General features: G+C 32.0%; 1 protein-coding gene across 1 annotated transcript; it reads right to left on the bottom strand.

Annotated features, from left to right (window-relative positions):
- Positions 1–62,891: 62,891 nt before the first annotated feature.
- Positions 62,892–136,160, bottom strand: LOC128984803 (protein O-mannosyl-transferase TMTC1-like). Its single transcript, XM_054404170.1, has 16 exons — positions 135,940–136,160; positions 93,596–93,773; positions 89,613–89,686; positions 88,499–88,639; positions 87,969–88,041; positions 86,681–86,784; positions 85,331–85,520; positions 82,770–82,891; positions 77,563–77,730; positions 76,521–76,634; positions 73,959–74,102; positions 70,439–70,638; positions 69,354–69,489; positions 68,366–68,495; positions 64,380–64,487; positions 62,892–63,435 (listed from the first exon to the last, which is right to left on the bottom strand). The coding sequence occupies exons 1-16, from the start codon at positions 136,158–136,160 to the stop codon at positions 63,370–63,372; spliced, it is 2,169 nt and encodes a 722-aa protein (XP_054260145.1). The 3' UTR covers positions 62,892–63,369.
- Positions 136,161–142,346: the final 6,186 nt, after the last annotated feature.

The following is a 142,346-nucleotide window of genomic DNA, read 5'->3' as shown; positions in this document are numbered from 1 at the left end:
AAGTTTCTATCAGTGTATGATGCATCTTATTATCTATCATGTCTTATTAAATATTTTATTTACATAGACTACTGTACTGTGAGTCATTAAGAAAAATCATACTATAAATTAATTCAAAATTTTTTTTTCGATTTCCTTTTACTGGACATTAGTAAACAAATTTCAGAGTACTTTAATACTTTTTTAACTGAATTGGTGACCATTGAAGCTTAGTATATTTTTGGACTGCCATTTTGGCAACTCATAACATTTCGAACACTCATTCACAAGTCCATATTAGTAACTATTTTCAAGTGCATATTTGCTTGTAGCGAGAAAGCATTCACAGAGTCGGTTTTAAAAGCAATATGCGCGATATTGGTACAAAGTTTCGGGTCTGCGATCCACAACAAACTATCCGTGAACAGGCTGGATTCCTGAAATATAGTTCTCCTTGTGTCCATACTTCTTTACGCTATTTAGATGTTTGCTCGAGTGGATTATTTCTTAGTTATCCCAAATCAAGATAAAAAAACGTTCTCTATTTTATTAGGTTATAATTGTTCTCATCGATGGTGTAGTTAAAAAAACTGATACAACTTTTGTGATTAGGACGAAGATAAAAGCAAATTAACTAAATAATGTAACAAATAAAGTTTAATGTAGCTAAAATGTTAAATGTAAAGTTAAAGAAGGAATTAAACACGTTTAAGCTGTCTTGGTAAAAATGGTAAATACTGATTGTGACTGTTTTCCTTTTGATTTCCTATATAATGCACAGTTGCAGATAATTTTTATAAAGCGAAAAAGTAACTTTTCCACTTCAATTGGTATACATATAAATATTTAACCTTTTATGTGAACTAGTCACCGATTATAGTTCCTATAGCGATATTAAAACAGTCAAAAGTCGATTGTTTCTTATAAATGTAAAACCTAGAAATATTGAAATTATTTCGTCGCTAGGGAAAATTAAACTTTCAGTATTCATAAAGTTTTTAAGAATCGTCTCTGACTAGCGACATTGTAACTATATGTTTTCACACTGTCTAGATTCATAAACATGTTTTGGTCATAATACTTCCTTTCAATCTTTTATTGTTTTCCAAATAAATGATTGGTATACATCACTTCTATAAAATAAGTTTCAAAAATATATTATTTCAACTATATAGCATGTTCTACATTATATAATCATATTCTCTACATATGCAACACATGTATACATCAATGTAGTAGATTGTAGGAACCCTAACCGGATAGCTACATGGTCGGTCCTATCCTTATCTATTATATTAGTTGATGTATCACTCTATATATCTTTAACGCACTTCCCCTATAACTGAGTATAGATCAGTAATGTGTAAATCCATTCATAAGTTTTTCATATATCTTTTAGTAAATAAGTTAGGAGTTTTGTTCAAACTTTTTAGATGATGATTAATACCAGAACTTCCTTGGCATCTTTGTCCTTGCAAATATGAAAATTTTCATGTTAATGTATTTTAGATATTCAAGTAACCATACGTACATTATTTTAATTTTTTTGCCATCATTCTAATTTATCAGACATCGTCTAGCATTATAAGAGAGAGCCAGAGTAAGCATACTCGAAAATAAACTTCAGGGTTGTTGGTCAAAGCTGTGTTAACATTTTTACTTATATGAATGATGACTTGAACAGAAATACTCAAGTCTTTAGATTCTACAGTGTAGCTCGTGTTATTAGCTGTTAGTTGTTTTTGGATAATTTTCCCATATAGTGTGTCCATATGTATGTATACGTGTCCGTTACGTGATAGCTCGAGCAAAGATTATTTGATGAAATTTTGTACAAACATGTAAACCTACGTTTATTTGAAGAGGCTCGCAAACCAGCATGATCGGAATGGGGGTTTAAGGGGGATTTGTGGGGTAAAAATTGGAGTTTCCCATTTGTTTTCCTAAAAAACATTAGATTTTTTCAATTTCTTTGCAAACAATTTTGTATTATCGAAGAGCTATTGTGTGTCTAACAGTTACGGAGAAAAAATCCAAAGTGTAAATTTTAAATTCGCAAGTTATTTTTTTGAGAATAAATTAATTGTTGTTTGCTAGTTAAAGGATATTTTAATGAAATTTGCAGTACGAAGTACGTAGTACCATATTAAGAAGGTATTATATAGGTTTTTAATAGAAAACTCGTATATTTTGTTTATTTTGTTCGTTCTTTCTAGTTTTAAAAGATTACATAAATTCTCAACATTACAAAGTAATTTTTTTTGCCTTACTTAAAAAAAACCGATTCAGTTACCGCCCTAATACTCGGCTGGACGTGGGATAATAGCTTTCTGGGGAATCTAGAAATAGAAATCAGGTGAAATCAAGGTGGCGACTCTGGCAGTATAAGCATAAGGTCCCCGGCTCACGCTGGTTAAAAAAATGGTATTACCAGAATGAAATCTCTTCATCGCCCAGGTGTTACTGGATGGCATAACCAGTGTGAGATCCCTTCCTCGCCCTGGATTTACTGGATGGGATTGCCGGCAAGGTCACTGGCTCGCCCCATCTCTCTGGATTGCATTACCAGCATGAGATCTCTTGCTCGCTCTGGTATCACTGGGTGACATTACAAAAAACAACAAATAACAACAACAAAACTAGTGATTGTATGAACAAAAAATTCCATAAAATTCATTGCGAAGTTAAAATTTGTTTACCTTTTTGCTTAAATAACGCAGGGACCGCCCCATAACTCGGCTGGACGAGGAAGAAGAGCTTTCTGGCGAATCTGGATATACTAACCAGGCGAAATCAAGGTGGTTTGGCGACGCTGGCAGTACCCTTACTCGGCTGGACGAGGAAGAAGAGCTTTCTGGCGAATCTAGATATACTAGCCAGGCGAAATCAAGGTGGTTGGGCGACGCTGGCAGTACCCTTACTCGGCTGGACGAGGGAGAAGAGCTTTCTGGGGAATCTAGATATACTAACCAGGCGAAATCAAGGTGGTTGGGCGACGCTGGCAGTACCCTTACTCGGCTGGACGAGGGAGAAGAGCTTTCTGGGGAATCTAGATATACTAACCAGGCGAAATCAAGGTGGTTGGGCGACGCTGGCAGTATAAGCATAAAGTCCCCGGCATTTCCAGAATGAGATCTCTTCACCCTGGTGTCACTGTGTGGCATTATGAGCATAGTTTGTCCGTGTTGATGTTCTGGCGATGTCCTGCTGTCCTTAGGTTCCTGAGTTATGCTCGTTCAGGCGAGGCCCTATGTTCTTCAGATTCTTGAGTTTTCCAATTTCTGTTGGGGACCTGCGTTCCCGGGTTCTCCACGTTCCTGCTCTCCTCGGGTTCCTGAGGTATGCTCGTTCAGGCGAGGCCCTGTGGTCCATAGATTCCCGAGTTTTCCAATTTCTGTCGAGGACCTGCGTTCCTCTATTTCTCCACGTTTTGATCATGCTCTGCGTTCTCAGCTTCAGATCACTGAGGTTCTCTAAGAACGGCATGTTTCATACGGTTTGGACGGTTCGATGTTGGGCAAGCCCAAATGTGCACGGCAAGGTCACTGCGGTAAGACGAGAAACTTTCTTGCCTGGGGGACTCCGCTTCGGGGCCAAACCGCACGAGGCCTTGCATACTGTGCCAACCTTGGGAGAAGCAGGGTGGTCCTGTACGGTATACTTTGTGCTGCTGTGCGTCATTGCTAGTGACAGTGGCAGCTGCGGCCTGTTGACGTACTACTCGTATAATCCTTGCATAATCCTGAAACCCAATGAAATGTTACCCATTGGACATATTCCAGTTTTGTATCTCTCAAAAATTCGTGGTCAAGATCTTCTATTACATACTCATTTAGTATGGACACGATTTGGTCTTTAGCTTATTGATAAATATATAAAAAGACCTTTATTTTGAAAAGTTTTCTTATTTTTTTATATTTAAATAAATACGCACTTTTTACATTAAACAAAATTATTATTCACAAAACCAACAACAAGATTCTCAAACACATTCCACTAATAGTTTTTGTTTACACCATTTAAATTGTTGTGATGTTATTTTAATAATTTCATTACAGCTGTTCTTTTTCTAGTAAAGGCAGGCTTAAACAAACATTTTATTTTTATATTATATTTAACACTCCCCCTTAAGAATAAAATGTTTTATATATTTCTCAACGCTAGATTCTTGAAAACCCATACTGCTAGCTTAGTTAATAATATTGTTTGTGTTTTACAAAGTTGAAAAACAGTTTTAACATTTGAAAATACACTGTTTTTATTAGATTGTCTATTTATTGTCCATTTAATTTAATGAATAATAATTACATTATATGTACAGTACATTGTTTACCTCATCATCTTATTTCTAAGTTTCAACTCAAAATTAGGCAAAGCTTTTAATGAGGATTTCTTTGAACTTTTGAAATTTAGGGTAAGTAAGAGATTTTGTGAAAATGTCACCCAACTGTTCATCAGACCTACAGTATTGGAGTGCAAACAGACCTTCATGAAATTGTTCACTTATGCTGAAGTAATAGCGTACATCGATGTGTTTGCTTCTGCGGTTCATTTGGCCGGATTGAATCATTTTCATTGCGCTTTGATTGTCAATGTTGAGTGTTATTTTCACTGGCTTGTTAGTAAGTTCACTAATTAGAGTTTTCAAATATTTTAGTTCCTTGCAGCATTCAGCAGCGGAAATATATTCTGCTTCAGCTGTTGAAAGTGCTACAATGGGCTGTTTTCTTGAGCTCCAAGTCACAGGTCCACCTGCGAACATTATTACATAACCACTTGTACTTTTTCTGTCTTGAGTGTCTCCTGCAAAATCAGAATCACAATAAGCATTCAGCTCAATTTTGTCACGTTTAATTGAAGAGAATCTTATTCCATGAGTTTGTGTTCCTTTTAGATATCTAAGGGTTCTCTTTACATTTTGGATATCATTTTTGTCAGGATTTTCCAAGTGTCTACTTTCATAACTGACTGAAAAACTCCTATCAGGTCTGGTTTTGTTAGTGAGATAAAGCAGACTTCCTACTGCTTCTCTGTAAGGAAAAGCTCCTTTAGTAGTATTTTCATGTGGAGTGTTAGTTGTATCTTTCAGGTTAATTGGTGTCTTTACTTCTTTGCAGTTCTTCATATTGAATCTTTCAAGAATTTGTTTTGCATACTTTTCTTGGCTGATTAAAATTCCGTCCCTGTTACGTTTGATCTCCATCCCTATATAAACTGTTGGATTTGGACTGATCATCATCTCAAATTCATCTTCAAGTTGCTTTAGTAAGTTTGCAATTTTTCCTTCATTTTTACCAATCAAAATGCCATCATCTACATGGATAGCTAAGTAGAGATCGTTATCGGGATTCTTAAAAATACACTGATCTGACTTCAGTTGTGTCAATCCTTGACTTTTAAGAAATGAAGTAAATTTCTTGTTCCACAAGCATGGGGCCTGTTTTAAACCATACAATGATTTATTTAGTTTACAGACTTGACCTTGTTCTTCAAAACCTTCTGGTATCAACATATACACGTCTTCTTCCATTAGACCATATAGAAATGCTGTTTTTATGTCAAATGTTTGTATATGCATGTTTTCTTGTGCTGTAGCAAGAAGTAATCTTAGTGAAGTACTGTCCACTACAGGACTAAATGTATCTTTGAAATCTATTTTCCCTTTTTGCTGATATCCTTTAACAACAAGTCTCGCCTTATAGGCTCCATCATCTTTGACTTTGAAAATCCATTGAGTTGTTAAAATTTGCTTTCCTAAAGTTTCTTTTCTGTCAACAATTTCCCAAGTTTCATTTTTCTTCAGAGATTCGTTTTCATTATTTATTGCAATTTTCCATTTCTCTTTTTCATCTCCATTGATACATTCATTGTACGTCAAAAGTGCGTTAAGATCGTAGTCTTCATATCTGACGGGTCTTTTTATGTTGTTTCTCTGTCGAAGATTATATCTTTCGTTTCTTATTCCAGGTTCTTCTTCATCAGTATGTCCATTTTCGTCTTGATATAGGTCTTCTGGTTCCTGTTCATGTTCTTCTTCGTGTTCAGGTATAGTGTCTTCTTCTTCTAGTTCTTCACTTTCATCTAGTACAGCTTCTTCTTTAACATCTTGTGGATCATCGGTTTTAGGTTTAGTAGTAACACTATTCTTTACAAAAATCACATCTCTTGAAATGATTATCTTTCTTTTCTCTTCATCCCACATTCGGTATCCATTTAAAGCATAACCAACAAATATCATTTTCTTGCTTCTTTTGTCGAATTTCTTTAGTCGACCTAGTGTCTTACAGTATGCTTCCGTTCCGAATACTTGTAGTCTAGAGAGATCTGGTTTCTTGTTATACCATTTTTCAGCTGGAGTTCTATCGACAGTTATAGATGGGCTTCTATTTAACAGATATGCAGCTGTTAACACTGCCTCTCCCCACATGTCTTTTGACAGATTTGTATCAAAGAGCATTGCTCTAGCTTTATTTAACAGAGTTCTGTTCATTCGTTTTGCAGTTCCGTTCAGTTGTGGTGTATGAGGAATAGTGTAATCCAGCACAATCCCTTTTCCCTTGCACCAATTTTTTAGGTTTGTCGAAACATATTCGCCTCCATTGTCACATCTTATTTTATGTGCTTTAAGGTTAAAATATGCTTCTGCTTCATTGATGTATTCTTTAATGTATTGATTGGCTTCATCTTTAGTTTTCAATAAATATACTTTACAGAAATGAGTATAATCATCAATGAAAGTAAGGAAGTAACTTTTTCCGTCATGTGTAGAGGGTTCTATTTTTCCACACACATCTGAATGGATTATATGTAAGGGCTTTGATCCTCGTTCCCTAACAGTATTAAAAGGCAATCTGGTATGTTTTGCTTCAATGCAAGCTGTACAAAATATGTTCTCACATTTTGTTATATCAGATGGCATTCCACTTGACATTTTATTTAGTTTCTTGATGCTCTCATTATTTAGGTGTCCTAACTTTTTATGCCATATTTTCATTAATTCACTAGAATTTTCTTGATTTTCACCGTTGTCTTCTTGTTGACTGCTGTTATTTACCACCTCACCTGACTGAATTGTGACATTGCTGGTATTACCATTAGAGAGACTATTCTCACTACAAATGCTGCTTCTTAAATTGACTACATACAATCCCTGACTATTTTTATTACCTTCAAGTATCATTTCATAATTTTTAATGACTTTTACTTTATTTTTAGTGAACACAACTGTGCCACCTTTTTCCGTAATGGCATTTACAGACATTAAATTATTTTTAAGTTCTGGTACGTAAGAGACATTATTTAAAATACACTTGTCTGTTTCAATGCTACCAATACCTAGAGAAAACATTGACTGGTTTTTCTTAGCGACTGATATTTCCTGTTTGAACTCCTTTAGGTTATTTAAAATATTACTGCAGTTGGTCATATGGTTTGGGGTGCAACCACTGTCAACAACAAAAGCCTTGTTAACTTCACTTACTTCATTTATATGCTTAGGCATACTTGTTTCAAGGATTAGGCCTACCTGTTCCTCCTTAACCTTGGTCAGAAAAACAGTTTTATGGGTGTTTTTAGGATCTTTGTTATTGTTATTTTTACTAGACCTATCTCTAAAAAAACAATTCTTAGTATCATGGTTACTTTTCTTACAAATAGTACACATCATTGGCCTATTTTCCTTAACTTTATTTTTAAGATAACAGTTTGACTCATAATGGTTATTCTTTTTACAAAAAGAGCAAAACTTTTTACTAGGACAATTCTTTTGAATGTGACCTATCTTTTGACAAGTGAAACATTTTACATTATTAGGCTTATTAAATTTAGTCATACCTTGTTCATATTGAGTAGAGCTAGTCTTAAAAACTGTACTTTCATTACCACTACTGCTGTCCATAGATTTCATCTTACTTTCCTCTTGAACGAGTCGAGCTTTCAGATTTTCGAGTGTCCTTTCTGTAGCTGATGTCGAGTCCCAGGCACTGTTGAAATGTCTGAACCTTTCTGGTAGTATCGTCAGGATCTTCGTTATCACCATTGTGTCATCTATTTTCTGGTCGAGTTGGTTTAGTTTATAAGTTAGGTTCTGTATTTGGCAAAGGTTACTCATCATATCAATTTCTCTATTGTACTTGAAGTTGTAAAAGTCCTGAAGTAATGCACACTTTTGGGTTTCAGTATCTTTTTGAAAAAGTCTTTTTAGTGTTTGAAACATTTCATGGGCGTTTTTACAAGTTAAAATATGAGGTTTAATTTGGTTATAAATTGTTAGCAATATATAATGTTGAGCCTTGGCATCCTTTACCTTCCACTTTTTTATTTTTGATGCATCATCACCTTGTTCATCTAAGGTTTCAGTTCCGTCAACTACATCTATCAGTTCTCGTGCTTTGAACAACACACTAATCTCAAATTCCCACATAGCAAATGTTTCCACGTTTTTAAGTCTTTGAATAGTGTTATAATCATTTTCACTAGTCATTATTAATAAATGTTGATATACTCACGTTAAGAGACAACTTCAAACTTTGTTCTTCTGGTTTTAGTTTTATGGCATTAATAGCCCTGTTCTTACTTGGTTTTATTTTATGGCATTAGCAGCCCTGATTGTTAATTTTTAGTTTTATGGCATAAGCAGCCCTGGTTGTTAATTTTTAGTTTTATGGCATGAGCAGCCCTGGGCCCATAACCTGAGAAGCTTTCTTTCTTTTTATGTTTAAATAAATACTCACTTTTTACATTAAACAAAATTATTATTCACAAAACCAACAAAAAGATTCTCAAACACATTCCACTAATAGTTTTTGTTTACACCATTTAAATTGTTGTGATGTTATTTTAATAATTTCATTACAGCTGTTCTTTTTCTAGTAAAGGCAGGCTTAAACAAACATTTTATTTTTATATTATATTTAACATATTTGCGAGCGAGTTTTATTACAAAATGGTATTCAAACTATCCTCAGTGACTAAAAACTAAACTAGCCTAATATTTACATAAAGATACGAATAAAAAACTCTATTACAGTAAATATTTAATTTAAAGGCTTTTATAAACAAAAAACGGGTATATTATTTAAGTTCCGTCAATTAAAGGAGCAAAACTATTATATACATAGTATGCATTATATAAATAGTATGTTAAATGGATTAATCTCGAAATAAATTAAGCGTTTCCAGTTATGCTACAAATTAGTTAATGCATCACTCTTGATGTGACGTCATTATGTTTATGTCAAATGCAATGTTCAACTCAGCTGTAATTAAAATAACATCATGCTGACGCAATTATTATTGTGTTGCTTATATTTCATGTGCGTGAATAATTGTAGATCATTATAATATATTAATGTTATAAATATTAACCTTGAAATGCAACACAGTGGTTTACTTAAAGCAAAATTTACTTCTTGTGTCTACTACGTAAGGAGCGTGACTGAAGAACTGTTTATTTATCTAGAATCTATATAATTAATACGCTACATGAAACATTTTTTGGTTGAACTCCTCCATAATTTCTTAACCGATTTTATCCATTGACGTCTCATTGGAAAGAGCGTGTCGTGTAAATTTGCAAACTGACCTTTTTTTGAAAAAGTCCCTTGGGCTCTGCCCCAGTGGCTGTTAAAGTTTCCATGTTACCCTTATGAAGAACATAATTGTTTTCATTTTGATCAGCTGTATAAATTAATTGTTGTTATTTATTTTTCAATTCAATGTCTTAATCGGAAATTATGATTACTTTTATTTGTTTTTAATTAAATAACTACTTTACCTCTTTGCAATTGCTCGATTTCGAGCAACGTGTTTACTAGTGTTTATAAATACACATTGCCTTTATTCTTTTGTTTATATCCAATTCATTAGCATTATTTAAGGTGTCTTTATAAATATGAACCTTGAAATGTGCAATAAAATGGTACTAGTGGTCGTCCAGTGGTCGAAAACTCGACCAAAAATATGTAATGTCCACTCATTGACCATTGTATAGTGAAGTAGACATCCTTTCTATGGACGAGCTATCGCAATATTTTTATTAAAAAACGTAGTTGTGTGACAGTCACAGAACTATCCTAATTTTTGTTGCTGAAAAAGTTGATGGGTCATAACAGTTTCTATAGCTCATAATAAGTCATTCCAGAAGTTTCACTTGGTAAAAAACATTGTGTATTCGACAAAAATCTGTTATTTAGATCAGCGCAATCTGTTATTGGCTCACATCAACTACGACGAATTTTATTTAAAAGATGACGACAACTTTAACATGGGGAGTTCTAAGTTGAAGTTACATGCTTCTCTATGTTTACCTAACACTAAAAATTAAACATGTGATCGTAATTTCTTACATTTGTTTTGATTTTCTGTTTATATTTCGTTGTTATTTTGTCACCAGCATAGCAACCCATAAAGCCCATGTTAATTTTTTTTTAATTTCAAATTAACTTTTTGTGCTTATATTTGAGCCTATTTTAATTTTGAAAGGGATTCTGCACACCTACAGGAAAATATCTTTCTAACGGTATGCGTAAATTTTCCTTGCGATGCACACGAGCTGAGAAAAAAGGTATTAAAGAAACATGCTTGCCTATTAATATATAAGATAGATACTTAAGACAAAATTGTCTTTTTGTGTCTACGTTTTTTTTATAGAGAACGGTCCAAAGCCTGGACTCTTTTACCATCTAAAGTTAACCATTTTGGTAAATCGCACTATTGATCGATATAACTCCCCCAAATTACCCCCCCCCCCCCACCTCGTTCTTTAAACTTTCTGATTGAAAAATGACATCCAGGCCTAGTAACGATTCCCCTTCTTTGGAATCGAACCAGGGACCTTCGGATTTAAAGGCGAGCACTATAACCACTCAGCTATCCATGTCAATAAAATATTGTTACATAGAATTTGTTGTGTGTCTTACGTATTATGCCAGTTAAAAGACATTTTGAAATGCTGATGAAGAAACTCAATAATTAAGGAAATACAACTACATGAATAGAAGTAAACAACTTGACTAGTAACCTAAATAATATTTATGTCGTTTAAATATTTATGTCATTACCCAAAACGTATTGTACTTTACAGTTCAGTTACCAGTAATTGTTTATATTTCCAATTTAATAGCTGAAATATTGTTTGTTGCCATGGCAAATATGGTCCCAATAAGTTTTACATCACCATTATGTTGTGATTAATAAAATTATTGTTAAAATGTATTGAACTTATTTAGTTTTAAATAACCTACGTTAACCTGATTTAAATTTTTTAAATAGTTAATTATGAAGTATGATGATGCAATACCATGTAACTTATATTAAGAGATACGCAGTTGATGGGAAAAGAAACAATTTACAAGGCTAAGTAACCTTAACGGTGAAAGGATAATACGTTGTCCTAATGAATCTCTTTCACCACAATACTGACTTCCGCAGTAATCAGTTTTAACTTTGTAAGCGAAATATTACTAAACTAAGATCTAGATATGATAGAGTAATTACACTTCAGTGGAGGTATACCTATTCCTTCTTTATTACAAGTGTGTTAATCTTGTTTGTAATAACGCAAGGTTGAATTTTTCCAAACGTTAAAGGTATAATTGCTATAATTACATAGATTTACCTGCTCGTCTTAACTGATGCATTAATTCTATTAATACTCAATACGTGTACTCTGTAACTAATACTCTGTAACGTTTACATGATTCTTGTAAAGGGAAATTCTGGACCCCTGTAGCTTCTCTTAACTTAACTGAATCAATTGTGGGGCAAAGATCGCTAACTAATAATCTGTAACGTTTACATGATTCTTGTAATGGGAAATTCTGAACCCCTGTAGCTTCTCTTAACTTAACTGAATCGATTGTTGGGCAAAGATCGCTAACTAATACTCTGTAACGTTTACATGATTCTTGTAAAGGGAAATTCTGGACCCCTGTAGCTTCTCTCAATTTAACTGAATCGATTGTTGGGCAAAGAACTCCAACTAATTCTCTGGAACATTTACTTGATTCTTGTGAAGGGAAATTCTGAACCCTGTAGCTTCTCTCAATGTTATGGATTCAATAGTGGGGCAAAAATCTCCAACTAATAAACTTGAGTCTTACGATGAGAGTTTGATGTGACGTGGCCTAGTTGACATTAATCTCTTTTCCAACATTGTTCGTTGCAGCCAGAGTAGATGCTGCTTCTTCGTGATGATGAAATACAATAAAAGCGAATTAATTAACTGATCCTCTATCTCTATGTAGTGTTCATGATGTTACCTCACAGTGGATGGAAAATATCATGTAAATAAATTGCTCTGAAACTGAGGCTTCTAAGTTCCCTACATGGAGTGTTGTTTTTGCGGCTCTCTTCACTCATGTCTCTGTTTGGGTGTAGTGTACATGGTTTTACCTCTCTCTGGATGGAAAATATCATGTAAATAAATTTCTCTGAAACTGAGGCTTCTAAGTTCCCTACATGGAGTGTTGTTTTTGCGGCTCTCTTCACTCATGTCTCTGTTTGGGTGTAGTGTACATGGTTTTACCTCTCTCTGGATGGAAAATATCATGTAAATAAATTTCTCTGAAACTGAGGCATCTAGGTTCCCTACATAGAGTGTTGTCTTTGCGGCTCTCTTACCTCACGTCTCTGTTTGTAAGTAGTGTACATGGTTTTACCTCTCTGTGAATGGAAAATATCATGTAAATAAATTGCTCTGAAACTAGGCATCTAAGTTCCCTACATAGAGTGTAGTTTTTGCGGCTCTCTTCACTCATGTCTCTGTTTGTGTGTAGTGTACATGGTTTTACCTCTCTGTGGATGGAAAATATCATGTAAATAAATTTCTCTGAAACTGAGGCATCTAAGTTTCCCACGTAGAGTGTTGTCTTTGCGGCTCTCTTCCCTCATGTTTCTGATTGTGAGTAGTGTACATGGTTTTACCTCTCTGTGAATGGAAAATATCATGTAAATTAATTTCTCTGAAACTGAGGCTTCTAGGTTCCCTACATAGAGTGTTGTCTTTGCGGCTCTCTTCCCTCATATCTCTGTTTGTGAGTAGTGTACATGGTTTTACCTCTCTGTGGATGGAAAATATCATGTAAATTAATTTCTCTGAAACTGAGGCTTCTAGGTTCCCTACATAGAGTGTTGTCTTTGCAGCTCTCTTACCTCATGTCTCTGTTTGTGAGTAGTGTACATGGTTTTACCTCTCTGTGAATGGAAAATATCATGTAAATTAATTTCTCTGAAACTGAGGCTTCTAGGTTCCCTACATAGAGTGTTGTCTTTGCAGCTCTCTTACCTCATGTCTCTGTTTGTGAGTAGTGTACATGGTTTTACCTCTCTGTGAATGGAAAATATCATGTAAATTAATTTCTCTGAAACTGAGGCTTCTAGGTTCCCTACATAGAGTGTTGTCTTTGCAGCTCTCTTACCTCATGTCTCTGTTTGTGAGTAGTGTACATGGTTTTACCTCTCTGTGGATGGAAAATGTCATGTAAATAAATCGCTCTAAAACTGAGGCATCTAAGTTCCCTACATAGAGTGTTGTCATTGCGGCTCTCTTCCCTCATGTCTCTGTTTGGGTGTAGTGTACATGGTTTTACCTCTCTGTGGATTGAAAATATCTTGTAATTAAATTTCTCTGAATTGAGGCATCTAAATTCCCTACATAGAGTGTTGTCTTTGCAGCTCTCTTACCTCATGTCTCTTTTTGTGAGTAGTGTACATGGTTTTACCTCTCTGTGAATGGAAAATATCATGTAAATTCTCTGTTTGTGAGTAGTGTACATGGTTTTACCTCTCTGTGGATGGAAAATATCATGTAAATAGATTTCTCTGAAACTGAGGCTTCTAAGTTCCCTACATAGAGTGTTGTATTTGCAGCTCTTTTACCTCATGTCTCTGATGGTTTTACCTCTCTGTGGATGGAAAATATCATGTAAATTCTCTGGTTGTGTGTAGTGTCAAGGTTTTGCCTCTCTGTGGATGAAAAATATCATGTGAATAAATTTCTACGAAACTGAGGCATCTAAGTTCCCGACGTACAGTGTTGTCAGACGGCTCTCTTCACTCCTGTCGTTTATTTTTCCAATATTCAGATAAAATAAAACCTTTGTGTAGGTTAATATTCACTATAAAATGTCACACACAAGAATATGAAAACACCAATGCAATGCTCTTGTTAAATGTTTGAGCTATCAAAACCTGGATATATGTACACATTAAAGAACACAACACAACTATTTTTACAATGAATACACCAGTCAGAGAAAGAACCAACGCTGGGACACAAAGAGCATAAAGGGGTGTCTACATCTGATCCTTTTTAATTAATTTTTATTGTATTTAATCCACGGCAATGACATTTAAATCAAGATATACGCGGTTATGAGCAGTAAATAATTATGTGATTATATAATGCTACAAGATTTCAAGTCTTCAATATATTAGAATGAATTAACATACAATAGATCAATACAAAAGTAATGAACAAAAAATAACAATGGTAATAATAATAGTAATAATAATAATAATATACAGTATTATTAACAGAAAACAATGCCAATAAAAAACTTAAAACCAATGTTAATAGTCTGTGTATGCTAAATGTATTTTTGTGTATTGATACAGATACAGATACAGATTACCCAATGGTTGGTTCAAGGGTCTTTTCTAACATGATGAGCGACAAAAATGCGGGAGGAGCTTACAGCAGCGCCTTGTGGAGAGGAGCTTGTCTATTCAAGTCAAGTGTTAGTCAACGCTTTCTAAATTTACTAGCCACAAGTGTGGCCAAACTCAAGAGACGCATTTAAATTTTTTAAGTTTTATGTATGCTGTTAACTAAACAAATAAGGTTCCTTTTCGGTACGTCTTAACTCGCATGAGTTGTTTCGTATTGGATTCATTCACTGTGACCTTGTTGTTGAATAGCACGACGTTTATACACTTTTTTTTAAATTCCTAGAAGAAATCCTGTTAAAAAGGAATAATTTAACAAAAACTTGTGTCTCGCTGCTGAAAGTGTAAGTATGGAGTGTTAAGGTTGTGACTACTAATTACCACTCCAAGACTTTGTCATTATCTTATCTCATCCCTGTCATCAGTGGATGACGCTTGTTTCAGACTTCTTCTTCTCCCTTGTAATCAGCTGTGGTTATTGACAGGTGTTTAGTTACAAAGTCACTGGCTGCGATTGGATACAATTTAGTCCATGCAGTTTTTGCCTTTCAGGCTAAATATTTCACAGCGATTTTAATTTAACTGGACATAATTGAGTTACTTATGAGGTAGACAAATTACTGGAATTTGAATTGATTTGAAACTAAACGTGCAATATTATGATTACATTTCACCTGTATATAAATGAGCTATGGATACAATAGATTGTACGCTATGAAATATTTGACTTATCTATTGCAAATTTTGAAACCTAGCCCAATAAATAGCCTATAGACTTTTTTAACGTCTCATAAAACATGTCTTTAATAAGAACTTTCTTATCGATTCAAAAGTAAAAAAGAATACATTTTTAATTTGATAACCAATGTATAAAGTATAAATAATTTTAAAAAGACTAATAATTTTTATTTGGTTTTCGCAATTCGATTTATGATTAATGTGTAGTTTGTAAATCTAAATTTGTAATTGTGTAACATGTATGTAAATAAACCACAGGAACGTTGGGTTTGTACCGTGGGATGAAATTAGCATTTCATAATAGGTTGAAATAAACGCCACAAGTGATTTGGTGATGCGAGCGCGATATAATTAAAGTGCTAATTAGGTAAATGTAATTACATGGTTTGATTAAATCTAATTATTTGTTTAGCTGCAAAAACAGAAGTGCATAAAACTGTTGACATTATATTGTACGGACTTTTAATTAAAGTTGATTAATGGACGCTGTGATGTTTATTTTATAGGGGTATTATTATAATATTATCTTAGTTTTCGATTAATGAACAATTAAAATTATGTTTACTCAAAAACTTTACATAACATATAAAAAAACAAGTATAAACAAATTACAATTTAGTGATGAACTGGATAAGGGTAAAAACTATCTGTACGACAATGGCCACATCAGCACCACAGTAGCGTGTGTCTAAGGAGGACAAGAAAGAAGTGGAGGACCCTTAGAGAGTTTGAAGATGGGGCTGGAGTTCCAGCTATTTATTAATTAAAATAGCAAATGTTTGCTATTTTTTTCTATTAAATACACAGCGTATTTTCTTAAACCAAGTATCAAAAAAGAGTAACAATAACATTTAACTGTTTTTCACTTAATGTTCTGTTTTATTAGCCATTTTATTCCTCTTTATTGATATTCAAGGCTACAAGGCTTATCACTCCGAGATCATCAGATAAAAATGGAAAGATCAAAGAAGTATGTGCTTCATGGTAACTAGATGAGTCTGCTGAAATATTTAATCAATTATTGATTAAATCTTTGAATAGGAAATGGTTGGGGAAAATAATTATTACTAAGACTTTTTGCCTAAATATAATCAAATGATTACTTCCACAGCTATTTGGAAAGCAATTTTTCTGTTTTTGTGTATCAAACACTTAAAATGAATGCATGAAATGTAAAAAACAAACCAAGTATTACTTGCTATACAATTTTTGTTTTGTTATTATGTTTTTGATAATGGCGAAAGTGCTTTATAGTTTACAAGTTTCTCGTTATTGAAGATGTGTATCTGGTCAAAACAAATTCCAAAACGTTATTGTAAGTAGTTTAATTCTTTTAAATGTTAGCCCAATCAAGATTGAGAGAAAATTGCTAAAATTTCAAGGCACCAATCTGGATTTGGAACATAGCCTATGAGAACAATACCTAAATTTTTTCGGATGGTTCCAAAACTGCACACAGAACAGGCGCGGCACTCTATTATACCAAAGACATACCTACAGAGAAAATATAAACTACCCAAAAGTACAACTATATACACTGCAGAATTATATGCCGTCCTATGACAATAATTTTCCCAAACGAAACCTATAAATTTATGTTTTTGCACTGCAATAGTGTACTTTATTTTGTCAAAAATATACAAGCCCTAAATCTTATTCTATCAAGACAAACAATTATGATAAGTCATGTTTTGGGATTAGTAATTTTCAACACAATAAATTTTAAATAAAGAATCTTCTAGACTTTTAACCTGTGACTTTTGGAATTACTTTTTCTCTTAAAAGGTTTCTTTAAGATTTTCGTCAACTAAGTGATAATCAAAAGAGGTTGTTTATTCAAGGAAGGCGAGGCAATAGAAGGGTCTGAAATTAGTCCAAGTGGCATTAGTGTGATTGGCGCCCTCTAGACTGTAAACAGCTGTGATGGTGGGAGTTAACTGATGAATTATCGCAGATGATTACATTAAAAGCACTTTGCTTCTGATCACTCGAAAATCTATTTCTCGGTTACTTGAGTCACTTGAGTTTTTTAGTCACATAAGGAGATTATTGAATTTATATACGACTGTAGACAAATCTTACTTATCCGTTGTAAAATTGGAAGCTTGTTTTTGTGTACTCGGTGAAGTTAGTAAAACTGAAAATAGCTTTATCTATTTAAGAGACAAAATACTTATTTTCCAGCCGTTAAACATAATGCACAGAAAGAGTCACTTTAGTAAGAGCTATAATAAACATTAACGATCATAAAAAGCATTTTCTTTTTGCAAGTGATTTTTAGTTAGAATTTTTTTTATGACACATATCTATGATTTTTAATAAGTACCTAACACTCATGCAAACTAAAGACATGAATTAATTCTTTTCTGTTTTATTTCTGTATTTAATAAAAATATGCATACAGCTTTGTCCATAGTATAAGATTCAATGGTATGACAGAGTCTTATATCCTCAAGCTAGTAAAAGTTACCCAAACTTACCATGCAACAACATAGCTAATAGAGCATAGCTAATACTTGAGTTTTTAGGCTAAAAATAAAATGTATGAAAATGAAATCCCGAATATGTTTTTGATCCCTTTGGTTAATCATTAGCTTACACATTTGAAAACAGCAACCCCATCTCATATATTTAAATATCTAATCTGAATAAAATCGACATAAGTAATAATATTTCGGCCACTGAGTAGTCAAACAAAATTGTATACCAGTAATTGGTTCAGACCTTTGTTTACCAGTTTATTTCTTAAAAGTTGCAGAGCTTTGAGAACATCTGGGATAAGATGACAAACAAGGAAATTAACTTATTCCGAGCAGAGACAGAAAATGAATCGAGAACTATTCAACATTTTGAGTCATCCAACGATTAGATAAAAGCTTGTAAATATTTTAGTAGACAATTTTGAATAAACTATAAAGATTAAAAACCCAACGCCACAATTATTGCTTATGACAAAAAAAAATACATAAACATTGGCTGTTTCCTTGGACCGTTATGCAGGAAAACCAGCATAATAAGCAAAGAAGAATTTTATTATTTTATTAAATTGTCATCAAAACAGGTTCATTACAAAGCAGTTATATAAACAACAATATAATATAACAATATGATAAAAACTGTGACCATACACGTGATATAAATAAAAACTTTTATGGATACTTAAAGCTATAAAGTCAGAAATTGAATATGCTTTTTCAATATATATTGATTCAAGTATTTATTTTTCCTTTTATTGTACTCCTGATTTACCAGCATCCATTCCAGCTTTTATGACTTCAAAACACCATTTATTTCAATTAAACACCTTTGCAACTACAGTGTTAATTGTATTATTTCAACTGTAGTAAATCTATGGGTAGGATTGAATGTGCTGTTACCCAATAGAATATTCTCATAAAGGCAATTAAGGACAGAACACTAATCAAAAGAATAAACCATTCCTTGTAAGTTGCAGATTTTAATGTGTAATTCACTAAGAAGTACAATATCTTTATATTCACAATATTCTTTATGATTATAATTTAGGCATTTAGACTTAAGACTTTTCCCAAGGATCGAGTTCCATGAAACTGTTACTAGCCTAATGTTTATTTCATGTTGTATTGGTGATAAATACTCTCCAATTACATCCTTTAAAAAATCTACTTTCATGCATATCTGAATATATAAAGCCAACATTTATAAATAAATCATATGGTTTGAGATATTTTCTCCTAGGCAATATTGATTTTATGTAACTTCAACTCCAATCATCTTTATATTATTCGCAAGAGTTTCTCTGTTTATAGTCGCAATATAAGGAATATGTGAGGAAATTGTCTCCTGCATTATCATAATATTGCTTATATAAAGAACTTTCAATATCAGCTATTGGTCTGAGACACGTTATGTCATAAAGGGTTTTATGCATGAAAACTTCTGAACATTTCGTACAATAAAACTACTTGAAAATGAACATTTGCTTTTGTTTGTAAAACAATCAATACGAGAAGTATTATAACGACTACTTTAATTCAATGTCTACGAATAGTTATTTGTGCAACTAGTGAGAAAAGTGAGCAATTGACTCACTCGAGAGAAATCCTTACTCACAAGCCGTAGGCGAGTGAGAAATGGTTTCTCGAGTGAGGCAATTGTACTTTGAACTCGAGTTGCACATTATACTTTTCCTACAGTTACCATAAAACAAATAAATTGGTGAAGAAACATAACCTATTTTTACACAGAAGTGAACTTTTAATATAACATTTAACGTGAAGTGACAAATACAACAGTACAACAGCTGACCAGCTGATTTACAGCCAGTGCTGCCAACGTATTTCGCGCGCATACGACGTTGCCTGCATGTTACGCGCTCACTATTTCGTGCCTTCACGTTGCAAATCTGGAGTGAGACAAAGTAATTAGAGTGAGACAATGTCAACATTGTCTCACTGATGAGCGAATTGGCCACTTTGCTTTCTCAAATCAGTGAGAGAACATGTACATTGTTAGGTAACTGTAGGAAAAAAATATTTTGTTCTACCTAGGTAATTTTCATTTTAGGTATAGATTAGGAACCAACAAATTTTGTATTTACCATAAGCCTATTACAGAATTAATGGTTTAAATTTTAAAGTGAATTGTATTATAATTATTATTATTGTGGTTGTATTAAATTAACAGCTTTAAGGCAGTTTTTGTGTTAACCTTGGGTTTTCACCACATAAACCATACACAGGAACTTATATCTCGAATGCTGAAGATGGATTCAAATATTTTTAATTCTCAGTTAAGTAAAATAATAATAAAGGGCACTTACTTAACATTAGCTTACATGAGATGGAAGTTAAAACTAATTTTGTTAAAGAAACGTAGCTGTATTCTCTAAAGTTAAAAGGATACAGAATTATTGGTGGGCCGCGTCTAGCTTAAGGCTAAGTTGAAACTTTTCAATTTCTGTGGGTCCAAAGAAAGTTATAAGATTTTTTGTAATTTCCGTTAATATGTGATATGTGCTACTAACCTTTATCTATATTTCATTAGAAGACGATTATATAACGTTTAGAACTCTTGAAGTGTTTAACTGTGTAACCTGGAAAGAACATGAAATATCCAAAGGTTATAACGAGTTACTCAATATGTTTAACATTATTAAATAGTTATTATTACTTTGTCAGCGATTCGGTTTAAATATTCTTTTTTATAAACCTGTTTCTAAAAGTAGTTTCGAGCTACATTGAAATACCTGGGTTTGGACGTTCCTTAACAAAATACAAAGTATATTGTTGCTAAGTATGAAATCACCAGATCAGTTATAATGGAAACATCGAAAATTGAGTGTAAATTCTTCTCCCTTTTACAATATAGAAATATGAATGTGTGTTAAAGTGCAAACCTTCAAAAATATATGTACAATATTAATGGTCATCTACTTATAGGAATATCAGAAACCCAAACTAAGTTGGCAAACCCTTTCATATTAGTGGATATTCTAAAAGATGAATGGACTTCAGACGGTTTGGTTGGTTTAGAAAACTTGGTCATTTTACAGTTAAAATAGCATAGTTAGTTCTTAGCAAATATCTTAGGTTTTTCACCAGGGAAGTTACATTGGTATTTGTTGGTTAAGTTATAAACTTTTCACAAAGCAAACTCCCACAAAACAATATAAAAAAAAATAATTTAAATAGTGCATTAAATAAATACTTTTTAAAGAATTGATTATATTAAGTAAGGCTAAAAATATTTCGTTTTGATTTTTTCCTAACATATTGTATATGCTTAAGCTTTTTTTGCCTGAATTTTTCATTGTTAGGATTTAATTTTTACTTGTACTCTTAATTTTGCTAAGATAATTTCGTCCTATTGCTGTCACTTATACATGTTGTACAGATGAGTAGGTAAGGTTAAATTATTTTACGGTAATGAATTATAGAAGTATAATGACATTTATTACAAGTTTTCACATTATATTTTTAGAGGAACACTTTTCTAATATGTGAGATAACCATTGTTGTAACAGCTGTTATTCATGTATGATCACTTTAGTCAGTTATGGCTGCAATTAGTTAAAGCAATTAGGCCTACAACAGATGCATTGTATATGGGCAATCACTATCTGGTTAATGCTGTGGCGGTTGTTGACATGAACGTAGCTTTAAACTATTACTGTTCGCCTTTATAAAATATAAATATACATGAAGACAGGTTAACCTGGATTTAATGAGTGCAGTAGTGTGGCCTAAATATTTATTTTTATTGAAAATGTAAAACAGAAATCAGCTGGAGTGGAGGTAATAAGCATGTATTTTCCTTTGTCGACCTCTTATTTGAGTTTTTTTCCGCAAATATTACCAAAGAGTTATTTCTCATAATCTTATGCATTGTATTTTTACTTCAATGTAATTGACATTTTGTATATCTAGATAGGTTTGAATATAAAATGTCTCGCTAGTTTAAAATGTAAATTGTTTGTTGTGTTGGCGGAGTAATACCTGATACATAGTCATTTTCAAATAAAAAACCACTGAGCAAGAGATAAAACTGGACAATAAGATAAAGCTTATTGGAATATTTTTGTATGTATGTACAAATCCCATTGTGTAAAATCCCACAATCCCTTAGTTCAAATATACTGAGTACAATGTATTTTACCCCTTACAAATGGCTGCCAACTTCTCGCAATTATTTCATTCAGTGCTACCACCTTAGCTGTAATTTCTAGATCAGTAGAGCAAACAGATCAAATATTTAAATCCAACGATAACGCATACTCAACAGCTTGTTTTTTTTCTATAAGAAAATAAAATCAAAATTTAAACACTATTATAAGATAACGTAAAATATAAACAATAGTTTGATTTTAATCAGTTAACTTGAATGGTGCTGAATGAGGAAGGATAAAGTGTATTACATAAACTGAAAGTGTTGCTCGCCCTAAACGTATTTGGGTTGCACCTTGTGAAAATAAACTAGGCATGCGGCCTTAGGTCCGCCAATTGAGCGGAGTAAGCAAGCTTTGATATTATAAACAAATAACTTTAATTTGATTCATGATTCAAATTGAGTACATGATGACGTCACCATAGCAACAATCCAATTGAATTCTCGTGGTTGGTTGGAAAAGTTGAAGAAAATATGAATCCAGTCAGCTGTTTCTATTAGGTCATTGATTTTTACTTGTATATATGAGTAATAGTAAAACTGTGTGTTTGTAATAGCATAAAGATAAGTATTATTTTGTCAATATCCTAATGTTTGTTTAGCTCCCATTTATGTAATAGGCCTATAGGCTTCCTTCTCATTTTCTCCAACTAAAACATTTAGCCAATAAGTAAACTTTGCTCAGCGAACAGAATGACATAAGAAGGTGACTATATATGGCAATACCATTACCATAGTCAATGGTCACCACAGGAAATAAGGCGTGGCTAATTTCACGAGCTGATGATACAGTACTCTGAAAAAGATGGTGGTTGCCGCGACGCTAGTGGCATTGAATTGGTGAAGTTTGCGCTAGCTCCGCCCCGTTGCCAAAATAGGCCTACTGTACTCAATAAATAGATTAGATTTTAAAGACGGCACTGGATAGAGAATTGATGAATTAAACAAGAATATATTTATTCCTCATGCTAAATTACAGCATGATTAAGTAAAATACTGTATATGCATATTAACTACTGTAACAAAATTATTAAAATCAAATATAAAAGACGTTTTTATATTAGGATATGGCAATTTAATTTGAGAACCTGCACTGTGTTGATGTAAAGCCTATTTATTGGGTTGTACTAAATTTTCAACCTGACATAAAAATGCCAACATCCTGTTCTGTTAGCTGTAAATAATTCATCTTATAGTATTACGGGAAAAATAGGAATATTATATCACGCTTATTTTATAACTGGACTCCCGTACAGGCCAAGCGGTCTAGGCTCTACTTTTTGTAATGATTACCTTATTATCTTCATCTTTTACCCAAAAGGGATTGATGGCGTCAGACTTTCAAATAAAAAATATATACATTTAAACAAACAGACATAAATTACTGAACATATATTTACAACATTAGCATGTGTAATTGTAACTGTGTCTGTATATCTGCACAGAGAAAATTATTTCCACACTTATAAGTTATAAATTGGACAACAAAAGTTAACAAGTTTAGTTAAATATTTAATTATAATAAATAGCTATAACTGAACTTCTATATAGGCCTAGCAGTCTAGGTATTAGGCCTACGCATCGTAATCGTAACTGTACAAGCCTAACCAATTATTTATACGCCTTAAATAAAGTGGACTTCTATAAAATCCTAGGTAATTATTTATTTATTGTAGTCGCAACTGGACTTTAGTGTGCAAGCCCAGCAAATCACCTATTTACTTAGGATAGGCTACCGTTAATAATATTTGAAAATACTGAATTCCTGCTTCGGAAATACAGTTTCTATAGTTTTCAATTTGAATACTCTCTTTTACAGTTAATAAACTAAGTACCTGGAGACCGAGCTTTGCTCGGGGAAAATCATTCCCCCACTCTGCGATGCCAGCCTTTACTACTTCCTTCACCATTTCCTACGTCATTGTTTTCTTCCCTTCTCATAGCATTTAAGTTTTACAGATACATTAATCTAACTGCCACAAACGGTTCCCACACTCTGCGATGCTAAACTTTACTACTTCCTACGTCGTGGACATGTTATCATCTCTTTCCATTGCATTTTAGTATTTTAAATATATTAATCTAACTGCCAAAAACATTTCCCACACTCCGCACTGCTAGCATTTACTAATTCTTTGGCCATTTCCTATGTCTTGGTCATCTTTCCATCCCATCTCATAGCATTTCAGTACTTCAATTTCAGATACAGAAATCGAACTGTTACAATTGGTTTCCAGTTCCCAGACTCCACACTGCTCGCCTTTACTACTTCCTTCACCTCTTCCTACGTCGCGGACCTGTTTCCCTCCCTTCACATTGCATTTTAAGATTGTAGATACCTTAATCTAATCGTCATAAACAGTTCCCACACTCCGGACTACTCACCTTTACTACTTCCTTCACCATTTCCTACGTCGCGGACCTGCTTCCCTCCCTTCCCATAGCATTTTAGGATAACAGATACCTTAATCTAATCGTCATAAACAGTTACCACACTTCGGACTAATATTTACCACAAAACTAATAGCAATAACAACAATTAAAAGAAATAATCTGCTTGGAATAATTCAGTAAGGCCGCCAGAAATTATGCGAATCGGTGTATTGTTAATCAACGCTTAATGGTATTCATCGGACACCTTTTCTTTTGTACTGTCTTATGTAAATAGGCCATATGTTTATGTGCAAGCTGAGGTGCCCGTGGGTACAGAATGTCGAGTCGCATACGCTACGATTCTTTGTTTACATCTACGTTGTTATCTCGTAACCATCATGGCAACTCATAAGACTCATGTTAAACATTGCAAATTTTATGTCAGTCTTAAATTGTACAGGTATCATCAAATTGAAATTTATTTGTTTCGAAACATCAAAAATATTTGTCGAAATACCCCTGGTAAGTTTGGATTCAATATGTTCAGCCGTTATTGAGTTAATTGATTACATAGTTTGCATAAGGTCCGATCTCAAAGAGCTTCGCTCGCTTCGCTCAACAATAAATATTACATAAAACATAGAATCCGACCTTGACATCAATTTATCCTCGCAAATATTCTCTTTAGGGTCAGCAATTAAATATACTATTAGGTTAAGTTTTATGAATATACTTTAATACATTCAGAAATTATCGAACACCAACAATATGTCTCAGGGTCCTTAGCTTATTGTATTATCAGACGCTTCAATTCAAGCTGTTCTTGACTCATTTCCGTCTCTTGATGAAATAAGTTAATTTCCTTGTTTGTCATTTTAGCTTGGGTTCATCCTGTCCTTTGAATTGCTTTAAAAGTTTGATTCTTTTACACTTGCGTTGTACTTAACAATTAGTTTTTGACGTTGTACACCATATATGGTTTGTTTTAATGTTTACAGTACTGGTACTTTCATAATTGAAATTTTATTTATTTATTTTTTGTAAAATACATTTAATTAATTTATGATTTTTAAGCAACCCATCGGTATTGTAGGGTAAATAAAACATTACGAAATGTTTATCAGGCAGTTAATATTATTCTACTGAAATACTTACCAAGTTTTCCCAACAAAATATCCATAGATTTCGAGGATTTTTTTTAACAATAATCAATCAAAATGTGTATAATTGTCTAAAATAATTAATCTCTTCAAGTCAAGTTAGACTTTATTTTTTTACTTGGACTTTGATACTATTGTATCCGAACAAAAATTAACAAAATAAAACACAAAAATAAATCAACTATTAAATGGCCATATGGCATTAGTGAAACTATATTTAAAACTGATTAACCTGTGAAGATGTCAAAGAATCTAGTTTTTCAGTAACTAACATTTTATATCGTGTTTATATACACAGATCAAGAAAGTTAATTAATGAGTGTTAATATATGGCACAAAATATAGCTTTATTGGGATACAAGTAAGCTCGAACATTTAGAAATCAGACACACAAATTTGTGCTATTCATCATGCATTAACCGTGAAATTATTGTGAACAAATGTGTCTGGTTGTTGCTCGATGTTTCCAGTTTCCAAACAACGAGCAACGTGAAACCAAGCGAGGGATTGTCTGATAACAGGACAGAGGTAATGATGACGAACACTACTTGTAGACCAAATAGGATAAACTACGGATTTAATGTATAACTTTACAATAAACATTTTTCAACATGTGAAAAAGATAGAATAGTAAAGAGCTGAAAAAAATCAAGATTTTTAGTTGTAAACTCTGACTAGCCCTAAGATTCTGTTAAAAATTGTTATTCTTGATTTTGTTTCATTTTGACTCATTACTAGACATCTTGTATATTCGCCTGCCCTTAAATATACAATCTTGACCTAATCCAACTGAAGATTGTTTTAAAATTACGAGTAGTCGCAACTCATGTATACACATACACAACCAATAGTAAAACATGTATACACATACACAACCAATAGTAAAACATGTATACACATACACAACCAATAGTAAAACATGTATACACATACACAACCAATAGTAAAACATGTATACACATACACAACCAATAGTAAAACATGTATACACATACACAACCAATAGTAAAACATGTATACACATACACAACCAATAGTAAAACATGTATACACATACACAACCAATAGTAAAACATGTATACACATACACAACTAATAGTAAAACATGTATAGTATAGAAATGCATAAATGCAGTACGTTTTTCACTAACCCAAAGACCATGATGTCTTTATTCTACAATAATAATAGGAGTTATGATAAATCTCAGATACACTTTAGGTCATAGTTTGTCCCACAGCTACTCTGACACACTCACACTCACACTCACACACACACACACACACACACACACACACACACACACACACACACACACACTTGTACTGTAATGAACCAATCTCTTGTGAGTTGTCTCTCACTTTCCCTCTCTTTCTTCCCAACAATATTTGTAGACTCAATTGCAACATATTGAATTTGTTTTATTTTACCCTTCGGTAAAACTTGCATTTCTCAATATTTATTGTGGTTAACCTGACGTTTAAAGCGGATTAGCTTAGTTATAATCTATTTCTATAAAAGTTCTTTTAGTAAAATAATAGATAGTGAAGTCTGAATTATATGTAACCATGTACACATTATGTAACTAAGCCACATTGGTAATTTGATTGGTTGGTTGATCTAGGAAGTCAACTCTTACTGAATTTCTCATATTTCTTTTATTGCACTAATTTCATCCAACTTAAAATTTAAAACTGTTTGAATCATATATGACGTATAAAATATAGTACAACGATAAAAATTTGTCATTCTTACAATCGAGTTCTGTCGATTTATTCCACGATTCACTATCTCAAACGCATAGCTTAAACAGCATTTTTAATTATTTAATCATTATTTTAATATTTTTTTATTATATTTCGTTACTTTTTAACAGAAGTTTTCATAATAATGAGAACTATTCTTTAATTGTTGTTTATCGTTCATTGTCAAGAGTGAACAAAAATAAAATTACTAATTTGTTAAGACTAACCGTTGTTATGTACTATAAAGCCAATTATATAACTCGCCATAAGTTTATCAATGTTTGCATGTTTAGGATTAGGGATGATTTTATTTTATGACACAAAAGTGTGGTAACTTAAATTTGATATGCCAGTTTTAAATATTGAGCAAAATCTCTATTAATTATTTAGTTTTTTACTTGATTTTTGATGATATTCTTGGTATTGTATACAATATAAATCACATAAATAAAGTGTACAAAGATACAATAAACGTATATTGGTGCATTGATATTTTTATTTAATTTTAAACTAGTAGACTATTAATTTAAAAGCTGCAATTTCTAGGAAAAATCGTTTATACATATTAAAACTAAGTGTTAACCTCTCCTTCTGGGTTATATTGGACACAAATGCTAATCCAACCACCTCTCGACGGATTATTAAGGTGGAATAATGATATTTTAACCCTTTCGCCCGGAATACCGTAAAGGGCGATAGTACGCTACATATACCACGGATATGTCAGCATGTTTTGGCTAGGAGGTGTGTAAGGGCAATGGACTGAGGCTTGTAGATAGCAAGGCACTGAAAATCGTCTAACCAGTTACATATTATGGTGATTTTGTCATAATTTTTAAATGATTTACCATCTTCTAACTGTCGTGTAAAATAATCCTGGAATTTATTTATCATTGTACAGACAAATAACTATTTCATGTTAGATGGGAGCTAGCCAGTGTTGTGGTCGACCATGGGACATTGGTCTCTGGAGACCTGAATCCTAATCTTGCCAAAGGCGAATAACTTAAATTGTAACCATATACGCCTAGTCAACCACAATCTTCTTACCTGAAGTTATGTTTGAATGGTTTCCTTTAGAAAAGAAGTACGATCAGATATTATGAAAAATTAAATATATAGTTTGGGGTATTTACGGGATTAGAGCTATCTGAAACTTCTATGATACTCAGAAGTATCCGGTATCCGGTATTGGAAGGAATGGGTCTAAGAACTTCCGGAACTTAACTGCCTTCCTGAATAATTTGAAACTTAAGGAGATAACAGTCTTAACTTATAGTATGAACGTTACGCTCAATATATGGATAATTGAACAAAATGCAGTATTGTGAATATGATCTTGGCTTTAACAAATTATTTAGTAAACAATTTTTAATATTTGAACACTCTATGCTAATCAAAAACATTATTTCTTTACAAATTCTCGTAGCCTATTTTTAAGCGATAATAACACTTCTTTTTTACTAATTCGTCTATTTAAAAGGAAATAGAGGAAAGAGTAAGCATTTTCACTTTGTTAAATACACCAACAAAAACAGCAGGTGTTATGAAGTTGAAGTCTTAACAGGTAGGTTAAAGACTGGTTTTAACTTTAACAAGCATAGGTGCAATTTAATTGATCTTTATTGTAGTTACATAGTAATAATTACAGTATAAAATAAACCATTGAAGTTGTATCATTTAGTTATTTGCAAAACAACAAACTACCGATTACTTAGTAAATGGTAAACAGTAATTATAAAAAATCATCCACGATTTCTTAATACATTGTCCATACCTGCTTCTCCATTGTTTTTTAAATACTTTTTTTGTATTAGGGTAATAAAGACCTATTTTTAACTGACTTTTGCATGCTGATTTATATACATACTATTAAATTTCAAAAAAATGAGCCAAAATAGTATTTAGAATTACCTAACACTTAACATAAATGAGTAGCTATAACTATTTTATTTAAAATATTAAATCAAACTCAACATGTAGACCAGAACATTGCCAAAAGCAAGACTGATTGGAATTTTTAAGCTGTATCATTTACAGTTTCCATGTAACTTACTAAATATACAAACTTCACTCTGATTTAAAAGCACTCTCCTCACAACAAGATCGTTATTGAAAGTCAGCGATGGGTTATATTACTGACTAACATCTGCTTTGGTGTTTTAACTGGTCGTGAATGGAGTGTCTGGAAATAATCTGTATAAAGTTTGTTTGATTGGAAATACATTTCTTACTAAATATTTGTAACCTAAATCATAGGCGTGTCAATTGTAGAACTATTGCTCAATAATGCAAATTCATTGGTATCAATAATTTTGAATAGAGAGAGTACAAACACTATTTTACAGAATTGGGTATATTCAGTTGTAAATCCATCAATAAAAAAGTGTACACATAAGAAACAAAAAATGTTGTCTTTTGATCAGATTTTTAAGTCGTTTAAGGAAACGGTCCAAACCCTTGTTCTATTACCATATAACGTTGACTTGTTGTTAAAAAGTATCATTAATTGATAAGCACAATGACAAATGACATTTGGTTTAGTAACGACCTCGCTTTGATTCAAACCAGCGACCTTCAGATTTGAAATTAAGCACTATAAACCATCGGCTGTCCCAAATCAGGGGTAATTGTAGGGCAATCAGAATTACTCACAATTTCCTAAACATATCAAAGAACATATTCATCCTATTTGTTCTACAAGTAGTGATCATCATCATTACCTCTGTCCTGTTATCAGACAATGCCTCGCTTGGTTTCCCGTTGCTCCGTTGTGTGGAAACTGGAAACATCGAGAGACAACCAGACACATTTGTCCACAATAATTTCACAGTTGAAACAAGATAGACGAATCAGGTTTATGGTATCTTAATGGTTGCGCACGCTTGTATTCCCATGTAGCTAAGGTTTTATGTGATGTATTTACATGATTCAATTAACTTGTAACATAACAAAATATGTATTTTTACAATAATAATACGATTGGTTAAAAATCTCAATGTTTTACTTCCTCTACAAAGGCCAATCACTAAAGCGTAAGAGATAGTTTTTCGCCAAGTAATCTTTATTTGCTTTTGCAATGCATGTTGAAATGTCAATAAAACTTAGGCAGATAATTTTGTTCAAAAAAAAGTTTAACTAAAACCACGGTGTTTACCAACTAAACCAAAACAATTAGTTGATGTATAACATAACAATCTTAGTATTATTATAGCATACTTGTTTAATACAATAGTATAAATAATTGTATGACAAGTCCGGGCCATTTTACTTACCCAAGGGTTGTGTTTATCCAGTAAAGTATGTGGTGGAGTTTTCCACCTTGTTAGCCAATGTTTCCAGCCAATGAGTCATGGGCGGTGAAGCATTACCAGATAACACAGGGACAATAGTTGTAGGTGACCTAGTATCTCCATAACACATTACAAACAATTAAATGCGGATTAAAATATTTGTATCTCGTTGGAATTAAGTGAGATGAAATTAGTGATGTCTCTAATTCGATTTATGGAACATACTTTTCAATTAACACAGTTCTTAGGCTGATGCCGTCCACCACCCGGTAGAGTTCCTCAACTCAGTTACAGCATCTGGACTACCTGCCCAGCTTAAACTGAAAGTTGGAGTGCCAGTTATGCTACCTAAGTTGCATCCTCCTAATTTGTGCCAATACGGCTTAGAGTTCGTAGTCTTCAAAGAAACGTAATCGAGGCAGAAATTCTTACTGGATGTGGCTGGTTTTTGCAACAATTACCCATTTGAATTCAAACGTATCCAGTTTCCATTGGCTTGCTTTGCAATGGCAATAAATAAGTCACAATGCCAAACCCTGTGTACTGCTGGGATTGAGTTGGGTGCATATCATTGTTTTTCTCATGGACAATTATACGTCGTGTGTTGGACAATTACAAGTCAGGAGGTAGGATCACCAACGTTGTGTATGAAGAGACTTTGCAATAGACAAGTAGCCTTCGAGTTTTTATTTTTTTTTATTATTTTTCATTTATTTTTTTTTTATTGTGCATGTTTTGAATTAAAATTTGAAGTGTATTTTCTGTATTGACAATCTCTTTGATGATTTTATAAACATGGATGTATCAATCTTTTTCACTGTGCTTAATATATAGACAGACAAAATGTAATTATACATTTTTTGTTAAATTATATGTATGTCTTATTTTTCTTATTTTTGAACAAAACCCGTACGAAGGACGGGTACAATAGCTAGTATTGAATAAATTTATTATGTACAACATCAATACCCATAAACTCTAATATAAAATCTGATGTATATTGTTTCGCCTAGATTGGAATTGTAAGTATAAATAACAAAAGAATTGACTCCGTTAGGTACATTCCGATAGGCAAAAGTGTGGCTTCTAAAATGGGAACCTTTTGTTGTATTAGTATCCCATGGAAAGTGGTTAAAACTATAAACTATAAATCAAATAACAGGATAGAACCAATAGAGAGACAACTGGAGCTCAAAATGACAAACAAGGAAATTAACTTATTTCATCAAGAGACGGAAATGAGTCAAGAACAGCTTGACTTGAAGCGTCTGATAACACAATAAACTAAGGACCCCGAGACATATTGTTGGTGTTGGATAAATGAAGTTCAATAAAGCAGATCTATTCAACCTAGCCTAATAGTATATTAAATAGGTATAGCCTAAATAACTCATTTATCTGACCAAAATAATAATATTTAATTTTTGCATGGTAGTTTTATACCAATAGTTTGTAGTTAAAATTAAATAATACAATCTTCTATACGACCAAGGCCAGGTTGAGGTTCCAAATGGAACTATTGTCAGAAGAACATTTGGTCCACCTAATTATTCCCATACTCATTATGAACATTCTATAAATTTCTTGTGAAATTAAATCCTTTATATTACAATCCTTTATATAACTTTTTCAATGGTTTTGACGGATCTGTGCACTTGGATGGGTGACTAGACGTTTTTGTCACACTTAGGTGGAAGGTAGAAAATTCTAAGTAGCTGCCATTTTGGATTGGTAAAACAAAAAAAATAATTACTTTGTGCGAAGATTGATGCTGTCTGCCACTACTATTTGTACTAAATATAAAGTCAATCACATTAGGGGTTCAATAGTATGGATACAATTTGTAAAAATCGCATACAAAATACCAACCATTTCAGACCTTTGCTTATATAATGTTTATTTTATTGTTTTGACCTATGAAAAAAATACACAATCTTTCCTGAGAATTTTTATACACCCTGTAGAAAATTCTAAGTAGCTGCCATTTTGGATTGGTAAAACAAAAAAAAATAATTACTTTGTGCGAAGATTGATGCTGTCTGCCACTACTATTTGTACTAAATATAAAGTCAATCACATTAGGGGTTCAATAGTATGGATACAATTTGTAAAAATCGCATACAAAATACCAACCATTTCAGACCTTTGCTTATATAATGTTTATTTTATTGTTTTGACCTATGAAAAAAATACACAATCTTTCCTGAGAATTTTTATACACCCTGTATATTAGTTTTAATGTATATTAAATTCATTTCAACAACCACCAAAGCATTAACCAGATAGTGATTGCCCATATACAATACATGTGTATAACTGTTGTAATTGCTTTGACTAATTGCAGTCATAACTGACTAAAGTGGTCATACATGATGTATCAGCTGTTACAACAATGGTTATTTGGCACATTACAACAGCCGGTGAAAATATCATCACGTCTACAATAAATGCTAGAAACTCTTTTATAGTTAACTACCTTAAAAGAAAAATTGTACCAGTCTAATTTTATTTGTTGATCAACACTTTTCAATTAGAGTTACAGGACATATATATCACTTTCTTAACAAAAATTAATGTCATAAATATAAAAAATATGACGATTTAATTACCAATTTCTAACACTTTCCCTATTCCTTCCTATCCCCCCCCCCTCTATTACAAACCGAGATAAAGGCATAAACAACTTAAAGCGTCTCATTCAATACACTTCTTTTAATGATGTTTCCAAGAAATTGAATCTAAATAAAAATAAATCAACTGCATTGCATTATTTTAGTAGTTGATGGCTGAAATAAAATCAAGTTAATTTGTTTAATAGCTTATACACATTTATATTTAACAGAAACAATCAGCCAATCATATATAAAACAAACTCTCTTGTAACATGTAACATATCGTTGTGTTTTAAATAAACAACGAGCAGTTTTTATTACACAAAGAGGTTCTAAAGTTTCCATACAAGTCTTTATGACAACGTGTCTCCGACCAATAGCTGATATTGAAAGTTCTTTATATAAGCAATATTATGATAATGTGAAAGAAAATTTCCTCACATATTCCTTCTGTTGTGGTTATAAACAGAAAAACTCTTTCGGATAATATAAAGATGATTGGAGTTGTGTTTGTATAAAATAAATATTATATTCCATTAATATATCAAGTAAATCAATTTACTCTTAATCTTTGTATTAAATTATACATGCTTGCTTATTAATATATATATTACATATTAATACGTGGTTTTACAATTATATTATTCTTTTTTTAAAGGGTTCAAATATATTTGCTTAAAGTACAGGCACATTTAGTCCTCGGAATAAAGTCTTAAGTGTAAATATTCATGATTAAGAATAAGACAAATATTCATAATTCCAAATCATGATGATCATGATCATGATCATGATGGGTTAATTTTCTTCGTAGTACTAATTGAATGGACACAGCAAGAGTCTATAGTTTATACATGCTTTTTGTATTAATAACTTAAGTATAATATCGTAAACCTAGAATATTTCAAATATTATCGAACACTTAAACCTATACCCCACAATTACAAAGGTTCATACATTTCGTTGTAGTAGAATGTCTTAGCTAGTTATCTTACATTTCATTAAAATCAGCTGATGGTTTTAATACAAACTGAGATGATTTCGTGATTGAATATGTTTTTATACAAGCTGAGAAGATGTCCTGAATGGATATGTTTTCATACAAGCTCAGATGATGTCCTGATTGGATATGTTTTTATACAAGCTCAGATGATGTCCTGATTGGATATGTTTTTATACAAGCTCAGATGATGTCCTGATTGGATATCTTTTTATACAAGCTGAGATGAGGTCCTGATTGGATATGTTTTTATACCAGCTGAGATGATGTCCTGATTGGATATGTTTTTATACAAGCTCAGATGATGTCCTGATTGGATATGTTTTTATAAAAGCTGAGATGATGTATCTACATCATGTAATTAACATATTACACAAATATCTATAATAATTGAACTTTACCAATCAATTAATTGATATTACCGCTGATTAATATCTATTGAATGGGTTTTTATACAAGCTGATATGATCTCATTTAATGGGCTTTGTACAAGCTGAGATGAAGAAGTAAGTGGATGGTTTTTGTTTTTAACATGTAGAGTTCGCTGCTACCAAGACCTCTCTCTGAACTCTTGAACTCTCCAAGAAGTCTTGTCTGACTTGGGAGGTTTCTTGATCACATTTTGACTATCCCTTATATTGTCTCTCATTTCGTACAGTAAAAAAATTGCTTTGAATTTATATACAACACAATGGTATCAAAGTACAGATTTACATAAAAATAGTTCTTGACCCAATAAAGAAAAAAAACTTACATATCCCTACAAAAATAAAATTGAAAAACAATTCGTTTCATTAGTAGTTAGCAGTGCCATGAGGTGTTTACTTACAAAACTATTCAAAGTTCTCATGTGAACGATATTCTCTGGAAATAACCACCAAGATACACTGAGAAACCAGCTGATAGTAGATGGCCCCGCTAATGACGAGAACAAACTATCCTAATGAGGCAAACACAAATAGTACTGCAATAGCATCACTAATCAAACAATGACAGTGACCTTGGGGAAGTCTTCGAAGAATTGTATATCGTCTTAATATTGTAGTGTTAAAATAACTCGGTTCATTAAACTATCATTTTAATAGAATAATTCTAGCATCTAATCGTAAAATGTCACTAATATAAGTAGTTAGCCCGAATTGAGTATAGTTTCCTTAACACAGATTTCATACAATTATCCCCCAGTTAGCTGCAGTTTCTTATTAAACCCAGAGCGTTGATATTTTAATCTAGGATAATGTACATAAGCTATCATCGTGATTTATTTAAAAACAGATATCTATATGTATTTGTATGAAAATCATCACCCCACCGACGCTTCTGTTTGTTAAGTATATGTACATTATTACTTTAATAATACCATTATATCACTCTTGTCTTATTTCCAAGTCTTGTGTCAGATACTCGAAGGTTTCGAGTGATTGAGTTGGGAATACAATGACTTCATTCGCTGAAAGGTTCCCGATGTTATTTCAATAATGAGATTCAGTGAGATGGCGTGCGGGATTTCGGTCTGGGATGTATTTTTCTACAACATTGAAACCAGAAATGGTTGATTAAAAATGACTATGCCCATACAGAGTGGCTGAAAAATAGGTAACTTGCGCCCCCTTAACTATTCAACCATTTGAGATATTTGTCAGTTTGCGGCATCCTTCTTTGATATAAAAGGCTGCATAATAATTTAATTCCTTAGGGGTAGTGGGAGTAGGGGTTTTCTCAAAAATTTCAAAGGGAAGTGTAGTCGAGTTTGGTATTTTTTACAGGTCTTGACACACTAAACAATTAATGAAGTCTACTTACTTAATCGTTACCAAACCTACAAACATAAGAAGCCAAATCAAGTACCCGAGAAATAGATTTTTGATTGATCAGAAGCAAAGTGCTTTTAATGTAATCTGCGATAATTCATCAGTTAACTCCCACCATCACAGCTGTTTACAGTCTAGAGGGCGCCAATCACACTAATGCCACTTGGACTAATTTCAGACCCTTCTATTGCCTCGCCTTCCTTGAATAAACAACCTCTTTTGATTATCACTTAGTTGACAAAAATCTTAAAGAAACCTTTTAAGAGAAAAAGTAATTCCAAAAGTCACAGGATAAATGTATGAAAGAATTATTATCTGTTTCTCGGTATACAAGTGTTAAAAACTGTTAGTAATATTCATTATTTTGCTTTTCTTGACAAGAAAAAATTAGATTAGCACTAAATTGTATGCTTTGGAATGATTTAATAAACAAAATTCAACTACCATCAAATCAAATCAATATACAGAAAGGTTTTCTTGAAATTTATTTGTCAAAATCAAGTCATTTTATGGTATTGTAAGATAATACAATTTATAAATAAAGAAACGTCAGAAAATGTACGATGTTTTGTTATTCTAACTTGTAAAAATAATACTAGTGTTTTTCCGAAAATTACAGGGAAATAGCTATATTTATTCTGACGATTAATGTTATCACAACCTTTTAAATTGGTCAAAAATAAATACAGTATTATTTATACGTAAGAAAATATTAAAAAAGAATGTCAATAATTTAAAATTATCAACCATTGTCTTATTAAATATAATAATAAGATTTATTATACAAATTACTAATATACAAATTACAGTAACTAATTAAGCTTGATGAAAATATGCAAATTTAAGTATATTAAATTTAAGATCATGAACTAACAAAAGTTTCGATTAAATTTGCATCATATGTAGGACATCCTATCTAAAAGATATTGAAAACTCCTTCATAAGCAATATTATGGTAATTTCTTGGATCGCTTTCTTTACATATGGTGTCTAGGTCTTTTGAAAAAAGAAAAAAATAACTGTATTATATTAGTTTGAGTAAAATAATTATGGTTATTTTCAATATAAATACAAAACACCTACCATGCCAGTGTTTACTACAAACAATTTTCGTTATTAATCTAGTTTAATGATTTATAAAAACCGTATAAGGGAAATAACTCTGATTTTGTCAAAACTTTTGCGAATCAATAGTTAAGTGGTATAACAATATACTTTAGCTTTTATTATTAACCTAATAGTCATAGCAGTATGCAAATGTTAAAAGGTTAGTGAATTTACTTAAGAATTTTGCTAATATTAAATTATTCTTTGTTGCGTTTTATTCTCTACTGGCTTATCTAACGGTTTTCGCATGAAAACCTACCTAATCCCAAATCGAACCTACTCTATTTAAATTTGAAAGCGAACACCATAACCATCCAGCAAATTAAAATTATCGACAGTGGAAAAGCTTCCCAACAAAGTTTTCCTGAGGTGGGATGCAACGCTCATCTGTTAACAGTGCCCATTACAGTAGAATAAAAATTATTAGAGCCATGGTACATTTTGTTGTTTGATATTAAACAGGTAAACACTCGGACCGACGCGATACAACACTTCTTGTTGATTTACTTGTTTGTACTCGCGGCTTTATGAGTTCATAAATCTGTTTATCTCAATTAAACAGCTGAAGCTGTTTCTACTTGTTTAACGAACTAGTGAAATCGGATTGAATTGAATATAAAATCTGTATCAAACTTCACCATCGACCCAAGGTTTAGAAAATTCAAAATATTTTGTAGTCAATGGACACGGGAGAAATATATTTTTGTATATCCAATATTTTCAACTTGTTGAATTATAGTCAGTAGTTGTCTTTCAGCTTGAATTTTGTATATACCAAATGAACACAATAACTACTTACTTACGTAGGCTATATACTTACTTTTCATTACGTTTTTCCTCACTGAAGAAACATTAATTATCTCCCATTATAATCAAATGCTATAATGTTTGAGTCATACCACTACAATTAGACCCCAATTACAAGCAGATCAGATTCTACTCAAGGAGAATTAACCAGATTGACGCCTTGAAACTGCACCAATTGTCTCCCAATCTTGCTTGAAATAACATAAAATAATTATAAACCAAATCGTTTCCTGCTTTACAATATTTTATGTTTAAGAAAGCTTCTAGGGTAAAGCAACGAGCAAATATTAAATTATGAAATGTCTTTGCCAAAAATCAAGAATTACGCGTGATTTATTTGCTAACTAATTAATTTTGTTTAATTTACTGAATTTTAACTAAAGAAATAATTATATAGAAAACCCTATATATTTATATTTAGCGTAAGCTGTTGGGTAGCTTATAAATTTATTGATGTTTTCATAAGTTTTGCCACAAAAAAAACAGATGTAATTAAATTTCCTTTTCCATTTCCCATGGGAAAACACTATAATTATATTTAAACAAAGATGGATTGTAATAATTTATTCGTTCACCACATCCTAATTAGGATTTAGTTATTGATGGATGCAGTTCGCAGACTCCCCTAGTTACCATGAAGGACATACTTCTTTGATCTTTCCTTTGTTATCTGATGACGTCGGAGTGATAAGCCTTGTAGCTGTGAATATCAATAACGAAGGATAAAAATCCTTAATTCCTAATCCAACGGAATTTGAGGGTTGAGGACATTTTGATGTTTATTTTGTTCTAATACATTATTCTGTGTTAACTAACTAGATTCATATTTCGAAACACTTAGAATAGTAAAAATAAATAATACTTATATTAATCAACTTTAATTAACAATCCCTATAACATAATGTCAACAGTTTTATGCACTCCTGTTTTTGCAGCTAAACAAATAATTAGATTAAATCAAACCATGTAATTACATTTACCTAATTAGCACTTTAATTATATCGCGCATCAACAAATCACTTGTGGCGTTTATTTCAACCTATTATGAAATGCTAATTTCGTCCCACACTACAAACCCAATGATGCGGTGGTTTATTATTTACTTTTGTAATATGTAACTACACCAACCGGTTTATAAATTAAACATAGTTCATAAATCCAATTATGGAATAAATACTATGTAAGCTGAAAGGCAAAAAGATGCATAGATCAAATTGTATGAATCGCAGCCAGTGACTTTGTAACTAAACACCTGTCAATAACCACAGCTGATTACAAGGAAGAAGAAGTCTGAGCTGAAACAAGCGACATCCACTGATGACAGGGAAGAGATAAGATAATGACAAAGTCTCGGGGTGGAAATTAGTAGTCACAACCTTAACACTCCATACTTACACTTTCAATAGCGAGACACAAGTTTTCGTTAAACTATTCGTTTCTAGCAGGATTTAAATGCAGTGAAAGTGTTTCTGAAAATATACCTTCTTACAATATATTACCAGTTCAAACATTGTTGAAGTACTGAAACAACCTCTTTCCAAGTAGTGCAACATCATTCTCCTTAGCTTATGACTTCAAACGATGTATTTTAATTAATACTATGTTTGAAGAAAAATGTTTGTTTAAGAACAATTTTTAGCTATGCTGTGGACTTATGAAGTTCCTACATCAAAGTTTGTAAGTATAGTAGAACTAGTGAATATATAGAAGTAGTGAATATGTAAGTTATGTAATTTATAATTAATCATTATAATCAGGTATTAAAAGTGGTACCTAAAACATCATTGAAAACTAGCAAGGATTATCACAAATTAAATAGAACTCACTTTCATGCAGAGTAGAATTATATTTATACCTAAAATATTTAAATTACATCATATAATGCAGACTCTTTAGAAAGATTTATATTGCAGTTTACCAGCTAAATATTTCCATATAAAAACCACCAACATTTTACTCGTACAGTGAACAGTGTAAAGGTATTTATTAAATGTATGCTTCTTCGTATTTATCATTTTCTAAATATATTACTGTTGAAATCCGATCAATACTACTAATTATTTTATATTGTTTGCAATTCATTCTACACACAAAACTAATTTAATTTCATAGTAATAATGTATGATCAAAGTTTTATTGCTGTCTGATTCCAATACACAGCCTGCCAACAAAAGGCCATCGGCTAAATGTGCAAGTATATAGTGTATTGATTGTCCAATATAGAATTTAGGCTACCAATAGCAGCCAATAGTATGCTTTACATTGACCACGTGCAAACGCTCTAAGTTAATTAAACTTTTTGTATCAATTTAATCGAAGTCACTTCGGTTACTGAGGATTATACTTCTATTGTAGCTCTCACTGTTGAGCGAAATGGAATTTAACATGTGTTAGGTTATTATGTAGGTTAAGGGAACCCTTTTTTCTGTTTAGTATTTAAATAAATTACCTTTATATAAAAAACATTGATAAGTAGTAACCTTAATGTTTTTAACACTCAAATATCTTTAATGCCTGCCAATGTTAGGGTTTCGCGATTATAGACAACACTTTTCAATTTTTGTTGAAGAATAATTCTATTCTTATTACCCACAACAATGCGTTTAGCTCTCGTATTAATAAATGTCAACAAAACCAATGTAAGGAAATATAGTCGTTTTGTCACCAGTAGATGTAGTTACCTTGTAGTTATGTTTTGCCTCGTTGTCACAGGTGCTCGTTAGTAACTAGATCCTTGTGTGACAAAACATTGTGACAAACTGTGACGTGACAACGCATTAATGTCACTTGATGTTTGCTTGACAAATCATGTTAAAATAATTGTGAGCTAACTTATAAGTTAATTAGAAAATGTAAAAATAAATACGATGGTTTAGATGATCATATACTAATAAACAATGTTCGTATGAAAAAATGTATGGTAAAAAGTTTCATAAACATTGTCTCGCATGTAATAAAGAATCCAAGAACCTTCAACCGTGTCATTTACACAAAGTGGATTTTCATGTTTGTGTCAGTGGCCAATGGGATTTTAAGCAGCTATGAATTAATCATAAACAAGAAACAAGGGACTGTAAACCATACTCATTGCATTATAATCATCCAACAATAAAAAATATTCAACATAAACTACAAATACAATCATCTATGTCGTAGAGACTACTACATTTCGTTATTGTTGCTAAAATCTATCATGTTACTTATTAACAGAAGGTAGAATGGTAGATGCTAGGTCAGCTAAAACTAACAAGTTTAGTTTGGAGAACTCTGTCCCTCTGTAGCTATCTATCTCTGTTTCTAACAAAAAACAAACAAAACGTATTGTTTACTTAAATATTAAAACAACGACCTTAAACAAAATAAACATACAAGTGAACGTTTGATTGGAAGGCTATTTTCTCCCTATTTTTTTAGAATGTACTGTATAATTACATTGTTATTTCAATTAAGTTTGACTAAAACGGGTATAACTCTTGGGATAAATTTAAGCTGTATCTTTAACCTCTGACTATTTATACAACATATTTTCAACCATTAAAGATGAAGAGGATGTTATGTATCATTTTTATATCACAAATTATTTTATATCCATCCATATACTTAATACAATAAGGGCATTAAAACTGTAAAATATATATTTTACTCTGTAAAACCAATTTTTGACAATCCTACAAACCATCGAATTTTACAATTTATATGAAAGAAAAATAAAGAAATAGTGTATGTTGACGGTACCATCCCAGATTTATATTTAGTTTTATATGTAGAAGAAGATATATATTAGACCATGGTAAATCAGCCAGGATTACAGTAGATAAGGAGGACCTACCATGTAGCTATCCGGTTAGAACATCCACAGTATATAACATTGATTTATATAGGTATAAGTCGGGGTATTTCATATTTTATACGGATACAATTGTATTTTAACATCAACATTTTGATAATTCTATCCAAACACTTATATTAAAATAATTGCTATACAAAATTCCGTTAAACAATTATTGTAATTGATTATTGCTGTTTGTATTACGATTGTGCATTTTATATGTATTTCGAGACAGCTTGGAAACACAGATAATAATTTCTTTACGTAGAGGAACCATAATGTAATTTCACCCCTTCCGACCTGGTAAAAGTCAGACTGACGGCGGGTTGTGCTGTCATTGAAATTATAAGTCTGATTTTTCTTAGCGCTAAAATTATGTTTATTAAATGGAATAAATAAAAGTTACAAAGTTCGTTTTTTTGTACTTATTTATAAAGAACAATAATTGAAAATCAACAGCTAAATAGCTTTGGAATATAAGCAAAATTAAATCTTTCAGGTTGTCAACCTGTTTACAAATACAATATTATAATAAATTAAAAATGTATGTACCCGAAAATATATATGTAGCAATTAAAACGATTTTTGATATGCTTTGAGACCTGCTTTGTATCTTATTTAGAGAATTAAAAGAAAAACTTCACAAAAACAATGTTTAGTTGTTAGTGAAAATGTTGAGTTTTTAAGGATCATTGACATATAACCGTAATTATCTAAAAATAATGAGCATCAAGACATTGAAACATGTATATTTTTCGTCAAAAAAACTTTTAATTCAGACAATCGTATGTTACGTTATTCAATTTTATTTTGTCCTAACACACTTTATTTTCCTGCAGTTTGTCTTGTAGATATTTTTCAAAATTGAAATATGTACAGATTATTATTATAACTTCAATTTCAATTCAACGCATAAATAAGGTAAATCTCAATAAAACGAATTATGGGGGTTTGTGTTAAACAAGTATTGGTTTGCTAAGCAACATATCAATGAGAGTATTCATCCAACCAGCTTTTGGGAACGAAGATAACTTTTCAGATCACGAGCCTGTTCAGTGTTCACGGATAGTTTTGTTATGGATCGCAGACCTCAAACTTTGTACTAATATTGAGCTTATTGCTTTTCAATCCGACACAAATGCTTTCCCACCGCAAGCAAATATGCACTTGCAAATAGTTACTGTATGGGCTTGATGATTGTTTTGAATGTTATATTTCGTGTAATTGAAAGTACAGACTAACTAGTTGATTACAACAAAATTTGTATTATACTATGACGTGCAAGCACATATGCACTTGCAAAGTGTTACAATATGGCCTTGATAATTGTTTGAAATATATGGACTTCAAAGTCCGTGATATGTTTGAATTAATTTACAATTTTCTATTGCTCTGAGGTTAGTTTAAAATGAAACATATTTTACGTGATAAATCATTAACTTGTCACTGACTTTTACTTTGTTTAAGCAAACCCTAAACATAACTTAGTAATTCGTTTTTCCAATTTCATATAAAATCGTGCAAAAAGTGAAACGAACTTCAGAAAAAACAATTTTCTTTAAATGAAGTATACGTTATTTCAGCAAAAGTCCTTAATTTCTACAAAATCTAACATAAGTCATTTTCTTCTTTACGTTTTAGTATTACAATATTTTACTTGAATTCACTAAAACATCACCAACTGTAACCATACACTAACCAAAACCTTATCTATGCTGTAAACCCCAAAAGTGTATCACAAGCATCTGTTTTGATGTGAACAATGTAAACATAATTCAGCACAATCTATCAAATTATGAAAGCCTATAGGACGAAGGGGTTTCACGCAATATCATCCAAACCAGCAAAAGGCACAAATTGAAATCCAATGCGTCTATTAAAATAAATATTTAGGGTTTAATTTTCTGAATATAAAATCCAACAAATTCTTTTAATGATATAGATAATGGGTAGGTAATTAGATAGGCTTAACAATAAACGTAAAACAAAGTACACAAAATTAAAAATGCAAGAAGGGACGGTTTAGTGTCCCGGAATTAGAGAGTAATTTCCCACGAGGTGTCCCTACACGTTTATCTGATTTAGAAGGGATAATCATGTTAGTTCTCGCTCTTAAGTTCACTTTAGGAGATTGGTATTTTCTCGCATCATTCTGTACGAATTGTATTGATAGTGGTACTAAATGGTAATTCCAAAACAGAGGATACCCATTATCATTTTAACTTAATAATGATATATTTTTTTACAAAACCTCATGGTAAAGGGCCCTATTAGGTCTGAGTGACAATAATTATTTTCGTTATTGTACTGTTTTTTAGCAAAATAACAACTCATAAATTAAAATTTCATACTTCTACCGCCTGTAAATTATATTTTAAATAGTTTTTCTCCACTGTAGCTGTAACTGTTATAGTTTTTCAAAATGTACGGTATTAGGTCCTACTCCCCTAACGCATTATTTTAATCAAATTACTGAAACACATTTTACAAGCAATTTTTCCAAATGTTTGAAAGGGTGATTATATAAAAAAAACTCACGATGAGACAAAATAAAATATAAATATAAAATAATATACTACTTACAATAGTGTTGCTATCGGAAATGTTTTCTTCAGTATATAGTTAAAGAATTCTTTAGGCAAGAAAGTTGTTAGCAGACTCCTTCTATTTCACCCAATTAATTAACTCTAGGGATGAAAAGAGCTAATTGATGATAGCTCCTATAATTTAATAATTTCTATTACATTTCACACTAAGCTAATAATAAATAAAATCATTTTTACGTCCCGCAAGAGAACACTTAAGTTCCTGTTAAACCAAATGATTAAAATTTATACAAGTCTAAATCCCCTTACTTAAGTTTTAATTCAATAGTGAAAATCTAGTCTTCAGGTTTGTTTGGGTCGGTATTATTACTTAGATACTCCAATAGAGTTGATTAGTTTGTCATTTTAACATTTCCAGTAGACAAATCTCCACAATGAAGTCCTTTATGTAACACACACAAGTGATGTCGACGTTTAGCCTATTATAGTTACGACTCGTTGTTTTTCACACTCTCGCAGCATCAAATCACCCTTCCAGTCTTTTTATCGCGTCAATTTCTCAGTTGTAACGTGATTTTCCAACCCGAGGGAAATAAGAAGGCTTTCATGTGAATATAAGTCTTTTGTCTTGTCTAATTTTCCTTATGGGATTGAAAAATGTACTATTAATGTTTCAATTACTTTTCTAACCAAGTAAAAATTGTTTGAGCAAACAAATTATCCAACCAAGTGTTGGAATTGTATTTTCTTGCAGAATATAAAAATCATTTTAGCTACACTACTGTGAAATGACCAATTTTCGTAACATGTTTATCACCTGCGAAAATTCATCATTACTTGTTGACTAAGGAAAAAGTATGTCTACTAGGCAACAGTATTTATGGTTTACTATATTTTTTTACTTTTTCGACGGGAACAAATTAAGATATGTAATTGTTTATACAAATGTTTTAATGTGCAACAACCAAAACTGTACAATCAATGTAAATTTAAACTTGAAATGAGTTTTTTAATGTTACTTACTATAATAAAGAAATTTTTTATGTCTTTTAATTAATAAAATAATTAGTATTTGTAGTATAGCGAATTTACTGTAATTGTAATTGTACTGATCGATTTAAGTGCTCGATTTCAAACATATGGTCTCAAATATGTAATGACTCACTTTCTAATCTTGCTATGAAATATATTACCTTGCGGTACTTTAAAATTAACCATATCCTACATGAAATATATAAAAAACTGATGAAAGTGAGAGTGATTTAAAAGCACTCTCCTCTTACAACAAGATCGTTATTGAAAGTCAGCGATGCGTTATATTACTGACTAACATCTGCTTTGGTGTTTTAACTGGTCACTCACAGAATGGAGTGCTGGAAATAATTCATGGTTAATATGGTTTCGATGATAATTTTTATTTTTGTATGATTACCACTCCAACCGAAAAAAAACTAAAATTAAATTAATATGCTTTTAGATTTAAGCATCATGAGACTTTTTAGTCATTGACGACTAATCGAGCTGGTTTTGTCTTCAAGATTGCAGAATTTGATTAAATATGTATTTTTTACTACACTACTGTGAAATAATTTTGTTTTCGTTACGTTTATCCGCTGTGAAAATGGTTGGTCATTACGTAATCTCGTTAATTTTTAAAGTGCTCAATAATTCTCACTGAATACATTTAAAATTTAAAAAATATTTGCCGTTAACCGTTACTAAGCTGTAGTTACTGTGTTTAATTGAGATTAACAATGTTTTGGTGCCATAAAGTTGCGAATACAAACAAGTAAATCAGCAAGCGTTTTATCGTGCTGGCCGGAGTGTCCGCCTGTGTAATATAAACCATCAAAACAATGGATAATTTTGTGTATTTTAATAATTCTTATAAACCGATCACGATTCAAACATTTATAGTATCCTTGATTTGAACTTGTTTTGAAAATATTAACAACAAATATCCATAGCGGCTAAATTTGAAATACCAAGGGACGTACCTCAAGGCCCTGCATAGCTTCACAAAATAAAAAAGCCATGCTGGTCAAGTGCAAGAAAGAATAACTTAATTGAAACCTTTACTAGATAACCAAGGCACAAAGTATGGTACAAAACATCACAGATCTCGGTCTAGATAATCTCAGCTTGTACAAAAACCCTGCACTATCAACATTGCCATTGAGGCGTTTAGTTTTCAAACAGGAGGAAATATGAGCATGATGATGTGTATCACCTTGTAAATGTTCTCAAAACAACCTGTGATGGATTTTTAACAATAAATTTAACTTTATTATTTAGAGTCTATTCGTGCAACAACTCAAATAAACCACTTATAACCAACATGAAATCAATTACATGTTAAATAGATAATTACTGAAATCAACTAAGGATAAACCGAAGACGACAAGGGACTTCAACAAGAGAGAAGTGCATGGTCTATGTCTAAGACGGAAACGGAAACTGTGGCTTCGACAAAGACCAATACGGAGACAACTGTGGCTTTAAACAAAACAACCCAGGACAGAAGTGCTTGGTCTATGTCTAAGACGGATACAAAAACTGTGACTTCAACCGAGACCAAGACGGAGACGACAACTTTAAACGCAGGATAGAAGTGACTATGGCACAGGCCAAGACGGAAACGATAAATGTGTCCTTAACAAAGTTGCTTTAACCAAAGAGATAATCAGGAGAAGAATGAATACAACCAAGTCGACGACGATAACTGTGGCTTCAACCATGAGTTAAACGGAGACAAGAGACTTTAACGGAGACCTAGAGGGATATTCTGAAAAACGGAAAATTCTACTAGGACTATTCCAACTGACCAAACTGAACACTTGCTTGTCAACAATATTCCCCTACCACAAGTGGAAGGACTAACACGACCATAAAACTGCCACTACATCAGCTTGTACAAAAAACATGACACTGTATGTTCAAACTTATAGCAGGCCCCGGCAGACCCTTGTTTTTGCTCTTCAAGAGTGCAGAATATAATTTAAAAAGTACTTTTTGCTACACTACTGTAAAATAATTTAGAATTCGTTATGTTTATACGCTGCGAAAATAGTTGGTCATTACGTATTCTCGTTTATGTTTTAAGTGCTCGATAATTCTCACTGAATACATTTAAAATATAAAAAATATTTGCCGTTAACCGTTAGTAAGCTGCAGTTACTGTGTTTAATTGAGATTAACAGTGTTTTGGTGCCATAAAGTTGCGAATATAAACAAGTAAATCAGCAAGCGTTGTATCGTGCTGGCCGGAGTGTCTGCCTGTTTAATATAAACCATCAAAATAATGTATAATTGTTGTTAAATAATTCTTATAAACGGATTATTCAATCAACCATTTACAGTATTCTTAATTTGAACTTGTGATAGAAATATTAACAACAAATATGCGTAGTAGCTCCGAAATTGGTATAAATTTGAAATACCAAGGAACGTACCTCAAGGCGCTGCATAATTTCACAAAATTGAAAAAAATACTTCCTCCATCTATAAAAAATTAAAGACATGCTGGTCAAGTGCATAAAAAAATACTTAATTGAAACCTTTACTAGATAACCAAGGCACGAATGTATGGTACAAAACATCTCAGATCACGGTCTAGACGATCATCTCAGTAAGTAAAAAAACACTGCACTATCAACATTGCCATTGAGCCGTTTAATTTTCAAACAGGAATAAATATGAGTATGTTGATGTGTATCACCTTGTAAATGTTCTTAAAACAACCTGTAATAGATGTTTAACATTACATTTAACTTTATTAATTCTAGAGTCTATCCGTGCAACAAATCAAATAAACTCTTATAACCAAAAATAAGTTATAAAAAATAAATAAATATATAATAAATAACACTTAAATTACTATATTATATAAATATATAATATATAAATAAATATATAATATATATAAAATATATCATTTATAAATAAATACGGATGAAATAAATCAATATGTAAAATAGACAATTACTGAAATCATCTAAGGATTAAACGAAGACGACAAGGGACTTCAACCAAGCTACAACTGTGGGTTTATATAAAACAACGCAGGAGAGAAGTGCTTGGTCTATGTCTAAGACGGAGACAACAACTGTGGCTTTAATCAAAAGAACGCAAGAGATAAGTGCTTGGTCCATGTCTAAGACGGAGACAACAACTGTGGCTTTAAAAACAATCTCAGGAGAGAAGTGCTTGGTCCATGTCTAAGACGGAGACAACAACTGTGGCTTTAATCAAAACAACGCAGGAGAGAAGTGCTTGGTCTATGTCTAAGACGGAGACAACAACTGTGGCTTTAATCAAAACAACGCAGGAGAGAAGTGCTTGGTCCATGTCTAAGACGGAGACAACAACTGTGGCTTTAAAAACAACCTCAGGAGAGAAGTGCTTGGTCTATGTCTAAGACGGAGACAGCATCTGTGGCTTTAAACCTAACAACGCAGGAGAGAAGTGCTTGGTCCATGTCTAAGACGTAAACAAAAACTGTGGCTTCAATCGAGACCAAGACGTAGACGACAACTGTGGTCTTAAACGCGAACAAGACTGAGACTACAACTTTAAACGCAGGATAGAAGTGACTATGACCCAGACCAAGACGGAAACTATAAATGTGTCCTTAACAAAGTTGCTTTAACCAAAGAGATAATCAGGAGAAGAATGAATACAACCAAGTCGAAGACGATAACTGTGGCTTCAACCATGAATTAAACGGAGACAAGAGACTTAAGCGGAGACCTAGAGGGATATTCTGAAAAACGGACTATTCCAACTATGACTATTCCAACTGTGACTAAACTGAACACATGTTTGTCAACAATATTCCCCTACCACAAGTGTATGCACTAACACGACCTGTCATCATATCATCGCAGCTTGTATAAAAAACATGACACTATGCAGGCTCCGGCAGACTGCTGGTGTTGTGGCTAAGAGTCTCGAGTCCCCCCTTTTATTTTTATAGGGAATAAGTTTGAAAGTAGCTGTTTAATATTTGTTGATAGAGATTTTAAATTTGCCAAGGATGTAGTAAGTAATCTAATAGCTCATAAACCACAATGAGGGCCTGAGGGCTAAACTCTAATCTACTAATTACGACTAACAGCTAGGGGGGCGAGACAAAGGCGAGTATCTAATAAACTGTGAGATAAAAGAAATGTTCTTTATAGTTTTACATTCCTTTCCAAGGGAGTCCATGGAAGCCAACGGCCATCTTGGATTTGCCCGCCATAAGAACAATGTCCGTTTCGTTTATTTCAAACAGCCGCTTATTTTTTCAAATTCCAAAGTGATTGTAATTTAATTTAAATATCTAGTATACTGTGAGATTATAAATTTGCATTGTAGTGTTTTAATGGTTTTCATTTTCGTTAAAAATTTCTACGTTCCGAGGACTCTTCACACTTTCAAGCACGCTCATTTGGTACTTGTCTAGTACCTTTAAGAGTGCTCCGTCAGAATAATCACTAACAGATAGTGGCTAGATTTACACCATAGACTCCAGTCAAGTATTACACAAAAAGGTCACAAGCCAGCTAAGATACAATCAGTCATTTGGAAAACCATCCCTGAAAAATATAAAAGATAAATAGTATAATTGAAGAAAGACAGATTACAGTATCTGAAACGTTACAACACTACGTTAACAACAACTATAACATCAATTATGCATCAACATAAAAAAAAACAGCAGAAAAGGAGTATATTGTTTATATTTATGTTTATATTATGTTTATTAGCTTTTAAAGGGCTTCTACACAACCAGGAGATTTGTAACAATACATTTTAATTCTAACACTTGTAGAGTCTATTTTAGGTTTAAAGTTGGTAAAAAGATAATTTTCGTGTTGGGAAACTTCAATTACTTCTTTAAGACACTCAAAAATGGCCACCATTTTACAAAACGGCGGCTAAATTAAAAATTTGTTGTGGGAACCCTACGTGTTTCTCGTTAATATCTATTAAATACACCTTTGCTACCAATAGTAAGTTTGCCATATACATTACTCTTGATTGTTGTGCAAATTGTTCTTTTCTTATATTAACACGATGGCAAAGAGATGGTAAGAAGACAAACAAAACAAACAAGAGAAAGGTTGAAGATTAACCGAAAAATCAATGAATAAAGACTGGGATCTCCAACAACGGACCACACTTGGCTCTTCAAGAGATATGAAGATGATAAACAAAAACACCAGTTCGTAAGACTGGGATCTCGAACAACGGACCACACTTGGCTCTTCAAGAGATAGGAAGAAGATAAACCGAAACCTCAGTACGTAAGACTAGGATCTCCAACAACGGACCACACTTGGCTCTTCAAGAGATGGGAAGAAGAAGATAAACCATAACCTCAATACGAAAGACTGGGATCTCCAACAACGGACCACACTTGGCTCTTCAAGAGATAGGAAGAGGATAAACCAAAACCCCAGTACGTAAAACTGAGATCTCCAACAACGGACCACACTTGGCTCTTCAAGAGATAGGAAGAGGATAAAACAAAACCTCAGTACGTAAGACTGGGATCTCCAACAACGGACCACACTTGGCTCTTCAAGAGATAGGAAGAGGATAAAACAAAACCTCAGTACGTAAGACTGGGATCTCCAACAACGGACCACACTTGGCTCTTCAAGAGATAGGAAGAGGATAAAACAAAACCTCAGTACGTAAAACTGGGATCTCCAACAACGGACCACACTTGGCTCTTCAAGAGATAGGAAGAGGATAAACCAAAACCCCAGTACGTAAAACTGAGATCTCCAACAACGGACCACACTTGGCTCTTCAAGAGATAGGAAGAGGATAAAACAAAACCTCAGTACGTAAGACTGGGATCTCCAACAACGGACCACACTTGGCTCTTCAAGAGATAGGAAGAGGATAAAATAAAACCTCAGTACGTAAGACTGGGATCTCCAACAACGGACCACACTTGGCTCTTCAAGAGATAGGAAGAGGATAAAACAAAACCTCAATACGTAAAACTGAGATCTCCAACAACGGACCACACTTGGCTCTTCAAGAGATAGGAAGAGGATAAAACAAAACCTCAGTACGTAAGACTGGGATCTCCAACAACGGACCACACTTGGCTCTTCAAGAGATAGGAAGAGGATAAAACAAAACCTCAGTACGTAAGACTGGGATCTCCAACAACGGACCACACTTGGCTCTTCAAGAGATAGGAAGAGGATAAAACAAAAATACAGTACGTAAGACTAGGATCTCCAACAACGGACCACACTTGGCTCTTCAAGAGATGGGAAGAAGAAGATAAACCAAAACCTCAATACGAAAGACTGGGATCTCCAACAACGGACCACATTTGGCTCTTCAAAAGATAGGAAGAAGATAAAACAAAACCTCAGTACGTAAGACTGGGATCTCCAACAACGGACCACACTTGGCTCTTCAAGAGATAGGAAGAGGATAAAACAAAACCTCAGTACGTAAGACTGGGATCTCCAACAGTGGACCTCATAAGACACTCGAAGAGACAGAAAAGACACAACAAAAACACCAATACACTAACGTGCTATTCGGCCAACAGAAAACTAGCAAAGGTGGAAGACCAAAGTCATCAAGTTAATATAAGATGCAGCACACAAAAAAGATGAAGCTGATGACAAAGCATTTTTCCCAAGATTCAATACACCACAGATGCATAAAGATTTCAAGAGGTCTTCAGAAACAGCTGGTTTATCAATGATGCTGAGATAATAAAAATACAAACAAAGACACCAATACGTAATACAGGGATCTCTAAAAGCGGACCCATGAAACCCTTCAAGAAATTGAAAAAGACAATAGGCAAACCTTAACACCAATACATTTAACGACAAAAAAGATGTTACCGAACAAGCAGAAAGTTAGCAAAGGTTTCTGAAATGATATTTGCTATGTATATGCCATAGATCTGCAACCTGCAGTTTGGTGTCAAATGCGGCCCTCAAATAAAATCCTATTTTGCCAACAGGAAACTAGCAAAGGTGGAAGAAGGGTACGTCCAAACGACTAGAACCCATCCATTAAATACTTGTTCAGGCTGCAGTTCTAGAGGCCAGCAGGATATTATGAATGGGGTTAGGTAGTACCAACTACACTTTATTCCGCGAGCGTTGTTCTTTCAGAGAAATATTTTTTTAAAGAATGCCTTTAAAGCTCATGTCATGTAAAATAACTTAATGGGCGACAGATAATATTTTAAATAGTTTTAACTAGTTAAGGACATGAGTGTGCTCAAAAGCTATCCATATCCAACTCATACCACCTCACTATAGACTACGAACTACTGAGGCCACTCCTCAAACCACGTCTGCTTTCAAGAGAGTATCATCACCAAGTTCGCTTCAACCACTTTCATCTTTGAAACTACGGACTGCAGACACCAAATGATGTAAAGTAACCCCCTTTTAAACGAATTATTGCAAATTTTCTTTAATTCAATGAGAACTTAACCGAATTATTTCTACACTGAGTGCTACAGTGGATATGTGTAATAGCATATTTCGTAACTAGCGCCGAAAATGAGGTTTTTGCCGGCTCGAGATAGTTTTTTTAATTCGAGACGAAGTCGAGGACTTGATCGAGAGCTGCAAAACCATTTCGGTCCGTGGTACGAACGCTATTTTTCACCAAACTATACCGCTATTCACCACATTAATAATGCACACTGATAATCAACACAACTTCAAATTTAAGGTTAAATGAAGAAATAATTTAAGGAATCAGCAAAAACAATAATAAATAGTTGCTAGGCAGCGGTGACAATAATGGATACTGATTGTGTATTTAATATGCATTCATGTTTTAAGAAAGTAAGCGGACAGCTGATTTTGCGGCTCTAGGGATGTAAAAACCTGCTCGGTCCCTCACCTTGTAAAAAAATAGTTCTACCAACCGTCAGCCCGGGGACCACATGCGGCCGACAATCATATTATCCGGCCAGCAAATAGCCGTCGAAGGCTACTGGAATAACATCTTGGAAGGCTAAGCCGATCACGATGACTACCATAGTCTCCAAGAGATAAACTAAGACTACAACAACCATTAACGGGACTCACTAACGGGAACAATATGTCCAGCAGGTGCAGAGTCTGCATAATGTAATGGGTGACTGGCTCAGCGTTTTGTGAAAAGCCGAAAATCAATATCGAGATGAGCAAGAAATGAAGAAGGATTAGTAAAAAGCCGAATAAGGATATCATTGTTGTATCAAAATACGTCGAAAAGTAATGAGGTGTTAATAAACATACGTCGGGTGTAGTCAAATCAGGGAGCAATGATAAGAGCGAGAACCAAATAGATCTACTACATTACCACTTGTGTGATTTGCTTTACCGACATTATTAATCGGTAAAGTGTGTGTGTGAGTGTTTAACGATGCCGAGTCATCGGGAAGTGTAAGAAAATTAAATATATTGTACTGATAAAAGTTATAATCTATATTAAAAATAAAAACTGTGCTAATTGCCATTTCTTTCATACTTTAGAATCTAAAACTAACCCTTAAATTACGTGTAAGGCATTTAAAATGCAATATCAGAAATCAGAAAATCTTCAGAAAAATTAAAAAATTCAACAGTGCTCATGAAGTAAGCTAGTGCAAAACGGTCATAATTAGGGCAAAAACCTAAAAACTGAATAAAATTTAGGGAGACGAACATAAAACTATAGGATACTTTCAGTATATTGCAAATTTCTTAAAATATTTACTAATTATGAGTATAAGGAGAATACAGAGGTGCTGTATTTATTTCAGTCTATTTGTGTAATCTCAACTTATAATCATAATTTATTAAAAAAATGTATTTAATTGAATATAAAAATCATTTGGATTTTAAACCTTTATTTAAACCCAAACAAATAATTCTTCAAATAGATTACCTCAAATAAGATTGAGAATAGAAAATACACAGATTGTCTGGCTAAAGTCCCTAATATCAATGGACGAAAACTTATTGTTAATATACAAGGTACTTTACTCAAATAATTAGTAAAAAAGATAGGGAAACAAATCGATCTTTGGTTTATAAAAAAATCTGGGACAGAGCTGAAAGTAGTCAAAGTGTCGCCTAGATGATGGATCTGAATCTATTATCTATTATCTGAAAACAAAATAAACAAAGTTAAATAATGTTGAATCATCACGAACACATTGCAACGACATAATAAGTAATGAAGCTTTGGATGGCTTAGATAACCAATGATAAATACAGTATCCATTGAAAAACTTCGCCTTGTTGCAATATAATAAAGAACGTCATAGTTCTAGCTAAATATACCATTTTGTGACAAACATTAAATACGGTATTACCATTATAATACGAAAACATTCAAGGTATAAATCCGACATTTAGAGTCTTTTTCATATAACTGACTTGAAATTTGTTTTTTTCTGTTTGTAATTATTTTGGCTTAAGATATATCTTTTCTTTACCTAAAGTCTGTTTTGACAATTTCCTAATGTTCGGATTTGACCGTTTTAGAAGGTGTGACGTTAATAACTTTTATAATTTTATAAATTGATTCTTTTATTTTTTAGAGTTATTTTTGACATTGCTAGGGCTATTTTAGAACGATCTTAGGGTAATTTTTCATCAATTTAACTACGGTTTTGAGATTAATGAAAGTTGTTGTGAATATACTTGATATAGCTTTAATTATATTGACGAAAACCCAATAAATTTACTTCTATATTATAACTACTCCATGATTTCATTGTCTGCTTTCATTGTTTGCTATTTTAAACATTTAAGAATATCTTCAATAATCTGCTAAATGTGTGCTCTCATTACAGTTTCGTCAAACAAATGATTTACCCTAAAATGAAGTTCAAAGTGTCCAAAAACTTACCTTTTAATGAAGTTTGTTTTATTTGCTTATGCCTTTAAGCCCTATAGACGTGTTTTATACAGTAAAAATTAAATTTAAGGGTTCAACAGATTTAAAACATACTCCAAATATATTAAAACGGAAAACTAAATTCTTCAATTCACATCAAACTTTGTTCACCAAATGATTGCATATATAAACAAATGTTATTCTAATTACAGACATAAAACTCTGTCAGTTTGGTTTTATTTAAACAAAAATCGTCCTAGTTTCGAAATGCTCCTGTAATTTGATGGTTCCATCCATTTATTCTCAAACTTTCTTATCGTATAATTATTTATTCGTATAAAGTTTAAAGCATAACTTTCATTTAATCATAACCTAAAACCCCATTAAAGCTATTTGTGAAAAGTATTGAACCATTGTTCAACCCAACGAGTACATAATTGAAATTCATAGAATTAAAATTTATCTCTGTAAGTTATTATGCTTTGCTATAAAACACTTCTTTTGAGCATATCGGGCTAAAATGATGTACAAGTAACTGCATCCAAATTAGAAGGATTGCTTAAAAGGGTAAAGAAAATTACAAGTCTTCTGAAAGTTTAAATTAGTAGTTGAGAAAATAACAATTCTTCAGAGAAATTCGGCAATGACCCGAAGGACAAACTATCTAAACTCATTAATATGTTGAATCTACTCGTACTTATGTGTATTTACAGTTTGCTGTATAATGAATCAATTTTACAAATTGGACAAAGATGTATTATTTCACATTTATTCACATTTTTATTTAAAAAGCAACAAACACATAATTTGAATAAAACCAATAAAGTTTGAATGCCCTTGTCATATTGAATACAACTTAGCTTAAGCAATAATAAAATGCTTAGTGGCAAACATTTTAATTTTTTAGCAGACTGTAAAATGAATTTACCTCAAATATTCCCAGAACCAAATGTAACACATAATGCAGACCCTTTAGAAGATTTATGTTGCAGTTTGCTACGTAAATATTTCCATATCAAAGCTACCAACATACTCCTGCAGTAAACAGGGTAAAGGTATGCGTTTAATGTATGTCATAAATATCAGCTGTTTTACATTCAACATATTATCTGTTGTAATTCAAACTGTTCAGAGGTAAAATAAATTAGGTTACTTAATAAATAAATATTTTATCGTCATTGTTCTCAATCCTATAATCATCTGTCACACATAACCAGTACCATGTCTCTAATACAATATTTAAAAAGTGTGCTATTTGTATTTTTCGATTCGTATTATGTTGGATTTTCATCTGTGTCGTAAACACAAAAACAGTACACAAACTCTATCCTATCATAGGGATCGCCCCTCCATCAATCCGACGTGATGCCGCTGCCGACGCAGAAAGGACTAAGCAAGAGACAGACCCTCGTCACCAATTACACGGCCACCAACCTGCAGAGCGACGGCTTCGGTCCAGAAAGAGCTTTCTATCACGGACACGAGTCCTGGATGGATCACTCTCAAACAATCGGGTGGCAAGGTGGGAGGCCACGTTGACTAACCCTCCCATACCAGCCAGGGAGGAACTGGCTCCTGGTGGAGGCCTTCATTACATGGTGTGGAAGACCCTAAATCGAATCAGGGTCGAGGTACCAAAATGCAAGACAAACATGCAGAAATGGGGTCTCTTACCAGACGAAGAAAACATCTTGTGTGCGTGTGGTGCTGTTCAGGATCCTGGCCATCTGCTGATCTGTCCACGCCTAGACCAGTCTTGCACAATAGATGATATTTTACAAGCGAATGACAAAGCCATATCGGTAGCTAATTTTTGCAAAAGCGAAGTCTGATTTCCGGACACGGAAAGTAAGTAACACAAAAATATTTGTTTCGTTAAAATAAAAACGCTTACTAAATGGTTTTTGTATTGCTACTTATAAAATAGTATTTTTACTCTGAGAACCCAATTTTGTGTCTAATCATGAAGTTTAGTATCATAATATGATGTAACTTACTCAAAAATAAATATTTTTATTTGTTATCAGTAAAATAAACTTAATAAAAATTCAGTATGCAATTTTCAACACTCACTTGGATTAATGTTGAGAATTTTATTCACTTTTTTACATATGTCTTGTTTCCCATTCAATTTAAAATTTGAAAAGAACGAGTAATGTTTTGAGGAAAGCAGGAACAAAAGTAAAAACTCATCTACACTCTTTGAAACAAATATTCCAGTTTATAGGAGTAATATTGAGCAATGCTAAAACGTAATTGAGAGTTGTCCGTATGTCCTTCATTTAGTATAGATATTGCAACAATAAAGTTTAAATTCTCTGAAAGCACCAGCAAATAAGTTGAGATAAAATTAAAGTTAAGTAAAGTTGTCTTATAAAATAATTGTTACAGCTGGTTCCAATGAGGGGTATACTTTAACATTCAAAGGCGATTTGATCAAGAAATTTGCACTCTTCAGCAGTCTAAATTAAATATCCTAAATTGGAACGATAATAATTTAAAACTGGACAATAATGCAGGGATTTATTGGAGTACCACCTTAAATTATTTTAACATAATTTACCCTGTGTTGGAAGATTATTTTTACACATACAATGGTATTTATTTCTATTTTTATTTTTCTAATGATTTGCGTTACGAAAATTCATCCACAAGTATTGTAAGAATCCAGTATGAGCTAAACTTACATAAATGTGACTTAACTCAGGTTAACTCCCAAGATTTGTTGTTGTTTATTTATAATTTAGTAGGTTGCCTCGCCAACCCGACCTCTTATAAGTTGGTCTACACCACGGCTCGACCAACTTGAGTCTAAGATTACCACACAAACTTGGAAAGTTGCGGTTGGCTGACTTGGTAAATCAGGAAACTACTTGAAATTTAGGTGCTTCCAAGTATTTTTGAGGTTGAGAAGTTTCAGATCGCGAAATGAATATTTTTATATTTACGTTATTGGAAACTTTTAACGGTCTAACCACTCTAGGTTAAAGTTGCGATCACCGTAAACTAATCTTTTATCAACTATTATTTCTCCACCATTTGAACATTTTATTTTTTGCTAAGAGTGTTCCAAACACGGGGTTTTTTCACACTCTTACGTTGATCTTAGGTCACACAGCGTCGTTGATTGAACACATTCACTTAAATTTTCAGTTTAAACGGGAAATGATTCTCACAAAATATCATAATTTGCGAGTTGGGAGAGTCTTTCAAAGAATGAACTATAGAACCCCATTGTGTTTGAATAAAAAGTATATCATGACTTGAACATATATTCATGCAACGATAGATCAATAGAAAACAACGAATCCGTGAAGATAAATAGACCAATAATAAGAATACAAATAAAAAAATGCATTTTAGTATTAATACTTTTACGAAATCTAAGAATAAACTAAGAGATAGAACGGAGGGTGCAAAACCATTTATAATCTATTTCCGTCCCAATTCTCCAGTAATGCATTTACCGTCACAGTGGACCTGAGGGAAATGCTCCCTCCCAACACGCCACATTTCCCTGTACCGAGACTATTATATGACAGGACGTTAAACCATTTATCCTTCATTATCGTTAAAATGTCCTGCAATTAAATTATAAATACGCTTGGGATTTTGTGTAAATGATTTGAATGTTAATTTTGCTAAATGACAATTAAAGAACGTAAAATATATTGAAAGTCTTTATTTGAAGCAGTTATTGAATTTTCTTGACTAATGAATTTCTCTCTCAATAACCACCCATGTTGCCTCTTAGAGTATTTCTGTATTGTTGTAAATGATACATATTAAAGTATTTTTATACAAAGTCGTATGATTCGATTATCTTTATTTTGACGCATAGATTATATTGAGACAAAGGGACATGCTGCTTACTAAATATAAGTAAAGAATGAGTAGAATCTTTGACTATTGATACAACAGTTGTTGCCAGTTTTATCAAAATGAACGTAGTTGTTGTGGGCCACCAACAGATTGTGCTGATACAAATTACTGATTTCTCTCGAATACACAAACATTTTTACCAATTCAAACTGATGGAACGACGTAATGATAAATATAGCAATTTTTATGGCCCATCAACCATGTCAGCAACATAAGGGTAGAAAATGGAATTTTAGACACTAGCGCATTCTGTGACAGGCTCACACAACTATAATCTTTTTTTATAAAAAAATAGCGACAGCTGGTCCATATAGATGGGAACTCTACTTCAGTATGCAATAGTTAATTATAGAAGTAAAGTATGGATAGAATGTATTAGAGTGTCGACTAGAGTCTTGATGCTTTGATGCTTGAGCTTTGTCAAATAAAATCAGCTGTTTCATCAGCCATGTCAATTTTTAAGAATATCAATAATTATAAACAGCTGGGTCTAGATTCAAAACATTTCAAAACGTAGACATTTTAACAGGAACCAACCTTAACATTTTGTTTGAACTTAAATGTCAATTGTATAAAATATCCTGGTACAGGAAACAAGTTTTATTTCAAACATTGCCAAATTTAAGAAAGTCTACTATAAATGCAAATACCCCAAAAAAATTCATCGAGAGAGATGTTTTACTAGGTGTAACTATTGAAGCTTTATCCTTTAAAGTCAACAAGATTCTTGTACAATTTCTTTGAAAAAACAAATGGCAAATAAAAGAATGATTTATTAGATAAACTTTAATATTTCCATCTCAACCTTTTTTAACGAGACACGATCACAGCACCATGGTAGAGTTGTGTTGTGTCGTGGCCTCCGACTTTATCATCAGTTCGAGATATTTGGATTTTGTACTATGAAGTCTTGTCAGGAATATTGGATTTCACTTTTGAACACAATGCATTCTTCAAAAATCGCTCAATGAAATATCACACACGTCAGGTATTTTCTCCTTAAACCATACAAAATGAGAATCGTTTTTTTTTTCAATAGTCATGAATGAAAAAATGCATTTTATAACCTTAAAAAATAATAGTAAACCTCTTATTTACTCATCGTTTCAATTAAGTTGATCTAACCGTGAAAATAGTTGATTAAAAAAAATCTACAATGCACACAATACTGACGTTTTTACAATGAATGTGTTTTTAATTTAATTTAATATTTAAAACTGGATTTGCAAAACTCTTTGCGATTATACCGTTGAAGGAGGATTTTAAAAATATGTCTTAAAATCTCCATAAAATTAGTTTGAAAACAAATACTATCGTCAGAAACTTATAACTAAGAGAAAAGATTACTTAGGAAAACTCAGACTTTTAAATGTAATACGTAAACAAGAAATGCCTCTAAATCGTCAATCGCTTTGAAGGCAATCAAACTTATTTAAGTTCTGTTTGAGCCATCCTCCCGTTAAATAAACAACTCCCCGTTTCAGTAAGATGAATTTGGTAATTTAATTATTGGTACTTTGGACTTGGGACTTTGCAATATTTAAATTATCAAACTGAAACAAAATATGTTGTCAAAAATATAAGTAATGTAGTTTTGAAAAGGAGAAATATTTTAATTAGTACCCCAACATTAATTAATACATAAAACAAAGTATCCCTTTCATGTTATGAGCTTCACTTGACATAATTACATTCTGTGACATCACTTGACTTTATATCATAGTTGTTATGTTTGTGTAACAGCTGAGTATGTCCTTTAGCCTCTCAACGATAATCAAGTCAACAAGGTACCTCTCTTTTGTTATGAATATCACTTGACATAATTATACTACACTCTGTGACATCACTCGACTTTATATCATAGTTGTTATGTTTGTGTAACAGCTGAGTATGTCCTCAACAATAATATTGCCACTCATAGGCTCTCTTCTTTTAAATAAGAACATTATTGTAGGTTATATTAATTCTATTTTCATCATCTTACTCCATTAGTGCATCGGTATTTGTAATATTTTTTCATAAAATTTATTAAATATATTTTATATATTTTCATGTATTTATTTTGAGTATTTTGATAAGTATATGAATCAAACTTACGGCAATACCATCGAACACGTCATTTCAGACATTTTACCGATTGATGGAATATCGAGAAAAATATTTTGATTTAACTATTTATCTTGAATTACTATACAAGACGACCTAAGGCAATATAAAATCCGTTGGTCTTAATCCATAAACTAAGTAATTTGGATTTTCACTTGCATATCTCAAACATTTAAATGTTTTTGCATAGATGTAGTAAGATTGATAAGCTAAATGGTTGTACGTTTTGTTACTCATGATAAAGAATTGCGGTGAACTGAATGGTGAACATTTCACCACATTATCTGTGCAAGTGCAAGATTGCGGTGGACAATATTTCCGCTTTGATGAACAATGTTTCCAGTTTCTGCTCAATGAGTGGCGTCAAGTCATGCGAAGCGTTTGTCTGATAACACTGGCGAAGAGTGACAAATTGACGTAGATGTAATAGCTTAGTAGACAAGTAGTTGGACACACCTCAATAAATATTTTGCTTGAAATTGGTTTTCTAAGTGTATTGGAGAACTTAATTTAGATTTAGATTTTTTGGTAATGAGGGAGGTCCTAAATTGCACTTTTAACCCTTACTGTCCACACAATAGTAAGCCTTAGGCATATGTATTTTAAGTATAGATAGTATCAGCAATTTGACACATACTTTGTCCCATAAACTTGTAAAAACGCTAAATAATCAGTGGGGTAAGCAGTGGGAGTATCTGGGAATTTCTTTGGGAAAATCACAAAAGTTGCTATAACTTTTCTACTGTTATGTTTACAGCATTGAGAGTTGTACCATTTTGTTTAAAGTAGGAGTATTAAATACTAAATTTTAATTAACATCGTTTTTGTAGTTTTTTTGGAAATCATATGAAAAGTGTATGGGTTTTATGTGAAAAAAAATCTAACCACATTTTGGATTTAGGGGGGTTCAACTTGAAAATTGTGTCAAAAACAACACTTTATTTGTATACTATGTTTAGGGGTAGGTTTAAAATAATAAATTGATATTTTTATGAATAAGGTGAATATCAAAGAAAAACAATTACTTCAATTTGTTGGTTCAATTTGGTTTATAATATGTATGACACACACACACACACACACACACACACACTTATATTGAAGGCGATTGTAATAGTGAGTAGAGGTATAAAAATTCCTTACATAGTTTTAGTAGAATTGTCTCTATAATTTTCTCTGTATACATTATGTATTTCTTATGTTATGAATCTCTTTATGTATGATTATTACTTATTTAGAGCCGCATTTTTCAAACATTATTTACAATGCAAATATAAATCCAATCAGGGATTTTTCAACCTCAGCACGTTAATCTAAAAGTAATTTACAAACGTGTGCTCGACATCTCGAAACCTATTTGTATGCATTATTCCACATTCATTTTGAAACCAAATTAAACTTTCATGTTCCATACACAAGTATAAATTATAAAAATGTGAGTTGACCATCAACGTTTTCATTACCAGTGGCTGGGCGGGCGTTTGAATAATGACTTAATTTGCAAACACAAAAACGCAAAATTAGAACCTCTCTAGTCTTTCAAATTAACAAACCTCATGTTTGTAGAGATTACAAAAATGTGGAAAAAGAGAATGAATAGAAACAACGGCTTATTGTCAATCTTTATTTAACATGACTGCAAAAATACAAGTACAAAATGGTTATTTTGGAAGCTATTTCAAAAGCTATACAATTATGTAATAATGCCTAAATATTTACAAACTTCACTTATAAATATTATTGTATACATTATGATGGGAGTTATAAAATATTTATAAATAAATAGTACATAAACCTGTACAATTTCAAGTTAGAATTTAAAATAAAATTCAAAACCAAACCGTAATTTAAATGCTGTGGATGCGATACATGTATTGATAATTAGGTCAACATAGTCCTTCGCTACAAAGATAATACAGCTAAATTTACAATTTAAATTTGAATTACATATTTTATTAATTAAATGTTAAAAATGTTCAATTATACATACAAAATCATATCATGTAAATAAAAACAGTACATTCTTAACTGACCGATTCTAGTTTCCAATAATTAAATTTGCGAATACTATAGTAAAATACATTATACTCTTAGAAATTTACAAAGCTAAATTGGTACCATAGTTATTTTACTTTATTGTTTCATCAGAATTGCTTGAATTTATGTACCCTGTAACTTTTATTTTGTTTTTTCTATTTTAAAGTTGTTTTACAAACTACCTATCTGGTTCGGCTTTATCCACGCAAAGTCTAGCGGCTGCTGGGTCCAATGGAGAACTCTCCTGGAAAAAGAAAAATATAAATTTCACATATCAATCTGCAATAAAAAAATTTAATATTTAAAACCAATAAATGAACTTAACCTAAAGGTACTAAAGGCTCTACGATTGATACGGGTTTCACTTTGATGGCTAAGGCGAGGCAAAAGGAACGAGTGAGAGTCAAAAAGATATTTTGGTCTGTGAAATAAACTAAATCTTTCGTCGTACTTGCACATTCTTTAGTTAAATAAGTTCACGACGTTAAAACTACATGTGAAAAATTGCATACCAAACTATTCCATCTAGTTTTGTTGTTGAATACCGGTACAAACATGTTTTAGCGTTATTTCGGTGGATTTGGTCGAATTCGATATCAAATAGTTTATAATTTTTACATTTCGCTTCATCTAAATGTATGCAAAAGAATATTTAATTAGGTAAAATAAACAATATGACATGATGATCAATATAACCATACACAAAACTAATTAAATATAGACTGTCAGCCGTGCTGCAGTTACCATGGTTACCAAAGGTTCTGGCGCACACCACTGGGAGCGCCGTGTAGTTGCGTTGCCCGTATGCCGTAACTATATGGCACTCCCATCGGTTTGCGGCAGAACCTATGGTAACTGCAGCAGCACAGCTGACGGTCTATATTTAATTCTTTTTGTCTATGATATAACTAAATGTATCTACGAAGATTTAACGTTTTCCTTATTGGTACTATTTTATTCAGCAAAATGAGCGAGGGTAGTTAAGAAAAAACGTCAAGCCAACGTTATTAAATCCGTCTGATTAACCTTTGCTGGAGATTAAAAAACTAGTTACTTTAGCCTTGCAAAGAAAGTTGATATGGAATATTTTTATCTGTAGTGCCTGTGATTCTACGACATTTTATAACTGGTAATTGAATAGAGTAAATGTATACATTTTATCGATAAATTTGATGTAAAATGTATTACCTTGTCCATTGGGGATGTGAGAGCTTTACTGCATACTGAAGGTGTGTGGTTCAAAGTGCCTTGGCCTCTCCACCATCTCTGCTTTGTCCTCTTGCTTTCCACGCACTCCTGACAAACAAATCGATTCATTCTAGAATTTCATTGATTTATTAGACTAATCCAACTAGAATAATATTATAAGTGTATGTGTGTGTGTGTGTGTGTGTGTGTGTGTGTATGGATGTTTGTGTGTAACTGTGAAGTTCCATCGCGTGGAAACTACTGGACCGATTAAGCTGACATTTTGCAGAGAGGTACTTGATAGTCTTGAGAAACACATAGGCATATTAAAGTTGTGAAAATACTATAGGGCTATGCACCACGGTGGTTCAAAGTTTCCAAGTTATTCTTATGACTATTCATATTTATAAGTTGTATTCATATTTATGGTAGATGTGTTATACTATAGCATACCGTGATTAAAATAACCAAATTTTCTTAAACCGTATCCTCTCCCATTGCAAACGCAAAGCCAAGTATAACTGCAATAAGCATTTAGTACTTATACTCCAACCTCGTACGAAGAACAGGTACTCTGCTAGTCCTTGATACTTTGAGTATCGATATCATGAAGTGAATATTCAATTCCTGTATTGAAGCTGTATATAATTTTTAAGAAAGTTATATATAATTGATCTACAGAAAGAAAAACAATTTTTAGCAACTAACAAAATATTCTACTAAATAATATAGTTGAAGCTGTGCAATAACATCGACCTCAAAGAACTGCCAGATAACACAGTCTAGGTACAATAACATGGAGTAAACATTTTCTTTTATTTCCTGTGCTATATTTCACGTATTACTTTAAGAAAATGATCATACTCTTGCCACTATCCAACTTCAACCTTTGTTTTGCAACAAAACAAATCATGGCCCGATTACAAGTTTAATCTATGTCCAAAATTGATCCCACTTCAAATCAAACCATCCTACAGATTTGAATTCGTATATAATAACTTGACTACCAACATTAACCGCTTATTCAGTAGTTAAATACATTTTAAGAAGATAAACATTTAAAAAAAGTCAGCGAAGCATCAACTTTCATTTCACAAATATTGTGACACAGATTCAACAACGTAATCTAATTAATTCTACGAATCACAACTCATTCACTAAACATACAGTTCTCCCAGGGAATAAGTTTGTTATTTCAAACACAACCTGTAATAAGTAGCCAATGTAAATACTGGAGAACGGAAGAACGCAAACAATGTAATTTTGCCTTGTTCAATTAGTAAATTACCCGGGTTGGTTCGCTTCTATAAACATTACCCAAATTGGCGCGGACTCCTGCAGAGATCATCTCAGCCTCCGTATTTCATCTCCGTGTTTTCCCCTTTTTTGTACCAAATGAACATTTTAATGGATCTTCTCGTGTGTATTTTGTGATATTACAAACGCATGTTAAACACCTCTAAACGTTTTCTTCGCAAATTGAGTTTTGAATCGTATAGATAATTTATATGCTTTGCTACCTCCGGTTTATGTAGGGATCATTTGTTGACTATTTGTTTCTTGAAATTAAATTTGTTTAAAACTATATTGTCCTTTGTTCAACTGTACAGCGAACAATCTAAAAAAATCTAACAAAATATAAAAAATAGGGTCAGTAAACGTTACCAAAGTGAACCTCAAACAACTAGTGGTTTACGATTTTATAATGCAAGACTAATGCAGTTCGAAGTCAATGATAACGATGACTTTGAGGATTGTAAGGACTGGGACAGTGGCGTCGTCCTGTAATCCAGCTACTAGAAGGCAACGAATTGTGGATATTTATAGGCATGCACTGTGTATGCGATACTCCATGGTGTGGATTAACGTCCGCACTAGTGAGTACTACGACTATCCGCAGTACTATTCTGATAGTTAGACCAAATTGGAAAAACAAGGCAAAAAATGTGGTTCGGATTCCACAATAAACTGTAGGTCCCTTAGTTGCCATTAGCTGTATGTGCTATTAATTAACAGCTGTGTCTAAGGAATGTCGGCCTTAGCCACTAACAAGACTACAAGATCGCGCCACTCATCCTACACTCTTATTTGGGTTAAAATACGGACATAGTGGGGTCCCCATCTTAAATGGTTAATTGATTGAAGGTATTAAAATATCATATATTTTATTTTTGAATTTATTTCATTTACATTTGTGTATTACCTAAATTTTATACATTCAATACGGTGACACTTAAGCGCCTGTGAAGCTCAAAGTAAAGACAGGATGATTACAGAACCATTCATTTTGAATAGTTTAAATTGACTGAACATTTCAGGTAAACACCTAGTTCTATTGTGAAATCTATTGAAGTTTCAGTCACTAACTAGAGATCCAACATGAAACCTTAAGCCAGAATCCAAGAACTTAACCAGTGTCGAGTGTTGGACTCTGAATAACGTGATATGAATTGAGGATCAACTTATCAACCACTCCAAGAACGCATAACCCAGCCTTGGTGTTCGACTCAGATGGTATCGTGTTTCAAAAGAGACTATGAGATGCCAGGGAGGCTCTTAACAATGTATTGTCAATTGATAATCCTATATTGTGGCATCTAATTGTAAATACCGGATTGACTACGTATTTGCCGAGTAAAAATAGTTAAAACTATCGAGGACTTATGCATTCATCCTTCAACCTTAAAAATTCACGGTTACTGTAAATGGATTCGATTGTGGTTTGGAGTATTTGACGTTGAAATAAATTCGAGTTGAGGTTTCTACCGAATATTGGTTAAGAGACAGTTTCAAGTAAATCTATGATTCAGGTTGTATGCCTTTCCAAAAGATTAAAATTGAAATATTGTCATTTTGGAGGTTATTGGTGGAACTGTATACGGAAAACATTGTTTATGAATTAATACTGTTCAATGAAATGGCGACCATACATAGTAGGTATTTTAAGCCAAGTATGAATGGAGATGAGTGTAGGATGAGTGGTGCGATCTTGTAGTCTTGTTAGTGACTAAGGTCGACATTCCTTAGACGCAGCTGTTAATTAATATCCCATACAGCTAATGGCAACTAAGGGACCTACAGTTTATAGTGGAATCCGAACCACATTTTTCCTTGGTATATACGAATTGTCTAATTATATCAGGATAGTACTGCGGATAGTCGTAGTACTCACTCGTGCGGACGTTAATCCACACCAGGGAGTATCGCATCCACAGTGCATGCCTATAAATAGCCACAATTCGTTACCTCCTAGTAGCTGGATTACAGGACGACGCCACCCGTCCCAGTCAGGATTAGATACAGTTAGGAAAGCAAATAAATTTAGTATTCAAATTTAGCCGGAGAAAAAACACGTAGAAAGCATAGAGGTTATACTAGAGCATATTCAGTAGCAGGATAGGATTACAGTAACAAATCTGCCCGATTTCCAGCATCAAGGTTCACAATTTTCCTTTACTTCTTCTGTAAAACCAATCCTAAAGGGTGGAGTGTGTTTCTATTGGAAATTACTGACCTCATCCTTTCCTAATCTCTTAGAAAGTAACTATATTTAATTAATGTTTTTACCAGAAACCATAAATTTTGTTTACTACTCTAAATTTTAGATTATAAGGGTAAAACAGTAGTTCCTGAAACTAGACCGTATTTTACTGGACTAAAACATGTGAGCTAGTTTTGTATTGGGGATAGTAATATGTTTTAGATAACTATTTTTGGAAGAGGTAGGTTATATTATTACATTTTTTATACCAAAGGACGTCACATTACATCTGAAGCATGTTTAATGAAATCGTACATAGTTAAATAAGACTCCCATAGACAGTTACAAAATTTTATTATCTCTCTCATATTTCTTCAAGCTTTTCAACGAGTGAGTCTGAAGCTCAATTAAACTAGGCCTACAGTAATTTTATTCTAAACTGTTTACAACTTTAACGTAGGGATAGAATGTTAATCTACATCTACACAACATGGTTTTTACAAACCTGAGATGGTAGATGAGTTGCTGTGTTGGTAGATTGTCCTGGTCTGTACATGTCCCACCCTCTAACATACAACTCGGCTGCATAAACTAGACGTCCAAGGCCTCCCCGTCCTCTCTGCAGCAGGTACCATCTACGAGACAACAGGCCATATTGTAAAAGTTACTGGATAGGAAATATAGCAGCATATGTTTAGTTACGAAATGGATTGACATTTTAATTGGTAGGTTTTAATGTACGTACTTTCTTCTACACGCACACGGGCTCCATACAGTTCATAGAGTTTATGTTATAAACCTGGAATATTATTGACCTATAATTTTGTAACAAAGGTTATCAAAAACATTTGTAAGAGGTTCAGAGGCTAGAAAAATTGATTTGAATTGTTAAACAATTGAGACATACAATTGTGTAATAGAAGTTATAAAAAACATCAGTGACCTACTTTTGTGTAATAGAGGTTAACCTGAAACATTATCAACCTCTTCATTAAGTGAAAATGATAATTTATGGATAAAAACCACCTATATATTGTGTAATGGGTGTCATATTAAACATAAGTACTATGAAAAAATAAAATTCCTGTATATATTACTAGAGTTGTAGTTAAATTCAATTGCTTTACTAAAAAAACTATTTTTATCGGAACCAGAAATGTTTATGAATTATAAGAGATTTAAGTAAGAATTATAAGTAACATAATTCTATGGAGATATAATAAAGGCGGCATACCATAAGGGAAAGAAAAAAGTCTTGTACGTGTACATCAACTTGAAAAATTTGTTCATACAGATTTTATATTAAATATTTATGGTTAAACCGATTATAAATACAGTTCAGAAGAAATTAACTACTCCGATGTGTACAGGGTCCTTGTACGAGAACAATTGAAAACATTTCACCATCTATAATTATGCTCAGTATTAAGCACCAGGCAATCAAAATAAATACAAATTTTAATGTTTTACTCTGTATTTAACACTAGGCTTGCCTTATCAACAGCTGGTGAAGCCTGGCTATCTGTCCTCGAGCTCGAAGACACCTCGCGGTTCCCAAGAAGGAATCTAAGTGGTTGTGTTGTAATCTTAGAGCCTTCAGGTAGAACTGCTCAGCTTGAAGAATCATACCTGCAGAGCAAAATAGAAAACACTTGATCATCATGAATTGAGAAGAAGACACCACTGAGGTGCATAATAAAATCCAAATCTGAGTGAAGGATGAGTGTAAAATTCAGTGACATGATCTGAGTAGCTTTGTGACTCACTAAGATCAGCTGTTTCATTTGCCAGAAGCATTTATTTTAACCTCGACTATCAGGGAATAGTGGGTCAAGATTCGAACCATCAAAAAGCTCCTGACTTTTGTCAGGATCGATCTAGCAACCTTTTGATTGTCATGCTAGCCCCATAACCACTCATCTACCCAAGTTGGCAGTAAATGAATTTACCTTCACAGTTGACCTCGTGGGAAAAGCTCCCACCCATCAAGCGTCGTTTCCCTAGACCAAGACCACTGTGCGTAAAACCATTTATCCTTTATCATTGTTAAAGTATCTTATAGTTAAATGATTAACACGCTCGGACTTCATGTAAATTATTTGAATGTGAATTTTATTCCTAGGTGGGCAATGTTTAGGACCAGGTAATTCTGAGAGTCCAAAGTTGTGGTTATATTCAGGGTCAGTGTCAGATTCAAGCTCCTCCCAGTCGCTACTTTCCGGGCTTTCCGGTTGTTTTTTTTTTTTTTACTTTTATTTAGGATTTGTTGTAGGCCTACATCTAGTTTTATTTTTTTGGTTCTTCTTCTGTCTAGGCCTATTGTTTAGGGTCCTCGACACAACACGAGACCTCCCTGTAGAAGTACTTGGCTCATCAATAGTTAGGCCTACAGGATCATCAGGATCTAGAATATTATCTTCACTGTTGGGCGTAGAACAGGTTTGATTTACACTTGCATCACATTCAGTCCTATCCTGCATAAGAGGGTTGTCACTGTCACTATCAGACATCAAGTTCCATTTTGCCTAAAGTTGGATAAAAAACTATTACCAGTCAGTAAAAGAATGACGTCACTCACCATGATGGAAAAGCCAGTCCGCGTAGTAGGCTTGGTAGTCAGGTGAGTTCGGCAGAAGGCGGGTCACGTGGTACAGCAGCTTGGCTGCTATTGGCGGAGAATGAAGCTTGGCTAACACCAGGTAGGCAGGACTGTAGGAGGTGTCCAACCGAAGACATGCTTCCAGCATCTTCACAGCCTCGGCTGTACGATTCATCTTCCTGAAACAAGAACAAGATGAGATTCCAGCACCAGATGGACGGGGCTAAATCTAGCACGCTCAAATAATCCTAATAAACGTATGAGTTCTGTAAGAAACAAAATTGTTTTATATAATTTTATTAGATTGCACAACAAAGTTTTCCTCCTTTGCAGGTTTTTTTTAGATATGGAGACCAACATATTGCCATAATCCATGAAGTAAACTCTCATCACCCAAAATGGACTTAGAACAAAAGACAGATTAAGGTTGCCTGTACCACCGTGGTTTTGTATTGTGACGTATCTTCAAGTCACCGTTGTTTGCAGGTTTATCGGTGTTTGAACCTTTTGGATCTCTAAGCTAGGAATCTCACACTCAAATACAAGTTTAACAACACTATCAAACAAACTCATTGTGCTTTGAAGTTAAAATGATAACCAATAGACCAGCTATACAATCTGATGTAATCCTTTTCGTTTTACTCAACTTGAAACAATGCAGGACAAATTGTGGTCATCTAGTCATGATAGGATTTAAAATGGTGTACCAAACCACTTTCAATTGAAATGATGGTTGTAAATTTTCTATGTAAGATTTTGAACAGATACATCAGAGGCTAAGAATATATCATACATAAATATTAAGGTGGATTCCGAACCACAGGGACACGATATAACGTCGCTAAACCCCTTGAAATCTTCCACCTCTAACCTCCACAAACATCAACCATTCATCAACCATTCTCATAAAACTATCCAAGTACACTCCACCCCATAAGTATGCAGACTGGTTGCATGGTACAGTCACTGTTAATAACGATGTGTCAAAATCTGATGGAGTAATTTCACTGAGTCCGTGCGTCTGTCTTGAATACCGAAGTAGTTCATTACAGTCGCATGTTGTACCTGACTCTCATTCTCTTGCAAACTCCAATAAGCGAGTGCCATGTCAAATGTCATGCTTCGTCTAGTGTTGGAGTAGTTGTAATTAAACTTGTGTGTTTTGTGTTCTCCATCATCTAGTTTTTCAGTTTGCATTATGCAAAAGTGTTCTACGAATTGATTTGACTTGTGGTTTTTCTTTTATGAAGTTTTTTGTTGATGATAGATGTTGTTTGAAGAGTATATTTAGATTTTTTTTTGATTTGGAACATTACAAAACTGTTTTATTATTCAGTATTGTCAAATGATACAGAATGTTAATGCTGCTTCACGTTGTTGTATTAACACACTCACTAAAGGGAAAACCACTTATAATATTTTTTTTTTCAACCACATGTACCCTACAAAAAACATACAACCATTTTCATTACTTAGAAAACGATCCAGCATGACATAATTTAAACTATTCATCCAACAGTCCATTGTAGTCTTAAGACCTATTCAGACTTTCGTAACTAAGAGAATCATAATGTCGTGTTTCTGCTAAAATAAAATATGCTTTGAATAAGAATAAAGGCAAACTTAAACTATATGTGTGTCCATAGGAAAAGTAGTTGTTTTATAAAAAAAAACAGGGCTTACGAGTATTTACAGTGTATAGTTACGTTCTTATGTGTATACACTTAACATTAGCATAAATTCGACAAAAATACTGAAAATGTTTATTAAATGCAGAAAATGCAAAAAGAAAAAATAACTAAAGTGTATGTCAAAAGCTGACCAAGCCAGTTATTCTATTTTAAAACTTAACATAGGCAGAAATTCGACAATATTACTGAATATCCTTATGAAATGCAGAAAATGCAAAAAAAAATCTAAATGTTAAGTTAAAAGCTGACCAAGTCAGTTATTCAATTTAAAAGTGTTAAAAATAAACGTTTGTAAAAATTTACTGTGGAAAACATATTAAATAGTTTGTACCATATTTACGTTTACATAAAAGGGGCCAAGTTTCTTAATTGGTCGATTTGAAATAGGTTTTCGTGTGGTAAGTGTACTTTCAAAAGTACGAATTCACTTACACAAACTGTTCTTAACCCAATTATAAAAAATATATTTTAATTCATTTTATACAAACACAAATCACTAATATTCACCATTAATCAGATTCAATGAAAGTGCTTAAGCATCCTGATAACTCTCCCTCTTCAAATCCAATATCCCAATACTTGGTACAAAATCATGAGCGCGGTTTTGAAAGAGGTTCCCGCCAAAACAAGTGATTACATCCCGCGGTTTATGTCGGTTTTCAATGGATACTTCAAAAGTAAAGTGGTCTGAACATTGGGCGGTATGTAATCGTGTAATTCTCTGCTCTAACGAGTTTTAATATTGCGCTGCAAATTTCATTAAAATTAATACCAATCGATTTTACACGAACTAAAGTCCTTTTGTTGAACATTTTGAGTGGTCGGATTTTCACATAGATGTTTTCTATGAATATGAATGTGATTTTCTTTACCAAACTTTGTGAAATATCTTTTGAATAACTTCTGAATAAACATTGAACGTTTTATTTACGGAAAGTAAATAAAACATGTTCAATAACACTTGAAACATATGTTTACACTTAAATGCCTTACAAGGGAGTACATTTTAAAACAAGGTAAGTGGTCATCGATTTCGATCGGTTATTCCTAATGATTATTCGATGAATGGGGTGTATACAATATTAACTTTCAGTAAATATTTTATTAAAAAGCAAAATATAATTTAAGGTTCGAAAATAACATAATCGTATTTTTAAGGTTTGGCATTTAATGGAAAATTTTCAATTTCTTTAAAAGAAAAAAAAGAAAATACGAAATTAAAAGACCTATTGAAATTGAAAGTATCTTAGAATATTCTATGATTAAAATAAAGACAAGACTTTAACTTGACTATATAAAACGTCAGTAAAAGAAAACCCTTTAAATATACCCCTACATTAAAAAAATTCTTTCCCCAAAATCTACAATTCACTGCTAGCTCCTTATTACATGATCCGCTGTGAGTTAAAACGAAATTAAAATATTCTATTTAGTTTCGAAGTTTCTCTTCCAAATTTATCCGATCCTAAATAAACAATATTTTTGAAGCAAAATAAATGCGCTACTACTGATTTCCATACAAACATATTTACGATGATATGGATGTTTTCTGTTGTTGCTATAAAAATATATATTTTTTTATGTAAGGGTGTCTGTTACTTTTAGCATATTTTATCCAAGCTATGTTACTTAAGTCTAAACTTATTATACATATCTATATTTTTAGTTTTCATTAATGTGGGAACTACCTGGTTATGATTTGAAATTAACTTGTTAGTGTTGAAAAAAATACGATAATTGGGATACGATAATTTTTACTCTGGCACCATAATTTTCAGGTTTCTACCATAATTTACCACTTCACTGACCTGTACACTTGGCCTAGGTTGTAGTGTGCGTTGACGTGGGAGGGAGAGATAGTTATGGCAGACTTGAAGTGGCCTTCAGCCTCACTAGGGGAGCTCATTAGGGTCCCCAGATTGTTGTGTGCGCTGGCGTACCCGGGCCATAATCTGCAACAGTCAGCACTGTACAATTAGTTGCTCGAAGAAATGTACAATTAGTTGCTCAAAGAATTGTACTTTAAGTTGTTTGAAGAACTGTACAATTTGTTGCTCGAAGAACTGTACAATTGGTTGCTCAAAGAAATGTACAATTAATTGTTGGAAGAACTATACAATTAGTTGTTCAAAGAACTGTACAATTAGTTGCTCTAAGCACTGTACAATTAGTTGCTCTAAGCACTGTACAATTAGTTGTTCGAAGAAATGTACAATTAGTTGTTCAACGAAATGTACAATTAGTTGCCCTAAGAAATGTACATTATTTGCTCGAAGAAATGTATAATTAGTTGTTCGGAGAACTATACAACTAGTTACTCGAAGAAACGTACACTTAGTTGTTCGAAGAACTGTACAATTAGTTGCTCTAAGTACTGGACAGTTAGTGGCACGAAAAACTGTACAATTAGTTGCTCGAAGAACTGTACAATTAGTTGCTCGAAGAACTGTACAATTAATTGTTGGAAGAACTGTAAAATTAGTTGTTCGAAGAACTGTATAATTGGTCGCACGAAGAACTGTACAATTAGCTGTTCTAAATACTGTACAATTAGTTGTTCTAAGCACTGTACAATTATTTGTTCGAAGAACTGTACAATTAGTTGCTCGAAGAACTGTACAATTAGTTGTTCTAAATACTGTACAATTAGTTGTTCTAAGTACTGTATAATTAGTTGTTCGAAAAACTGTACAATTAGTTGCTCAAAGAACTGTACAATTAGTTGTTCTAAGAACTGAACAATTAGTTGCTCAAAGAACTGTACAATTAGTTGCTCAATATCGAGTACAGTTCAAAAACAGCATTCTTTATTTAGTATAACTAGGTTCTAAAAAAACGGAATTTCAAGGATTGTGAGAATTTTACCGTTAAAAACATGATTGAAATTTATTTTGTTTGGCTGAAATAATTTAATACGATAGTTTGACTGCCTTTAGCAATCTGAACTATATAAGTTCCATAAGGTTGATTTTGAAGTCGAAACTTCGAATCTTTAATTATTTAATAAGTACAGCGACTTTTGAAACCTGAAACTGATAAAGAAGCTACCTCTCATTAATTGCATTCAGATAAATTCTTGTTGCACTTTTTTTACTAAGTGTAGTTTTTAATCAATCATTTTTTAATCCTTTTCACGTTTCTAAGATAAGAAAATACTAATTCATAACTATATTACTGTTTAGGACTAGTTACGTATAAAAAGGTTATGTATAAAGCAAAGTCAGGGTCAAACTTTATCCAGAATAACCTCTTTAAACTTTTGAATCATCGAATCAATCTGAAAATATACTAATGTCCTGTCTAAGGTTTACCATGTAGTAAAAGTCATATTTACCTTAAGATATACACAAAATGTTACTTATACATTATTTTTATTGAGACAGCCAAATAAGTATTAAATGACGGCCTTTTTCTAAGGATAATTTTAAAAATGTTGTTTATCAAGATTTGAACAACACTATACATTTTAATATATGTCTTGAATCACTTAAAAAGTAAAAAAAATATTTTTGATTGTCAACATTAATTATAAAAAATGTATCCACTTAAACATGATTGTTGTTTTTCATAGTATGTTCACTAACCAGTATACATTAATAGTATAAGCTATGTATGATTGTACTAAAAATATTTAAATTAATTTATTCATCAGAAGCTACAACGAAACACTATACCATTTTTAATCATGCTGAGACAACAAGGAGGAAACGGTGAACATTTCAATGCAAACTGTATCAAATGTCAATGAAATGTAAATGAAAATTTTCATCGAATTCAAAAGCAAAGTGCAATAAAACGTCGTGTAAAGAATACTTTTGATTCATCATCTCTTTGTCAAGTAATATTCGTGCCAAATGAAACTGAACTTTAATAAAACATTGCATACCTTTGTGACTAGATTTTCATTGTGTGCAAAGAATGTTTTTCCAATTAGACTAGGAGAATACTATGTCAAGTAAATAGCAAATCAGTTATAAGTCAGCTATTTTTCTTTTAGATACATCAATTTATAAATATTAATGATTTAATAAATGTTGTTCCCTTTAGGACGTGTATTATATCAAACACTTAAGCTATGTTAAGTTGGGAGTGTTTTTTTGAAAATTGGTTTTCGTTAGTGATGGAAGAGATTCATTTCGTTTTTTGTTACTAGTGTCAAGCAATCTTTTTTCTCTATTCATTCTACCATGTTCTAACCCAGAATTATTTTCATCATTACTTGATGCTCTAGAGAGAGTCACAGCATAACTAAAAAAATTCCCGTGCTCTATCGCTTTACCAACTCCCTTATACAATACTCAAGTATAACTTATTTATATGTCTTATGATCAAGGAAAATAATTTGTTTTAGTTCAAAAATAATAAATTACCTTATAGCCTCTTTGTAGTGAGTGATGGCTTTGTCCAGACTGTTATTGTCTCGAAGATAATTCGCCAAATTATAATGCATTTTGGCATTTTGTGGCAGAGCCTTAATTCCTGACCTGTAAAAAAAATATTTATTTCAATTTTAGAAAAATAAAATCACATTACTTCACAGGTTGACTATTTATGATAGAGTTAAAAAATAAGTTTTGGTTGCTTCGAACCTTAATCGATTTGTGCAAAGAGTGAAAAAGGGTTCTAATGTATACAATATGTAAATTTTACGTAAACCACTCTACATAAAACTAAGTAAGCTAAGCTTAAATTATAGAAATAGACGATTCAGACTGGAGAGGACTAAGTCCTTAAACAGCCACAGTAGGCTTCCAGCCCTCTGGGACTTCACGAATACACAACAGTTTTAGTGGGATAAAAACCAAAGTAGCTATTAAAAAAGTTATTAGTGAATTATATTTTACATTTTATAATATCTATGGACTGATAACTAATAAAACAGTACATTTTAAACCAAAGAAATAAGGAGAGGGATGCTAAAACCACTGACAGAGTTTTTCCTTTTCCATTTAAATTAACTTTTGTACGAAATAACTTATTTTAAAATCACAATCACACCAATAACTAAATTATTTAAATTACCTCATAGAAAATCTCATATGTGGGTTAAATGTTACATTTTCAAATATGTGTAAAGTTAAAGCTCAATAATTTGTATAGTTTAAAGCAAACAATTGTTGAAGAAGCTTGATAAAATTGCAGATAAACCTTAAAAATTATAAAAATAACATTTAAAATCCATTCTTTTTGTAACTAATTTCTACAGCCAAACTAAACATAAAGTGCAAATTTACAAGGATTTGTCAAAAAGATTCGTTGCATTTCAAACTTTCAAAACAATACATGTGTTTGTAATAAGTAATTCATGTGTTAGTAACAGAAAGCTCAAACCCTACGGAGTATTTTACAAGAAAACCGACGTTATTTTCAACATGTTTCTCTGACAGTTTGGCAAGTCAAGGTCTAACTCACTTTATAAGCGCCTCCCTGGAAGACCACGCTCTGTTTCTATCGACTGTTCTGTATGTAAATGTGGCTCCCAGTAGCAGCAGAATGATGAATACAACATTTCTTCCCCTCGGAGACGACGCTTGGTGTAATGTCTGAGCTCCGTAGGCAACCAACAGAGCAGCACCTAGACTGTAATGTAAAAATAATACAGTTTTTATTAAACTTGTCACTGCTATCATGACGATTAAAATAAAAACTAAGAAGGATAGCAGAAAATGAAAACGTCTGACTCAGAGTGCACTTTTAAAATATTTATTTCAAAACGTATTATGGGATGGTAAGTTCATCACATTGTAGATTAAATTTCAGTCGAGGATGAATCATCGTTCTAGTACAGCTTTAGAGAAGTTAATATGATTTTATGTTGATGTTTTTTTTTCTTTTGGACCCACTTGAGTGCGTTATTATCTTCTATTCAGTATAATTCTGTCACTATTTGCTACACGCAGCCGTTACAAGTTTCTAAACACTTCCAAGACGATGTATTCGACTATAAAGCAGCTATGAATCTATATGACCCCTTTTAGATTTATCATTCTTGTGGAAAAAATTAAGATATGTTCATGTTCATGGTTGAATGCGTCGGTGTCTTCTTTTCGTCTATAATACAAGGTGTCAATGTATATAAACGTTAAGGCGTATCTGTGAACTACTTTTTGCCTTCTAGTTCTACAAATAAAAACTATACTCTGTACGACAGAACCTGTCCCCTAACCGGGTCTAGCTGGGGAGTGTAGAATGGTTTAAGACCCAGGCAGACAAAGGGTTAGGAGACAGGTTCCATCATACAGACTATATAAAAATCCTTAAGTCAACATCAACATATATATGTGTGGTTTGACAACACACAATAAACCCGCTATTGTACAACAGAAAAAGAGAGAATCGAAGTACCCAAAATCAATGCTCACACACAATTAGAACAATCATCAGTAAACCACCAGACTACAGGCTGTTAGTTGACTACCACTTTGATCAAGAATTACCAAAGTTTGAAGTTCAAAGTAGTAGCAAATAATTTACAGGATGGCGTCATTCAGTTCTACAACATTCGTAGTGAATTAACCACTTGTAATTATTGCTGACAAATGAACACAAGTGCTTAGTTAGAGTCGTTCCAACGACCAACTTTGTTCGAGGAGTTAGTTTCATTAACTGATTGGATGTAATGTAAATACGGTTGCGAAACTAAGTGCTCTTCACAAATATGTATAACATTTTGATTAGTGAGGTGGGGTATGATGAAAACCATAAATTCCTTAACCAAGTTCCCCAAAGAACAATGTATGACTTACTGGTATTCTTTCTATTTTTTTGGTATCCCTTCAATAGTTTCGAAAAAAATATACTTTATATTATCAAAATTATTTCAAATGTTTATAATCTTACAATAATTTATTTTAATGCTCCGTAATCCAAGCAAATGTAATTAAATATTACGTCGATAAAATGTAAGTAATCTATTTTATGCAAAACACTATTCCCCTCTCCCCTACTGATAGTTTTTCCTCACGTTTCCTTTTAAGACTTAAACCTATACTTTAAAAACCTAAACCCAAACTCAAAAAGTTATTTCACTCTAAGCTTGATTAAAAACCGTTTGGGGTGAGTCCATGAATCCAATCCATTGTCCATTCAAGGGTTGAGTTGCCTCATTCGAGACTTATTCTTCTCATATTCTTATGAACAGATAGTAAAATAAATTCTGATAAAAAACTGTAAGCTTACTATGACCCTGATTCCTGTTTACACTTGCAAAATAAGTGTCTTTCGTCACAATGTGAAACATTTGCCATAAAGTATTAAAGCCAAGAACTAAAGTTCAGACAGATGTATCAAGGTGGCGCTAAGAAAGCCTGAATCGTAGATCAAAGGGACTTGGTAAAGCATTATGCACGTCAAGCATCAAAGGACCGCCTAAGTAAGCTCTTAGCAGCTTGATTAATATGGACACCAATTTGGTGATGCAATCAGAATTGATATATTTATACTCATTTATAATTTCATTTATTTCCTGTCGGGGAAAGATTATAAATTAGATTTTGTTGTATGATGATTTCATCTTCACAAAGAAACACATATTCGAGTTACTGCAGACGTTGGCAATGCAGCTCTGCTCGAGGCTGATGTGAGTATGTGTAACTTATGGAAATAAAGGTAAGGCGGGTTCCGAAACGTATTTAACTGTATGGCTACTCGGACAAAATATTCCTTTAACACTTAACAAAAGCTTGACTCCAAACATAGAAAACGTGCTAATATGAACCAAAGAGCATGTCTGTTGCTTTGTAAGGATAACGATGATGTTTTTCAACAAATGTATACTCAATATTTCATTTGCATTGAATATTGAGCTTAAGTTATTTAAAACACTGATGGTTAAATAATAAAAAAATATGTCAAACCACGATTATATATAACTGTATCATGTAAATTTAAACCTCTATTTGGTACCTCCAGTTAGTAACTGGTACTAAAAGCGTGAATACACAAATTTAAATCTTTACTAAAGCCCCTTTGATTTATATTTCATTTCATCTAGGGTAGTCAATACAATTTTATAATCACATGGCTTACTCATACAAATAGAGACCCTTTTCTGGAGTTCGCCTCGAGGTATGTGCATTTCATCCTAACCATAAACAGATTTGACTTTCCCCGTTTGATATTAAATCCTTTCATCACTAGCAATAACACACCAGGTTCTCTTTGGTATCAAAGGTTTGATTTTTTTTTTCATTACTAAACGGGTTTCCCATTCAATTTGCAATAAAAAGTTAAATTATAACGTTTATTCTTAAGTATTTTTGTTTGTTTTGTAGATATAAGTTATTATTATTAATTATTTTTTTTTAGATGGGAACGCCACAATTGCGTATTTTAACCCAACTATGAGTGAAGGATGGGTGGCGCGATCCTGTAGTCTTGTTAGTGACTAAGGCTGACATATTTCTTAGACACAGCTGTTAATAATATCCCAGACAGCCATTGAATGGTAACTAAAAGGGACCTACAGTTTATAGTGGAATCAGAACCACACTTTTCCCTTGTAATTAACGATTTGGTCTAATTATCAGTTAGTACTGCGGATAGTCGTAGTGCGGACGTTATTCCACACCAGGAAGGATCGCATCCACAGTGCATGCCTATAAATATCCACAATTCGTGACCCCCTAGTAGCTGGATTACAGGACGACGCCGTCCCAGTCAATTTAGGATATACAATTTAGGGCTTATCACACAATCACTTTAGCTATAACCTCACAATAACTAACACAAACTTAATAATTTTTACTGCAATGCACACAGTTGCATTGCGTTTAACTTTTAGCTTATACATGTTGAGAAAGTGGCTGTGAAAAATCAAATGCAGACGCTAATTAATAATTTATTTTGTACATACGCCAAACAATAATATTTCACCTCATGTGTCACACGTTTGTTTTATTTTCACTCAGCTGTTTGCAATGCAGACGTAATAAAAATCATAGTTTGTTTTAATCCATCATCTTGTCAAAGACCTGTAAAACATCTACTCATCAAGAGAAAGAATCATCTAGGCTAGTATATTTCAATCGATCAATCAGATAGATCACATGGATTAATTTGCAGACCGTTATGTCTTACAAATACTAAAACATTTCCGTGCATGTTAGGTGTATAGTGTGCGAGTGTTAATCTAAAATATATTGCTTGGACACACAATCTTGATGATGTTTAAACTAAATATAAGCTAAACTGTCCTTTTGGACACAACTGTCTCTCCCCCTCCCCCCTCTCCACCCACTCCACTAACTCACCCCCAATTGGCCCGATAGATTGAGCCATTCACACTGGGGAAATCTTTGCCGAGTTACTTTCTGTACAAGGTTAACCCCACTTTCTCATACATATTTTATATTTAACATAAATGAACGAACACATTTTATTAACTTTTAAAATTAATTACAAGGACGGAGTTTATGTTGACTCTCACTTAGATTAACAAGTTAAAGTTAAGTGTGCGAGACTTAACTCTACCTCTGAAACCAGACGAGGCAGATCTAACTGCCAGAAAGTTTGATTTCACTTTATAACGAAATGTGTGTGTTTTATGATTACGTTTCAAAGAATTATATTGAATATCAAACTTTCAACCATAACAATTTTATGAGTGTTATTGTGTCTTAATATACTCAAAAAGATGCAGATGATAAAATACTTATGTGAAAAGATAATTTATTGAAGGCAAATTAATAATATATCACCAACTTGAAGGTAGTTTAAATTCTGCACTCTGTTCAATGTGTTATCATAAAAACGTGCACTAAAGATTCTCTAATTTGACTATTTTGTGGTTTTATATATTTAGGCAAGTTTGTTTCTGCAAAATTTAAAGGAAAATAATAATTAACACATGGTAAAGTTTAATCAATATCAACCAATCTCTTTGTCAATAATACAGATTCGTTGCAGTTAATTCTACAACATCATAAACATAAGAAGGCATAAGATAATTTCAGTTCGCCTGAATGAAAATTATTTACCATGGTTCTGTAACAAAAGCTCAGTTCTTTGGAAAACAACACCAATATCCGTTAAAAATTCCCTAAACTAACATCTGTTATAATTGTGACTTGTGGCTAAATCGAAATCCTCATCCACTTCTATGTTGACTTTCTCTTAGTTGAATTGAAATTAGCTCAATTTTGTTCTCTTCTAAGCAAACGACAACACTCTAGTTCACGTTCACAACAACTGGGAGGTAGATTGAGCTGAATCCTAATTCGACTCTGATTAGTCAAGACCACTCTGACAACCTCTGATTGGGCACGTGGACTTGATTGTCCGCTGTCAAAAAGAGCAAGTATTGCAGATTGTCTTCTGTATTTGACGAGCGTTTTCAGAGTTGCTGAATCAATCTCCGAGAGACACGATGTTTGTTCAGTGGATTTCGAACGAATGTTCGCTTTGTTTTAAGTTTAAACAGCAACAGTATGCATTAATTCTTGAAGAATTTAAACTGGTCACTTTTCCAAGTAGTGCTGCCAGTTACAGAATTTACAATTGTTTGTATTAATAAGTTCATGCCATCAGAGAAATAATATGTAAGTTTCACTTATTTAAAAAGCTCCTCTTTTCTCTACGTAAATTTTACAATCCACAATTAAAATTTAAGTTGTTCTCACCTAGGGATGTAAAGCACCCTCTCAGCCACTACAAAGCCGACAGTGAAGAATATATTTGCGGCAGGCAGGAAAGGTATGGCTAGAAGCAGCACACCCAGGACTAGAGGAGCAGACCGCTGGTGCTGTAATAAAACAGGCACAAGTTTTATAATAAACGTAAAATTATATTAGGACAGATTCGTATAAGGATAAGTCAATTCCAAAACAAACAAAATGAAGCGTTACTGAAAACATTTCCCAAACTATTCTTATACGTGCAGAAATTGAATAATGTTAAGTTTTGCTTGTATCCAGTACGATCCTGACTATAAATGAAGTGTCTGAACAAGAGGTTCCATTTAAATATTCATGGAAGGAGTTGTAGGCAGTTTAGCTACTTAAAGAATTTCAGTTTGATTAAAGAAGTCCGTGGGCCTGGGGCTGTAAATTTTTGTTTTGCAAAGTGGAAAGGGTAGACTCGGTGGTGTAATAGAATGAATTTAGTGATGACGTTTATTTGACATCATGTGAAGGAGAATTAACTACATCTGTTCTAAGGTTTTGTAGTCCTTCACAATAACGAGTAAGCTATTGACTAACCTTGTTGAGGCAACAAATATCTGAGCTTTTTTTAATTTTCATTATTGTATGTTATAGTTTTTATGATTCCCAACTGAAAAACTGGAAAAGTTTTGTAAAATATTACATCTTTCAAGACTCGTAACTTTTCATAGCAGAAAAATATATAATTAAAAATGTAACCATGTTAGTTGCCTTATTGATTAGATACTTGTAATTAGATACTTGAAAAATGTAATATAATAGATACTTCCCATTATATTACATTTTTAAGCCAAGAAAATGGATGAAGTTCAGGACCATTTCAACAGAGCGAGCTAGTGTATCCAGCAAACACCTGATTGATTAATCTTTTTACACAGAATATTGTCATTAGTTGGTAGACCATCTCAACAGATCACAACAAATATTTTTGGCTTCAACTGTTTACATTACATGGGAAGTCTATTCTGTGTATAGTCAGTGTTACACTCATTGATTTGTTTATTTAATTATATTCGTTTTAGAACAAACCTGATCGGAATCGAAGAAACATAGCTAGTCATACAAGCATAATGTCAACTACAGTATCGAAAGCAAATTGTACAATCATAACTGTAGAAAAGCGAATGAGAGAACCAAATCGGAATTTAATTTGCTAGTCGGGAACCATTACTTTGTATTCAGTGGCCCATCCTAACCAAAATGCATCAAACGAACATGATTCGACGTTTTTTGTATCAGCTGTAGTTTATTTTTATTCCAATTTCACATTGTGTCAAAAAAGAAATTTCTGCTACCCAAACACCTTCAAGCTCCCTTTAACATTAAAATCACACAAAGTTTAAAATGACTTCTAAGTTCTCAACCAACAAGCCGAAAGTTACAGAAGTTACAGTCGGCAGTTCGTTAACTAACACAAACTGTAACAGGCTTGCGGCGCGCGATGAAGAGGTGTCAAACGTCAAGTAAATACTAATGAAGCCCTCAGGTCTGTGTCACGTGATCAGCCGCCATCTTGAGTCGACAATAGCGCGTGCCTGGAGCGGCGAGTCAGGACGGTACTAACGAAGACCTTCGGGCAACGCGTGACAACTCATAGTGGAGGGTGCTTCTTTTGAGTGGGCGGGGGCGGGGGGTTGTTGAAGATTCGTGAAGAATGCGTTGAAGAGAGAATGGGAAAGCTGATGTATTCTTTTTTAGTGAAAGTTTTGAAATTGCATAAATCATTGAGGGTAGGCATTTATAGATGGAAGTAAAATGAACGTACAAAAGTGTAGGGGGGGAAAAAATAATAGGCAAAACCACAGGGTTTGGTTTGGTACTGCATTCTTTATGTCTATGATACATTGTTACACCTTAAAAGTTCATTAACTTAAACATAAAGGAACAAAATCAGCTGATGAAAATCCAAAAAAGAATATGTTGAAACTTTATGTATTACGAAGGTGCTTGTTTTTATGAAGGGAAGGAAGAAAAGGTTATGGAACAAAAAATTATTTGAGGCTATAATGTGTTTGCTGATGATTTTTTATTTCGGTATCGGGTCAATTTGTAACTATTGCATGCAATTTGAATATGTGCTTATATGATGAAAGAAAAAGTAGATCGATGTACAGTTCCAACATGTAAACCCCTTAGAGTTGGAGAACATAATTGGTATAGAGCACAGAATGGATTGCCAAACAATCATGGATTCTATGCATTGATATAGATTTTTTTATTGGTACGCATTATACTATTAGGTAGTACCACTTACAATACTTACAATTTACTGAGATTAAAAGGAGAACTAGGTTTGATTTTTTACTTCATCAAGATTTTCCTTACATGGTTGTAGATATTTCACAACGGTTAGGTCTAACGTAATTTAGCAACGACATTGCATATCTAATGAAATACATCCCTTGATTTTTTTCAACACAAGATAAAGGAGTAGCCTAAAATAATACTATCTTATATCTAATTGGATCGTTAACGGAGGGGCAGAGTATAAAAAAATACATAAATATTACTTGTCTTACCTCAAACTCAGCGATGAGTCGATAAGCCAGCAAAAGGCAGAAGGTTAGAAGCAAACCAGTTGTAAGGTTGCGACAGTCAGCCAGTGATGTCACTAGAGGTATAGAACCCATCTGCCAGTCATGACTGAGAATGGAGGGACACAACAGTAACCACCAGTTGAAGGCAGCTAGGTACCAGAACGTCAATAACCTGTGAAAAACATGACTACATCACTACAATGTAACAGTCAGTGACGTCACTAGAGGTATAGAACCCATCTGCCAGTCATGACTGAGGATGGAGGGGCACAACAGTAACCACCAGTTGAAGGCAGCTAGGTACCAGAACGTCAATAACCTGTGAAAAACATGACTACATCACTACAATGTAACAGTCAGTGACGTCACTAGAGGTATAGAACCCATCTGCCAGTCATGACTGAGGATGGAGGGGCACAACAGTAACCACCAGTTGAAGGCAGCTAGGTACCAGAACGTCAATAACCTGTGACAAACATGACTACATCACTACAATGTAACAGTCAGTGACGTCACTAGAGGTATAGAACCCATCTGCCAGTCATGACTGAGGATGGAGGGGCACAACAGTAACCACCAGTTGAAGGCAGCTAGGTACCAGAACGTCAATAACCTGTGACAAACATGACTACATCACTACAATGTAACAGTCAGTGACGTCACTAGAGGTATAGAACCCATCTGCCAGTCATGACTGAGAATGGAGGGACACAACAGTAACCACCAGTTGAAGGCAGCTAGGTACCAGAACGTCAATAACCTGTGAAAAACATGACTACATCACTACAATGTAACAGTCAGTGACGTCACTAGAGGTATAGAACCCATCTGCCAGTCATGACTGAGGATGGAGGGGCACAACAGTAACCACCAGTTGAAGGCAGCTAGGTACCAGAACGTCAATAACCTGTGAAAAACATGACTACAATGTAACAGTCAGTGGCGTCACTAGAGGTATAGAACCCATCTGCCAGTCATGACTGAGTAGAGGTTAGAACCCATCTGCCAGTCATGACTGAGTAGAGGTTAGAACCCATCTTATAGTCATGACTGAGTAGAGGTTAGAACCCATCTGCCAGTCATGACTGAGTAGAGGTTAGAACCCTTCTTATAGTCATGACTGAGTAGAGGTTAGAACCCATCTGCCAGTCATGACTGAGTAGAGGTTAGAACCCATCTGCCAGTCATGACTCAGGGTGGGAAATATAACATCTGTTTTTAGGCATACAATTTTTTTGATTTCGGTTTCATGTAAAATTATTAGTACAAGTCATACAGATAATGAAGTTTTTTTTTAGCAGATACAGTATCTGCAAATATACTTTGGCTTACCGAACATGTAAGCAGGGATGGAAAGCGGTTGGGTTGTCCTGACTAGAAAACTTGGGCAAAGATCCTTGCAGCATGGCAATACGAAACGCCAGCAACATGCTAGTCTGAAAACAACAAGGTATATAAGACAAACCTCACTAACAGTTTATCCTTCAAATATATAAATGATTTAGATGAGGCAATATATGTTTGTTTATTGTGTAAGTAGTTTCAAAATAACTACATAGTTATTAAGACCGACTTAATTCATAAAATAATTATGAACTTTACTACTGTAAGGTGCATTAGGTAAATTTTTTTTATCCCTACTTATAATGTGACGGACTGAGAAATAGTAAAATATTACATAGATATGTTACGCATACAGATAAAATAAGAAAAACCATTCTTATCATTCGGAATGTCCTTGTTTACGTTCAACCATAAAATAAAATACATTTTAACACAAATTTAAAATACTAAATTGAATAATTATGCTACATTTTATGTATTTAGAAGAACAAAAACTTATTTAGGATACAATTAACTTCGGTTTTTATCTTTCTACTTTGACATAAGCAAAGTTTGTGTAGGGAATGAAAAACAAAAGCGTCGTTTCAGCTCTTTAAGTAGTCAGCATAACGTATTTTTTTCCAGAACTCGTATAAAGGAAGCCGAGTAAAGTTGAATATCTTGGCTTCCCCACGTTTGCCTTTGACAAAAAGCCAACTTGACTTTATTTTGGTTGCAATGACGTGTAAAACCCAGCGTTAAGGCTTCTTCTTATTCAAAGTGTAAAGTTCAAAGAAAGATAACAGCTAAGTTTTGCTGATTTGAAAAACGTTTAGTTTTTGTTGAAAGCTGTTACGATGGTGAATACGCCCCCGGTTTCGTTATTTTCAATGTTTTAATGGATTTTTTTATATTCTCGCCCAAACCTTATAAACCTTGTGCACAAACAGATGTTTCAGCTACGTTGCAATCCCATGGTCTACTTATAAGCCTGGCCCTCTGCTTAAAAAACCTTGTGAATTAATTAGTCAAAAATAGTAAGTTAGTTAAACTAGTTTAATTTTGTCTCACACCGAAAGGACAAGCAAGAAGTAATAAAATGTCTGACTTTATGTGTAACCTACGAAAAATCCACTTACTCTGTCAACTTCCACCCTTGTCCACCGTTTATTTTATGTGTGTCCACCAAATTTAAATTAAACCCCTTATAGTTTACACTTTTATATAACAGGTTTTAGATGATGTGATACTATTTTAATACATATAAGTATTGAATAAATGTATTATGTATACTTACGGTAAGCAAAATTTTGACAGTTCTCCTTGCAAATGAAAGGCTTTCCTTGTTCCAATGGGCTTCTGACAGAGCTCTGAAAAATATAAAGATAATATATATAATAATATATATGATAATATATATGATAATATATATGAGATATGATAATATTATCAAAATAGTGTGACGGTGTTATTAAAAAATGTAGACTGTAGAGTATGGGTAGATGTACGTTTTATAAAGAGTTTTACATCAGATAAAAACTTAAATTTACTATAACAAATATGTTGTGTTCTAAATGATAACCTATGTATGAACTGGATAGTTTGTGTGTACATATTTTGTTCATGATTTTATAGTTTTTAACGCACAAAACTTTAACAGGAAATATGCTGCATACCAAAATCTTCAATATGGTGTTTTAAATCCTAAAAGTTAACAAGAAAGTATGAAAAATCATTTTTCTATATACTACTATTTAGCTTAATCAATTAGTATAATTATCAGTAAATATTTGTAATAGAATAGAATATCTATAAACAATAATTTACCTCTTAAGATGAGGCCAGCAGTGGTAGAAGTCATAGCCTAAATTGACCAATAGCACAGTAACTCCAGTCTCCTTGGCTAGCATAGAAAGACCCGCGACTACACAGCTCCATAAAACACTGCTTTTCCATCTCCACCCCTCACTGAACAAATAAAACATTGTCTTAGGTAACAAATAATAGTTTGTAGGTTGATTTACATGAAACTGTTAACCTTTGGAAATGTCAAACATGGAATATAGGGGATCCAAGGATCTTCCTGAAATTTTTACACAGAAATGTCACTGAACTATTTGCTAAAATGTGCTACGCAACAACTGGATAGCATTTCTCCAGCTGGAGCTCCTTTTTTTGTTCGAGGGACAAATATTATCTTAATTTTTCTTATTGTTTATAGTGTCTACAATAGGTTAGGTTACCTTTTTATGTCCAAGTAATACTACGGAATTACTAACGGAAGTACCTACAATGGAAGTAATTTCACTTGGACAGAAAAAGCTAACTTACCTCTTTTAGATAATTTGTGAGAAAATCCAGAATGAATACATAAAATGAATGTGCATAGTGCTTGCATTATTCACTTTTAAGTTTTAATGAAACCCCTTTGAAATCATTCAATAGTTTAGTTGAACGCTTGAAAAATATTAATTCAACAACTTTTACATCCCAAAACCCCCTGGTATTCATTTTGCAACCACTTAGTTAAGATACAAAGTTTCACATTAGAACCAGATGTAAATCCAACCAGAGTCAAAGTTTATTACAACCTTGACACAAGAAAGTTCACTGTCAGCCACAAACTGCAATTCAAGACAGTCGTATGCTAATATAATCACTTTGTTCCCTACAAGCTTGTGATGCTGACAGTTTCTTGTGTATGTCTTAGTCTCTAAAACAGACTTGTAATGGCCCTTGGAAATTTCAAAGTTAGATTTCACTGCCTATGCAATGCTATTTTTAGGCTTTAAAATATTGTAACCCTCTATCAATATAAAATTCGTCGTTTCTTTCAAATCAAAATTTTCCAAAACATTTTTACAGTTTAATATTTTACCCATCCTAATCTAATGTTCACTGCTTTTACACTTTAATTTTTTTATAACTATATTCAACTTACTCATGGTATATGATGAAGGAGAGAAGGAAAAGAAGGCAGGCAAGTACATCAGCTCGGCCAACTACACCTGCTACCTGCGAAAGTATGTAATATTTTAAAACAAATTTATTATTTTTGGTAACAGAAAAAGTTGAGTATATGATTTGACAGCCCGGCTACCACTAGTGGGAAGTGTAGCCTCTGTCAGTCCAAAGTTGACTGAAGTATCCATGATTACTTCTGTTATGATTATTTTATTAAACTGAAAAAGTGTAATATCAAACTCTGGGGAAGAAGTACCTACCTTCCTGAAAGTAATGTATAGAAGAAACGTATTTGCAAAATTACGGGGTTCCGAAATCCTGAATTATTGTCTCATTCATTTATGTACGCTGTATTTTCTGTGACATGAAGCCCTTTTAAGACCTTAAAGATTATTTGCCATCGGGATCAGTACTTTCCTCTTGTTTTAAGTGCTAACGCCATGCACCATAGTAATAAATGTTCCACAAAGCTAATATATGGAGATAGGATATTGCTCTGGTGAATCCATAAACAGACGTGATTACACAGTGGTACTTTTGCTTCAGAAAAATGTCTTAGAAAAGTATTTCAAACAATGGATATAGAAATTAAAATGTCCTGGGCAGATTAAAATTATTTCAAGTAACACAGTAGGCTACTTTATCAAAATGGTACACAGACTATTTAGAAACAATAGTGGACTGAGGAGTAGTTAGACTAAATTTTACACAACGTACCAAGTATAAAGAGCACATGGTGTATTAAAAGCAAAGTTCATAATATTATCTGAAAATTAAACACAAGAATCCAGTAGTGCAGTATGCTTGACGTTTGGGGGATTCATTGCACAAATTTAGCTTTCATTATCTTTGGTCTTATAAATATAATAATTCTCAAGACTTTTAAGTTTCTTATGGATTAAAATCGACTTTAAAGGTTATTTTAGAAAGCAATCAAATTGAAACTATAAAACCGCAGTGAGCAGAGTCTCTCGGGAGTACCTTAGTTTCCTCTCGCCACGAAGTTGGTACAAACTTTTTTACTCGCTCTTGAGTGGAAACCAAACAGAAAGTTTTTCTTTTACTGCCACTCGAAATCACAAAATAAGCAAATGAAAGTCCTCGATAAAAACGTGATGCTGGAACCAACGTTTGGATAACTTTGGTAATCTTTGCTGGTAAATTAAATTGCAATTCAAGAGTTAAACTATAAATCTTATCCAACTTGATTTAAAAACCTCTTTAAATTAGCTTGCAGTGTTTCTTAAATTATTTTCTATATGTATGACTTCATTTTAAATTATTAAATTAATATAAATACATTTAGACATAAAATTAAATTGTTGTATGGCTTTTCATGGATTGAATTCTCTTAGTAAGCGACAATTCTTCAAGCTGTTTTTTTTTTCTTTAGGATTGGTGGACCTTTCCTTGTTAAATGTATTCTGGCCATTTTGTTAGTAATTATTTTTTCGTGAGTGGTCAAGAATTTTAACATTTTAGGATAAAAACTGACATAATAAATTTGTTTATAAAATCAACGTAGTTTTTTATCATTACAAATAACTAATGGCTGAAAAAAATTTTAAAACTAAAGATTTTCAAATTAAACATTAATCTAATTTATAGGTTAGTAATAACACTATTGCCATGTTGTATTATTACCAAATAATGGCATTCAATATAGTTTGACAATAGTGTAAAATGGACTTTTAATCAAATGGTTTATTAACAGTGTTAGATACTTCGAATTTCAATAGGACAACATTAGCTTTGTTTCACAAATTTGGAACTGATGTTATTGGTTTTAGGTAGCATATGTAATCTTTAGTTTTAGCGATAAAAATGTGTATAAAGCAATGTAGGTTACACTTAAAAATATATGTACTAGTAACAGGTGATAAACTAATTACTTATGTTTTAAATATGCAAAACAAATCAAGTATTCAGAACAGTTGCATTATTAATTAGTATTTCATTTAAATAATTACTCTAATACATTATACAATTTGATTTCCTGATATCATTAATACATATAGCTTTAGGTAATCAAAGTCAATTTGTTATCACTGACAACTATTTTACCATATCGATTTATATAAATTTAAAATAGCTTGTGCTTTTTCAGTTCATCATCATTCATTCATCATTATTTCAAATACGAAAAACTCTCAAGGTTTTGGTATGAAAATGTTAAGGTTTATACAGTTATATCGTGTTTAAAACTATATAACGACTATTAAAATATGCTTTATTTAATTTCTGAGTTTGATTCATTAGCCAACGAACGTCAATTCGACAACTTTAGCCTACCTTACTGATCCTAAATGTAGGGAACAACACTTTTTTAACGTCAGATTGGGAAAGTACTTGCTTAAAATCACTTTATAGAAACTATTTACATTCATCAACAGTGATCAGCAAAACTTACTAAACGTTAGTCAAGCTTGAAGTTATCAAGCTAATCAAGAACTTTTATTTGCTTATTTTGTGATTTCGAGTGGCAGTAAAAGAAAAACTTTCTGTTTGGTTTGCTTTCCACTCTAGAGTGAAAAAGTTTGTTCCAACTTCGTAGAGAGAGGAAACTAAGGTTTTCCCTAGCGTTTGTGTTCACTACAGTTTTATAGCTTACATTTGATTGCTTCATAGAACAAACTTAAGACCGCGAATCAAATACTTTGAAATAAGTTCAGAATGTCATTTATCTAACCAGGAAGTTTTTTCTCTTATGTAATAAACTTGATGAATTACTTAAAAACTGAAATATTTAAACATCTACTTTTAAATATAACAATTTAATATTGTTTTATCCAGTTCAACCAAAAATGGTGCTAGTATAGCATCACTACAACTTTTTTCCATGTTTGTCTAAAGTACAATATATCCCAAAACAACTTACTTTATCCTTACTCTACTTCATCAACTGCATTCAACCCCATTTTATTCTTATTAGGCTAGATATCATCAAACCTAGTTTAGCCAGCTTGAACTTAGCATAAAGAAACAAAGCTTATCCTTCCCAGTTTCCCAAGTCTACAAAGAACCTTTCCTCCCTTCAATACAGAACCTATCTAACCTAGCCCACGACCTTCAAATATTAAACGTGCCAAAATATCAACCATCATAATTCAATAACCTCACTCTTTCTTTTGACCCAATCCGTCTTAATTAGTCGATACTCTAACCTAATCAAGTAATTTATCAACATTAAACATCTATACCTAATCCACCAAACTTTTTACCTAACTTATCACAATTTCCCCAATATAATCATAACCTAACTAGTAGTTCACTACCGTTGAACTACTAAACTATTCGAAGTCTTATTCCTTTAACATAACCTAGCAACTTACAAAAGGAGGATATAGTGGTCACTTATCTGCTAATAATACAGGATGGCCTAAAAATAATTAATCAAATCTACAGCTTAATATATGTGTCACTAAGAGTGGTTGAAAATTACACGGTTAAATAGTTGAATCAACGATGGCTGATTTTAAAGCTTCCGTTTTCAAGTTTTTTTAATACCCTTCAACAGTTTTCAGCTGTTCCATTGTTGTTAGCAGGTTTGCATTTTCAAAACATGAAGTTGCAAAATGGAGGTGCACTTGAAAGCGAATTGTATTGAATGGTTTTAGACGAAATCTATGGTGTAATTTTTTGTCTAGGGGTTTGTTAAATATCAACTGTATCGCACACAGATATCAAACACAGATGAATATAAGGGCGGCCTTTGGAAAATATCCAAGAAAATGCGCCACAATGTGTGGTCAGAGCTGGAACGCCCACTTGACTTTCTTCGAGCAAATAACGGAGAACATGTAGAGGTTCTCCAGTAAAACTATTGACAACTTAGGAAGTTAAGGCATGAAAAGTAAAATTATCTTCTTAAATAATTAGAGTTAATACCAGATTACTTTTTATCCATTCTTTTTGGGACACCTGTATTATATATTACATTTTCGTGTTTTGTGGACTTACCGCCTCTGTATGCACGGGGTGGACGGCGAACAAAAGACCAGCGACGGTGGCGAACCTAGCGTCGAGTCCGGCTACTACGAGCGCCACCCTTGTTAGTAGTGCGCAAGAAACCGCGTGTAGTAATATGTTGACTGCGTGAAACCAGACTGGCTGTAGCCCTCCTGCCCAGTGGTTCAACCTGCAACAAATATACAATAGTTGTAGAAGTGGTAAAAAAACATTTGAGATACAATAAAACAGAATCAAAGTAAATTTTGGAACATAGATCAGGTTATAGTGTCTTGGGCACCCCTGCTGAAAATGAATTATGAAACTTAAATCATCACCCGTAAAATAGTGAAATCATACTTTTTACACTATCATAAAATCTGGAACCTGTTAAGATATTAAATATTATTAGGTTTGAATAAGCTGATATCGGATTAACAGTTTTACTCTTATTTTAGGGTGCATTAGATGAAAAAGATGATTTAACATTTTCGGTTTAGATGCTCCATTGTAACTGTTCATCCAAAAGCTATAACGTTTTAGTAATAATATTTCTGTTTCTTGCACTTAAATTTAAGCCAACATATGAAAAACCTTTATATTTTTTATTGGTTTCTCAGTAAATCAAATCAAATAAAAACTGTTTTATTTTAAAAATTATTTGCAATATATATATATATATATATATATATATATATATATATATATATATATAAAATACGAAAAAATAGTCCCGCATAGGCCGTAAAAAACCTGTGCGCGGGACAAAAAAACAGTAAAATTCATGTAAGTAAGTTTTACTGGCTCTTAAATGTATATTTTGCTCAAACACATCTCTAAGAAGAATAGTTTAATTATTTAACCGCACTAATCTCACTGCATTCAGAGGATTTTAATTATATAAAGTATAAGCTAAGCAACGAAAGCAACGCAAACTCCATAATAATTAGCAATTTCGTTAGGACCCTTTTATATTACCAGGACATTTCATAATTAACTAGTAGAACACTAAGACAATAATGCCGTCTATAATATTCTGATAACAATACCTCTGACGATATTAACGAAATTGCACCATAACAATAGTGTTATTTATTGCCTCTTAAAATCCTTGTTATTTATTGGAGTTGGATCGTTCGCAAGAACGTTGAAATAACTCATAATAACGACAATGGCCGGACACAATGAGGGGACATTATCAGTAAACGATTACAGGGGATAACCAGCGGCGTGTATAATGGAGACAGCGCTTGTGTATAACGGACATACAGCTTTGTATAACGGAAACTGACTTGTGTATACCATATATGTACAACAGACATATCTCACACATTAATGGAGACTAGATTTGTATGGTTAGAAAACATTTTTCTTGCATAATTGAGTCAGGACTTGTGTATAAGAGAAACAGAAATACAACACGAGATTTACCATTACCAATGAAGTCCTTATGCATTTTTTTAATTGTACTAAACAATATTTGTTTTTAAATACCACCTTCACATCTTGGGACAACAGACTCAAGTACACACGCGTTTTAAACTACACCAGCATTTGATAGATTTGAACCAGAGACCTTGGAAACTGAAGCCTCGCACTCTACCACTAAATTGGTTCTCCCCTATACTCATCAGATTTGTTCTACGGTTTCTAAATTAGGTAACAGTTCTATTTATTAATTCTATTTAATTAATTAATTTATTAATTAATTTATTTTATTAATTATTTAATTAATTATTTATTTTATTTCATTCTATTTATTTTTAAGGTTGTATTTATCAATAATTATAGTTAGAGGTAATTGACGATAAAATATAACAGACCATTTTAAAGATGCAAATATATTGAATTTTATTACGAGTATCAAATAATTAACATTTCGTATTTCTGCCATTGCAGAAAACATATCAAAGAAAAGTATTAAAGTATAAAAAAACATATTTTCTTAAATACGAGTAAAGTTTATTACAATTTTACTATATAAGAATGTTAATTTTTGCTTACTAATCGTATGGCAACCTACTTAAATGAATTTAGAAAAACTATCCATTTATTCCATACTATGTAGTCAGAAATAATTAAACAGATTAAGAAAGTAAATGGAACAGTAGCGACACTTGGTTCAATTAGTTTTAAAAGCATATAAGATCAGTTACTTTTTCAAATTAAAGTCTCAGCACTGCTACAATATTCTAAAAGGAATCTGCAAAAGCTTTATGTATCTCTTTAGGGAATTAATCTAAGGAATTTAATTAGTCTTTTTAAAATCTTCATTACTGTAACATAAATGTTTCATTTAGATGTTGATAATTAAAATTTATATAAAAGCCCTTGATAAATTGCGCTCATTATCAGTTTGAAAACTTTGAAATTGTATGATGAAGTAGGGCTCTTTGAGGGAAAGAAATAAGGTGAAGTAATAAAAAAAGTTTTTTTTTTAGTTTACGACAAAGTAACGAACTCTGTTGTTTAGGCTATCATTATTCACCTCTCTCTCTCTATACTGATGTATAATACAAAGTGTCAGATGTTTCCATTTTTCCTGGACAAACACATACGCACACACTCTGTTACAACATGTTCGACACGAACTTTCTTTATTGCTGGAATTAAAATATGTTTTCGGAACGGTTAACCCTATGAAAGTTTTTGGTTTTGTTAACATGTGACATTTCTAACAACGATGTAATGGTATAATTCTACAATGTTCTCTGAACATTGATGGCACAATTATGTCCTTTTATGCTGTATGTTGTAAATAAATGACATATCTTTTATTAGTGTCTACTCTAGTACGGTTTTACATGAGAGTATATCAAAATAAATAAACTGTTTACAAACTCAAATGAAATTAAAAGCCGAGAATCACACGCATTATAAAATAAATTACCTGACGCGAAGCAGGGAAATTTAAAAATAAAATAAAATATTTCCACACATCAAACTTAGTTTTATTTTTAAGATACTATAGTAACAAATAAAATTCAAGCTGGAAAGGTGGTAGTTCGTTAGGCAAATACACAAAGACAATGAAAGTGAGAAGATAGCATGATCCTAATGAGTCTCAATATAATCTCCTTCTTTATGAACCAGCTTCTTATTTGCCATGCTTATGCATTATAAAGCTGAGGTCCCTATAGTGCATCGCACTTCGGACTCTGTCATACTTAAAATTTGTATTCTTTCCACCAAATATATCTTAAAAGTCCTTGCTTCTTCTCAAAGCTATTTCGTCATCGACACCTAAATAATAATCAGCTTAAACATTACGATTGATTTTCGCTTCAACGTAAAAGGCGTTTCTTGGTATTTAGTATAGGAATTAATTTTATAAAAATTATAAATGGTTTATTGATTACTATACTCTCTTAAGAATGAAGTAAACAAGTAAAAATCAATTGAAGATCAACAGAAGATCGCCAACTACAATAAATGTGAATTAAAATTATTTATTTTCTATAAACCTATTTATACTTATATTTAAGGAAATATTATTTTTACATGTTATTCCCCACATAAGAAAATACTAAATGTGAAAATAGCAGTGGTGTATATTTATTAAACACAATAAAAAATGCGTTTATATTAAGACGAAACAAATAAGCATTGAGAATTATGAGACCTGAAAGAAAGCCATAAAGAACTCTCTAAAGTACATTTTAAATGTAAACCCCTGATGTAATGATTTAAAGTGTATATTTAGGAAAGATATTTATATCATCAAGCGCAAAAAGAAGTTTAATTTAAATATTATAACATTCACATCTCATACAATGACTCACTAAAATCCTCTTATATTACAATAACCTTTTGTCTTATTCCCTTCAAATTACCCCATGTATAGTCTTATTTCTAGCTATTACAACTAATTAAAACTTATTGAATAATTAAAAGAATTTCCGATGGTTTAAATACCATATACAGGTGTATAATGTACAGTATAGTCAATCTTGATCAATAATTAAAAAAATATTACCATAAATGACTTTAAATTAACCAACCAATTTCTTTATTAGATAAATCACAATTGTATTAAACTTTTTCGCTTTGTCAAACAAAAGATATTTACTAGAAACCGACGACTAATCAAAATAATCGGAAGAAAGTTGAACCAAAGAACGATGGAGAAACGTCCGAAAAACTGAAGTTGTAATTTATCTGTGAAACCCTTGGATTGATTCTGGCAGACTGCCACATGGGTATAATATTGTTGGGCGGCATCTTGGCTGGACAGGGACGAAGCAATCTTGTGGGGTTCTTTATATTCAAGGTGTTATTCACGTTTTACCGCCTGCTAATAGAATGATTTGTAAATTGTTTCAAAGAAAATAACATATTTTTTCCAACCACTCTGCAAGTAGTTAACAAACAAGTATTTCACTGTTTTAACACTCTAAAAACATTGAAACACAAAATTATATATACACTAATACTAAATAAACAAATAACTATCTTTGTTTAAAACAGGTACAATTATTAATAGCGATTGAAGTGATATGATTAAAAGTCAAACGGTTTATCAAAATATGTATTTTCCATATTTTTATATTTAATAATTTCATATTTTCGTCAATTACATTTATGATTGTACGTTTATTGGAATTGTTTGAAGATGAAATAAAAAAACAACAGCTTTGTAAATAAATGGAAAGAGCTATTTAAAAGCTTGATTTGTGTTTAGTTATATGATATTCCTCTGAAAGAGAAAAACTATTTTTAAGGGCTTACATCATGGTGGGTTTGAAAAATTTACCCTCAAATTAGCAATCAAAAAGATATTTGACGTTTAAATTAATCTTCAACAGCTAAAATTGAAGACATATTATGTCTAATTTTCTAAATAAATTCTTGCCTGATTTTAATTGATAAAGGTAAATAAAATGGGATTGATTTAATTTATACTTATAAGTATAGTACATAATGATAAAATAACTTTTAATATCCTTGACGAAATATGTAAAATGAAATTGGCCCCATTTCACAGATTTGTTTCACACCTATTAATTAACACCTATCCATTTTGCATTAGCAATGGAAATAACAATACAATTTAAGTATAGTGAAATATTCGAGTTAACTTTGTTAACAATTAAGCCGTTTAGGTTAACGAATATACTTACGATAAAGTTTTGAAAATTTTAACTAAAACAATATATTATCTGCAAATATAGCAAGCAACTTAATATGCCATCAAAAGAAAATCAAATAATATTTGTTGTTAGGATAAACTGGAAGAGACGGTTGATAATTCCTCTTATTATATTAATTTATAAACTGTTGGAACTAACAATATCAAAATATGTTTGTGCAATACTGTTTTGAGTGGAATTAGTTCCAACATTTTCAAATCGTATTTCGCACATACATATACTTCTGTCCGATTAGGAATTAAAATTTTAATCATATGTTTATCATTTAAAACCACTGTACACGTGGGGCAGTTAGACATTAACTAAATGGCTTAGTTTGTTAAATTCCATTTGTCTATTTTTTGAATCGCCCATACAGTATTGTAATAAATAAACAATGAATCCTTTTACAATATATTAAATATTTTTTACTGATTTATAAATAAATCAGAAGTGTCTAGTCACAAATTTAATAACGGAAAACAAATTAAAAGAAAACCAAGATTGGAGTTTGTTAATATTAAAACACTGGTGAAAGCAAAGTTCAGAAAAATGCCTGTTAATGAGTGAAAGTGAAAAGAAAGTAAGGGAGTAAAAACTTAACAACGTTTTCAATAAAAATTAAACTTTGAACATCAAACATTTTTACAACAAAAACGTTTTGTCTGTTAACTTAATTGATAATTATTTCAGATAGTGGATGGTGGATTTCACAGGCTTTTTCTTTAACGAAACTACTGGACTACCAAATATACATTTTTAATGCTTATCTAATTCAATATGTTTTTGTGAAGACAAGTTGTATAATTAGTGAATATTTTATTATCATAATTTATGGAAATAAATCAGGTGAACTGACTTAATTTGGAGGCATCCTTAGGAGTATTTTACTTCAGCAATAATTTATTTATTTATTTCAAAAAATTTCGATTAGAGATAATCTTAAAATAAAAATAAATACAATTGATAATTTACATAGCGGGTGTATAAAAATCAAGCGTTCAAATAACTGCTTTTCAGTTATTCCAATTTGACTGTGGAATTGTCATTTAAACTTCAAAGTCACCCAATAAACGTGCAATCATTAATGTGTTTGCAAATATATTTTGAACTGCAACAGGATAAAAAGAGTATTTCATCAACAGTGTGATATTGTGTGTATTTTAATTCCTTTTAATACATAACGCAATCATATACAGTTCAAACAAAAGCAATATTTGTCTGTTTAATAAATTACCTTCTTGATAAATTAAAATCATTTTAAATTTATTGAGAAAAACTATTCAGCTTATGACGAGAAACTACTTTGCACGTGAAGATAGAAAAATACCCAAAAAATACGCGTTACACAAAAAAATCTATAAGCTAAACTATATGAAGTATGTAGTAAGTCTTTCAATATGCTGACAAATATATTAAACAAATATCTAGCTTAGAACTTTTTGTAATTTTCAAAACAAATACTTTATGTAAATATTTAAGTTATGTAAATATTTAAGTAGTTTTGTATTTGGTCAAACGTGAATATATCACATTAAAAGCCTTAAATATAAGGCCAAAGAAACCCACAAAGATTGGACCGTGCTGTCCAGCCAAGATGCCGCTCAACAATATTATACCCATGTGGCAGTCTGCCAGAATCAATCCAAGGGTTTCACAGATAAATTACAACTTCAGTTTTTCGGACGTTTCTCCATCGTTCTTTAGTTCAACTTTCTTGCAAACTTTCTGATTGGTCGTGGGTTTAAATCAAGTATTTTATAGATGAAGCAAAAAGTACCATAAACCTTTACTTGATGAATATTTTGGTAGCTATACCTAATATTTAATGAACTAATTAAATATTATGCCTGTTTGTAGGGTGTAATGTTTAATATTTTAATAATTTAATAAAAACAAACGTCTGACCTATTATATGATCTGATTTTTTTTTTTATCTGAATTTAAGACTACTCACTATGTTTTTTGTGGAGTCTGAAAAATTGTAAACTTATTTGTCATGAAAGTTGAAAGCTACAATAGTATGAAGAAAAAGAGATTTTGTAAATATTTATACCTTAAAATGTACAAAACGTTCGTTTAAAGTTACAAAGGAAACAAAAAATAACTATTTAACTTTACGTAAATCTGTTAGAATGCCAATTAACAAGATTATAATTAGGCTTACTGTAGTTTCAATTGTAAGCGGATTTCCAAGCATCATTGTATGTGATTTGCTCGTTGTAACATTTGATCTAAACCTCTTCATGTACTCGTTGAAAAGCTCACAACTAAACGAAGTACTTCAGTTAGTTATAACGGTATATACAAGTAGAGTATTTTGCAAAGTTATCACTGTATATTAGTTATGTATGGATTGCAGAACTAAGTTTTATATTTAAATTATTTTACCTGAGAAATTAATTAAAATTACTAGGATTTAATGGTCAAGCTTTCCATTCACAATTTATTTGTGTAGATTTTTGTTAGTGATCACATTACAAATGTTAAAAGTATTTTTTTTTTGTACTGAATAAAAATGTAAAAAACTTATTAAGAGAGATTAATGTTTAAATAGAGAAACTTCTTTATCAGTTAATAAAATTGGTAGTATGCAGTAAAACACTTTTACAAACCAACAGAACTAAAAAATAAAAAATAAAAATCACTAAGCAATTCAACTAATACAATAATAATCCTTCAGTATCTATTTCATTTAAACATTTTTGATAGGACTTATCCGTATAGAACATAAAAGCTCAACATCTATAACACGTATGTATTAAAAGGCGCCAGATTCTAATTATTTGAAAGCGCACAAAAGATCCAGACACTCCTTAAAATGAAGAGTTCCATAGCGCTTTGGCAATATTCTAAAAGGTGTCAAGTTGGAAGGTTTTTGTTCATGTTTTGAACCTTGAGAAGTAAGGATTACTGCTTGATCCTTTTAAGAAAATATGTTTCAATAGCAAAAACCGTAGATGTTTGACATTTATAACGTGGTTACGTGTCTTAACGAGATTCTTGTGTTTGTTTCATTTGTATTTATACAACGTTCTTTGAATCCAAACTCTTTTAGGAATTCAAAACATAAATGAACCAAGAATCGTTCAACAGTTATGAATACTGATTGCATTCATATTTAGTAAGCTTTCCTTCAGGGTTTTGGTAAATGATATGCTCTATGTAAGGACATTTTTAATCTGTTTATTTTCCTTTAATCGTAAAAGGTTTTTAACCAAGCGATATTATTGATATACAGATTTGCCAATTATTGTAAATATCTCTGATTACATTATATGTTTTATAAGAGCAGATTTTGAAATAGTAGATGAGATTCTCTACTCTGCAATATAAAAAAAAATCATAAAACATTTTGTCATTCTCCTGCTAGCCTTAACTAACCTGAATTCCCCTCAAGGTTTAAGAGTGGTGCCATATCTACCTACTTTCCTAATATGAGTTTTTTTAGATATATCCTAAATTATATACACATTTAAGCAAAAGTAATTCAAAAAGAAAATATGTACTTGTAAATTCTTATACATTATTCAAATGTAATTTTTTAATGTACTTACTAACTCACTGCATGCACTATTAAAATTGTAAAATATATTAATTTAATTTATGACAATTAAAATTAAAACTATTACAGGAAATATGGTTCCATGTATTACCTTGATTAAAATAATTATCTGTTTTTCTCTTTTCTTAGAAATGTATAGTTATAATCGAGTCGTGATCCAACAGTCAATAAAAACCAGATACACCAAAGATATCTAAAAAACAACTTTGCAATTTTTAATTTGAGAAATTAACTTAATTTAGCAGCGCATTTTAAAGTTGATATACTTATGGTTGTCGAATAATAATACATTTAACCTAAACAAATCTAAATTAGATCTAATCATATTTAGCTGAAATACTTAAACTAGTTTAACACTAATCAAAGTAGCTGAACAATAAAATCAATCTAATAATCAATGTAATTTTGAGATAAGAATATGCCTATATGTTAATCGGGAATGTGAGCTATCATCATTCCAAATTTCAGCCCAATCAGACCAGTAGTTAATGCGTAATTGAACTTAAAACAAACAAACAAACAAACACACAAACTTTCACATTTATAATATAAGTATGATTATCACAACATAAAACAAATATAATTCTTAGAAATATTTCTTTTAAAAGTTCTCAATACCCAAGTGGTTACAGTTTTCTCTTTGAGATGACTGACACACAGAAAAACTTTACTTTTACCTGTATTAAAAAGGAACAAGCTCGAACATGGAACTTTGGAGCAGGGAACTACAAAGTGCAGAAATGTACAATACCCTCATGTAAAAGGTCCATCTGTATTTCATGCTTGGCTGGAGGTTATCATTGCTATCTTTGATTCTTAAAATAAGCAAAAGTCTTGGTTTGATGGATCAAGATTAAACTAATGGTATATTGGCAAAATAAAGTGCAACAGATTAATTACATTAACTTTATGTAATTTATCCCTAACATTACACTAGTTGAAAGGTACTTTATGTTGTAATCTTCTACTAATGCAGTTTTTAATGATTTTCCTGAATATTTTAGACGCTTTCTTGACAAGTTAGGTTACCCAACCACAAGTCCATCTAGGAAAATGTTCAATAAGGAGTTATTTTAGATAAAACAATATCAAGATATACTTTATTTTCAAAAGTAATGTTACAACGAAGCAACTAACACACTGTTTTTGTGAAATTACGCAGTGTAAAATTATATTTATAAAATAAAAATGTACTTCGACAAAATTGTGGGTGAAATTACGATAAATAATCTGACCTTACCAGTTGGGAAGTTGTGTGGTTTCTTACTTTTGGTTGTGCTAATGTTTTAAATATAAAGAATTATACAATGAAATATTAACAACTAAATTAATATATATCTAAATTTTTAAAATTATCTCTGATACTTAGTGAATGAAAGCAAGTCATGGAGAAAAGTAAAGTAAGACAGTAATACAGAAGCCAAGGATATTCACTTAGTAACTTGATATAATTGGGAATCGAATATTGAGACGAATTTGTGTAATTGATCTGTTCGTAAGCAATGTATTTATTGATATTTTTCATTTTTCCAAATGTAACAAATTTATTTCATCCTACTTTCGAGATGAGCACCCTTTAATATTTAACATAAGCTGTGAACTACAATGTATTTTTTTATGTAAATGTTTCATACGGTCATTTACTAAACGTTCTTACGTTGGAAGTAAAATATGTAGGGGAAAGTATGGTTAACCTTGTACAGAAAGTAACTCAGCAAAGATTTCCCCAGTGTGAATGGCTCAATCTATCGGGCCAATTGGGGGTGAGTTTGTGGGGGGGGGGAAGGGGGGGGAGAGACAGCGGTGGCAAAGCAGGACAGTTTAGCACAGAAGTTAGTACGTTTATACACAAGTAGGGTTGTGTACGTAAGGAAATTCTACACACTTCCGTGCTTGAGTAGTTCTAGATCCTACAAGCAATAGGAGTGGGTTTGGAGTTAGGAATAATTTATGTATTGTAGCTGCATTTATATACTTACATAATTGATTTAACATTATAGTTTACCTGCATATATAAACAGATGAGAGTTGAATTGATGGTTCAAAGCTCAAATACAACATATGATAATAAAATAAATCTAACTTTGGATGGGGAATAAATGTTGTAAAACTGTTACAAATTAATTAACACTAGAGGTCGTCCAAAATACAGACTTTTCTATTTTCACACCACGCTGTAAATAAAACATGTGATTGAAATTTCTTCCATCTGTTTTGATTCTCTGTTTATGTTTTGTTGTTGTTTCGTCACCAACATGGCAACCTATGTGGCTTATTTTAATGTTAATTTTTTTGTCAATTCATTATTTTTAGCCTATTGCTTTGTATTTTTTTGTTTTGTATTTTTGTATTGCTTTTTTTAGCCTAGGGGTTCTGAACATCTACAAGGTAAATATCTTTCTAACAATATGCGTAGTTTTTCCCTGCGATGCACACGAGCTGAGAAACAAGCTTTTCAAGAAACATTCTTGCCCAATAATATATCGGATTACCTGATTAATTTTTATAACTGTAAACTATAAACAACTTCCGAATTGTCAGTTTTTCTTGTTCTTCATTTATTACTGACTCAATAAAAAGCCAAAAAGTAAGAAAAAATTAATTCACTCAGTGTTAAAATAGTTTTGGGTTACACACGGACGGGAAAATATTTGACATTTTTGATCAAAGTTCTTACTTAAAACTTGAGTAAATCAAAATGTTAAAACCCCATCTAAGATTTATTGCTGAATGAACCAGGTATACAAACATAGCTTAAATAATTATCTTACACGTTTGAATCAATATACCAACAAACATGATATCAAATTCTTCTCATTATTAAAATATATAAATTAAATCTGAAACCCATTTAGTGATGAAACAAAACAAAGCTTTGAAACCAAAGAGAATACCTTGTGTGTTATTGCTAGTGATGAAAGGATTTAATATCAAACGGGGAAAGCCAAATCTGTTTATGGTTAGGATGAAATGCACATACCTCGAGGCGAACTTCAGAAAAGGGTTTCTGTTACAACCGCACCACGTGGTTTGTATTTTGATGAAATCTTTGTGGTAAAAATGGAATTCCAATCGAGCATCAGTCTGCTAGGAAAACGATTCGGTTTCTTTATAAATTGCAGTAAAAGTATTAAAGTACCAAAAATATTTCTATCGATGTGGCATATGTTTAATATTTTATGTGAAAAATTCAAACATTTTGAAGAAACTACGGTCCTTTTGTAACAAAGATGTAATTGAGCATCCTAATCAAAACTATTGTTTCATTGTAGATAGAATAGAGTCTATGTTTATTTCCTTCACCATTGGCTGTACACTGAATATACTTTCCATGTAATGTAAAATGTTGAAGGCAACAAAATAGTTTAGAACCATCTCACCAGAGGTTCCTAGTGTATTGACTTAAATATTAATCAACCCAATGCAAGGGCAATGGAGTATCATAGCAAACAGCTGATTGATTTATCACTTAACAATATTGTCATTAGTTGGTAGACAATCTAAACAGATTGCACCACGTTTTTGGCTTTAAATTTTAAAACTCTGTATATAGACAATGCTTTCTCGAACGAAAAATTTTACCTAAAACAATACAAATTTACATATCCATACAAATTGGGAGAAGGAAAAATCGTGTAGCTATATTTAAAAACACATAAAAGGCAAATAGGTTTTGCGAAGCGAGCTTATAAAAAATCAAGAAATTTGGTTCAATAAAAAAGTTTAGTAATAAAAAAAAAACATTACGAAACGTACAAAGTGCTAAGGTTTATGTTTCAAATCTAAAGCATGATATTTAATTATATTATATTTTTAGAATGGATGAGATCATTAGTGCTAAATTTAAATGCATATAAAGTTAAACAAGCTTTACGCTAAAAAGAGTTCAAATTAGGAATAAATAATTTTATTAAATTAATTAAGTAACAAAATTTACTTAATTTCTAAGAGTATTAAAAGGTATTACAAACACTTTCAAAGATTAAGATAAGTAAATGTTAATAACACTTTTAAATTACTAACTGAGTTAAGCTTTACTTAAAGATTACTTTAATATTTTATCCTTTGAGAAATGTAATAGTTTAACAATAATGATGGATTATGAATTCTTAGTCTCAAGTTTAATTTTTAAAGTAATTTTTGCATGTAAGGAATAATTTGTGCAATATGCGTTGTTGTAAATTTTAATTTTGTTTTGAATACGATAGCTACGATACATATAAGGATATTATGAGAGGTAACTCTTTTTGCCATTCTGAGAAAATGAACAGATCCTTATGATCTTTAATGAAAGCCTTTTACATCTTTTCAATATTTGACGAGCTCTGTGTTCGGATTTATCTTATTTCCATCTGTAGGTTGTCGAAATTCAACGCATTAGTGCTTTCTTAATATTGCCTTTGTTTGAAGATGTTTTTAGAAAAAAATGTATGTTGTTATACACTATATTGTAAATCAATGCTATGATTATTTAATGTTTTATTTAAAAAGCTAAGCTTATACAAGTGCAATTTTTGAACACATAAATAGAGATGGTAAAACACTAGACGTCCCCTCTGATGAGTATTAATGGATACTTTTCACGTTCAAAAATGTATTTAAAGTCAAACAGTACAAGTATCATGAAAGTTTTTTTTCGTAATCAATTGTATTTATTATGATTAAACACTAAATGATCAAATGGCAAATTTATTAGTTCCATACTAGGCTATTGCATTTTACAGAAGAAAAAAAACACACTTAATTACCTTCCCTGTATTAGCAAACCAAAATACTCGTTTAACCTATAATCTAAGTAGGGAATAAATCCGTCATGTTTTAGAAAATGTTTGAGTAAAAATCCAAATTTGTTTCTTTTGACATTAAACATATAAAAACTGAATAAAATTGCAACGGTAAATTAATGTTTAATTCAAAAATGATTTCACTGTTAATTAAATATCTTGATGGAAACACTCACGAAGTCAACGTTAGAACAACATGATTGCAAACAAATAAACAATATTACGTTTATTTTCGTCAATTCAAGAGTTTGAATTTTTACTTCACCGCTTATGTAAAGGGTGACGAGTAAGAATAAATTCTCTCTGTATTTTTAGCGCTCAATAAATACCAGAGAAGTGAGGCAAACAGAACTCAACCACTCGTAGTATTTGCTGTGGCTGAAAATCTCGACGGATTTGCCAAATTGAATCATATGTTAGTGTTTCATGGATGCTTTTTTTGTCATAGAACACTAATTGGACTAAGTTAACGAATTATTTTGAATCAGCTGATTGAGAAACTAATTGACTAATTTTTCTCACGCTCCTTCTTAATCATATGTTCTTGACTGTTAATTTTCACCTGATCCTGGGTTTTACTTATTCTAGGTTTATCCTTTCTAATTTATCTCCTTGAAAAGTGTTATTTCCCCGGTTTGCCTCGTCTCCCAAACACTCCCGAGGAAAAGGGGTGATTTTCAGACTGTATTCCAAAATAAGACCTAATTTTTCATGTGGAATTCTATTCAAATGCCTCTTTTTCAATGTACTAATCATGCTTTCAAAAGGGTTGTCCTACACTTTTAAAATTTGGACTTAAATTTATACTAGTTTTGAGCGACGTCAATAAAAGAAAAAATCATTGTTTGGATATAGTCTTATGTTAATACACTGCTCGGTAATTTGTTTTAACATTACAGGTTAAGTTGTCTGTTGAGATTGAAAGTTTCGTACTTATACAGCAACCAAATATACATATTTGAAGTAAAAATATATTTTAATTATGAAAAACCGTAATGGGAACTGAAAAATATACTCTTTTATGGTGTAAAATTGCTCTTCCTAACGCAAAAGAATCCCCTCCCAAAAAAAATAAATAAAAGGTAGGAGGATGTTGGCTAACACAAATAAATATTAAGTGGTTTGAGATCTTATTTTAAATCTAACAAAGTCCAAGCAATAATCAATACAGAGTTTCGATTTGACATTTGGGCATTTATTGATGATTATTCAAGGAACATGACTTTATTTGTTATTATTATTATTACAATTACATTTTTTTTACAGGAGCACGGGTTGGTTTCACCCCTAACCAAAGAATCTTTAAATAACTCTAACGAGCAGGTACTTTAGATTATTAGGTTTAACTATACAACTAATTAAAATTTCTATTTTTAAATCTATCAAGGTAAATACGTTGTTATGTATATAAACAATACAAATTGTACCATTAACCTCATTAATTTCTTACCATATTCCTATAATTACTACAGTCTTTTTATAAAAAGACTACATGGGGTATGGAATGATCAAGCGAAGCTTTAAGGTCAACTTTGTTTATGATGTTGAACAATATTGTAAAAAAGCTGTATTAATTGTACACACCCATACTTCAATCACACATATAATCATCATTGAATAAATCTTCAAGAGGTCGGTTTTAGGAAAGGCTTGACTAAGGTTCATGAATGAAAGTTTCACAAGCAATTTAGATGGTAATTCTCAGATGCTCGTAGAATCGATTGCTACATATACATCAGTTTCACTAAGTTCAAGGTTTAATTGTGTATTAAATCGAGTAGGCATATATCCTATTCCTGGTAAATTTGTAGTCTGCTTGAATATAAAATTATTGTTATTTGATTGAGCTTAGTGTGCTGGATCTAATCATTGATTAATATTGAATACGCCTTCTTTTTGAACAAGCAAACTTGCAGGACTATTTTTTAACTAAAGCATTTATATTATTCATTGTGACCCTTGGTTGGAATATATTATTGAAAAATAAAATGATTACCTTATCCAACTACAGTTGTTGGTATGACGAGTAGTTTCATTCCTTAGATCTTCATCAGGTCATTTTTTATGCAACCACATTATCCATGTTTTAATCAATGTTTGTCAATAGATTCTAAAAAAAAAATTCACAATCACAATAATTGAAACTTTTTATGTTGGTTAAATAGTTAAAATGGGATAAAGATTTACAAAACTGTACAGGCTGGCCAGCACTGTCTTACCACTGCCACTGACAAAATAAAACTGACTGAATCATGATGCTTCTTCTTCTCTCCAGTGCCACCTGTATTTCATTGTGTTTTGTTCTTCTTATTTATACTTCTTTGATCTGTTACATGGAAATATATGTATAAAAAAATCTTTGACTGGAAAGAAGTCAAAATGGGACAAAATATAAGTTTTAAAGTAGCAAACTATATATACTATTTGAAAAATCTTCAATGCCTCAATTTTTAACAGAAAAACTTGTATAGGTTCATAAAACGAAAATAGTTCAAATAAAGATTATTTCATGTCCTCATAGGAAAATAGTAAAACAGCTGGTTTAATTTACATAGTACAAAACACCTGACAATACAATAAACCACAACACTCCTTGCACGGTTAACCAAATTCCTGGAAAACCACAACAATATTGGTTTTCAATCAATCTTATGATTGTAACATTTGAAATAACCTCTCTCAATAGTTCTGTAATTATTTTTAATAGCCTTTAATTTTCACATTGTGTATTTTCTGAATGATTTTTTGATATTTTTAATGTAAGAACGTTTCTTTGTTTTATATCGATCTTAAATTCTATTTAAATTGTATTTCATTATATAAAAGATTTCGAATTATTTCTTAATGTGAAACATACTGAAATTTATTTCATCTAAGACGACACAAATGAAGAAATTATTAGCTGGGTAGCCAAGTGATTATAGTGCTCACATGACAATCAAAAGGTCGCCGGTTCGATCTTGAGAAAATTCATTAACTTTTTGATGGTTCGAAACTGGAAACATCTGACCCTGATAATTTGGCTTTAAATGAATGATCCTGGCTAATTAAACAGCTGATCTTAGACAGTAACAAAGCTACACAAATCATCACACACCATTCTACACTCATCCTTCACTGATATTTGGGTTGAATACGCACTAGGTGGCGTCCCCATCTCAATGATTAATGCTTAATTGATTAATAATGGATAATTGAAAACAAAAAGTGTTAGGGAGTTTCTAATTGAGGTTTGAAAAATCGTAATTACCATTGACTATTGGAAGATATTACGAAGTGGGAAGTGAAGTCACATATAACTGAAAGTTACATGATTCCGTGGGAAGTATCTATCACCTGACGCTGGAATTGTATTGTTCCTCCCACACCAGGAACTGAATAATTAGCTTGGTTAAGCAAGGGGATCTTGCATTGTTTGTAGAGTTATTAAAACAGTACTTCACTCCCTTTCGCTTAGTAAAAGTCTATAATTGAGCATAAAACAAAACGTGCTAGCTTATTTGTAACGAAACAAAACATTTCTTTAATAATTCTCAATATTTTTACAACAAATATTTCATTCAAAATTGATATAAGTAATAAATACTGATTTTATGTTTATGAATTTTTTTACAATAAGTCAATACAACTTTTGTATGCACTTGAATTGAAATTGAAACATGACTTAACAATTAATAAATTTATGTTTGGGAGGTGAGAGGTTTTCGTGGTAATTGCTTAACCATGATATTTATAATTATAATGTACTTTTATTTTCCTTTTCCTTTCCTGTAGTGTAAAATAGGAATTTATAAGAGAGTAACAATTAAAATATAATAATGTGAAGAGGTTTATAAAGTAACGCTACTTATATTTTTACCGAAGACGTTGTTACGGGTTTTGATATGGCAGTACATATATATTCATCCATATCTTTGCATTTAAGATTAAGACATACATTTACAAATCATATATATTATTTTTATTATATATAAGTTTACATTTTTGAAATATAGAATATAAATATGGCTAAGTAGATTAAACGATCATGTTTCCATCATATTTAATAAACTACAGTATGCTCATAAAATCCTTAAAACCCCCATTACACAGATTCACTAATGTGTATGATATGTCTGTTGTACATCTATGTTATACAGAAGTCAGTTCCCGTTATACAAAGCTGTATGTCCGTTATACACAAGCGCTGTCTCCATTATACACGCCGCTGGTTATCCCCTGTAATCGTTTACTGATAATGTCCCCTCATTGTGTCCGGCCATTGTCGTTATTATGAGTTATTTCAACGTTCTTGCGAACGATCCAACTCCAATAAACAACGAGGATTTTAAGAGGCAATAAATAACACTATTGTTATGGTGCAATATCGTTAATAGTCCTCTGAATAGACGGACGCGACGAAGTATTGTTATAGGGATTTTATAACCTGTTTTCTAGTGTGTGTCGTATTAGGTAATAGTATACTTTCTATTAATCCCAGCCTAACTTTAACGAAATAATGAATTACCTTTATGCTTTTAGTAGATATTTAATTAACGATACAGTAAAATATCGTATCTTCATTGCCCAACACCTACTCCGTTTCTAGTTTTGTGAACTCTCTAGTTCAAGGTAGGGTTGCACCACCATCTCACAACATTATATCATAGCTAAAGACGATTACGGATTGTTGGTATTCGAACCATGACCTTCACGACCGAATGCCTGTGTTGTTGCCTCTGACCCAGCTTCACCGCTTAAAAACCTAATTTTTCGGAAAAGTTATCTAAAATCCAAATTTGTGTAACTCACACCTCTTTATTCCATTTCTTTTCGTTTTCATTATGATTTTTCATTGTTCAAAATATTTTTTGAATATATATACATATGAATGAATAACAATATATACAGTTATATATGCATTTCATATTTCAAATAAATAAAATTTCCAATCATCTTGAGTAATGTTTATTGTTACTACAACGCCACATATAACAAGTATTAACTCTCTCTGTATTTTTAGCGCTCAATAAATACCAGGGAAGTGAGGCAAACAGAACGCAACCGTTCGGAATATTTACTGTGGCTGAAAATCTCAACGGATTTGCCAAATTGAATCATAAGAGAGTGTTTGCCTGATGTAGCTCAGTTTGTTGAGGAGTGTGTGTTTAACATGTAGAATCCTTTAGTGTGGGATTTTTTGGAAATATATATTGTGTAGGGGTTCCTCAGTTTTGTTTGAGACGTAAAAATTCCCAATAAAGCGTTGAAAAAACGTTTTAACTAACTTTGAACGTCGAGTTAAGAGTGTGTTTTTGTTTGTTTTCATTTTGATGTTGAATAAATATGAACTTCAAGAACACGTCGAGGCAAACAACAAAAAAGGTAACTTGAAACAGGGTTTTAAACATTAAAAACATTGGACAGACGTTTTGATCAACTATGCTATAACCATGACTATTTAACATCACCCAATATGGTAGGAAGTTACAAACATCAACTTAGGTCCAAGAACACCTAAGGAGTACTACTTTTGTGACCAAGATAGTTATTCAGTGTGGTCTGTAATTTACCAAAGTACCTTTTCACACCACTTTCTATGTTAACCTCCTAACTTATTAGTGTTATACATAGTGGTGAGTAGCCTTGTTGAAACGTTTAAATGAGAAGACTGCTGGTTCAATGCTAGCCAAAGTCGATTGTCAACTGGAACTCAATTTCTCACTTATCTTGATGATGCTTTGTGACAAAACGTTGACTTTAGATGGCAATAATTAACAATTACATAAAAACACGAAAATAATGACAACATAAAAATGATTAAGTAGTGAGATTATTAGGAAGTTTACTTGTATTTTGAGATTTGTTTACAAATTTTCTTGCTTCATAAGATAAGACGGGGAAATTTCTACGTCGAGACCACTATGAAGCAAGGGAGAAGGATGGTGTGTGTGTGTGTTTGTGTGTGTAAGGGGGGGAGATAGCATATGACACCCCCCCCCCGCGACAGCTGATGCTGTATTGTACATCCCAGTGGGGAAGGGAAGTGAATAATTACCACCTAAACAAAGGGGTTAGTTACACCATCCCCAAGCTCATTAAATTCATTTCTTGCGATTTCTTACTGTTCCGTTACTGTTATATCCTAAAGAAACTCTATTTTTTAATATCTGTTAGTGTTTTAGACCCTGAGTACCTTTAAAAAGTGTACAGATCTTGTACCCGAGGGTTGGGAAAATTAAATTTTACTACACTAATTTGTAGTCTATATTTGTCCATTTCTGTCAAGGCTTGCTTCAATTTTCCTGTTTGAATTAGCGTCCTCTCATTCTGTAAAAAAGATAACCGAAATCCTTTTTAGAAAAGATTTTCACTTAATTTTAAGTCTGGATGTTTTGTTTAGTACATTGTCTATTTTATAGAGTGTAATTGCAATTATTTACAGACTATATGTAGTGTACCAGGGTGTTTAAAATTATATCTAAATTTTTTATTTCAATTTCTCACCTCCAAAAACACCCTAATCAACCCTAATATTAAACATATTAAGCATATGTTAAACATATTAAACATATTAATACTAAGCTTTGTAAATTAAAACACGATTTTCTAATATTCCCATTCAAAAAGATTAGAATTTCCACATAATTTAATAATTTTGAACGTATGCTATGTAACACTCATTTAACTGTAGTATTCACCCTATTCACTAATCAATAACCGTTTCCGGTTAATGTCCTCTTTTGTGTTCACCACATAAACGTCCACCCGTTGCCGTTAAAATGAGTTGTGATCATTTTGTCAGCAACAGCGATCCCATAAAAGTTCAATACTTTGAGAACGATTTTCTCAATTACGAATAAACGGCCAATGATTTTAATATTTAAACCTAAACGTACCCAGCCCTTTGAATTTCATGGATTGATCAGTGCTTGAATTGTGTCTTTTTCATTATGTTTTTTTTTTACATCTAATTTACACAAAGATTTAAAATATGCCAATTAAAATTTACACTTTTGTTTTGGCCTAAGTTTAAGCAGAACATAGTACAATAAAAACAAAGCACTGCACGAATACATATCGTATATACTAATATGAAACCGACAAAAGACCAAATATTTCTGAAAGTTGTCAAGCAACAGTTAAAATAAACCCCAACATCATAAGAAATATGAAAATAGTTTTTAAAACTTAAAAAGTTGAATGTATGACCTTTAACCTTTACTTAAACCTTAACCTTTAACATTAAAAAGTTTCACTGTAACTTGCTCTTTCAATTTTGGACGACGAAGTTGTTTTTGACGAAAGAAAATTATATTTTCCATAGTATATTCCGCCAATGGCTTAATTGATTATGTCCTTTTTATTCTTGAATCCTTTAATATTTAACCTAGGAAGGAACGTATATTTTACAGTACTCAGAACCCATTATAGGTTTTCTTTAAGATTATACATGACCGGTTCATAATTGTGTACAATGAAGAAATAAACAGATAAACAACATTTCTTTAAAATGTTATTACACTCTTCAGCTAAAAGTCACATTACCAATTCCACATTCAATGTCTCGGCGTTTCATCATCTTTATACGAGTTTGTCGATGTGGTTTTTACAGCTGTTTCTGCCACAGTGTTTCCCACGGCGTTGTGTACTTTTGATCCTTATCGATTCACCAGGATTCGTTTGTATATCGTTTGATGTTCTTTGTATGATTCACTAATCGGTCTATGTAGTGAATTCGTTATTATATTTAATTATGTACTATATTCAAACATAGATATGCGTCAATCGAATGAGAAATTTAATAGATTTTCAATTCCTTAAAGAGTAATTTATGTTAATAATATCAACAGAAAAGAATGATTTTATACTTTACAAAGCAAGTATTAGACATTATAAAGAAACACAACATATTATATCTCAAAATTTAAGTTAGGATGGTATAATATATTTTTATGAAATAAAGTGATTACCTTATCCAACCTCAGTTGTTAGTATGACGACTAGTTCCGTTCCTTAGAACTTCATCAGGTCATTCGCAAGCAGCCACATCATCAATGTATTAATACATTGTGGTATGTCAAAAGATTCTTAAAAAATAAACTGTCACAGTCACAATAGTCAACACTTGACAAGTTGATCAAAAAAGGCCACTGACTAAATGAAACTGGCTGAATTATGATGTTTCTTCTTCTCTCCGGTGCCACCTGTATTTCAGTGTGTTTTGTTCTTCTTATTTTATATTTCTGTGATTCGTAACTTGTCAATATATGTATCAAGTATAATATTTGTCTAGAAAGAAGTCTGATAATTTAAAATGTTGCATGGGTCGAGTTTTTTTAGCTTTGTAAAGTGGTAAAATTCTTCTTTAACAAGCTTAAAACTTGTTGGTAATACTTCAACTATTTATGTTCTTATCAAAAGATGTGTAGTTGTGTGATTCCGATATTAAATGTTCGGCATAACTGGATTGCTGATATGATATTTTAGGTATATATTCTTTAAATCTTTGTTTGAGAGATCTTCCAATTTGGCCAATGTACTACCATAGACTAACCAACACAAGTAGACTTCTCATCCCATTGTAAATTTTGAAGCACGTTTTTCGTGTCTAGTTCATGTACGTGACACAAAGGCGCTAGTGTCGACGAAACTTTGTTTCTATTATTTTAGGGTTCATTTCTTGATTTGTGCTTTACTGTTTGGTTATATAACTAAGGGACAAGTTATTGTTTATGATTAGACCGTATTATTTGGTTAAACGAGGTTTTAAATGGCTGTAATAACGGGAAACAAATTGTAAACAAAACACGACCTCTACAGAAAACCGTACAGAACTAACAATAAAATTGGCTTCAGCTGTTCCATAAGGATGGGAAATCTACTAAGGGAGTATGTTTTATCTATGGTACTACTTTGGACAGTTGTCACAGTTAATAGTGAAGTATTCCTTACAAGCTTCTTGGCTTAAAGGATACCATACCAGGGTACTCTATGAACCATAGAGTTATAAGCTCAAGTTTATGTGACCAAGAGTGTTTGATGTTTTCTGAATTGTGTGGTCCGTTGCAGTTGGCTTTAGGTGTATTCTAATCTCAAAGATGTTGTTTAAATTCTTAATTGTAATATCCAGAAAGTTAACTGTCTGGTTTTCTTCTAATTTTAAGATAATATACGAATACAATTTTATCTACTCACTTATGTCCAAAGGGATTACAGCGTTCGAAACTAACCTGTAAAAACAAATAACATTTATTAGTATAAGGGATATTTCTTTGAATCATCCATCTACAGTTATATCGCATTGAAAACCATATACTATATGAAATTACTAACTACAACCTCTCTTAGGTTTGATAAACTTGTATAACAGACGTTTAGTGACAAAGGTAGATCATCACATTTATAAAACCAGCTGTTTAATATCCGGAATATTTTCTCTTATGTTTCATGCTATGACAGCTATGAAAAATAAGAGAGGGTATAAGTTAAATTTATTTGAACTTTCAGTAGGTTAAAAGGTTGTATACAAAATCTGTAACACCAGCACACTCCTAAGGAAGTCAACTTGACTATTCAGTTTATTTAATTGATAGTCTGTTTTTTTTTTATTAAAAACAAAGATGTAGGCGATAATAATTCATTTGAAAGATTAATTTGATAATTTTCCTTATCGGAAACATTAATTTATCTGCTATGTAGGTATGGCCCAATTAAAGATACTCAAATTCTCCATGAACCGAATACGAGTTCAAAGATCTCTTTTACAATCCGGCAAAATACGATCGAATTCGTTTTGAAATTTTGTCATAGTAACAGAAGATAAACTAGTCACCCAAGAATCTATAAGAATAAAATTTGGTTAAACTACTAAAATCATTATTAAAAAATAGTTATGCAAAAGTAATTTCACTCAGTAAAGTAATCGTATAATATTTTATAGAATGATTTGTTTCTTACTTTACTGATCACATATAAAAAAAAAAACTTAAAAGTTTGAGTACAATTCTTACTCCTGCAAAAATAGGAAAAGTTCAATTTAATTTAGTTTCACGCGATCAACTAAATTCAAAGTTACTTTTTACCAGTTTCACAACTTCAAAACTCGGTACTTTTTCCCTCGTTTATACAATTTTATGTTTTTTATTCAAAGGTAAAGTTTGATTATATCACAAAATTATAAGAAAACACTCTTGCTTTGATTAAGTTTCACCAAGAATTCCTAGAAATTGGATAAGATAGGTAATAACTTCTTTTTATAGTTTAAAAAATGAACTGACAGTTGCATGTAGAATTAAACCTAGGTCAATTGTAATTTATTTAATTTCCATAATCTTCTCGTATTTATAATTAACATTCCTGCTGTTAAATATTGAGCTAATACTTTAGTTAAGTAGTTAAGTAGGCTAACTTTAACATAAATCATCGAGTTTTAAATGTTAAGCCTGTGTATTTTAGTGAATGTATGTTTAAATGTTTTAGAGAATTACTTGGATTAATTCAGCTAACACGATTAATACATTTCATCTAATTAATTCCATTCATTAATGTAGTGAATTCGTTCATTAAAATTATTCAACTTAATCAATTTACAATTGCATTTTGGATTCAACCTAGCTTATTTGAGTAAAAACATGTTTTATTAATATTTGAGGTGTATTCTAGTATTTTTTTATTATTGTTCTTAAAAAACGGGTATTTCAAATTTACTAACCGTAACGTGGATTTATATACGGTGTCATTAAATTAAAAAAATTGCGTTTGCGTACTTTAGTAATATATTTCATTTTGGAATAAATTTATCATATTGGAATTATAATATTAATAGATTATACGAATCGAATTTAATTCCTCCTGAGTTTTTTACTCATTCAATTAAACTAATTGAAGTTTAATTTGTTCAATCCTTTCAATACATTTAATCGATGCAATATATTATTTCATTGACTTACATTCACTCTTTAGTTTTAAATTTATATAAACATAATTTAGCTATATTCGAACAACAGAGCGATTAAAAAAACTGCCTATTAAATAAGTATCAATGGAACATTTTTACCCCGTTAGGTTTTCAAAAAGCCAATAAATAGTACACAATGTTGCATCGTGATTAATATCAGTCACAATCGCATCTGTTGTAGCGATATTAGCCATTCTGTTTGAAATGGAATTAACGCGATGACTTTGATTGCAACTGTAAAGCGTGTTGTAATTTCGCTCTACACTTCAATATTCATTATTCATAGATGTTGCATAATTTGATGATAATCATATGTTATTCAATTAATTAGTACTGTAGGAGGTAACATATGTTTAAATGAGTTTTATACCGTCACAAATTTTATTTTTAAGTGTTTTAAAACCTTCGATTATCATTATTCATTTTTTGTATATTCAAACCGTACATTGGATTGTGTAATGACATTTCAAAAATAAAATTACTTTTTTATACGATTCGATAATTAAATACTAACGGTTTCTGGAAGTTGCGGAATTATGAGTTTATAAATGTTCAGTACCGTACAAGTTTAGTTATGTTTTTTTCACTAATTGCCTATTTATAATTTTGGTCTAAAAAATACACATTCAACGTTTTTTTACATAGGCCTAATATACAAATATCAACTTTTTCAATAGCATGTAGCTATTTTGATTAATTTTGTACCCATTTTTTTCTTATCTTGATTAAAATGAATGTACTGTATTTACGTACTTTCTAATGTTTTTAACCATTTTACTTTAAGTCCTTTTACTTAACAGTATTCCTTAAGTATATTTAAAGTATTGCAGATTTTGTCATCGTTGTGAGGATTTCTGTTTTAAAATGTGATATTTACTTAAATAATTCTCAATACTGTCTCATGTATCCTTTACATTTCATTTTAACGGGTTTTATAGGTTACAATTGCACTTTGCAATTGCAAATCTTGCAAAGTTTGCAAATCTTGTCAAACATGTTTATAATTATTTTGTACGATGACACATAGACTAATCAATTATTTTCTCAGATAGATTTCCTGAACATTCATGAAACTATTTCAGTTACTTTGTATATGTAACAGGGAAATCCATACTAAAATATTATGCATCCCAAACTTACTAAAAAAAATATATCCATAATATTACCACTAACATTTCAAAACTACAATTGTCAAGAACAGTTGTACGTTTGCATTACATTTAACATCGTGATTTTAAAATCATGATACGTTATGACATTGGATATCTAAACTTTATGCTTAACTTAAATAAAACAATAAATCTTTATCACATATACTTTTGTAAACAGTGTGTGACAATTTAGTTCATAAGCAACGCTAACTGTAGACTTTTCCAATCTCTCTGTAACAATAAACACCATCGACATAAAACGTTCGCAATCAATTTCACTCCCGACAAATTCGACCTCTTTGCTCCAACACGACAAATGTCTCGTCTTGATGGCGTCGTTTCTTACCATTTAACTCCAATTCTTTACAGTTTACAGAGTCCACAGAACAGCTGATTAGTTACACCAGCTGATCAGCTGATTATTATTTTAATGTGATTGTTTGTATTTCGATTGTACAGTTAAGATTTCTGTTTGCGTGTTCAATAAAAGTGTGTTTATTAAGTTATAGAATGTGTTATTTTTATTAAACACTACACAAATCTATTTCAACGCTATAACTATTAATGATCGTACATTTAAATAGTATCTGTTCATGCAATAAAAATTACTATCGTATTAGTACATTTTAAATAGCGTTCAATTTTGTTAGTACATTATTATACTTTTTGAAAGAAATCAAATCAGGATTTAATACGTCACCAAAATTATTCATTTAATCAAAATGTCATTGTTTTAGACATTGGCTAAATCCTCACATATGTTCATCACATGTTTGGTTATCTCTATAATTTGCATTTGAATTTTTTAAAGCTAGAAAAGTAAATTCACATAAAAAGATTAATTAGAGGTGCCCGGATTTATTTTAGATTCGTGAATCAAACGATTTCCACATCTGATTTACAAATTAACTAACAACATTGACTTTACTGGAGCAAATAAGAGTAGTTGAAAGAACCTTCACATACTATACAGCATGGTATACTAGTTTCTTGATTTAGTGTTTCCTACTACAAAAACACAATTCAACACATTAGAATATATGATTACATAGTTAACAAACTTAATCTTTCAGTTTAAAATGGCTGAAAATTTCTCTTCTGAAATAGCTCTAAACACTAAATTATTTATTTATTTCAAATTTGATGTAAGATTAAAATCCACATTGGATGCAAACTTTAGAATAATTCATTTACAGTGAAGGCTTATACATCAAAGAACACTTCATAACAAAGGAGTTAACATTTTAACTGTTGACGTTACGGTTTTAAATGGATTTAAATAAATTTACTTTTATGTTCATAAACAAAATATTAATCTGTAGTGAAAAAAACTGCAAGATTGTAAAATAGTCCATAACAATCACGTAGGAGTTAGTGAGTCATATTAGTTATTCCGTTTGAAATGGGATTTAACGTGAGGGCTTTGTTTCCACTTACGTTTGGTTAAATCTTGTTTTGTTAGAAATATTGTAAAAGCACGCAACAAGCATAACTTTTATATACCACTGTCAACAGTTTATTATTTTATTAAATATCTTCTTAGTTAGAAGCCAATTTGAAAGCTAACTACTTCGTGTTAGTAAAAGATCACAGAAGACATTTTTTTATATTTTGAAACAAGAAACACTGTGCCTGTGCAAGTTGCTAGTTCAGAATACCAAAAGTCAGTCGATTAAGATACCAAGAACCGAATTTTAATAAATTTGTTAGCTTTATTTTCATTTCACATTAGATTAACCAACGACTGTTAAAAAATATGGGTACATTTTTTGCAAGAAACGATTTAAAGTGATTTGCCTATGTGGAAGACATAATAGTGATACAGTTTCCAAAGTATATCCATTGCTACATTTCACCAAGTATGTATATATTTTATTGTAGTGGATTAAGTTATTCATAGTTATTTAACTATTGAACATAGAGCGTTTAACGTATTTTTACACGAACTCTAATAAAATAAAGTCCTATAACTCGATAGTGTTTTAATCAACAGGTTAAATTTGTTTGTTTATTTACACCAGTAATTTTATAACCAAATTATTAATTTAAAATTTAATCGCGAATGTAAACCGTAAGGTTAACTCAGTAAAATGAACTTAGTTTACCGCACATTCCTAATTGTATTTAAATAAAAAGTTTAGGGAATGTTGTGGTTTTATATACTATCCAGAAACAATGTAGACTATTCAAACGAAAAATCGTTTTGTCAAACAATTTTTAATGAATAAATCTCATAAGCTTTTATCATTAATATCAATTGTGATAGGAACACCCCCTAGATACGTATTGTAACCCAATATGAGTGAGAAATGGGTGTAGAATGGAGTCAGATGCCTTGTGTAGCTTTGTTACTGACTATGATCAGCTGTTTCATTACCTAGGGATCAGGAACAGCTGGGTCCAGTTTCGAATCATCAAAAGCTGCACACTTTTGATTAAACCGGAAACCTTATGGTTACTAGGAGATCCCTATCACCACTGACCTACCCAGCTATTGAATTATCTTGGAAATTTTCAACAAGTTTAATTACACTTGAGGTGTTTTAATACCTACCGTAATTTGGCACAAACTAAAAAGATGAAGAACTAACAAGGAAAAAAATTAATTTCAAATTAAAAAAGTTAAATGTATTGAAGAATTCCATCCCTTAAAAGTCATAAATAAATACGAAGTAGAATGTTTGTAAAAACGTTATCATTAAACATTATTACTCTCGTCAGTAAGATTCCCATTATGGATTCACCATCAAAGTCTCAGCGACTACATACAAGGAGGACGGCGTGGTTTGTACAGCTGATCTCATTTGATATTTCCCACGAACCGTTGCTTACTTTTGATCTTCATCGGAATGCTTTTGATGGTTAGAAACTGTTTTGATTTGTTAGTGATGTTTTATGATTGATCTTTTTCACGGTTAAAATGTTTTCTACTCGTGTGCCTTTTAAAGTTGTAACTTTCGACAGCTTCCATTTCAGATTACGTTCGAAAATATGCCTTAGTATACCTAAACATCCTTTTGGAAGAGTGCATTTCAAAGTTATAACTTTGCTGAGCATTTCATTTCTACAATAACCCAGGTTTTATATTTTTATTTACATTTTTAATCATATGATCTGAAATAACGTTGAAGAATTATTATTAATGTTAAATTAAATACAGATACTCCTATATACAAATTGAAATTTTGTGTTCACATATTTTGAAGATTAACTTAAGCTATTTTAATAATAATTAATAATTAATAGTAAATGCCCTATTTTTGGTTTAATACATTAACTTATATATTCTCTTTACATTGTTAGTAAGTTATGTGATTTATGATTAACTTTTGGTATTATAAGGTAATCGTGTTAAGGCTATATTGTGAAAGACGCTATTTTATATATCAAAGTAAAGTACGAGCACTATCCAGGCTATCCAGAAGTATATTATTTTGTGGCTCTGTAAAAGAGATGATTAGTAACTCCTAACTTCACTTCACTAATTGATAAATGTAAACGATTTTACCGATTTTACTCTGAGAAAAGTCGCTTTTCGATAGCTTCAATCTGGAACCTGCAGTCCATTAATTTGGCTTTTAATATATCGTTCTGGGGAGCGAGCTGGCGTAGTGGTTAGAGCGTGGGACTTCAGTCCCTGAGGTCCCGGGTTCGATCCCCGCCAAGTCACCAAAAGATTTTATCTAAGTGATAATGCCGCAACCCCTTGGTCTAGCCTGAAGTAATGTGAAAAACCATCCCAAGCTCGTGCCTAGCGTCCTAGGACAAAAAAATATCGTTCTGGCTGTATAAAGTACTCACCCTCAATATAACATTCTGCTTAAATATGCAACCAAGTCTACGCCGTCTTGAAAAATCGTTTAGTTCACGATCGAACATTCATCATTTTATATTTGAAATTGAAGTGGAAATAAGTAAAGGAAACGTTTTACAAAGTGTGAATAAGTAATGAAAGTAAACTTTAAACGAGATTGTTGAAAACTGTTCAAAAGTAATCAAAGCCGACATTTTAAACTCGATTGCAAAGAAGATTGTGAGACGAGTATTTGTGTAAATCAAACCGAAGAGTGACATTTTGTGTTACTCATCTGATTGGATGTGCTTAAAAAATATCACTCTGGAAAAAAAATGTAACTTTAATTTCAAATTCCGTTTTCTCCTTTTTTGAACACGTTTTCTTATTAGTTATCTTCAAAACAACTTCTAAGTTAAAAATACTTGTTAATAAGTAATTAAAACTTAAAGTTATTTACAAAATCCAAGTACTTTTACATCTGAACGGAACTTCAAACTACTTCAAGAAGAAATCTAAATTTACGAATACTTCGGTTCTCTATGGGTTATTCCCCTTTTTTAAAAGCTAATTAAAGTTCTGTGGTGACTAACATAACTGAAATAGATATTTATTGTTTTTATTTTATTTGTTAGTAATTTATCTCTTAACTTATAAAGCTATTGGTTTTATGAAAAATATTTTCTATTTCTCCATTTATGACTTAATTAAACTCAATGTTTATAACCTAATGAATGAAAAATTCTATATTTTAGATTAATCAAATTTATATGAAAATTTTAATGAACACTGATTTTTTCACTATCAGAAAAGCCTTAGGGTTATAATTCACCCTGTAGCATTATTATTTTATGCACAAATATTTTCTATGATGAATTTAATCCATTCTTAAACTAATAACTTAATAAACCTACTTTTAACAGTACGTAATTATCAGTCTACAAAAACAATTTTAGAAAATTTAAATTTTTCGATTTAATGGACCACCATTACGTTTTAGTGCAATTTATTCTATACTAAATTTATCTGTTACAAATACAGAAAATATATAAAGATCACATTATTCCCAAATTATTTTAACTCAAACTAAAAACTAGGTTTCTCGCAGTTAGAAAAAAGTTTAAATCTCCAGTTAAAATACCGTAACTTTCGTTTCACGCGATAGGAAAAGTTTATTGTACACTCAGATTGGCAGTTTTAAAAACTCGGATCACATATTGAACTTTGTGCTTAGTTATACCATGATGAACGTTTAGTCATATAGACATAAATTGTTTTATTGTATATTCAAAAAAAGTTATTAGCTTAGAGGAAAATTGCACAGTGTTTTCTATATACGGTGCAGATTGCAATAGTTTGATAAAATTTAAAAATTAAATTATTTTAGCTTATGAATAGTTAACATAATTTATCCGTTCAAAGTTGTTAGCATATGATGATTTTTAGAAAATCTTATGTTAAGAGAAAAACTTTAACTTAAATACGTCCAAAAAGTTATTGATATTGGGTAAAGGACATTAAATCTAAACCTAAGGGGTTTTCAGGGCATCATTATTTTTATGTGACTAAAATTGTATCGCCAAGTAACTGTATTTGAAGAATAACTCATGAAGAATCATGAACCATCCTTCCAATGTAACAAATTGACTTCTTGTAAACATTACGCAGTTAACAAGCATTTGAAAACATTGTTAACTATTCCAATATTTTCAATTTTCTAGCAGCACACTACCAATTGTATCTTAAATACTTTTAATTAAATGTTTGCTCATTTATGTACAAATTAAGCTCCAAAGTTAAATCCTAAATTAGTGTTTAAATCTGTGAATTGAATTCAACCAATAAATATAGATCATAGAAATATAGACAATAGATTATAATACAATCAGGATTAAATTTCTCACAAAGTATGACAATTACTAAATTGACAATAGCTTATTTAAACGTAATGTATCTGACAAAGTGTCAGTGTAGTTAAAACCTTTGAAGATTAAATCAGCTGTAGAGGTATTAATGATTCTGTTTGAACCAGAATTATCCTGTTAACTTTGATTGTCATTAGTAAGGCTTGTTATGATGATTTGATGTGACAATTTATTAACATTGTTTGTCATTTATTAACACGACGAGTTTTCAATTTCAAATCACATTTACAGTAGATTTTTTTAAATTTATTTTAGTTAAAAAACCTTACAAGCTTTTAGTTAGGGGATTTTTTTTATGTACGGAGTCGCCTTCGAAATAATTGAGATCTTAATAAGAAACAATTAAAATAATGATAAAAATATGTTTTATTATTATTAGGGAAATAGCCACACCTCATTCTTGTATATTTAAAAGTCAATGCTGTTACAAATTGATTCAAACAATTCATGTTTACAATTTTTTTATGTCAACTTCATTCCCAGACGGTGTAGTAAGCAACTAGTTTAAATTGTGTATTTTTGTTTTGTGTATATATACAATGTTAGAAGGTATTTAGGTTTAATGTACAATAAAATACTGTCGAAAGAAATCGAATGAACCCAATTTTAACTCCAGACAAATTTGTCCTCTTTGTTCCAACAAAACAAATAGTCTGGTTTAACAGTCTCGTACCTTACTTTTAAATCTTATTATTAGTTTTCTTCCGACCACTTATTGGATTCTATTAATTCATTCAATAAAACTTATTTTAATTATTTTATTTTATTGAAATAGAAAATCGTATAGTTAGTCAAATACATAGAACAGCTGTTTGTTTATGAAGAAAACACCAGATTGAAACAAAATATGAAAATAAACTATATGAAATCATTTTTTATTGAATGCTTTCCTGAAATTCAATAATTCAGAAAAAGCCTTTTCGTTCTCATATAAACTTAAACTCTTAATCTTGAGTCAATGTAAAAAATAGTGAGTATGAGCCTATAAAGATAAAACTTACATGAATTAAAATTTAAATTGTGAATTTTTCAATTCTATAATTACAGCTGGAACAGTGTGAATGTAAACGAGTATGTATGTTGTACGGGCTTAGCCTCTGTACTGCATGGCTTACTGATGGGATTGTAGGATGTTCCCGTTGTTGTAAAGTGATCACGGTTCTCAACAGAATAATATTATATGTTTTCCTCTTTTATGCTATGTAAATGAACTTAGTTTTCGTTTTGTACAATAAATAAAGTAGTTTTCGTAGCCTCGATGAATACAAATAATTTTTAATAGAAATGAAGACGTTTTCATCAGTCCAGCGTTTTTATGTTACTATTTTCAGAGTTTCGGTAATCTCGTCTTAACTAGTTAAGAACAAATTAATTAATAAACAAATTCAATAAGAAACTTATCACATGAATTAATCTAACCACAATCTGCTAATACGCAATCAATTTAAATAATATGGAAATTCTCTGCTAATTTCTTTCTATAGAACATAGAGAACATTTTTTCCAAACAAAGGACAGGTCGTTTAAATTTTGGATCAAATTGCGACGAACTTCTCCTCCCTAAATAAAAGCGTCAAATTTCAAAAAAATGAACCAGTGGACTCCATAGTGGGTCTACGCTAAAAAAATTCCTCAAGGAGAGTTTCTTAAGAAGGTACTGTGGTTCCCGTATGAGAGCGAAGTGCACCCATCGATGTATAAAACCTAATACTCTTCGTGCACCATGCAGAATTGTCATTGTACTGAATCCACTGTTGTCATTTAGGTGTACGGATATACTAGATGTGAAACGTTTTCAAAAACATTCGTTTACACATTTATTTAAAGCATCAATGACATAGTAAACATATGTACGAGGTATAAAATATTTTACAATCATGATCGCTAGCTTTACATGTGCTCATCACCATGTGTGTGACGATTAAATAACCCAGTGGCTCGGAATCCACTATCAGCTCCACATATCTAGAAACGAACAAGTTGAATCTCTAAGGTAGGAAAAAGTGTTTATTCACTGGGGAACTTGCACAAAAACTCCTTAGAAATATTCATTACTTTTTGTGAAAATATACAACGAGGAAATTTGTTTCTACAAACTGCCAGCCACAAGAGAATGAGCGTGTTACAATTTAAACGTCAAAGAATGACTTTTGGTAGAAAGCGAATGTGCTCGTTTAGGGAGTTACGTTTGGTAAACATTTTTACATTGATGCGAATATTTTGGTTATTTGAATCTGTTCTGAGTTATTGAAGTGTTCTGTTACCTAAGTGATGTAAACACGCTCTTGCGTAACGTGTAACGTACAAGATTTTACCTGACCCGTCAATATACAGGAGGTTACGAACCATATTTTTCATTATCCATTTCACTCATCTCCTAACAGTAACGTTCATTTACAAACAAAAGCTAGGTTAGGAAAATTCTTCAAAACATAACAATCAAATTCAAGTACAGCTGATTTCTAGCGTTGAACGTCGTTGGCTCCATAGAGGTATATTTTTTAAGTTAAGCACTCAATGTTATTTAAATGGGTTTCATTACCTCACCGAGTGAGTTTTTTCAACTTTACATCACTCGAGAAGTAAAGAAGTTGTATACATCACGCTTGGGATAGGGAAGTTTAACATGGCGGGTTAGGTAAAACTCATTAACAACACGTTATTGTTGTGTACTCAAACAGAAAAAAACTCATAAAACTAACAAAAACACACTAAACAGAGCATAGCACAATTAAGGACTTAAACATGACACCACAATTTGTGTCATGTTTCGAATTTATAGTTTTAGCATAGTGCTTCTTAAATTCTTTTATTATATCTTATTCTAGACCTACAGTTAATGTTTGATAAATCAACTGAAATACTCTCCATATTATTTCCAACTTGTTAAAAAGTAGGGCTAACAAGATGGGTATTAACGTTAACTTAGTTTATGGAAAATATAAAAAAAAACTTATCACAACTGATACGTTAAGACAGAACTGGTAAACTTTTAAATTACTAATCTTATTATATTTTGTCATAAAAAGAATCTTCTGGATTTATACTTTAAAAGCATGAAAAAGGACAACAAAAGTAACAGATTAACAATTCGCTGCTACTAACAAAATTCATAAACGAAAGATGAAGTGTAATCTAGAATGACGTTGCGCCAGATTGGAGAACAGTCCATAACAAAACACGTTGGCTCTAGCGAGATTCATATTAGTCATTCCGTTTGAAATGGGATTTAACGTGAGTTTTGATCACCACTTACAAAAGCTGTTTGTTGCTGACTGTTTTGGAGGTTTTGGACTTGTAGGGAGTGGAATCCTACTAATATTATAAATGAGAAAGTTTGGATGGATAGATATGGTAGATGGATGGATGGATGGATGGATGTTTGTGACAAGTAAACGCGAAAAAAACTAGTCGGATTGGGCTGAAATTTGGTGTGGTGTTACCTCACATTCCCGATTAACATATAGACACATTCTTATCTCAAAAATCCTTTCGGGTTCTACCCCAGTAGCTCTGGAGTTTCCCATGTTATGAGTATTCATATTTAAAAGGAATAAAAGAATTTTTTCAGCTGTTTCAACTGCACCAGTTGATTCTAGTATATTAAATAGCATTACAAATTTATAAGGATTACCAACGGGTTGCAGGACTATTATTTTTCATATTTTACATATTTCTTGTTTACTCCCCTTTCTTGAGTTGAACTAATCGAGCTTGCATAAGCATTGTCAACTCTTGTATCTTCGTCTTTGGTAATTATTTCTGATCCATTAAGCCATGGACAGTAGCTTATAATCTCTATATTCTGTCTAATTAAGTGTTTTATTGAAGATCTCTGTTTCAAAATATAAAATATACGAGGTTCTTTATTTAAACGACTCCTAGGATGGACAACGAATGTTTAAACCACTAGTTAAACGTTTAAATAAAGGTCCAGCTCTATAATATATCAATTTGGAAACAAATATGTGATATTTTGAAAGATTCTGTATGGGAATTTGTGCAAAGTTCATTTTTGGCGAAGGTTAACTTAAAATTTATTTAACATTTTTATTATTGTAAACAATGTTTACGAATTGTGCGTTATAACATGAATCACAAGTCTGATCCTCAAAGAATTTCTTGAAACATTTACTAATATTACGATTTTATATTGCAACAAAGTATGCTTTTAACCCCACCCTACAAATTGCCAGATGCAGGTCAATAGCTATTTAAGCCGCGAACTCACTAAATATTCCGTCAACGCTATAATATATTCTGAATGATCAACGATTCCGTCATTTTAAGGCTACATTACAAATTCTGCCCGCCAAGTATTGAACATCCTTCGCCGAGTTTGCCTGCCTTGTATAACCTATGAGAAGTGACGTGTTTTTGCAGCTGTTTCTCTCTCCATCTTTCTCACATTCGCTTACTTTTTATCGCTAGAGGTATGTTCTTTGAAATATAGTTTCATCGAATCCGGCTTTTGAATTTTTAAAACATATTTAATGATTTATTTCAGGATAATTAAAAAACTAGGTAACCCCATCCTTTTCTTTATGGACTTCATGTGGATGTGTTAGAACTTAATTGTTAACCAGCATTTTTTATTTAGTTTGGTGTGATTAATTAGACTAATTATCGGTATGTAGATAATTTTTCGTTTTGTTGTTGGATTCTCTATATCAAGTCATTAACTTACATATATTCGTATTTAAACTTTAGAATGGGTTGAGATGTCCTGGGTAGCTTTGATAAGGACTAATTGTTGTTGAATTTTGTCCAGGACGACTCATTGAAAGACCAATGATCAGGGACAGCTGGTTTCACTTTCAAGCCGTCAAAAGTTAATGACATCTTTAAGGATCGGACCCACAACCTTCTAATTATAAGTGAACATCAAAATTACCCGAGTACCTAAATAATTAAATAAGCTATATTTTAATTAACTTCAAACAAACTTCCCTAAAAATAACTTATCGTTTTGTGGCTGTGCGTTTTATAAGTTTAGAAATATTTTTTGATCATAGCCTAGAATTGTATTCGTATATTATCTTATTGTATCAATTTTATTAAAATATTGTAGCTTTTTTGGCACTTTACAACAGTGTTTGAAATCATGTTTGGTATAAAAATAAGATTACTTTACCAACAGTTATTGATTTTTAAATATTTCCTTAAATAAATACACGTTTCATGGTGATACCATTGCTAGAATCACAAATGTAAAGACTCTAATTTAACTAGTTTCAAATAATGTAAAAAACTATTAATGGTATGCTACAAAGTGTTGATTGTATTATATACAACGTTACATTGCAAAAACTAATACATTTTCAAAAGTATAATTGTTTTCACTTGTGTCTACATGTGAGTTAATAGACGTTAAAGAATAATTGAGCTCAAAAACTGTTATGTTTTAATTAAAACATTACATTTGGAAACAAACAGCTTTTGTAAGTGGTGATCAAAACTCACGTTAAATCCCATTTCAAACGGAATGACTAATATGAATCTCGCTAGAGCCGACGTGTTTTGTTATGGACTGTTCTGCAATCTGACGTAACGTCATTCTAGATTACACTTCATCTTTCGTTTATGAATTGTGTTATTTAGTAGCAGCGAATTGTTAATCTGTTACCTTTGTTGTCCTTTTCATACTTTTAAAGTAAAAGTCAATAAGATTTTTTAAATGACAGAATATTAATAGAATTAATAATTTAAAAGCTACATATTGTATATGTATGTATACTATGGATGTTTACTATATATACTATGTATATACTGTGATACGTTTTTTTTTAAACTTAACTGACGCAAAATAAATAAAATAAAATAAATAAACTTCATGCTATAAACTAAGTTGACGCAAATTACCAAAAGTGGGATAACCCTATTTTTTGACAAATTGACAATAATATGTAGAGTATTCCAGTTTATTTATACAAAATTAACTGCAGGTCTAGAATAAGAAAAAAGAAGTGAATGTAAGAAGCTGTTTGCTCAAACTAAACGTAAATTCTAGACATGAGACAAATTGTGAAGTCCTCACAATTGTTCTCTGCTCTGTTTTGTGTTTTTAGCGAATTTCTTGTATAGGGAATACGCTATTACTGTATGTCTCATGGTAAGACCTGGATCCTGGAAATAATTTTTCGTTTTGAGGTCCCCAAAGGCCAAAAACACCACCAATTTGATGTGAAAACCCTTGTAACAAACAAAACTTCTTAACTGTTATTCCATAAATAATAAGTTGAGTTTCCAAAGGTCAAATGACATACGTTTTTTGAATGAGTGTGCAATAACTCAGAACAGACTCAAATAACCAAAATATTCGCATCAATGTAAAAATGTTTACCAAACCTAACTCCCTAAACGAGCACATTTTCTTTGTACCAGAAGACATTCTTTGACGTTTAAATTGTAACACGCTCATTCTCTTGTGGCTGGCAGTTTGTACAAACAGTTTTCCTCGTTTTACGTTTTCACAAAAAGTAATGAATATTGTGTAAGGAGTTTTTGTGTAAGTTCCCCCAGTAAATAGTCAGTTTTTAAATTCATTTTAAATTAGTAAGTTGTAGATAGGTTAATAGTTCATTTCTTTTGTTCTATATTCAATTAGTTATTTTCACTGTGGATGCGATACTCCCTGGTGTGGATTAACGTCCGCACTAGTGAGTACTACAACTATCCACAGTACTATCCTAATAATTAGACCAATTCGTTAATTACAAGGCAAAAATGTGGTTCAGATTCCACTATAACCTGTAGGTTGCTATTATGGGCTATTAATTAACAGCTGTGTCTAAGGAATTTGTCGGTCTTAGTCACTAATAAGACTACAAGATCGCACCACTCATCCTACTCTCATCTCCATCCATATTTGGCTTAAAACACCTACATTCATACGGTCACCATTTCGAAGAAAAGTATTAAAATGTAAAGTATAATATAGCGTTGGTATTCGTGTAACATAATCGTAACATAATTTGTACACTCAATAAATATTGGAAACCCTCTGATAAATTTACACATCATCATTATACAGATTTATATTTACCATAGCCTAGTAATGTGATAGGTTGTAGCTTCGGCGAACTAGTTAAGCAACACTTTAATTATCCTTGATATTGGATTGAACCTGTATTGCAGTTCTAATCGGCCGAACACGATGATATATTGGTAATGCAAGTATAATTAGGTAACTGCCCGCATGCTCTGCAAACATACCCCCCCCCCTCCACCAACATGACAGGGAAATTACAGATTGAAACATATATTGTGATATATTGCAGATTTGTACTTGTGGATCAGATGAAGACAATGTTAGGAATTTTTTGCCCATGTTTACCAGGGATGTTTTGTTTCCTGATTGTTTTTTCTTGTTTTAAAAGCTTAAACATTATTTTATCTCAGTATTATTTCATTGTATACTATTACTTCTAATTTTGTTATTACCAAAAGTAAAGAAAATGTTTTCAACCCATCCCACTACCACAGAGGAAAATTAACACATATCAGCATACTAAATTTTAGCCAAATATGAAAAACGGATTAAAAATGTTTAAAATGTTACAAAAGGTTGTAAAATAATAATTCCAGAATCCAGAAAGTTAATTGGCAAAAAAATGATAGAATCATCTTGTCAGAAACGTTCTGGACGACACGATGCAATTTTTAGAGCAAAGAATTCAAAAGAAAGAACATGCTACTATTGCCAAAGCTTTAAATATCGTTCCATTCAACACTTTATTACCGTTTGACTGAAGATATAATTTTTTTACATAATCTCTTTTTACGTACAGATTATGTGTATAATTTTCTAGCCCACTTAATAATTCATAATGTCTTCATGCGTAGGCTTTCGCGGCCGTTGTCATTGATTAACGACGCGGTTGACGCCGAAAACCATCACCATGGAATTCATAATGTCATTCAATTTTTGATTCAATTCCCTTTAAACAAACGTATGGTTCGGAGGTTTTAATATTTTGGAAATCAACATTTTATTTTTTCTATGTATAAATAGTGATTGGCCAAAGTGTAACATTGGCAGCCTTCTCTAATTGAAAGAGTGCATCTTTTCCTTTTGAGGTTTTGAAACTAAAAATTGTATATTCAGTGAATAACACACGCCTTGAAAACTATAAGATTTATCTATGAGTTGAGCATGAAGTGTTGAACATGTTGTATGCTTAAGTGGTTAGTTAAACACCCATAACCGTTGAGAAATACCTTGTGGTACGTAATTACCTGGTGAATTTATCGACCTAGACTATCGTTACACGACACCTATCTTATACAATTTGTCATCTCGCACATGGACGATATATTCCCACGTTGGCAACACTTAACCATGAGTAATATAATAACTTAGTGCATTAAACGTTGAATTCACCCTAGTAAAATATCGAGTCAGTGACCACGTGGTTGAGATCATGCGTTGATTAAAATGAAATCTTCATTTTTGTTTATCCACCGTTTTATGTTTGCTTTTTCAAATTTGTTTGTTAAAAATATTCGATATTTCCTGTTATTTTCCACCAGTTTTTGTAGTAATCATCTAATGTTCTTTGTAATTTTTTGGGTCAGATCCCGAATCCCAAATCGTTATACAACTTTTGTTTAACGAATTACGTAATGGAAAATGTTCCCCCTAAAAAATCCTTAAAGTTTGAATAATAAAAGTTAAAAGTTCAATGAAAACACGAACACAACAAGGACACCACGAAAAAGTGTTGTAGTCACTTCTGTATTCAATAGTGACTTCGTGGATTCCCTTAACCATTTTAATTCAAAATGTGCTATTTTCACAGAGAAAATGGTAACTAAACCAGATACACCTGTACCTATAACAGGTAAATTGTTAACTATAAACAAATTGTGCTGTGAATAAATTAAATATTTTAAATTTACTTCCATGAACTGTTGAATGGTATTCAAAATAAATACATAAATAATTTTGGTCTGTGAAATAATCTATTTGTTTAACTTTCACACGAATTGCATTCATCTGGATACATAAATTATACCTCATAAAATAATATTGGCTCTGAGAGAAAGTAAAGGAATGTATGCATAAAAGATTTACGGGTTTGGGAAGATAAAAGAGGGTTGTTTTATTTACTTTAGATAACGTGAGAAACATAAAGTAGAATGTAAACTTTCCCTCTAACTCGATGTAAACAACACAAAAGAATCGCATTTATATAATTGGTTTGACAAGGAAAAACAGTTTTTAAACGTGCATTACACATTGAGTGTCTTGTAGGTTAAGTGCAAAGTAAATTTGAGGTTATGTTTCAACAACACATGGCAATGTGTGAGGTTATCTATGTACTACTACTACCACCATTGACTATAAATACTGTGTTGGTTTAATCATGAATGAATATGTGTTGTGTTTGTGAATTATTAGTTTTTACAATTAAAATAGTTGTTATGTAATTGTTAATTTACGACTTCTTCTGAACTATTAAACAACTTTAACAGCTAGAGTAGTTAAAGGCTTACTAGTGCCTTTGTATTTATATTTACATAGTGTTTATAGTAGGTGAGCAGTGTTTCACCTTCTTCAAAACATTGTGTGTTTTGTTGTTGACATATTTAGTATATTACTAAACTAACTCATGACACAAATTCAAACACAATAAAGGTAACTGTTATGTTATCTGCTGATACTTCATAATCTCACCAATCTTTGGACATGACTCATAAGGTATCCCTTAAAGCATTTCCTTGTACCTAAAAGCTTTTAGTACATGAAGGTAACTGTTTTGGTATTTACTTGTCCTGACAATCTTTAATCTTATCAGTACCTAGCTTGTAACTGTTATGATCCAAATGGCCTGTTATTATATAATCTTATCAGTATCCAGTACTTAGTAACTGTTATATCTATCCTGATAATCCTTAATAGTGTCAGTAACTGATAACTGATAATTGACGTGTTTTGATACCATATAATCTTATCAGTACCTAGGACTTAGTAAGTGTTATGATATCTACATAGACTGGTAATCTTATTAGTACATGAAGGTAACTACTATTATATCCACATGGCTTAAAACTTTCTAATCTTATTAGTACATAAAGGACTGTCGTGACATCTACATGTTCTTATAATTTATAATCTTATCGGTACCTAAAAGTTACTCTTGTGACATCTATATGTGCTGATACTTATGATCTGACCAGCCTTTTGAAGACAATTGTTATGGCATCTAAATTTACTGATTAATCTAATTGATAATATAATGAACACCGTAAGGTAAGTGTTGCGGCAACTACATCTTATGTTTAAAAATCTTGTCAGTACCTGATGATAACCATATCGGTACATATAATGATACTTTACAATGTATCCAACTTTTACGATCTACATGTCTTAATATTTTGTAGCAGTACCTGAAGTCAACTGTCATCTACATGTTATAATACCATATAAAGGATTTGAAGATTACTATTCTGATAACTACACGTGCTGACGCTTTACAATCTTATCAGTGTCCGAAAAAGCTGTTATAGTAAATACCTACTTGAAATCTTTTGGTACCTGAACGCGATGCCTAAAACCTTATTAGTACCGGAATATGGTGACTACAAATCTTATTAGTACATGAAGATGGTGTCTCAAAAATCTTATCAGTACTTGTAGGTGGTAACTATAAGTATTATCAGTACTTAAAGGTGGTGTCTAGAAATCTTATCAGTACCTGAAGACGTCTAAAAATCTTATCAGTACCTGAAGGTGGTAAGTAAAAATCGTATTAGTACCTGAAGGTGGTAAGTAAAAATCTTATCAGTACCTTAAGGTGGTACTAAAAATCTTATTAGTACCTGAAGTTGATATCGACAAATCTTAGTAACTGAAGGTGATGTTAAAAATCTTATCAGTGCCTGAAGGTGGTGTCTAAAAATCTTATCAGTACTTGAAGGTGATGTTTAAAAATCTTATCAGTAACTGAAGGTGTCTAAAAATCTTATCAGTATCTGAAGGTGATGTCTAAAAATCTGATCAGTACCTGAATTTAGTGTCTAAAAATCTTAGTACCTAAAGCTCATGTCTAAAACTCTTATCAGTACCTGAAGGTGAGCGTCGTCAGAGGCCGGTAACTCTTGTGGCTCCTCGGATCTGCGAGTGGTGTTCCCCAGAAGTCATCACCGAGCAGGGACAGCAGCGGTTGTGTCCCGAGCACGTCTGGGTTCCGAACCACGGCGACCACATCGTCGTGTACGAACTCGCCGTAGAGAGCGTTGGCGTAGCACGCGGCCGCCACTCCGGCCACCACGAGGTACCTGGCCATCACTGACGCGTCGCCAGACTGCACTGCCCTTATACCGGCGTTGCGACGCTGCCACCCCCTGAAACATCCCCCCACCCCCACCCCCCATCCACCCACAACCTTGACTCACAGACACACTTTGTAACTCCGGACGTCCAACTTTCTCGGTGATTTCTTCCTCGTTAGAGCGAATGTAGGTTAATCTTCGTGTTTGATTTATTCGGTTGGTTGTTGTTTGTAGAATTTTTATACTCGTTGATGTTTTTATATTGGGAAATTTATTGGTATAGTGATTTGACATGTGTTTATATACACGAAACAGTCAAACATGAAGAAGAATCACATTTATAATCACACAAAAATTATCAGTTGGAATACATATTATCATGCACACTTATTTTACATGATTGACAAAAAACATTTTTTTAAGTGACCTGTAAATAAAGGGTGTTTTCGTTCATTTTTCTAAAACTATTTTAAAGTGTAGCGATAGACAAAAGCTTCACATTTTCCTCCCAACATAGAGGCCTAATAGATTATTCGTTTTCGTTGTAGTAAAAAAGTACATAACAATTTAATATAAGTCCTACATTGTTGGCATTTTAGTCAGCTGATTCGAAATTACTAAACATGGTGCTCCTTTCGCTTTCAATGCAAAGTGAAGATTATGGAATAAATCTGTCAGTCCATGCAAGTTTTACCTTCTTAAGATTTCGAACATTGGTTACTAGAGTAAATTTGTGTAATTCTTTGATAACTTCACTGCAAATATATTTCCTTGATTTATTACCATCTCTAATTGGATATACCATATTCAGATTTTATTATAATTTTTATATAATTTTCCAATCATTTATTGCATTTTAACGTGAGAAATTTACTGGGGGAAATGCGCAACTCTGCTGTTCGATGAGATATTTTTTCTAACGTTTCCTCAACTTGATTCAAACAACTTTAATGTTTTATAGCATTCTGTGCTGAACAACCAAGATCATTCCCTGAAGTATCTCCAGCCAGAAGAACAGTCAGCGAGGTGTTGTCTAGAAGCCTCATCTGACTGAAAAGTGAAACTCTGGACTTTCCAAACTTGCATTACAAAACTGGGGGCGTGGCGTCATCCTGTAATCCAGCTACTTGGAATCCACTAATTGTAAATATTTAAAGAGTTGACAATGTGCATGCAGGCTCAATTAGCTCAACTCAAGAAAGGGGAGTAGACAAGAAAGATGTGGGAGCAGTTCCAGATCAAGACACATAGGATAAGGGGGTCGCGCGATCTTGTAGTCTTGTTAGTGACTAAGGCCGACATATTTCTTAGACACAGCTGTTAATTAATTGCCCATAAAGCCAATGGCAACTAAGGGACCTGCAGTTTATAGCGGAATCCGAATCAAATTTTTACCTTTTAATTCACGAATTGGTCTAGTCATCAGGATAGTATTGCAAATAGTCGTAGTACTAACTACTACGGTCAATTCACATAAGGGAGTAACGCATCCACAGAGCATGCCTATAAATATCCATAATTGTGGATATTAATAGGATAAAACATTGCTCCTCTCTCTACAGGTCCAACACCTTTGGTGTCTTGATCTGCTCTGCCATCTTCCTTGTCTACCCCCCTTTCCTGAGTTGAGCTAATTGAGCTTGCATACACATTTTCAACTCTATAAATATCCACAATTCGTCAAGTCTAAGTAGCTGGATTACGGACGACGCCTCGGTCCCAGTTTTGTAATGCAAGTTTGGAAAGTCCAGAGTTTCACTTTTCAGTCAGATGAGGCTAGACAACACCCCGCTGACTGTTCTCTGGCTGGAGATACTTCAGGGAATGATCTTGGTTGTTCAGCACAGAATGCTATAAAACATTAAAGTTGTTTGAATCAAGTTGAGGAAACGTTAGAAAAAATATCTCATCGAACAGCAGAGTTGCGCATTTCCCCCAGTAAATTTCTCACGTTAAAATGCAATAAATGATTGGAAAATTACATAAAAATTATAATATAATCGCAATATGGTACATCCAAATAGAGATGGTAATGAATCAAGGATATATATTAGCAGTGAAATTATAGAAGAAATAAAAAAATTTACTCCAGTAACCAATGTCCGAAATCTTGAGTAGGTAAAACTTGCATGTGCTGACAGATTTATTCCATAATCTTCACTTTGCATTGAAAGCGAAAGGAGCAACATTAGTAATTCGAATCAGCTGACTAAAATGCCAACAATGTAGGACTTACATTAAATTTGTATGTACATTTTTACTACAACGAAGACGAATAATTGATTATGCCTGTATGTTGGGAGGAAAATGTAAAGCGGCTATCCATCGAAACGTTTTAAAATTGTTTTAGAAAAATGAACGAAAACACCCTTTTCTACAGGTTACTAAGTTGAAAAATATATGTTTTGGCAAATAAGTAAAATAAGGTTGCATGATAGTAACTATTTCACTAGCTAATTTTTGTGTTATTATAAATAAAGTGGGATCCTTCTTCAAATTTCACTTCTTACTTTGAGTGTACAGCATTCACGTAAAATTAAAGCTATTGAGGCCAAAGAGAAACCTTTCAGTTGTCAACAATATATTTCTTACTTTAAGATTTTCATGAAAATACAGGCCTAGGCCTGTTCAAATTTATAGATTGATGTGTTGTGGAAATGAATAAAATGCTCATCAAACTTTTGTACATTATTTGACATTTTTACAATTTTTGCCTTAGCTCATGGGTGTGTTTGTTACAAAACTCTCATTTAAATTGATACAGTAAGTGAGAGTCATAACTGCTGCTTACATAAACAAAGTCGACTAAAATATTACCATTTTAATGATTTGAAATAGACTACAAAAGAATATTATGATAAACTACATTGACCAAAGACTATTCTCAGAGTTTGATAATGGTTATCCTCTAGCAAAGCTCGATCATCCAGGTACTATTTATTAAAATGGCACAGTTTAATTGAGTTTATAAACACAGCTGTTCATTCATTGTTGTTCAAACTGTGAAAGAATTGGAGATGCTCGGGTGCTCGCATTGCTTAATTTTGAACTACATCAACCATAACCGAACAGAGACATGAAATCCATTAGAAGCAATGTAGTTTGATATGAAGCTTCATGGTGACATGGAACAGAACTAAAAGAGCTGCATGGGAAGACTGAGTCCAAAAGGTTTGACCACCTCAGACTAAAAGCCTGGCCCTTTCACATTAAAGTAAGGTATGAACACTGATGAAGCAGAATCATGAAGATTATCTGAGGATAGTAGTTTGTGATGAGCAGTCTTAAAAATAAAATTCTTGGCTTCTTTCATTGGAAAAGCGACAAGTTTAAATAATTATATCGTGGAGTGTTCCAAGGTGGGAATAAATGCAGAACAGCATTTAGATAAGTTCAAGTCCTTTTAAATGGATTTGGAAAATATTATTAAAACTAACATAACTATTGAAAAGCTATTATTATAGCTGTTATTTTTAACGATTAAAAATTAAATTAACAATAATGGTTACTAATTTTTAATAACATCATTATGAATTTTTAAATGTTTATTGATGGGTTTGATATGTTGGATAAGATTATGTTTAAGGACCAACATCTTTTTTGAATTCTATTGAATTTGAATTTTTTGAGAATAAACCCCTAAGTAATTGGTCTCAATAAACACTTTGGAAAATGGGTTTAATTTTGACGAACAACACCAACCTACCAAATAGACTGGTAAAACAAAATAGACCATTTGTAACTGTATTCCTATTATACCAGATGCAATGCATTTTGGAAAGAATTGGTTTCACTATGAAAATATTGAACACAATAGTTTACCCAAGAAGACACGTCATCAATTTCATCCATGGAAGACATGAAAAGAAATCTAGGGAACAAGAAATAACAAATCAGAACTCACAAGTAATGGTGAAAGTGGATTGGACAAATAAGTGCTCAAATAAACTCGATCAAATATATCTCAATTCATAGACTCTAGTGGACAGGTGGTGAGTTTTACTACAGATTTTTTGTTTTTAATTAGTTTTCCTTGATTATTGGGCTATAAATAAATGATCCTGACTAATGAAAAAGCTGATAAAGTGCTTCAGTTGTAATAAAGTCAGTAATAAAGCTATACAGTATACAGATCATCTCACTCCACTCTTCACTCATATTTGGGTTAAAATGCGCACATAGGTGGCGTCTCCATCTTATTTAATAATGATAATCAGATAGTTTAGTTGAACCAGCTGTTTAGATTCTTTAATTCCATTTAAATATGAGTACTCATAAGGTTAACATGGGAAACTCCAGAGCCACTGGGGCGGAGCCCTTTTGACGGATCTGCACCAAACTTCACACAAACCATCCTTGAATAATGCTTAATAATGCCTGAAATCTTCATTACAATCTGTCGAGCGGTTTTGGAGTCCATAAAGGACAAACATACAAACAAACATACATTGGATTTTATAGATATAGATGATAATGATAATAATAATGAATAATTGTAAATAAGGAGTTTTAACTATATGGTTCAAATTTAAAGTTATAATTTCTCAGCAGAAACAATTGGTCAAATTATGATTTTTGAAATTTCGATCTATCTTAAATTACATGTTTTAATTGTGATTGTAAATTATCTTAGTATATTTATATTTGTTCTTTTGTTTTTCCTTTTTCATGAACAAGTTTCAATTAAACTGGAAACTAGTAAAGTATCTTCATAACACACAAAAAGCGTAACTGTGAAATTTTCAGAATTTCAACGTTTTAAAGTATAACGAAACCAGCTTGCTAAAAAATGAAAAGTGTTTAGTTTTCAAATTAAAAATACACATTAAATATGAGGTTTACAATTTTTTTGCAGGAAAATTAAATAATTATTAAACACAGGATATGTTCTGCAACGAACTGATGTTAGATTTAGTTGTGCAGATTGACGTGTAGGTGCAGCACTGCCTGAAGCGATAAAGAAGATCACTTAACATTTTGAATAACGAGATTAATCGGAATAACACCGTTATAAACGCATTTGTATTTAATTTTGCTATGTAGATTATAAACCAATGTTTTCCTATGTAAATATAATTTTGGACGACTAATTTATACTTTTCCCAATAAGTTTATGGCATAAAAATGTGTTTTCCAGTGATGTAATTTGTTTATATGGTTTCAAATTAATTAACAGTACCGGTACTGTATATTATACTTGAACGGCAAATTTACTGTTAAAAAGATGTGTAGCGTGAGCCTATCATTTACTGGTACCACTTATACTAGGACAGAAACTGTATGGATCATTAACAAGTGATGTCAATGTATTCATTTTTTATAATTTTTTAAATGGAACCGTTGTAAATTTGACCCACTAAACGCTTTGATGTTTTAATACTTAAAAATAAGTGTTACAGTTATTTTGATACAACAAATTATTCCACCAATACCTCAATAAATTCAAATTTAAAATTATTTTACTTTTTAAATAGCCTAAATGTCGATGTTAGTGAAGTCAAACAATTAAGGTAAAACATTTTAAAACTCCAAAACATTTGTGTAGCTATAAATTGCATTTTTATCGGTCCGGACTAATTTCTTCGGTAAATCAGCGGACGAATTTTCACGTCAGAAAAATGTACAGCTGATGTTCTTGACTACACCTGGTGTCTTTCAACCTTGAGATAAAAATAATTACTTTAGCCTCAGAACGTGTGTATTGAAAACAGCTGTTTTTGCCACAATATTATGAAGGTTATTCCGATAAAATCAGCTATAAACTCAAGGATCTTAAAACAAATTGAAGAACAAAATAGTTCCGATTGAAAACGTGTTATCGCCTTGTATTGAAATTCATTTGTGTTTGACATAATTTTTCATCGTATATATTACTAAAATACAAATTAACTTAAACCTCAGTTCTTTAAAAAAAAGTTACTTTATATTCTTGAAATGTAATACTTAGTTCAATTGCTGAGTGGCCATAACGTGGAAGAGTAAACTTTAAATATTGATTTCGTGTTTTTCTGACAACATGCGATTGAATATTGTTACTGAAACAAAGCGAGGAGTTCAAGGAACATCCGATAGATAGAGCAGAGTCGAAGCAGACAAGTGCTGCTAACTGGTGCTTGTGATACGAACTAAAATAACACTTGTTACAAACAGTACCAAGAATATTAGAACAGAAGCGGAATGGATCATAAAAATAAAAAAAA

The sequence above is a fragment of the Macrosteles quadrilineatus genome, unplaced genomic scaffold (assembly GCF_028750875.1).
Source record: "Macrosteles quadrilineatus isolate MER2022 unplaced genomic scaffold, UCM_ALF_1.0 Scaffold_2__2_contigs__length_208266976, whole genome shotgun sequence".
NCBI lineage: Eukaryota > Metazoa > Arthropoda > Insecta > Hemiptera > Cicadellidae > Macrosteles > Macrosteles quadrilineatus.
Note: the sequence above shows the minus strand (reverse complement) of the source record. Positions and strands in the feature narration are given on the sequence as shown.

What these genes read in the sequence shown, in the direction of transcription:
- LOC128984803 (XM_054404170.1), bottom strand. Translation starts at nt 136,160, where the DNA reads ATGGCCAGGTACCTCGTGGTGGCCGGAGTGGCGGCCGCGTGCTACGCC. An exon ending in AACCTAGGCCAAGTGTACAG is followed by an intron (nt 70,639 to 73,958) that starts GTCAGTGAAGTG and finishes TTCTTGTTTCAG; the next exon opens with GAAGATGAATCGTACAGCCG. An exon ending in CTTCACCAGCTGTTGATAAG is followed by an intron (nt 68,496 to 69,353) that starts GCAAGCCTAGTG and finishes GTTGTCTCGTAG; the next exon opens with ATGGTACCTGCTGCAGAGAG.